At 38.2% G+C, this 144,179-nt stretch overlaps 4 protein-coding genes across 7 annotated transcripts in view; 1 reads left to right on the top strand and 3 right to left on the bottom strand.

Annotated features, from left to right (window-relative positions):
- Positions 1 to 29,667: 29,667 nt before the first annotated feature.
- On the bottom strand, positions 29,668 to 30,950 carry LOC135701569 (uncharacterized). The gene is made up of 2 exons (XM_065222413.1): positions 30,612 to 30,950; positions 29,668 to 30,537 (listed from the first exon to the last, which is right to left on the bottom strand). Exons 1-2 carry the CDS (start codon positions 30,948 to 30,950, stop codon positions 29,668 to 29,670), a joined length of 1,209 nt encoding a protein of 402 aa, XP_065078485.1.
- Positions 30,951 to 55,025: 24,075 nt separating this feature from the next.
- nonC (serine/threonine-protein kinase Smg1) lies at positions 55,026 to 125,933 on the top strand. The gene is made up of 10 exons (XM_065222421.1): positions 55,026 to 55,175; positions 55,246 to 56,113; positions 56,176 to 57,618; positions 57,679 to 58,746; positions 65,633 to 68,334; positions 68,401 to 68,803; positions 120,275 to 121,183; positions 121,993 to 122,928; positions 122,989 to 124,516; positions 125,398 to 125,933. Exons 2-10 carry the CDS (start codon positions 55,277 to 55,279, stop codon positions 125,595 to 125,597), a joined length of 10,026 nt encoding a protein of 3,341 aa, XP_065078493.1. The 5' UTR covers positions 55,026 to 55,175; positions 55,246 to 55,276; the 3' UTR covers positions 125,598 to 125,933.
- Positions 78,336 to 94,006, bottom strand: mAChR-C (muscarinic Acetylcholine Receptor, C-type). Of its 4 annotated transcripts, XM_065222433.1 has the most exons (5): positions 93,389 to 94,006; positions 93,134 to 93,328; positions 92,267 to 92,849; positions 79,333 to 79,624; positions 78,336 to 79,270 (listed from the first exon to the last, which is right to left on the bottom strand). In XM_065222433.1, exons 3-5 carry the CDS (start codon positions 92,695 to 92,697, stop codon positions 78,515 to 78,517), a joined length of 1,479 nt encoding a protein of 492 aa, XP_065078505.1. In that variant the 5' UTR covers positions 92,698 to 92,849; positions 93,134 to 93,328; positions 93,389 to 94,006; the 3' UTR covers positions 78,336 to 78,514. The 4 variants fall into 4 exon arrangements, with proteins under 4 accessions (XP_065078505.1, XP_065078507.1, XP_065078504.1 ...); XM_065222435.1 differs by lacking the exon at positions 93,134 to 93,328; XM_065222432.1 differs by lacking the exon at positions 93,134 to 93,328 and having other exon boundaries at positions 92,267 to 92,831.
- Positions 125,934 to 136,807: 10,874 nt separating the features above from the next.
- LOC135701595 (scoloptoxin SSD14-like) overlaps positions 136,808 to 144,179 on the bottom strand; it is a 110,201-nt gene continuing 102,829 nt past the window's right edge. The window contains exons 4-6 of the mRNA XM_065222439.1: positions 137,916 to 138,713; positions 137,418 to 137,843; positions 136,808 to 137,339 (exon numbers count right to left, since the gene is read on the bottom strand). Of these exons, the coding sequence (XP_065078511.1) occupies positions 136,826 to 137,339; positions 137,418 to 137,843; positions 137,916 to 138,713 (1,738 nt within the window). The 3' untranslated portion in view covers positions 136,808 to 136,825. The remainder of the gene's footprint in view (positions 137,340 to 137,417; positions 137,844 to 137,915; positions 138,714 to 144,179) is intronic.

The following is a 144,179-nucleotide window of genomic DNA, read 5'->3' as shown; positions in this document are numbered from 1 at the left end:
ACTCGGGGAGGAATATACACAGAAGCAATACAAAGGCTCTTGCCTTTAACAAAAGCCTGACATGCGACAACTTCAATACCTGGAAATTGTGGAAGATTCACTCTATAGAAGGAATGGCACTTTTTGATCCCCAAAAGTACTCCTCCTCCACGCGAATCCTCACGATCCAGTCGAATAATGTTAAAATCATGAAAAGGAAGATCGATATCTGAAGAGAGCCAAGTTTCACACAGAGCAAATGCATCACAATCGTTATTGTGAACCAAAAACTTAAACGATTCTATCTTAGGAATAAGACTTCGACAATTCCACTGTAGAACAGTGATCAAATCCCCGACCTCGTTTGGAAAATTATCCATCGAAGGAGATGATTGCTGCAAGGAGGGGCCACTTTAATGTCAACTGCTTCAAGAGGGTTTTCACAGTAGGAAGCATTGCCAGAACAATGCTTTTCAGAGGATCAGAAATATCGAGGTAATTGAGGATACTGTCCACAATGTTATCAAATGAGAACAACCCAGATGAAGAAGGGGCTTGTGTTCTGAAAATTGAGGCATCGGGGGTTTTGGATGTCCCCGGGAGAGGTGGAAAATCCTGGGTATAATCAGTTCTGCGGAATCCAGGAGGAGTAGAAGTCTCCTTTTTTCCACCACTCCTTGATTTGGGCAAGCTGATTTGGGGTTCTTGATCTGCAACTTTCCGCGAACGGATGCGTTTTCGTTTCCGGGCAGAACCTTCCGGAAAACTGAAAGAAACTCCCTCCTCAGCCAAGTCAGAGCCAGACTCGTCATCTGACAAAAGAGCGAAGGGATTTGTTTCGTTGGTCGATGGCTTGGCTGTCTTAAGCATTTCTGCAAAAGACCGCCTGGAACGTTCTTTAAGAGAGCGCTCTAGTTTTTCCCCGCGTTGTTTGTACACCGGACACGACGAGAGACCATGAGGAGGAGATCCTTTGCAGTACACGCATTTTGGTGCCGTGACTGTGCAGGCGCCATCCTCGTGCTTCTCCCCGCATTTGGAACAGCGTGCCTTGCTGCCACAGTGGGACGCCGTATGTCCCAACTGCTTACAGTTTTGGCAGTTCATGACCCGGGGAACGAACAAGCGCACAGGTAGTCGAAGTTTTCCCAGCTCGATATACTGAGGAAGGGCTGAACCAGAAAAGGTCACGCGAAACGAGTCTGTGGGGGTAAAACTCTTTTTACCCTCGCTGACAGATACTGAGCCCAGTTTTTGGACATCCAGTATCTTCACCGGGGGGAGCAAGGGGTTCTTGAAACGGCCAACCGCCTGCTTCTCCAAGATCTCGGGGGTCAGACTCGCTTCGGTGACCACACCTTCGATCTCCACATCACGAGCTGGTATGTAAACCCTGTACTCAATCGTAAAGAGCTGGGAGGCAGCAATCTCGTTAGCCTGCTTCAGGTTAGAAACGACAACACGAAGTTTATTATGCCTAACCTTCGTGATTTCGGTCACGGCCGAGTATCGCTTCGTCAGATCAGTGGAAATTTGCATCAAGTTCAAAGGTTTGTTTTTGGGCTGAAAGTAGACAACCCATGGCCCAGTCGAGTCATCTGGATAGGCTCGCGATCGGGGGCTTTTCTGAGACGAACCATGAATGACAGGACGTTTTCGTCTTTTCTTGCCATCGAGTGGCAAACTGGTGTCATCTTCCGACAAAATGTCCATATCGTCTTCTGACGAGACGTCCATTTTGCCGTACTAGTGGGAGCGGCAAACGCTCTACCACTGAAACGATGCTTAAAACCACACAGACACAATAAACAGAAAAAAACTACAAACACAGAAACACAAAATTAAATTTAACTGATGGGCGAGAGAAAGAAACAGAAAAAAAAAAACTTATCTGCTATACTACTACCACCGAGTGATTACACAGCAGCAGCGGAGCGACGCGCAGCGTGGGTGACCTTCGATGCGCGTGTGCGGGCGATCTTTGTAGTGGTGTGCTTGTATTAGGCTCGGCACTCAGCTGGACACACGATGATGGATGACCGGTATAAATGCGGAGGCAGATGCTGACACTCGATGACGATGATCTGTGTGCCGGTATGCGTGATCACGCACCGATGGTGCGCAAAATGGTTGGCGAATTGGCAATCGCAAAAACAATTTTCCTTCCGATGATGCCGAAAACACACTTTCTTCTCAGAAAAAAACTCACTTTCAGATAATTGTTTAGCCGGGTACTATGCCAGTAATCACTAAGCGAGAAAAAACTGATAATTTAAACCAACCGAATATCGAGAAAACTTTCGAAATACCGGAGCGCGAAACAAGTCGACTGTACTTCTTGCTAGGTCGCAGTGGGGTGTGATTGCTATGTTATTGAGTTGATTGATTGAAGAACATACCAATAACTTAATAAGATATGATAACAAAATTTGATATTGTTATGCTATGATTTTGAAATTTAACTCTACGCGGGAGTTATAGGTTTTAATTGATTTTAAACAAAACTACTTTCAAACAAAAAAGTTATGATAAAACAAACGGTTTTCAATGGAGTACTACCCCTTTGTACTACATGTTCACCCTATAACTTCATCCACTTGAGAGATAGAAATTTGTCGTCTTGGGCAAAGTTTCTTAATATATCTTCATCTACAATGTTTCCTTAGCCATGCCGTTATTTCGTCCCACAGTCGCAGGCACCGGAGCACTAGCGGCAGTAATTCCACAGAGGTAACTCTAAGACTAGAAGGTCCCGAAATAACGTGCTCAACTTTTTGGCTCAGCTCTGGTACTCTCTTCGGTCTCAAGCTAATCGATTCACCCCTCGAAACATAGGAAAATCCAATAACCCCTCATTTTATCTGTCAAACTTTCATAGCGAATCAAAACAAACATTGTGTAGTAGTAGAATTTCTACTAGAATGGGATACGTTAATCGTTTGCTTGGGACCAATAGGCTAGTCAAGTAGTGAGCCAATTTAAAATCGTTAGTTTCGTATTGATTGTTGGTAATTCTTCGTGTGAATCCTGATGGCACACGTGTTTAGTTGTCTCTGGTTGAAGTGCACTTATCGAACGTAGCTGCGAAAATTCACATAATTCACTCGCGCACTGATGTGAACCGTTCTAACGGCCGGTTCTGCTCCGGTTTCCTTGAAACACACTTTTTTCCCTTGATTTGTTTTCCATCGATCTTTTTTTCCTTGCTGAGCACCAATGCTACCGACGCCAGGAAGGCAGAGCTCCCATAACTGGACCCTACCTATCGACCCACCAACTCATGAACCGGGGACCAACGGCTTTAATTCCTTTCTGAAAGAAGGCGTGATCAGAGATGTTATGCCTCAGAACATGCCGGCGGCGCCGACTGGGGTTGAAGAACCCAGGCCTGCTGGGGTGAGAGGTAATCACGCTTACCACTACACCACCGGCACAGCTTGAAATACACTAGCGCTGCGTTCCATTTGGTAAATTTTCACTTACATTCGACACTTTGATAATAAATTGTAATGTTCGAAAATCCCTCTGTTGTTGATCATCCGGTTTTCGAGACAGTGTTTGTCAAAATTGATTCCTGGTCTGTCAAAAATAAGTCTGGTACAATAGCAGGTTTATTTGAAAAATTTCCATCTGTCAAATGTAAGTAAAAATTCACCAAATGGAACACAGCCTAGGAACACGAAGGAGGCAATTCTCTACTCCTTCAGCCGATGGACCCTCTCGAACCACCAATCCCATGCAGTCAAAAACGCATATATCTAACGGCGAGGATTGGGGACTACTGGAATCCCAAAATCACGCACTACCGCGACTGGGTTTCTGTTCTTCTGGCCAGTCTTGACTGTAGTCGCTATATTCATAGTCTGGCGGAAAGAATTTCGATCTATCAAAAAGCGGAAGCAATTCAATATATTGTAGACCAACAATTGAAAAGGTACTATCAACTTTTATAAACAAAACGTTGATTATTCTTTTCTCAACAATCGAAGGTAAATTACCAGCCATAGGATAGGGGAAACTTCCCACAATCGTCATCGAGTGTCAGCATCTGCCTCCGCATTTACACCGCTCATCTATCATCGTGTGTTCAGCTGAGTGCCGACCCTCACATAAGCACACACCAACGAAGACCGCCCGCACACGCTGATCGAAGATCATCCACGCTGCGCGTCGCTCCGCTGCTGCCGTTTAAACGCTCGGTGGTAGTAGTATAGGATTATCAGATAAGTTTTTGTTCTTGTTTCTCTCTTTCGCCCACAGTTAAATTTTAAGTTTGTGTTCTGTGTTTGTAGTTTTTTTTGTGTATTGTGTCCGAGTGATTATCGTTTCAGTGGTAGAGCGTTTTTCGCTCCCACTAGTACGGCAAAATGGACATTTTGTCGCAAGACGAAATGGACGTTTTGTCGGAAGATGACACCACTTTGCCACGCGATGGCAAGAAGGGTCGAAAACGTACGTCATCTCTCCCTGGTTCATCGTCTCAGTCTGGCAAAGGACAGGCTCAGATAAACCCCCGATCGCGAGCCTATCCAGATGACTCGACTGGCCCATGGGTTGTCTACTTTCAGCCCAGAAACAAACCTTTGAATGTAATGCAAATTACTAATGATCTGACGAAGCGATACTCGGCCGTGACTGAAATCACGAAGGTTAGGCACAATAAACTTCGTGTCTCCGTCTCAAACCTGAAGCAGGCTAACGAGATTGCTGCCTCCCAGCTCTTCACGCTCGAGTACAGAGTTTACATCCCAGCTCGTGACGTGGAGATCGAAGGTGTGGTCACCGAAGCGAGTCTGACCCCCGAGATCTTGGAGAAGCAGGCGGTTGGCCGTTTCAAGAACCGTTTGCTTCCTCCGGTGAAGATACTGGATGTCCAAAAACTGGGCTCAGTATCTGTCAGCGAGGGTAAAAAGAGTTTTACCCCCACAGACTCGTTCCGTGTGACCTTTTCTGGATCAGCCCTTCCTCACTACATCGAGCTGGGAAAACTTCGACTACCTGTGCGTTTGTTCGTTCCCCGGGTCATGAACTGCCAAAACTGTAAGCAGTTGGGACATACGGCCTCCCACTGTGGCAGCAAGGCACGCTGTTCCAAATGCGGAGAGAAGCATGGGGATGACACCTGTGCAGCTACCGCACCAAAATGCGTGTACTGTAAGGGAACTCCTCATGGTATCTCGTCATGCCCGGTGTACAAACAACGCGGGGAGAAATTACAACGCTCACTTAAGGAACGTTCCCGGCAGTCTTTTGCAGAAATGCTTAAGACGGCCACGCCATCGACCAACGACAAAAATCCCTTTTCTCTTTTGTCAGATGACGAGACTGACTCTGACTTGGCTGAGGAGGGAACTTCTTTCTGTTTTTCAGCACGGAAACGAAAACGCATCCGTTCGCGGAAAGTTGAGAATGAAGAACCCCAAATCAGCTTGCCCAAATCAAGGAGTGGTGGAAAAAAGGAAGTTTCTACTCCTCCTGGATTCAGAAGAACTGACTATACCCAGGATTTTCCACCTCTCCCGGGGACATCCAAAACCCCTGATGTCCCATTTTTAAGAACAGAAGCCCCTTCTTCATCTGGGTTGTTCTCATTTGATAAAATTGTGGACGATATTCTCAAGTACCTGTCTATTTCTGATCCTCTCAAAAGCATTGTTCTGGCAATGCTTCCTACTGTGAAGACCCTCTTGAAGCAATTGACATTGAAGTGGCCCCTCATTGCAGCAATCATTTCTTTCGATGGATAATTTTCCAAACGAGGTCGGGGATTTGATCACTATTCTACAGTGGAATTGTCGAAGTCTTATTCCTAAATTAGACTCTTTTAAGTTTTTAGTTCACAATAATGATTGTGATGCATTTGCTCTTTGTGAAACTTGGCTCTCTTCAGATATAGATCTTCCCTTTTATGATTTTAACATTATTCGACTGGATCGTGAGGATTCGCGTGGAGGAGGGGTACTTTTGGGGATCAAAAAGTGCCATTCTTTCTATAGAGTGAATCTTCCACAATTTACAGGTATTGAAGTTGTCGCATGTTAGGCTATTATTAAAGGTAAGAGCCTTTGTATTGCTTCTGTTTATATTCCTCCTAGAGCCGTTGTTAATCGAAAACAACTTTCAGATATATGTTCAGTACTTCCTGCTCCACGGTTGATTATGGGAGATTTTAATTCCCACGGTACAGGCTGGGGGGAACTGTATGATGACAACCGTTCTACTTTTATATATGACCTCTGTGATAACTTCAATATGACAATTCTTAACAATGGAGAAGTAACACGTTTGGCTGGACCATCCTCGAATGGAAGTAAATTAGACCTCACACTTTGCTCTAACTCATTATCGTTGGATTGCACGTGGAATGTGATCCAGGATCCCCACGGTAGTGATCACTTGCCGATCAAAATTTCGATTGCCAGTGGGTTCAATCCGTCGGAATCCGTTAACGTCGCGTACGACCTCACCCGTAATATCGATTGGACAACGTTCAAGACCGCGATAGAGGAAGCCGTGTCGTCGGTAGAAGGGCTTCCACCGTTGGAGGAATATAACTTCCTCTCCAATCTGATCTTGGACAGCGCGCTTCGAGCTCAAACTCGGCCGGTTCCAGGAACGTCTTTGCGTAGGAAACCTCCTTCCCCTTGGTGGGACCACCAATGCACTGAGGTTTATCGTAAAAAGTCCGACGCGTTTAAGCTTTTCCGGAAACGTGGAACACCCGTGTAATTCGAAGCGTACTCGGCTCTTGAACGCGAACTCAAGAGCCTCATCAAAGCCAAGAAACGCGGATACTGGCGGCAATTCGTGGACGGATTATCGCGCGAAACGTCGATGAATACGCTTTGGAACGCGGCGCGAAGGATGCGTAACCGGTCTTCGAACAACGAGAGCGAGGAGTACTCAGATCGTTGGATTCTCAAGTTCGCGCGAAAAGTATGTCCTGATTCCGTGCCGGCACAGATGATTCCTCGCGAAACGACGAATTCTGTAGACGAGATCAGCCAGCCTTTTTCAATGCTGGAACTCTCACTCGCGCTCCTTTCGTGTGGCAATTCAGCTCCGGGGGCTGATAGAATCAAGTTCAACTTGTTGAAGAACCTCCCAGACGTCGCTAAGAGGCGCATGTTGAACTTGTTTTGTCAGTTCCTGGAGCTCAATATTGTTCCGGATGATTGGAGGCAAGTGAGAGTTATAGCCATTAAAAAGCCTGGAAAACTCGCTTCAGATCATAACTCGTATCGTCCCATCGCGATGTTATCGTGCATTCGAAAATTGTTGGAGAAAATGATCCTTTTTCGCTTGGACAAATGGGTTGAGACGAACCACCTACTCTCAGATACTCAATTTGGATTCCGTAGGGGCAAGGGAACGAACGACTGTCTCGCGTTGCTTTCCACAGAAATTCAGTTGGCTTTTGCTAAAAAAGAGCAAATGGCTTCTGTATTCTTGGATATCAAGGGGGCTTTTGATTCAGTATCCGTTGAAGTCCTTTCAGACAAACTCCACGCTTGTGGCCTTTCTCCATTAATAAATAACTTTTTGTACAATTTGCTGTCAGAGAAACATATGAGCTTTTCTCATGGAAACTCTACAGCTTCTCGATTTAGTTACATGGGTCTCCCCCAGGGCTCATGTTTAAGCCCCCTTTTGTATAATTTCTACGTCAGAGAAATTGACAATTGTCTAAGTGACAACTGCACGCTGAGACAACTTGCAGATGACGGCGTAGTGTCTATGACAGGGCCCAAAGGGGTCGACCTGCAAGGACCCTTACAGGATACCTTAGACAATTTGTCTACTTGGGCTATTCAGCTAGGTATCGAATTCTCCACGGAGAAAACTGAGTTGGTCGTTTTTTCTAGGAAGCATAGCCCAGCACAACCAAAGCTTCAACTTTTGGGTAAACCGATCACTCATTCTATGTCCTTCAAATATCTTGGGGTCTGGTTCGATTCAAAATGCACCTGGAGATCCCACATTGAGTATCTGAAGCGGAAATGCCAACAAAGGATCAATTTTCTCCGAACAATTACCGGAACGTGGTGGGGAGCCCATCCGCAAGATCTTCTAACGTTGTACCGGACAACGATTTTATCGGTTTTAGAGTACGGTAGTTTTTGTTTCCAGTCGGCGGCTAAAACTCACATCATCAAACTGGAACGTATCCAGTATCGTTGTCTTCGTATCGCGTTAGGATGCATGCACTCGACTCATACGATGAGTCTAGAAGTGTTGGCGGGCATGTTGCCACTATCGGATCGGTTCTCGGAATTGTCCCTCAGGCTCCTCACCCGTTGCGAAGTTATGAACCCACTGGTAATCGAAAACTTTGAAAAGCTTCTTGAGCTGAACCCTCAAACTCGTTTTATGTCATTGTACTATGTGTACATAACACAGGATGTCAGCCCTTCACAGCATAATCCTCATCGTGTATGCTTCTCCGACTTCGGCAATTCAGTTAGTTTTGATTTATCTATGACGCGGGAGATTCGTGGGATCCCAGAACATCATCGTTCCATGATTGTTCCGTCAATTTACGCTGCAAAGTTTGGCCAAGTTGATTCCGCAAGATCGTTCTTCACAGATGGATCACTAATAGAGTCGTACGCTGGTTTTGGTATTTTTAACGAATTTCATAGCGCCTCTCGAATGCTTCAAGCTCCTTGTTCCGTATATGTTGCTGAGCTGGCGGCAATACATTATACGCTAGAAACGATCGCCTCACTTGCACCAGATCATTATTTTATTTTTACGGATAGTCTCAGTTCTGTCGAGGCTATTCGCTCTATGAGGCCGGTAAAGCACTCCTCGTATTTTCTCATGAAAATATGAGAGCTTTTAAGTGCTTTATCTTTAAGATCTTTTGTCATCACCTTTGCATGGGTCCCATCTCATTGCTCGATTCCGGGCAATGAGATGGCTGACTCACTTGCTAAGGTGGGCGCTATGGAAGGCGATATTTACGATCGACAAATCGCCTACGATGAATTTTTCTTCATTTATCGTCAACAGTCACTCGTCAGCTGGCAGAATAAGTGGAGTGAAGGGAGTTTGGGACGATGGCTATATTCGATCATCCCTAAGGTGTCGAAGAGTTCTTGGTTCAAGGGGTTGGATGTGGGTCGAGACTTCATTCGTATGATGTCTCGCCTCATGTCCAATCACTATTCGTTAAACGCTCACTTGTTCCGTGTTGGGCTGAAGGACAGCAATCTCTGTGAATGTGGACAAGGTTACCAGGACGCAGATCACATTATTTGGTCTTGTGCTGAGCATCGCGGAGTCAGATCTGAACTGTACGATTCCCTTCGGGCTCGAGGTAGACAACCTAATGTTCCAGTTCGAGATATTTTGGCTAGACGCGATCTGGAGTTTATGAAACTCATATATGTTTACTTTAAGAATATTAACATTAGATTGTAAGTTTTATTAACCATGTGTTTAGTTTGTATTTTGTACGTGTGGGTTTTTTTTTATGTTTGTTTTCAAGATGAATAGAAATTCGTTCATGTTTTAGGATTAATTAAATATTTGTATCGTAAACCACATTTCAAACCTCCCTCTCCCTTTCCCATCCAAAAAAAATTGTAAATCCCCACTAACCTCGAGACAACCGCGAGTATCCGGTCCAGCTCCTTTAACTTTAAATATAAGAAATCAATAATGTATAACAAAAATGATAACTCGGCTCTGTAAAGTTTATTCGATTGAGCCTGTACAAATAAAGTAATTAATAAAAAAAAAAAAAAAAAAAACACTCAACTCTCGGATTTCGCGCGTCCGTACCATTCGAAGGTTTTCCACAAAAGAGTGCGGTCTCTAGTAGGGGAAACGCTTCAATAGTTGCAGTACGTTAGAAGCGTTAGGTTCCTATAGTTGTGCATGGAGACTCAATACACAACTATAGGAACCTAACACTTCTAACGTACCGCTATTATAGGAGCGTTTACCCTAGTAGTAAAGTTCTTCTTTATGTTTGATTTGTTGGTTTACAATTGCTAATACAGGGCAAGAGGTTAGCCAGAAGGGCTCTTCATCTTTGGTGAACTTTTTGATTTTGTGTTGTACATGTTGTGTTTTACTGTGTAATGTTTTTCAAATTTCTTCTTGTGAAGTATGTTGTTTGAATGTTTTAATTTGTTATTCTACCTACTTAACATAACTTATCCTAACGTGCCAGATCCCTGACGATCTGTTGGTCGGATCGCCTACAGCAATCTCTGAACCTTGCGATGGAAGCAGCTCTCCGTAACTCCAGTGTCTGAAGACCAGCCAGGCGGTGGACCTCAGAGTTTCTAGTCTGCGGTGGACTGTTGAGGATCATTCTCAGGATCTTGTTCTGGATCCTTTGAAGTTTAAGATGGTGGTTTTTTGCGCAACTTTCCCAGATTGGCATCCCGTATTCTATTACGGGAAGGATGATTTGTTTGTAGACAGCAAGCTTATTTTTCAGGGACAGGGTAGACCTCCTGTTGATGAGTGGATACAACGATCTTATCAAGATGTTGCACTTGGTTTTAGTTTTGTCAACGTGCTCCCTGAAAAGAAGCTTGCTGTCTAATGTTAGCCCGAGGTACACGACCTCTTTGGACCATCCCACCACTGAGCCGTTTAAGCAGATCTTATTATTTTCAGACGGAACAAGTCTGGGAGATTTTGAGTGTGGAAAGATGATGACCTGGGTCTTTGCCGCGTTGATACGGATCTTTCAGCTGTTGAAATATTCAGACAGGACGTCCAGGCCTCTCTGAAGTTTGGCAGTCAGAGCTCCGATGATCCTACCCTTGTAGACGATGGATGTGTCATCTGCGAACAGAGACAACGATCCACCATCAGAGAGAGCCAGCATATCGGAGGTGAACAGGTTGAATAGGATGGGGCCAAGGATGCTTCCTTGTGGAACCCCGGCACCGATGTTGAAAGCATCCGATGTGATGCCATTCAGAGAGACTCGGAACGTCCTGTTCGATAGATAGTTGTTTATTATCTTCACTAGGAAGGTTGGAAGACCGTACTGCTGCAATTTGAACACCAGGCCATCATGCCAGACATTATCGAACGCTTTTTCAACGTCCAACAACGCCATGGTAGATGTTTTCGAAACAGACTGGTTCCGTCTGAGAATGTTTGTCACTCGAGTCAGCTGGTGGACGGTCGAACGACCTTTCCGAAAACCAAACTGTTCATCGAGTAAGATGTTGTTTTGTTCGGCAGATGTTAGGAGCGGGTGGTAGACTGCTCTTTCGAACAGTTTTGATAACCCTGAGAGAAGGCTGATTGGTCGATAACTTGAAGGAGAGGACGGATCCTTCCCAGGTTTCCGGATGGGTATTAATTTAGCTGACTTCCAACACGAGGGGAGGTAGCCAAGTCTAATGGTTGTAGAATCTGGAACTCAAGTGTTTGAGTTCCAGATTCAGGATGTTGTCGAAACCTGGCGCATCCATGTTTTTAGATGATTTGATATAGGTCAACAGTTCGTCAGCCTAATCTCGGATTCCTCTGGAAAAATGTTAGGAATCTGATGAAGATTGGTTGCATTTTCAGCAACCTCAGATTCATGAGGGCTGACGATGTTTTGTCCGAGATTATGAGAGCTGACGAATTGTTGACCTATCGCCGCAGCCTTCTCTCAGGAGTTATCAGATGAAACACTGGGTCGCCGGGACGATCCAGTGGGGTCAGTGGTGGAATGGGTCTGGGCTTGTTTTTAAGAATTTTCGTTAGTTTCCAGAAGGGCTTTGCACAATCTGGGAGAGAGCGGATCATGTTAGCAAAATCTTGACCATCCTGGCTTGGATGGTTCTGTAAGACGATTGCAGAGACCGCACCAAGCGGTAGAAAGCTTATTTATCTTCTCCCTCGCTATCAATGGGTGGATAGAGCTTCCTTCCCCCATGCGATATAAACAAGGGAGTTGATAATTTACTGTCACACACAATATTGCAGCTTAAATTTAATTACTATGAACTGTTTGAAAAATAATGGTCTGCGACATTTTTCCTATTATCTATCTCCGCCATAAGCTTGAAATGTACATTTACATGACCGCCCGTGTGCTGACTGTTGAATCAAGAGATCAAAGCGTATTTAACTTGGAATACATATTTTGGAATATGGTGGCCATATCCTGGTTCACCGCATTGTCAGGATTGACCGATAAAGTGGCCACATTATAAAAATTGTGCTGAACCTTGCGATTTTTTCCATATTGTTCAGAATCAAGAGATCTAAGCGTATTTAACTTGGAATATATATTTTGGGGTGTAGTGGTCATATCCTGGTTCACCGGATAATCTGGATTGACCGATAAAGTGGCCACATTATAAAAATTGTGCTAGAACCTTGCGATTTTTTTCTATTGTTGTTCAGAATCAAGAGATCAAAGCGTATTTAATTTGGAATACATATTTTGGAATATAGTGGCCATATCCTGGTTCACCGGATAATCTGGATTGACCGATAAAGTGGCCACATTATAAAAATTGTGCAAGAACCTTGCGATTTTTTCTATGTTGTTCAGAATCAAGAGATCATAGCGTATTCAATGTGGAAACTATATGTTGGGGTATAGTGGCCATATTCTGGCTCTCCGGATAATCTGGATTGACCGATAAAGTGTTCATGTTATAAAACATGTCCTACATGTTTGCGGTTTATTCTATATTGTTCAGAATCAAGATATCAAAGCGTATTTAACTTGCAATACATATTTTGGAATATAGTGGCCATATCCTGATTCTCCGGATAATCTTGATTGACCAATGAAGTAGTCACATTATAAAAATTGTTCTAGAACCTTTCGATTTTTTCTTTGTTTGTTCAGAATCATGAGATCGTGGACATGGAAAATGTTTGATTATTGCTGACAAAAGCTTCAAAATTCTGAGCTAGGATAAGGAAAACCAAAAGTTAACTTTTCCCATAGTAATTCCCATATAAACTTCTGTGCACTATGAGATCGCAACAAACCCTTATATATAGTCATATAAAGGTACACTGCCCATAAATGCATGACAGTCCCATGTGAGTTTTTGGCAAACATTAGTTATCTTCTGGAATCGATTATTAACTATCTGAATTGTAATATGTGCACATAAAGTAAACTGTTTTGTTATGAAAAATCATAAAAAATTTCAAAACTTGGTTATTCCAGCCATAATAGGAAAAAGGCTCTAATGTTGGTCTATGGATCTAAGATTGGGCCTATTGCTAAAAATCTGCTATTTATCAATTTTATCTAGATGAACGCGTCATTGGGACTGTACTAATGGATATTTTTGGTCGCTAGTCGAATGCTGAATTTATGTATGGGCCCAAATTAGGGGCATTTAGGCCGACATAACATCCATTTCCCCTATACCATGAAAGTAAGAAAGAAAAATAAACTGCACGGCAAATGAGAGCGACCCAAATTTGAGTTTATTTCATTCATAATCGCCAAAAGTGCAGGAACTCAGCGATGAGTAAAATTTGGAAGGGAAGTAAAGCCGTTGGTCTCCGGTTCATGAGTTGAAGGGGGCGATAGGTAGGATCCAAGTGTGGGAGCTGTCTTCCTGGCGTGGGTAGCATTGGTACTCAGCACGGGAAACACGATCGACGGAAATCAAATCAAGGAAAAAAAAAATGTGTTTTTCCACGTGGGACTGCTATACGTTTATAATCGTTATCAGAATGCATCGGAATTTTATGTTTGATAACGATTATTGAAAGAAAAAAGTTGAATTTGACAGCTTACTCAATGAAATTTACTTTATGTGGCTGTTCCTAGTTTTCCTACTCCTTGGAGGCGAACCAGCCCAAGGCTGAAAGCCTCATTAATAAAGTTAAATAATAATAATAGTTTTCCTACTTTTCAAATAATCGTTTATCGGCTTTATTGCCTTGTACTCGCGTTTAAACGTCGATAAATTTTCTCCCTTCTTAAAAGTATCTTCACGATGTCGTCTATTTCCAAAATCATTCTTGTTTGCGGCAGTTTATTGTTATTTTTTCGGGTGAAAATATTGGAGAAGAATAGAAGCATACGAAAGCGTGTAGAATACCTCAAGTGGCTATTATTATGATTCCACAAAAGGTGTCTCTCAGATACAGAACTCTTTCTACCTGGTCCAGAACTCACACTCTTTCATATACCTATGCATTCCGTAGCATGGCCGAGCAGTCACAAAAACGGAGAGGCGGTTCGGATAAATCTTGAGAGGTGACTATAAACCCTCTGTTGAGGGTTTTTTGGGAATGGGATTTATTACCTAAATAAAACAATAAAAACTAGAAAGAAGTGAAACAAAAGCTCAGGTGTGAAGGGAGTTTTGACGGTGATTTAAATTCTTTGGCTTTGAAGTGCAAACGCCATGGGTGCGAAATAATACATGCCCGTTGATAATTTCAAGAAGCGAAAGCAAAATGCAATGTGTTTAAAAGATAGTATATAATCGTTTCTCATTGATATCTTTGATTTATTCTTTCTTTTAACAAATGCAGCGTTGGTTTTAAATATTGAATATACCTACGTGATCAATTTTTTATTAAGTCACAGTTTTTCCCATGTCCAATACCTGGTCCAATATAGGTGCACCTATTGAAAGGTACTACTGATACCATGCCATGTCATCAATCTGTGTTTGGACCTGCTGAGCAGTCAAGTGGGAATTTTTGTCCGATTGTGAAAGGCGCTTTTGTTGCTTTGTTCTTGACTTTTACGATTTTACTCGGTATAGTATTTTCACCATTCTTCTATCACATACCTACTTCTTTGGTTTCAGATTCTCTGAAACGATCCAAAAAAAGGTAAAGATCACAATCGGAGGTCATCAAAATGTTAAAATAAAATAAGAAATCTCGTTAGGTAGATAACATAGCTTGAAAAATTACATTACATCTAGAGAGGGTCTTATCGTGTCCTGCCTTCTTCCTCTTTGTTTAGATTCGGCAGATTATAGCTGTGGTGCAGTGGTGATATCGAAGTCCATCAGGATCCGGAAACCCATGAAGGTCCAAAAGTTGCAGTATCGACTTGCTCGACTACCATCAAGGCGGATTCCGAGGTGAATTTCTTCAACCGATCCGTATCAATACGATTGATCGCTAGCTGGGAAAACCGCACGTGACCGATTTATTTGTGCGTCAATCGATCGGATAGGACTATTCGACATGTCAACATATCGTTCCAGGATCAGTCTATTTTCGCCCCCGATACGAAGAAATCGATCATGTGTGGTCATTCCAGCTGGCAGCTAGCGATCAATCGTTGATTAATACGGATCGGTTGAAGTTACGTTAATACGAAGAAAGTATCAGGCCTGAGCCGAGCCAAAAAGTTGAGCACGTTCCTTCAGGACCTTCTGGTCTTAGAGTTACCTCTATGCTTTTACTCTATATATATATATGGAGAAATTTTCAAAAGCGCACATCCAGCGAAATATACTAGCGATATTCATAAGTTTACCTTATGCCACAAGAAATTGGTATGAATTTCATTTAATTGCCTTATGAAAAATAATGTTGACAATACAATAATACAACGGAGTTGGAACCGAACCTTGCACGTTGAGATTGCGGGGCCTGTGTATTGACCATTCGTCTTTCAACGCTTGGGAAAATGAAATGATTAGAGACGTATAAGAGCTACCTCATGTTAGAAGAATATTATTCATAAGTTTCGCCTATGAAATTCATATGTATCGTTCATAAGTCGAGCTTAATGAAATTCATAAGTTTATTTGCTTCAGTGTAGGTCACTCAGTACATGAGTAACCTACACTCAAAATAATTTTCACTTCAATGCTACGTGAAAACATAAATAGATTTTTTCCATCGCACTTTTCACGTAAGTGTTAAGTGATTCTCATATGAAAGCACTTATTTCATTTCAGTATGAGCAAATCACGTGCGTTTCATTAAAAAAACCTAGTGACTTTAAAGGGACTTCCCGTTGATACATACGGGGTACCACGTAGACTCTACTTGTGTCACGTAAATTCAACATAAAAGTGAAAAGAGAGACTCCACGTGATTTTTCACGTAAAAACTCAACTAAAATTTTCAGCTTTAAGAGCCAACTTTTCCAGCGTTGTGCTGTAAAGTAGCTGAAAAAACTAAAGATACAGCTACAAGCAGAAGCTACCAAAATAGTTTTGGAGAGCGTTTACTCAACTTTTTCACAACCATTATTCAAGTTGTCAGTCGCACTGAATAACAACAGCCAATAAATGCTTATGCCACTTATGTACACATACTTATCAACTTTCAACTTGTAACTGCAAAACAAAGCTAATAAATTAATTAATTAATTTATCTTTATTAGGGAGCTAATAAAGTGAATATATTACTCATTTGATGGCATCTACGCAACCTACCACTCTTGCCGACAACAACACCTTAAATATGCCTTAAATTGATCCGACATCGGGTCGAATTGTCTGTTCGGGACCATTTTACTGAGTTTCTTCCATACTCCACTGTTGTATATCAAATGAGAGTGAGTGACTCAATTGACAATGACGATGAGCTTCGAATAAGAAAGGGGCTCTTCAAATTATGGTCACTGGCAAGTACAATCCATTAGTAGCATAGAGGTAACTCTAAGACTAGAAGGTCCCGAAGAAACGTGCTCAACTTTTTGGCTCAGCTCTGGTACTATCTTCGGTCCCAAGCTAATCGATGCACCCCTCGAAATATACACACTTAGATTTTTTGCCGAGTGAATATCAGTGAAAAACTTGCGGAGATTCAGCAAAATTTTTGTTTGTGAGCTTAATCTCGGAAAGTTTTTAACTGAGATCCAGCAAAACAAAATACTGAGCTGCTCGGTGGTACCCATCTCGGCAAAAAAATCTAAGTGTGTAGGAAAATCCATAAACCCCTCATTTTATCTGTCAAATGTTTTTTCATAGCGAATCAAAACAAACATAGTGTAGTACTAGAATGGCGACTAGAATGGGGTACGTTTATCGATTTGCTTGGGACCAATAGGCTAGTCAAGTAGTGAGCCAATTTAAAGTATTGTCAACCGGTGAAAACTAACGATTATAAATTGGCTCACTACTTGCCTATTGGTCCCAAGCAAATCGATTAACGCATTCCATTCTAGTTGAAATTCCGGTACTACACTATGTTTGTTTTGATTCGCTATGAAAGTTTTGATATGCACGTTATGAACTCTCAAAAAAAATAAATAGCTCGCCAAAATATTTAATGATTTAAAATCCATTACTGAATTTCAAAGTCGTGATGATATTGTTCGCAAATTTTACTCCAGTTTGAATAGCAACAAACATGGAGTTAGATTTAAACATATCAGTTATCATGTCAATTAATGATTTCTGTAAAAAAAAATCCATTTTAGGTTTATGGTGACAGTAAAACTTTTATCCAAATCGACTTCCAAGCAGATTACTGTAAGAATCTGAAGGATCGGAGAGGAATTTTCTAAATCGATATCCAAGCAGGATTACCTCGGGTAGGGTCCAAACAAGGATCGAAGAGGAATAAGAGTCGAACAAGGTAGCAAATGTACAGGTATATTGAGCACTGAAAAGTGCTATTCAAATTTGTTCTAGCTTTAGGTAGCAGTAACACTATAGAGGTAACTCTAAAACGCTGGCCAGACTGGAGAGTTATAACATGTTATAACGGTTGTCAAAAAATTGCAACACAGAAACCACCATCAAGATAGCGCTATAACATGTTATAACTCTGTAGTCTGAAAGTACTATAAAACGCTGGCCAGACTGGAGAGTTATAACATGTTATAACGGTTGTCAAATAATTGCAACACAGAAAGCACCATCAAGATAGCGCTATAACATGTTATACCTCTGTAGTCTGAACGTACTATAAGACCAGAAGGTCCCGAAGAAACGTGTTCAACTTTTTGGCTCAGCTCTGGTACTATCTTCGGTCCCATGCTAATCGATGCACCCCTATTTTATCATTAAATAGCTAATATGTATGATTTAATTATTTAAATATTATTTTCAATTTAATTATTTAAATATTATTTTCAATTTGGGAAATGGATGTAATTTCGGCCTAAATGCGCCTAATTGTAAACATAAATTCAGCAATCGACTAAATTTTCAATAGCAACCAAAAATATTCATTAGTACCGTCCTAATGACGCGTTCATCTAATGTTTATAAATAGCAAAGTTTCAGCGATGGGCCCAATCTTACATCCATATGCCAACATTTGAGCCATTCCCCTACATCTTGACAATCTTGGGTTTGAAATGAAACTGGTTTTAGTAAAATCGATTGACATTTAACTTTTACCCAGCAGAGACTATGGCTTCTATCATGTTATATAGGCTGTCTTGCCATGAGCGCTCATACATCTAGTTTTCACTGGAAATCCTATGTATGAGTACTCATTGCAAGACAGCCTATAGTACATGATATATAAGCCATAGTCTGTACGGGGTATTTGTAATGGACTATAACACAATTTTAAGCATTAAAAATAGGGTAAAATTCCTTATTTTTGACTCAACTACCCAAACATAATTCGTGCCTTGCACCTAGGCATTCAATTTCTAGTCAAAAAAGCTAACTTTTGATGTAAAAGTATCCCATCATATCCAGCGGTGCCTTTTTAAGAAAAAAAAAATCCCATTGTGCACCGGGGCAAGATGGCTTGTTGCTAATTTTGAATGTATTTTAATAATATTTTGGAGCAGCACTACCAGCAGCAGTTGACCGATTCAACGAACTCGACTATCTTCGATCTGGATGACATGTGGCACATATTTTCAGTATGATAGACCAAATGTGGAGTAAATTTTGATTGGGTCGTATGTAACATTTTTGTCTACTAGAGAAACGAGGTGTTTTGTTTTGGTGTACAAAAAATTGTTTCTATTTTCAATGAGATAGATAATTTTTTCAAAATTCCCACTAACTAACACCTCAGGAGTGCTGCGATTGACTGAGTACGGTCATAGAGGTAACTCTAAGACTAGAAGGTCCCGAAATAACGAGCTCAACTTCTTGGCTCAGCTCTGGTACTCTCTTCGGTCCCCAGCTAATCGATTCACCCCTCGAAACATAGGAAAAACCACTAACCCCTGATTTTATCTGTCAAACTTTCATAGCGAATCAAAACAAACATTGCTAGAGTACTAGAATTTCGACTAGAATGGGGTACGTTAATCGTTTGCTTGGGTCCAATAGTCTAGTCAAGTGGTGAGCCAATTTGAAATCGTTAGTTTCGCATTGATTGTTGGTAGTATCAAAGATGAATACTAAGATGAAACTGTCGGAAGAAAAACTTTCTATTTTGGTGTCCTCTTTCACGGTCCCTTTCATCCAATGAATACCCCCGTCTTCTTCTTCTTCTTCTTCTTCTTCTTCTTCTTCTTCTTCTTCTTCTTCTTCTTCTTCTTCTTCTTCGCACTTCAAGCTTATTGCACATCGCATATTAGCTTATTGCGTGCTCTCAACTTAGTGTTCTAGATGCACTTCCACAGTTATTAATTGAGAGCTTTCGATGCCTGTACCATTTTTGCATTGATATAATTGTGTGGTAAGCAGCGTTGCCAGATTGTTTTAAAGCTTATCGGTATCAAGGGTATTAAAAAATCAGTATTTATCGGTATTTACTATTTATTTAATTTTATATTATTGCCGTTTTTGAAAGCGAAAATTTTAACGATGGTGACGACTGGGATTTGAAGGGAATTGCTTTGTATGACTTAAAGCACTTTTTATTTTATTTTTATTTATTTTTTTAAATTATTGTTCTTCTCAAGTGGTGATCAAAATGGTGACCAAGTAGTGTTTTTTCTTCAATTAAATATCTTTAAATGAAATCAAAATATGGAAAACGAATAAACCATTGACAATAACGACAAACAATATTTTCCCTTGAAAAAAAGCCACAACCTATGGCCGAAATGTCGGGCTGATTAAAGAGCCTAATTTATATAAATTCAAGCTCTTTAGGGCAGATTACATCGTGGTCGTGCAGTGTTTTAAGACTGAGAAAGCTGTTAACAAAGCAAAATTTTAACTTTTGAACTATGATCGGAAATATTTGAATTAGCTTCTGGGGAATATTTGAATTAGCTTCTGAAAGGAGCTGAAAAAAACATCCAGAGAAAAACGAATGAAGCTCTCCTGGATGAAGTTCGAGAAAAGCTGGGAAAACCTCCGGGAAACTTCCAAGACACGTATTTAGAAACTTGTGGCGAAAATTAAAATAAACTATCGGAAAAAATCGGATATCACTTCCAAAGGAAGCCAGAAAAGTTTTGGAAACCGGAAGTAAATTTCCAGAAGTAGCCATTTCCAGGGAAAGCCAGAAGAAGCTCGGAAAAACCTTCCAATAGAAGTCGAACAAAAAACCTTTGGCTTATGGTCAAACTTCCAGAAGAAGACCAAATAAATTTCTGGGATAATTAATTGAACTTCCTGGAGAAGACGAAAGAAACTTCCTGGAGACGCTGGCAGAAACTTCCTAAGGTAAATTGGAAGAAACATCTGAAGAAAGTCGGAAACCAGAACGCTTACGGAACAGTCGTAAGAAACAAGGACATAATTCCGAATGAAAGAGATTCCTGGGGGATGTTCTAATGATCCAGAAAATTTTCCTGATATTCAAAAAAACATCCCTGAAGACTTTGAAATTTCCCTGAAGTTTTCGGAACATTCCTGAAATGCAGGAATGAAATATTCCATAATTCCTCGAAATTCCTTAAAAGTTCTTGTATTTTTGCTGAAATTAAGAGCTGGTTTGGACTTCTCTGGGCATCTTCGAAGCGCTCAAAACTTCCCTGATTATAATAAGACTACCGGAATATCTCTAATCGTCTTAGAAGGGCTCTGGACTTTCTTGGAGATGAGGAAATCTCTTAAGAGGTTACGCCTACCTGCAAACTTTCAAAAAATCGATTTTTTTTATTGTCGTAATCGAAAGTATATAAAGTCAAGAATATTTCCTCAAAAGATCAAGTTGATCCGATGAAAATTGTGAAAGTTATGCGACGTACAAAAATATTCACTTATAGTGGACTAAACCCAACTTGAAACTTTAAACGCGATTATCTCGGAATCATATTTTCAAAACCGGTGCCAAAAATTTCTCTGTATACATTCGATTCGTCCGATTCATTTTGATTTCTGTTCAGTACTATTTTGTGCAGTCCACGATCGTTCGGATTTCGTCTATCATTTAATTTCGATTTTTTACAGCCGATCAAAGACAAATTTTAAGGATCAAAAATCGGCACTTCAACTTTGCAAGGCCGCCATTTTGTCAAAAAATTAAAAAAAAAAACCGAACGATCAAGGACTAGTTTAACACATGCTTAACGATTTGGCATGGTTTTTTTTTTATTTCAGATGATTACATCACAAACCGCAGTTGGCACCGCAAAAAGCGTTTTTTAGAACATCGTCTACGGGGACCTCGTTTTTACAGCATCGACTGATAAATGTACCATTTAATGTGTGTTCAATAAACGGCAGAAAACCGACTTTCAATATGTTGCGTCGTTTTCGAGAAAAAAAAATCCGAACTTTCGCTTTTTTTCGGTCTTGCAGGTAGGCGTAACCCCTTAAGTGCTCTCACAATTTTCATGAATTTATTGTAACATCAGCATTGAAGTTCTCTGATCTTCCTGATTTTTTAATTTTTTAAAGTTATCGACACTGTCATTAAAAAGCATAGAACTTCCCATAAAATGTTCTCACAATGATCTAATGTTCATGTAACTTCCCTTACGTTTTCTAAATTTGCATAAACATTACTGAAGTTTTCGGAAATTGCCTGAGTTTCTCGGAGCTCCTTTATAATTTCAGCAATTTCATTGAAATTAATTGATCTGCCCTCATGTTCTCTGACTTCACTAAAGTTCCTGAAAACCATTAAATTTCCCTGAAGTTCTTTGGACTTGTGAAGTTTCCAAAATATTTATGATGTTTCCTTAAGTTCACTGGAGTTCGCTGGACTATTCTGAAATTCCCGGGTTTTTGAATTTTAAGAGAAGTTAATGAAACTTTAATTTATCGAAACTTACACAAAAGTCTGAACTTTTCTTAAGTTTCAGAACTTCTTAAATGTGCCTGCAGCTAGTGTGGATCCGCAATAAAAATATGATAGCATCCTTGAAGCTCCGGGAAAGTAAAAAAAAAAACTGGCGGGAGAAGATGAAAGAATCATTCGAGCGAAGGCTGAAGAAGCTTCCAAGGTAAGGTGGAAGAAAATTCCAGGGAAACACAAAACTGGACAAAACTTCAGAAAGTTTAAAAATGAATAAAAACTTCCGGAAGTAAAATTAAGTTTAAAAAATATTTCTCGATTGACTAGGAATTACCGGAAAGAGCCATTGACTATTTATCGATTGATGGGTAGCCAAAACCGGTGAGGAAATGCAAACATTAGTCGAAAGAGTATCAAGCATAAGGCATGTTAGAGATGATTGCTTAGAATTTTGAAGGCTCAAAAAATATGAGGTATTCAAAAGATACAAGCCTCTCACAAAAATTTTCTCCGAAATTCGAGCGCGGGCAGGCAATAATAATGTTGATTATTTAAAAAAAACGGTATAAATCGGTTTAAAATTTTAAAAATCGGTATTCTGAGGAACCTTATCTGTATATCGGTATCTAGTTTGGAAATCGGTATAAATACCGATAAATCGGTATATCTGGCAACGCTGGTGGTAAGTCCAATCATACTTCTATGCCCAGAGAAGTCGAGACATTTATTGCGTGCCCCTAGCAGTTTTTACACTTCTGTCAAATTTTGTTACATACAACGATAGGCCTTTCAATGCACCACTAATGTAGAAAGCGCCAGGTGAGTTCCAATGACGTTTATATAAGGTCTGGGCCAAAGGGCTTATTGGTGTTAGTGAAATGTGCAAATGGTTAGTGGTGTTCGTATTATATTGCAATGTTTATCTTTTTACACACACGAAACAGCTGTTGGCAGTGACGTATTTCTATCTGTTCTCAGTATGTTGGCAGTGACGTATTTCTATCTGTTCGCAGATGTTCAGCTATGTTTACAACATTTTTGTTTCTAAAACGCTGTCCAGACTGTAGAGTTATAACATGTTATAACGGTTGTCAAAAAATTGCAACACAGAAACCACCATCAAGATAGCGCTATAACATGTTATAACTCTGTAGTCTGAACGTACTATAACACCAGCAAGCTGCCTGTTTTCCCAGACCTTATATAAATGTCATTGGGTGAGTTCGAGAGGAAACGTCAACTAAGCCGTTTGGTTACATCAGAATTAGGATTTTTCCCATCGCAAATTAAAGCATTTTTCATTGAAGATCTTGCCAATTTCCATCGCTATAGCGCTGGCCAGACTGAGCAGTTAGAAAATGTTATAACGGTTGTCAAATAATTGCAACACATAAACCACAATCAAGATAGCGCTATAACATGTTATAACTCTGTAGTCTGAACGTACTATAATTGTCGTATTTTACGATTTTCCACTGATCTGAACTGATTTATTCCTCAACTATTCACACACAAGAAATCCGGAAGATCATAACCGCTAAAGCACTATTTTAATTTTCCATTTTTCTCAACAAAAAAAATATATATATACCTGAACACAAGTATAGGATCCTTGCAAAACGATACAGAATTAAATTTTACAACTGTAGATCAAGTTTTGGAGTATATCAGATGAATACATTTATCAGGAAAAGTGAAAAAATGTTCCACTTTCTAGGTCTCACTCGAGGGGCGCGCAATTCCAGATATGAGTGTATGATATTTAAAATACATCGTAGTAATTTAAATACCTTGAAGACAGTAATAATTCTAATTGAAATACTTTTAGCGGTATTGAAAGCAATTAACAAATAATGAACGATAATTTATGTAGTGACAAATAATTTAACTATATTGAAAAACATTTAAATATAAAGTAATGTGAGTAATTAAAAAATTTATTGAAATTAATAGTGTATTTACAGTATTTAATGCTTACTGCAAGATTTTAAATATTTGGCCAGCATGCTGCATAGTATGGAAAGACTAGTGCGTGCCCCTCAGTCTCACTGCTAAAATGTCTGCTTACAACACTCTTTTTTGGTTCTAACTAGTTTTCAATCCGACAAGTAGGCATACTCAGATCGGGCTTTTCCGCTGCCGCTGCCGTTCCGCTTCCGCTGTCATTGCGCTTGGGCCTTTAATCTAGCTCGGTAAAATCTCCAACATCCGATTACCTCGACATTTACTTTTGCTGATATCTCAGCAAAGTATTATTTGTAAGCAGAGTCTCGGCAATTGTTTTACTGAATCTCAGCACAATAAATTGCAGAATTACTGGGTTGTTGGAATCTAGGCAAAAAAAATTAAGTGTGTACACACTAAGATTTTGTTTTCGTGTTCGGTAAATTTTACCGAAATCAGAACAGCTGAACGTTCGGTAAAACCATAGAGGTAACTCTACACGCTTAATCTATCTCGGTAAAATCTCCAACAGCCGATTACATGCGATTACTTCGGCATTTACTTTTGCTGATATCTCTGCAAAATATCTGTTTGTTAGCTGATATCTCAGCAAAATCTTATTTGTTAGCTGAGCCTCGGAAATTGTTTGACTAAATCTCAGCAAAATAAATTGCAGAACTACTCGGCTGTTGGAATCTCGGCGAAAATTTTTGAGTGTGTAAGACTAGAAGCATAGAGGTAACTCTAAGACTAGAAGGTCCCGAAATAACGTGCTCAACTTTTTGGCTCAGCTCTGGTACTCTCTTCGGTCCCAAGCTAATCGATTCACCCCTCGAAACATAGGAAAAACCAATAACCCCTCTGACAGTTCTCAAACTGATTGTTGCCCGATATAGGCAGGTAGTGCTGGCAGTTCTAGTACTGCACTCCCAATATTGTATGCAAGTTGATTAGATAAAATGGTCCAACACAACGTAGGTTTAAATAGACAATGTAAGGGAATAAAAAAGGAGTTAGTAGAGTTCCAACAGTCAAGAAATAAAGATCGTTTTTTCTAATTAAATAAAGTTTTGGTCTTCGGATGGGAAGTAAAGCCGTTGGTCCTCGGTTCATGAGTTGATGGGTCGATAGGTAGGGTCCAGGTGTGGGAGCTGCCTTCCTGGCACGTCAGTAGCATTGGTGCTCAGCACGGAAAACAAGATCGACGGAAAAAACAAACAAAAGGAAAAAGTTTTGGTGATCTTGAGTGCCTACTCCGCCGATTTTGCCGTTCCGTTTTTTGGTGAATAGTGTTCGTGTGTGATCCCGAAATACCCCGCCGGAAAACCACGATCCTGCCCTAACACCCTCATTTTATCTGTCAAACTTTCATAGCGAATCAAAACAAACGTTGCGTAGTACTAGAATTTCAACTACACAGAAACAAAATCCATTGGCAAAATTACTATATTGATGGTTTAAATTAAATACTCCCACCAATAGATTTGTGCAGAAACGAAATTCATTTAATTTTACTATTTTTTCTATCAAAACTACTATGCCGTTTGAGTAAGCATAGTAGTTTTGACAGAATGGTATTAACTTTGTTTATACTATAAGTCAACTATACTGAAATCATGGTAGATTTAACAGCATTAAGCGTAGTTATACCATTATACTGAAAATAAGTGTTTTCTGCAAAATAGTATTTCTAACTATGTGTTTCAGTGTAGAATGGGGCACGTTAATCGTTTGCTTGGGACCAATAGGCTAGTCAAGTAGTGAGCCAATTTAAAATCGTTAGTTTCGTATTGATTGTTGCTAGAAGGTTCCGAAGAAACGTGTTCAACTTTTTGGCTCAGCTCTGGTACTCTCTTCGGTCCCAAGCTAATCGATTCACCCCTCGAAACATAGGAAAATCCACTAACCCCTCATTTTATCTGTCAAATTTTCATAGAGCTTTTTGACGTTTAATCGGCGCACACTACACAGAAATTCAAAACAACCCAAAATTAAGTTCTTTTCACTCATCTCCCATGTTCCGTACAATAAGCCAAATTTGGGTAAACCGGCTCAAAGTAGTTTGCATTTAAGCACGGCAAAAAAAATTACCCATCGCTAAGTAATTTTCAATTTTTTCTACCCAAAATTAAGTTCAATTAACTCAAATTTGGGTATATCGCATATTACTCAATTTTGGCTTCTTGTACGGAACTAGACGGTTGAGTCGAATCTTTCGTTCTATTTTTGACAACAATAGCGAGAGGAAATGAAACGGACAGAGGTCAAATAACTCAAATTTGAGTTTAAAAAACCCAAGCGGTGGGTAGTTTTGTTTTTCTGTGTAGTGCACCATTTCAAGCGAACGAGTGCGAGCAAGAGGGAAACAGATTAGTGGGAAAACAAACCGTTCATTCATCCATGTGTGCTAGATAGAGAAAGACGATTAAACGTCAAAAAGGTCTATAGCGAATCAAAACAAACATTGTGTAGTACTAGAATTTCGACTAAAATGGGGTACGTTAATCGTTTGCTTGGGACCAATAGGCTAGTAAAGTAGTGAGCCAATTTAAAATCGTTAGTTTCCACCGGTTGGTAGCAAGGTTGCAAAAACTCATTTCAGCTAAAATAATGTTTTTCGGAATAATAAAACCAAAAGATGGTATGATGACATGTTTTACTTGTAAGGGAGCATCCATAAATGACGTAGCATATTTTTGATCAATTTTAACCCCTCCTCCCCCCCTCGTAGCGTATTTGGCTATATCCAATACATGGCCGGTCACAAATTCTGAAACCCCCACCTCCCCCCTCAAATGCTACGTCATTTATGCATCTTCCCTAACTTACAAGAAGAGGTTACACAGTATGCGTTTGAAACATAAAATCTGTAAATTTTGCTTTCTATGAGTCACAATCAGCGATTTGCTGATCGCTGAGTAAGTGAGTGAGTGATTGTGTGAAAAATCGCTGATTGTGACTCTCATGAAGTGAAATAAACAGGTTTCATATGTCAAACACACTCTTTGTAACCTCTTCTTTTATCTTACCTATTCAAAATATGATCATACACGGATAGAAATCTCCTTATACCTTTTGGCAAATTTCCATTGCTGATTATTCATAAAATGTATAAGTCAACTAATAAGCAGACGCCTTGCAAAAAGTTAATAAAGATAATGTGTCAAATGAAATGTATAAGCGGTCACACATACCTTTTATGCATTCTAATAGGACCTATGTGGTTTGTCTTATGGAATGTATAAGGCTGATGCTTTGGCAAAAATGTATAAGTGAAACACATGAATTAAATAATTGATTTTCGTTTCGTGATAGCATGCAATTATTTCATAATTAAAAAAACATTGTTTCAGCTGAAATGATATTTGCAACCTTGGTTGGTAGTACTGACGGTAATTAAAATTATCTATCCATAATTAATGTAACAAAAAGTATTGAAAATGTAGTTAATGTACTTTAATTACGAAATTTCAACTGTAATTAATGCAGTTAAAAAGTAGTTAATGTTCTATATTGTGTAATTAATGTAATTAAAGCAGTAGTTAATGGAATTCATTTAATTACAGCTGTAGAGTTGTGTCACCAAATCTCAACAGCAAACAACTTTTTGGTAGTGTTAGCTTTAAGCTAGAAATTCAAATCGATTTTATTATTACAAATAAACACTTTAGATTAAGTTTACTTACAATTTTAGTATAGGAATTGTCAAACTGGAGAAATCTTATCGTGAATCCACGTTTCTAGGTTAGCTGTAAATATTAGTTCGTAATTTATTTTTTAAGTTCAAAGAGTTTTAGTTTGGCTACTTACGTTAGCCCTAGGTTCGATTTTACTAGTTTAGACAAAATTCAATAGTTTTAAGCACTAGTAGTAGTTAAGTTATTTATTCGAGATAAGCACGCCCGGCACTTCCCTAATCGTATACAATGGCTTTCGAACTGTGTGTAACGATGACTATCAATTCACCACTATTTTTGACGTTCCTCCTCATCGTTTGTCACTTGTCATCCATGACAAATCGATCGGATGCGGCCTGCTGGAAACCGTGTCGATCTACATAGGCAGCGTCGCTGCATCGAGGGGTGTTGTCGTCACATACCCCCGCCCATAAACCTAGGTGTTGTCCCAGATTTGCTGGAGGCTCCATATGTTTACACAATTCTCCGACGTCCAACACTGCTAGCCTAACTACAGGTCGCCGTAGAACTCCACTAACTGTTCGCACTAACGCTTGGCGAACTCTTCCATCACGTCCTTTGATGACTTTCTCTACCCGTGCACGGATCCATTGGTTTCGCCCAGTCCCATTCACCACAAGGACTAGATCTCCCACTTCTAGCTCCTTGACTTCCTCGAACCACTTGCATCGGCGGGTTATCACCGGCAGGTACTCCCTTATCCACCTCTTCCAAAACTCCCAACTGACGTTGGTTACTGGTTGGATTTTGTTACCCGTTGAACTGCCCAACAGAAAGTGGTTGGGGGTCAACGATTCTTGATCCGCAGACTCCAGTGGGTTGACCAATCCTTCTGCTTCGTAGATGATGGTTTTCAGAGTCTCATCATCGGGTTTTCGAAGCGTGTCCAGAGCTGAACCAACTGCTGTCTTGACTGACCTGACGAGGCGCTCCCACACTCCACCCATATGCGGAGCTGCGGGGGGAATGAACTTCCAAGCAGTTTCCGCATTTGTGAAGGTGGTTGCTATGGTCTCATAGCTGGCCGCAATCTCCTCCTGAAGCTGCCTGTTGGCTCCTTGGAAGCAAGTGCCATTATCGGAGTAGAACCATAGAGGTAACTCTAAGACTAGAAGGTCCCGAAGTAACGTGCTCAACTTTTTGGCTCAGCTCTGGTACTCTCTTCGGTCCCAAGCTAATCGATTCACCCCTCGAAACATAGAAAAATCCACTAACCCCTCATTTTATCTGTCAAACTTTCATAGCGAATCAAAACAAACATAGTGTAGTAATCGAATTTCAACTAGAATAGGGTACGTTAATCGTTTGCTTGGGACCAATAGGCTACTAAAGTGGTGAGCCATTTTAAAATCGTTAGTTTCGTATTGATTGTTGGTAGAACTCTGCCGGTGACCCACGACGACTTATGAACCTCCGTATGGCCATAACACATGACTCCGCAGACAAGCTATGTACTACCTCCAACCGGTGGAAACTAACGATTTAAAATTGGCTCACTACTTGACTAGCCTATTGGTCCCAAGCAAATCGATTAACGTGCCCCATTCTTGTCAAAATTCTAGTACTACACTATGTTTGTTTTGATTCGCTATGAAAGTTTGACAGATAAAATGAGGGGTTCGTCGATTTTCCTATGTTTCGAGGGGTGAATCGATTAGCTTGGTACCAAAGAGTGTACCAGAGCTGAGCCAAAAAGTTGAGCACGTTTCTTCGGGACCTACTAGTCTTAGAGTTACCTCTATGCTACCTCCATGTGTACAGCGCGCATTGTGAGACACGTAAATAGCGCGATCCAGCGTTTCACCTGACTGCGGCCCACCTTGACTAGCACCGGTCCAAAATAATCTACCCCGACGTACGTGAATGGGCGTACAAAGGGTTGCAACCTTTGTTCGGGAAGAGGTGCCATTACTGGTGATTTTGGGATGGTTTTGGATATCTTGCAAAACACGCAGTTCTTTGCAACCTTTTGAACAAGGGATCTAAGTTTGGCCACCTCGAAGCGCTGTCGCATTTCGTTCACCACTGTCTCGCGGATGGCATGATGAAATCGACGGTGTTGTCAATCCGTAATGAGATATGTCACAGGATGACACTTTGGGAGAATAGCAGGATACTTTGCTTTGAAAGGCACATATGTTGCGGCTCCAATACGACCACGCATTCGAAGAATTCCTTGCTCATCCATGAAAGGCCAGGTTTTGTAGATGGAGCTCGACTTGGACACGGTAGTGTGGTGTATCTCTGGAGTACCTCGAGTTTCCTCTAATATGGTTATCTCTTCTGGAAAAGCATTCGCTTGCGCCATCTTCCATAGTAGCATTTCCGCTCTAGCTAGTTCTCCCTGACTGAGTACCTTTAAATGTAGATGCTGTCCGATGTTCTTTCGCCGCGAGCTGTCGATGAAGCGGATCACGTATGCCATCGTTCGCTGCAGCTTCGTCCACCGGTTGAACCACGAATAATCCATCGGTGGTGTAGGATTCCAGTGCACCTGAACTCTTCGTACTTCTTCGTGGGTCGTCACTGCTGGAGGCTGTTCCGGCCAAGATTCTTCCCCGTAGCGTAGAAACTCGGGTCCTTGCAACCAGGCGCTGTTGGATCCTAGATTCGGCCCGTTCTTCCATTTTGTGGTGACATCCGATACGTTTTTCTTCGATGGGACCCACCTCCAGTCCTGTGGATCACTCAGAGTTAGAATTTCTCCGATTCGAACCGACACAAACTTGTGAAAACGCCGGTGGTCAGATCGAATCCACGCCAACACCGTAGTAGAGTCACTCCAGAAAAAGCGTTGAGAGACCGGAAACGTGTGGTACCCTAGAACCGAAGCCAGGAAACGAACTCCCAACACTGCTGCATTCAGTTCGAGCCGTGGGATTGAGAGCGTCTTCAGAGGAGCTACTTTGCTTTTTGCTCCCACAAGTACCAGCTGAACCCTGCCATTATGCACCAATCGAAAGTATATGGCACATGAGTATCGCTAGCGTCCACGAAGGCATGTACTTGCAGACCTTCAAGGGTATCCGGGAATGTTGAGAAGTAGCACCGTGGGATTTTTATATTATCCAGCATCGGAAAAAGATCCACCCACTGGCGCCATCTTTGGTAGAGGTCCTCGTTTATTGGTTCATCCCAGCCCGTTCCTGATGCCCAGGTTCCTTGGATGAGGATTTTTCCGTGAACGAGAAAGTGGGAAATAAGCCCCAGTGGATCGAAGAGGCTCATAACAACCTTCAACACTTCTCGCTTGGTGGGAACGTGTGTTACATCCACGATAGTACGAAGATCTTCTCGTAGATTTACCGTGTAAGTGAAACAATCTTCCTTAAGGGCCACCCACATTCGATCCGTTTGCGTTGCGTTGACGTAAATTTGACAGTTAGACAATAGATTTAGCTGTCACTTTGCCGCAACGCGTCCGATCCGGATCTAATGTGCGTGGGCCTTTAGGGAGCCACTTCATCCCAAGTACAGATTCAGAAGTGCCTTCTCTTTCAAGCATCAGATTCTTCGGTTCATCGGCAGAAAATTGTCCTATCTCACAAAGAAGTTGAATTGAGTTCGAGCGGAATTTGCGGATGTCAAAGCCTCCCTTTGCGTGAACCAGTATTACCAACAATCAATACGAAACTAACGATTTTAAATTGGCTCACCACTTTAGTAGCCTATTGGTCCCAAGCAAACGATTAACGTACCCTATTCTAGTTGAAATTCTATTACTACACTATGTTTGTTTTGATTCGCTATGAAAGTTTGACAGATAACATCAGGGGTGTGTGGATTCATGCAGAACATGCAGGGGTGAGTGAAATAGCTTGGGACTGCTTGGGACCGTTGTTCTGGTACTGAGTGAGCCAAAAATAATAATGATTTTCTTCGGGACCCAGTGGTCTTAGAGTTACCTCTATGGTATTACCTCTTTGACGACCTCCGCAGCTTCTTCGACGGTTATGAAGCTGTCCAAATAATCATCCACGTAATGGTTTTTGACTATGGCAGCGGTCGCACGTGGATAGAGTTCAGCAAATTCCTGTGCCTTTAGGTTTTTGACGTATTGCGCAGAAGCCGGTGAACAAGTAGCACCAAAGGTTGCTACGTCCATGATAAAAACCTGGATTGGATCGGAAGGACTATTTCGCCAAAGGAAGCACTGCGCCAAACGGTCTTGGATACGAATCAACAGTTGGTGAAACATTTCCCTGATGTCACCACAAACGGCCACGGGAAACTGGCGGAAGCGGCTGAGAACAGCTGGTAAAGGTGTCAGTAGATCTGGTCCCTTCAGAAGTTTAGAGTTGAAAGAGACTCCATTCGCCACCGCAGCTGCGTCCCAAACCAACCGTACCTTGTTCGGTTTCTTCGGGTTTACGACAACTCATAACGGAAGAAACCACATACGTTTCCTATCTGCGTTCGCCAATTCAGATTCAGTGGCTTTATGTCCATAACCCTTCTGTACGTACTCGGCGATTTGCTCGCGAACCCTCTCTCTCAAGGATGGATTTTTCTCGAGTTTCCTCTCCAATGACTAGAGACGACGAACTGCCATAGGATAGCTATCCGGGAAATCCGGATTCTCGTCCCGCCATAGAAGACCGGTCTCGAAACCACGATCCGTTCGTCTTGTTGTTTCCTCCAGAATCTTTCTCGCTCGCATTTCTTCTTCTGACTCCAGGGGTTCGTAGTTCCTAGTAACACCAACATCTTCCAGAACGAAGTAGTCCCGTAGTTGTTTGTTGAGCTGATGATCTGGGTCGATGAGTGCAGCAACATGGAAGTTGACCACTGCTCTCTGCATAGATGAACCAGCCACACACCCATAAACGCTCCAGCCTAGGCGACATTTGGCAGCGATCGGATCCGTTGGCCCACCTTCACGTAGCTTCAGTGGAACGCCCAGACGAAGATTGTCCAATCCAATCAGATCATGGACTAGATCATAATCTTCCAACGGAAGCCCTCGCAAATGAGGATACTGTTGGCAGAGTTCCTTGTACCTCAATGTTTGCGAAGGGAGCACCAGACAGCTAACCGTGCGAACTTGACACAGCTTGTGACGGTTATCATTACTTTTCCCCGATATGTCCAGCTGCACTCGTTGTGACGATGGTTCCTCACGGGTTACCTTACCTGTTCACTGCAATGTTAATGGTTCCAATGGCCCGGAAACGCCCAAACGATCAGCGATTGTCTCCTCTAAAAGAGTGATTGAGGATCCCTCGTCAATGAACGCAAAGACAACTTCGGTACACTTCCCCGCATATAAGATCAAAGGAAGAACACGGAACATAGGAAAGAGGCCGTGCCCCTGCGTGAGGTGGTTGGCAGACATATTCGGTGATGGTTGAGACGGGGAGGGGGAGTGGAGAAGTGTATTATGTTTCTGGTGGCAGCCCTCAATCCCACAACCTTGCCAGGCCACTTTCCATGACTGTTGAGACAAGTTCGACACAGTCCCTTTTGATGGACAAGCTTCCACCGTTCATCAACGTTGAACGATTTGAATCGATGGCAATCTGCCACTCGATGTCCCTCTCGTTCGCATGACGCGCATGGCTTACCTGGTTTCTTGTACGCTGACTGGATTGCAGCGACAGAGGAAGAAGCCAGAAGTGACGAATGCGTTTGTACCATACCTTTCTCCTTGGACCTCTTTTGTTCGCCCTTGAAATTCCGGCTGGAGCCCGGAAGATCAAAAGACAGTTGACTTGCTGCCGTTACTAATTCTCCCATGAAGTCACCGAATGTCGCCAATGTTTCATACTGTTGCTTGCTTTTATAGACCGCCCATTCCATTTTCAACGATCCTGGTAGTTTCTCTACGAGCTCCTGCATCAGCATCGGGTTAGCCAAATGCAGGAATTGCTTCGCCGCCTTCAAGTGATCCACGAGATTTTGTACGGTCAATCCGAATTCCACTACCGTTTCAAGTCGATCGTGTCTAGGTGCTGGAGCTCGATGAGCGATCGTATGAGAAGCTCGGGTCTGCCATACAAAGTTCGCAGGGTGTTGATGACTTGTGGGACACTAGAAGGAAGCAGCAGTCTACTTCGTACCGATTCTAATGCGTGCCCCTTCAAACATCGTTGTAAGCGGATGAGATTTTCCGCATCAGTGTACCCACATGCAGCTGTGGTTTGTTCGAAGCTGCATATAAATATCGGTTAATCTTCTGGATTGCCAGAGAAATGTGGCAATTCTTTTCCCATCACTTATCTAGCTGCCATTTTACTTGCCTCTAGAATTAGGGGAGGTGCTGCACGCTCCTGGCGTGGTATCGTTTGTGGAAACTCCGGAACTTTTCTGGGAACTGAGGGATCGATTCCCGGTCGATGCGGTGGACGATTTGGAATTTGGTGGAGATATCTATCGGTCATCTGCTGACCTCTAGACCAGTGACGAGGTACATTAGGCACTTGCGGTTTCGGAAAGTTAGGCAAAACAGACGGTTGACCAGACGGCATGGGACAATCATGCAAGTCCGAAGGCAGTTCTTATGGCATCAGAGGGTCAGGCAAAACAAACGGTTGATATAATGGCACCGGAGGTTGATTAGGCGTATGATGTGATGGAGTAACAGATTGCCGAGGTTCTTGCCTTTCTGGTTGTTCAGTGATAGATAGTGATGGGTTCGGTCTGTGCAAAGGAACTGCTTTTACAGAAACCGAGTCCACATCACGTGCTTCGGAAGAGCATTTATCCAGCCAATCGGATATCCTCTCCTGAGAATCGTGAATCGCTGCCACATTCACTCTGCTGCCACATTCACTCAATTGTCGGACAACACCTTGTTTCTTCTCCAACGACTACTTCCTGATCATCTGCTGCTTCTCTCGACAGGCCTTTTCATCATCCAGCTGTCGTTGCCGGATTCTAGCTTCCTCCTCCATAAGAGCCTTCATCTCCTCAAGACGACGTAGAGCTTCTTCCGACGTTTTCTTCTCGATTTATTTCTGAGCCTGCAGTTCCTGCTCCTTCATTAACTGTTCCTCTTCAATCAGCTTCATTTCGGTCCGTAGACGAGTTGAACGGGCACTGGAAGTTGTGCTGAGTACAACCGATGGGGCTGATTGCGAATCGAGTGACGCATCGGGATTCTTTTGGGCCTGCTTGGAAACAGATTTGGCTGTTGACGATCGGTAAGATCTGGTATCTGAAGGTGGGAGTTTGAGATGGCGAGACGACGACGACTCCTTCTTCTTACATTCCTTGCACACGTACGCCTGTTCCTTCACCGAATCATCCACACCCGCGCACCTAAATTGTTTCCACAGCCTGCACTTGTCACAAGCGACCCATTTCTCATCAGCAGAGTCAGGCTGGGTGCAAGACTTGCAACTATATCCCGCGGATTTGTGATGTTCCTCCATTCCAGACCCCGTGATAAAATTTTTAAAGATTTTGTAGGGTTGTGTCACCAAATCTCAACAGCAAACAACTTTTTGGTAGTGTTAGCTGGTGATACTCCAAGGAAGCCTTAGCGTGAAACTTCAATGGCACAAATGTCAGCTTCCACAAAACATACAATTATGAAAGTGGTACTCTCTGTTTGTAGTAGCACAGCAAACAAGGAGTAGCAATTTCAAATTTGTATGTTTTGTGGAAGCTGACATTTGTACCATTGAAGTTTCACGCTAAGGCTTCCTTAGAGTATCACCGTATCACCTTAAGCTAGAAATTCAAATCGATTTTATTATTACAAATAAACACTTCAGATTAAGTTTACTTACAATTTTAGTGTAGGAATTGTCAAACTGGAGAAATCTTATCGTGAATCCACGTTTCAAGGTTAGCTGTAAATATTAGCTCGTAATTTATTTTTTAAGTTCAAAGAGTTTCCCTAATAAAAAATAACCATAGACGAACGATAACCCAAATCATTGAACTATTCCACAAATGGTTTGGAAGATACCCAGAACACGTCGTTAAGCAAATTAACCATACAATTTTTATTAGGGTTTAGTTTGACTACTTATGTTAGCCCTAGGTTCGATTTTACTAGTTTAGACTAAATTCAATAGTTTTAAGCAGTAGTAGTAGCTAAGTTATTTATTCGAGATAAGCACGCCCGGCACTTTCCTAATCGTATACAATGGCTTTCGAACTGTGTGTAACGATGACTATCGATTCACCACTATTTTTGACGTTCCTCCTCATCGTTTGTCACTTGTCATTCATGACAAATCGATCGGATGCGGCCTGCTGGAAACCGTGTCGATCTACATAGGCAGCGTCGCTGCATCGAGGGGTGTTGTCGTCACAACAGCCGTTGCCTGCGTTGAAGTTAAAGGTTATTGCGTGCCCCTATTGCGAACCATTACTTGACATTACCAGAAATGATTAAAAATTGTTTATAATTCCTGCTAAACTTTAACTGAAATGGTTTGTTTGAACGTTTGTTTTCTTCATACATTTTTAAATTAATGATTACCAATTCGCGATATATTCCACGTAAAGTTGACCGATAATACAAAAACATCCATGGACCTTACTGACTACCATAACCTTTACCATTAATGTAATCGAACCATAAGTAAAAAGGTTCTAATCATGGTGGGTATATAAATGGTGATACAGCTTTCTCACTACATAGGCGAGGAGGTCGCGGGGGGGAAAAGTGCGGTTTTAGAGCAAATTGTAAACAAACTCGGTCGCTGTCCCATACAAAAATCCAACATGGCTGAATCATGAATTTGACACATTAGAACACCTATATGTAGTCACCTAGGGTCTACTATAGTTCTCTTTCCGAAAATGTATGGAGAAAACTGCTATTTTGAATGGTAATGGTTCCTAACAACTCCGAGGGGGACGACTCTATCTACGATGCAAAAAAGATTGTGTTTTGCTGCCCACACGAATTGCCGGCGAAAAAGTGACGTCATTTGACATAGGGCGACTTGAAGACTGATCGTTTTTAAATTGGTGTGTTTTTTTTTGTCGTGCGCTCAGCCATCTTGTCTGGTTTGTTTATAAACAAACCAGACAAGATGGCTGAGCGCACGGAGCGGTGAATCCTTTGCGGTGTATACTTTTCCCGGCTTTTCCCGAGCCGCGAAGGGAAGTAGCAGCTTTAACAGTAAGTATTAAATTATTTGTTATATTTAGTGTTATTATTTTTAATTTAAAAAATTAATGCGTTGCATCAGTAAGGATGTTTATCTCATCCGGATTTCTCCAGCGGATCAATTTTGATGTAATTTTTTTTTCAAAATTGATCCGCTGGAGGAATCCGGATGAGTTAAACATCCTTGTTGATGCGTTGCATAAGTATAAGGATGCTTAAATTCTAACAAACAGATCCAAAATTTTGAGGATTTTGTATTTTTTTTCAGCCGGCTGCTTTCAATAATTCCGGAGGTGTTCGTGATGGGAAATTGAATAGAGGTAAGTATTGAACAGTTTGTTATTAAGTGTAATTATTTTTTAAAAATTGATCCGCTGGAGGAATTTGACTGAGTTAAGCATCCTTACTGATGCAACGCATTAATAAGGATGTTTAACTCATCCGGATTCCTCCAGCGGATCAATTTTGATGTTACTATTTTCCAAAAATTGATCCGCTGGAGGAATCCGGCGGATTTAAGCATCCTTACTGGCATCAACAAGGATGTTTAACTCATCCGGATACCTCCAGCGGATCAATTTTGAAAAATAATTACAAATTCTTACAAACAGATCCAAAATTTTGATTATTTTGTAATTTTTTTTTCAGCCGGCTGCTTCCAATAATTCCGGATTAAGGGACGTGTATGGAAACTGAATAGAGGTAGGTGTTGAACAGTTAGTTATTAAGTGTAATTATTTTTAAAAATTGATCCGCTGGAGGAATCTGACTGAGTTAAGCATCCTTACTGATGCAACGCATCAATAAGGATGTTTAACTCATCCGGATTCCTCCAGCGGATCAATTTTGATGTATTTTTTTTTCCAAAAATTGATCCGCTGGAGGAATCCGACGGATTTCATTGACTGATGCAAAGCATCAACAAGGATGATTAACTCATCCGTTTTCCTCCAACGGATCAATTTTGATGTTACTATTTTCCAAAATTGATCCGCTGGAGGAATCCGGCTGAGTTAAGCATCCTTGCTGATGCAACGCATCAACAAGGATGTTTAAGTCATCCGGATTCCTCCAGCGGATCAATTTTGAAAAATAATTACAAATTCTAACAAGCATCCAAAATTTTGATGATCTTGTAATTTTTTTTTCAGCCGGCTGTTTTCAATCATTCCGAAGGTGTTCGGAAATTGAATAGAGGTAAGTATTCAATAGTTTGTTATTAAGTGTAATTATTTTTAAAAATTGATCCGCTGAACGCATCAATAAGGATGTTTAACTCATCCGGATTCCTCCAGCAGATCAATTTTGATGTATTTTTTTTCCAAGAATTGATCCGCTGGAGGAATCCGGCGGATTTAATTGACTGATGCAAAGCAAGGATGATTGACTCATCGGGATTCCTCCAACGGATCAATTTTGATGTAACTATTTTCCAAAATTGATCCGCTGGAGGAATCCGGCTGAGTTAAGCATCCTTACCTTACTGATGCAACGCATTCCGATGCCGGATCCCGATGTTTATGTTTAAGTTAAAGTTAAGTTAAAGTTTTATTAAAGTTAAGTAAAAGTTAAGTTAAATTAAGTATGTAACAACTAAATTTAAGTTAAAATTATGTTAAAGTAAAAGTTATGTTAATGGTAAGATAAACTTATGTTAAAGTAAAAGTTAAAATTTAGTTAAAGTTACGTTAAAGGTAAGTTAGAGTTAAGTTAAGGTTATGTTTAAGTTAAGTTAAAGTTATGTTTAAGTTAAGATAAAGTAAAGTTAAAGTTATGTTGAAGTTTAGTTAACGTTAAGTTAAAGTTAAGTAAAATTTACGTTAATGTTAACGGTAAGTTAAAATTATGTTAAGTAGAAGTTTATTCAAATTTAGGTATAAGTTATGTTAACGTTAAATTTAAATTAAATTTATGTTAAAGTTAAGTTAAAGTTTTGATAATGTTAAGTTATCATTAATTTAACATTAAAGTTGTGTTAAAGTTAAAGTTATGTTCAAGTTAAGTTAAAGTTAAGTTATGTTAACGTTATGTTAAAGTTATCTTAAAGATAAGTTAAAGTTAATTTAATGTTATGTTATGTTAAAGTTAAAGTTAAGTTTAAGTTAAGTTAAAGTTATGTGAAAGCGAAGTTAAAATTAAGTTATGTTAAAATTAAGTTAGAGTTATGTTTATGCTTAAGTTAAGTTAAGGTTCAGTTAATGTTAGGTTAAAGGTATGTTAAATTTAAGTTAAAATTACGTTGAGGTTATGTTAAAGTTAAGTTAGAGCTAAAGTTAAGTTAGAGCTAAAGTTAAGTTAGAGATATTTTAAGTATATGTTAGGTTAAAGTTAAGTTAAATTTATGTCAAATTTAAGTTAAAATTTAAAGTTAAGTAAAAATTAAGTTAAGGTTATGTTGAAGTTTAGTTAAAGTTAAGTTAAAGTGAGGTTGAAGTTATGTTAAAGTTAAAGTTATGATAATGTTATGTTATAATTAATTTAAAATTAAAGTAACGTTCAAGTTAAGTTAAAATTGAGTTAAAGTTGAGTACAATTTAAGCTCATGTTTAGTTCAATTATGTTAAGTTAAGGTTTATTCAAACTAAAGTATAAGTTATGTTAAAATTAAAGTTATTATAAAGTTAAAGTTAAGTTGATTTTATGATAATGTTAAGTTTTTTTTGAATAATTCATTCAATATAAAAGTTATGTTAAAGTTAAAGTTATTTTAAAGTTAAAGTTATGTTAAAGTTAAAGTTATGTTAAAGTAAAAGTTATGTTAAAGTTAAGCTAAAATTAAATGAGAGCTAAAATTAAGATAAGAGTTTGTTAAAATAAAGTTCAAGTTATATTAAAATTAAAGCTAAGTTATAATCAAGTTTAACTTATGTTAAGGTAGAGTTAAAGTAAAGTTAATTTTATGTTAAAGTAAGTTTAAAGTTAAGTTAAAGTTATGTAAGAGAAAAAGTTATGCTATAGTTATTTTAAAGGAAAGATAAAGTTATGTTAAAGTTAAGTTAAAATTATGTTATAGTTATAGTTAAAGTTAATTTAAAGGTAAGTGAAAGTTTTGTTAGAGGTAAGTTAAAGTTAAGTGAATGTTATGTTAAAGGTAAGATAAAGCTTAGTTAAAGTAATTTTAAAGTTAAAGATATGTTAAACTTAAGTTAAAGTTGTGTTATACGTAAGTTAAAACTATCTTAAAGTTAAAGTTATGCTAAAAATAAATTAAATTTATGTTAAATTTGGTAAAATTGAGGTTAAAGTTTTACTAAAATTATGTTCAAGTAAAGTTAACGTTAAGTTTAAGTTAATTTAAAGTTAAAGAATAGTTTAAGTTATTTTAAGTTAAAGTTAAGTTTAGATTATTTTAAAGTTAAAGTTAAGTTTAAGTTATTTTAAAGTTTAAATTAAGTTAAAGTTATGTTGAAGGTAAGTTAAAGTTAAGTTGAAGTTATGTTAAAGGTAAGTTAAAATAATTTTAATGTTAAAGTTATGTTAAACTTAAGTTAAAGTTGTGTTAAAGGTAAGTTAAGGCTATCTTAAAATTAAAGTTATGCTAAAAATAAATTAAATTTATGTTAAATTTGGTAAAATTTAGGTTAAAGTTTTGCTACAGTTAGGTTCAAGTAAAGTTTAGGTTAAGTTAAAGTTAAGTTCAAGTTATTTTAAAGTTAAGTTAAGGTAAATTAATGTTAAAGTTAAGTTAGAGTTATGATAAAGTTGTGTCAAAATTAAGTTAAAGTAATTTTAAAGTTAAAGTTATGTTAAACTTTAGTTAAAGTTATGTTAAACTTTAGTTTAAGTTATGTTATAGGTAAGTTAAAGTTAAGCAAAAAATAAATTAAATTTATGTTATATTTGGTTAAATTTAAGTTAAAGTTTTGCTAATATTATGTTAAAGTAAAGTTTAAGTTAAAGTTAAAGTTAAGTTTAAGTTATTTTAAAGTTAAAGTTATGTTAAACTTAAGTTAAAGTTCTGTGATAGGTAAGTTAAAGTTAAGTTGAAGATAAATTAACGTTAAGTTAAAGTTATGTTAAAGTTAAGTTAACGTTATGTTAAAGTATAGGTTAACCACAGACAAACAGACATAACACATTGAATATTTCTCATTGTAAAACATCGTCGCTAAAACATTACCGCCATCTGTTTCGTACACTATGGTGGGTAGTACGCAGAACAGATGGCGGTAGTGTGTAAACGTCAAACGTAAGGGATTTGACTATGTGCGCCACAGGTGGCGGTACTACCAACTACGATACTTTTAAATTTATCGTTAAATGCTTGTTCGATGAACAATTTGCGAGTGTTATGTCTGTTTGTCTGTGGGTTAACTTAAAGTTAAGTTTAAGTTAAAGTTAAATAATTTTAAAGTTAAAGTAATGTTCAAGGTAAAGTTAGGTGAAAGCTAAGTTAAATTAAGTTAAAGTTATGTCAAAATTAATTTAGAGTTATGTTTATGCTTAAGTTAAGTTAAAGTTCAGTTAATGTTAGGATAAAGATATGTTGAATTTAAGTTAAAATTACGTAAAGGTTATGTTAAAGTTTAATTAAAGTTAAGTTAGAGATATGTTAAGTTTATGTTAGGTTATAGTTAAGTTTAAGTTATGTTAATGTTAAACTTATTTTAAATTTAAGATAAAATTTAAAGTTAATTAAAGTTAAGTTAATGTTAGGTTAAAGTTCTGTTAAATCTATGTTAAAATTAATTGAAGGTTATGTTAAAGTTTAGTTCAAGTTAAGTTAAAGTTATGTTAAAGTTAAGTTAAAATTAGTATAAAGTTAAAGATATGTTAAGTTAATATTACATTAAAGTTAAGTTAAAGTTATGTTAAATTTAAGTTAAAATTTAGTTAAGGTTGTGTTAAAGTTAAGTTAAAATTTGGTTAAAGTTAAAAATAAGTTAAAGTTTTGTTAAAGTTAAGTTAAAATAACGTTAGAGTGAAGTTAAAATTAAAATGATTTTATAATTAAAGTAATGTTCAAGGTAAAGCTATGTGAAAGCGAAGTTAAAATTAAGTTAAAGTTATGTCAAAATTATGTGAGAGTTAAATTAAAGTTAAGTTAATGTTAGGTTAAAGTTATGTTAAAGTTAAGTTAAAATTAAATTAATGTTATGTTAAAGTTGAGTTAAAAATAAGGTTTAGTTAAGTTAAAGTGAAGTTAAAGTGAAGTTAAAGTTAAGGTTAAGTTAAGATAAAGTTAAGTTAAAGTTAAGTTAAGATTAAGTTAAAGATAAGTTAAACTTAAGGTTAAGTTAAATTAAAGTTAAGTTATAGTTAAGTTAAAGTTAAGTTAACCCTAAGTTTAAGTTAAGTTAAAGTTAATGCTAAGTTAACGTTAAAGATAAGTTAAAGCTATGTTATGTTATGCTCAAGTTAAGTTAAAGTTAAAGTAATGTTCAAGGTAAAGTTATGTGAAAGCTAAGTTAAAGTTATGTTAAAATTAATTTAGAGTTATGTTAAGGCTTAAGTTAAGTTAAAGTTCAGTAAATGTTAGGTTAAAGTTTTGTTAAATTTAAGTTAAAATTACGTTAAGGTTATGCTAAAGTTTAGTTAAAGTTATGTTAAAGCTAAAGTTAAGTTAAAGATATGGTAAGTTGATGTTAGGTTAAAGTTATGTTAAAATTTAAATTATATTAAATTTCAGTTAAAATTAAGTTAAGGTTATGTTAAAGTTTAGTTAAAGTTAAATAAAAGTTATGTTAAATTTTCCTAAAAATCTGCAAATTACTTTGACGATCTTCGAACTTCCCTGAAGTTCTGTGTACTCCCAGAAGCTCTGTGAATTTCTCTGAAGATCTTCGAACTACCCTGAAGCATTAAAAATTTCTCTGAAAGTCTACAAAACTTTCCTGAATTTCTGCATTTTTTTCTGAAGTAATAAAAATTTATCTGAAGACCTGCTTTAAGTTCTGCAAATTTCTCTGAGGATCAACAAACTTCCCTGAAATTCAGTATTTTTCCCTGAAGTTCTGCCAATTTGCCTAAAGCTCTATGAACTGCCCTGAACTACTGAAAATAACTCTTAGATGTATGAGGATCTTTAAATTTATGTGATCTTCCCTGAAGTTCTGTGAGTTTATCTAAAGTTCTGCGAACTTCTCTGAAATTCTGTTCTATTAATTTCCCTAAGGAACTAAAAAATTATCTTTAAATTTATGAACATCACTGTAGTTCTGTTAATTTCTCTGAAGATCTTCAAACTTCCCTGAAGATCTGTGAACATCCATAAAGTACTGATTATTTCTCGAAACTACGACAAACATTACTGTAGTTCTGTAAATTACTCAGAAGATCTACGAACTTCCCTGATTTTCTTTTGATTTCTCTAAAGATTTCAGTTTTTTAAAACTTCTCTGAAGTTTTTTTTTAATTTCCCTAAAGTTCTGCTAGTTTCTCTGAAGATCTACGACCTTCGGTGTAGTAAGATCTTCAAAACAATTTCCAATTATTCTGCGTTCTGAAGAAATTTTCAAACGACTTCAATTCGATTTTTTATCAAATGTTGGTCCTCAGAATAATTCCTGATCAACTTGACCCCTTCGAAGAATTTCTCAAGATTTTAATTTCTAATCCTTATCAACCTGACTACTTCGAATATTTTCTAAATTACTTTATTTGAATTTCTGATCAGTTGTAGGTCTTCAAAACAATTCCTGCTTATTTTGATCTCTTGTAGTAATATCCGAAAAGTTTCAATTGATTTATTGATCAGTTGTAGGTTCTCAGAATAATACCTGATCAATTTAAACTATTCAAAGAATATCAAAAGGACATCGTTTGAATTTCTGTTCAGTTGTAGGTCTTCAGAATAATTAACTTAAATTAAATTAAATCCGGCATTTTTCTGATGTTTATGGAACTACCCTGAAGTTCTAGTAGTTCTTCTAACTTATAACTTATATTAGTTCTTCTAACTTACCTTAAAATGTACATTTACCGCTGTACCGCTATGCCGCTGTCCTGGTATCATTGGGTTCGGCCCTTTACCTGGCTCTTAGACATTTCAAAGACAACAATGTCTGCATGATGTTTATACATCGGTTCAAACTATGCGTATTGATAAGTTTTCTGAAAAGATTTGGATCTAGGTGCATAGTTTGCTTTGATAGTCGTTCACAGTTTCTCTAGCATTCTCTAGTCTTAGCTCATCTAAATATTTACTGCAAAATCCCTGGATAAATCTTCAATTTGGCTTTGTTTTCTTGTTTATTTTCTATCGTTCTATGTTCTGCAACCGAGTGGCAACCACTTACGCTAGGGAGGCAATTGAACACCTAGACCTGGAATCATCAACTCAAGGGCCAGGATCCACGGCTGTACTTCTTTTCGAAGGAAGGCATGACACTACCAAAGCAACCAAGGAAGTCATCAATCACCACCAACTGACGAGTTTCGTGTGTGGTTCGACACATGGACGGAGAATTTGTGTTTTGCTAAATTTTGCAAATTATTGGGGAATTTCCCTAAAATTTCACGCGGCCACCAATTTTCACTCTTCCACAGGCCTTAAGGGTAACCACATTAGATCTGCTTGCGTTGCGTTGTCGTAAATTTTATAGTTAGACAATATATTCAGCTGTCACTTTGCTGCATCGCGTCAGATCCGGATCTAATGTGGGTGGCCCTGTAGATTTGGAAACTTGATTATGTAAACACTAGGCATCTTTGTCTGGTAGTTCGTTCAAAAATGATACAACAATCGTCAAGCTCGCTGTAACGTCACCTAGTGCCTCGTCATCCACGAATTGGCGCCTATATCAGTGGTCTAATAACTCTTAGCGCGCTAATGGCATAGTTCCCCTGCCGCATAGAGAGTTGCCGCAATGATATTACACAGCAAAAAAAAATGTAATATCGATCAACGTAATTCAAGCTGATGTATGAAATAATGATGTAATAGAAAAAAGCAGATACAATATTACATCAATGGATGTAATTTTGTTCGCAAAATCGATGTACATCGTACAATGTGATATTACACAACCGATGGATTGACCTGGTTGCAGCAGTTTCGATGTAATATTCAACAACTTTTTTTGCTGTGTAGGTTAGCTAAGGTCAGTTAACTGACTGGTGGGGAACGGGAGCTTTAGCATTGACTATTATGTATGCATTTCTATGACGCTATCCAACAACAATGGTGTTTACTGTTTACAAAATCTTAAAGTTAGATTCTAATGTTTTGTACCGTTGAAAACTTTAGAAAGCATCCATATTTAAAAACATCTGAACAACACTTAGTTCTAACGTTTAGTACATTTGAAAACATCAGGGAACAAAAAGCTCTAGATTCAATTGAAAACAGCCGAAAAAAGTTTCGTTTGTACATCTAAAAATGTCCCAAAAACGTTCTAATGTCAAACGATTGAAATTCTTGAATTCAAAACAACATTAGAATAGATGGATGTGAAAATACCCATATTGATGGGTATTTGATACTTTTTATTAAACCGGAAGCCACAAACTTCAATTTCTGGCCTCTAGACGTCACTCCGATTCCAACAATACTTATATTGCCGGGTATTTTATAGTATTTACCACCTTTTCTGATACCGGATGCCGCCATATTTCATTTCAAAATGCTGTCAGATATCAATTTCTGACCTCGACATCACCCTGATTTCAGAAATATCATATCATTTGACCTATTGATGGATATTTTACGTATATCCCTATTTTTCGTAAACCGGAAGCCGCCATTTTTGATTTCAAAATGGCATTGGATATAGATTTCCGATCTCTAGGCGTTACCCCGATTCCAACAATACCCAGATTGATGGGTATTTGACTATTTGGCTGCTTCGCCCTGGGCACCCGGAATATATCCGGATGAAGCCAAAGTGGTTCTTGGAACTAAATTTGAGTTCCATTGAACCAGTCGTTGAATTCTCATGTAATTTGATGTGTCGCATGATGGGTTCGACCCTAATCAGATGTTGACTTCTTCTCCCGGGACACCCGGAATATGTCCGGATGTGGCCACTTTGGTTCTAGGAACTAAATTTGAGTTCCATTGAACTAGTCTTTGAATTCTCATTTAATTTGATGTGTCGCATGATGGATTTGATCCTAACCAGATGTTGGCCTATTCCCCCGGGACACCCGGAATGTGTCCGGATGAGGCCAAAGTGGTTCTTGGAACTAGATTTGAGTACCTTTGAACCAGAAATTGAAGTCTCATGTATTTTGATGTGTCGCATGAATTGTTTGACCCTAATCAGATGTTGGCCTCTTCCCCCGGGACACCCGGAATATGTCCGGATGTGGCCAAAGTGGTTCTAGGAACTAAATTTGAGTTCCATTGAACCAGTCGTTGAATTCTCATGTAATTTGATGTGTCGCATGATGGGTTCGACCCTAATCAGATGTTGACTTCTTCTCCCGGGACACCCGGAATATGTCCGGATGTGGCCACTTTGGTTCTAGGAACTAAATTTGAGTTCCATTGAACTAGTCTTTGAATTCTCATGTAATTTGATGTGTCGCATGGTGGGTTTGACCCTAATCATCAGATGCTGGCTGCATCCCCCGGGACACCCGGAATGTGTCCCGATGTGGCCAAAGTGGTTCTTGGAACTAGATTTGAGTTCCATTGAACTAGTAATTAAATTCTCATGTATTTTGATTTGTCGCATGATGCGGTTAACTTAGCTTGTAAGATATTATTGTTAGGTTAAGATCTGTTTGATAAAAAAAAAACATATATGTTAGTTATAAGAATAAGATAAATAAAGTTTATTGAGGAAGTCATGTTCATGCTTCAGCTGTTTTTATTTTTATTAATTTTAAACCCATTGAAAAAGAAAATGGTGGTGAACAACCGGGAGCGCGCCCGGGGCGCCTGAGGGCGAACAAAATGGCCGAAACGATCAGTTTTTTGACAGGTATCGTTTTCGCCTCAGGCGCCCAAATGTTGCAAATATGGTCGCCCCCGGCGCGCCGGCGACCAAAATTGGACCAAGCGGCGCCGCGAGGTTCGAGTCGCCCAAGTCCGCCCCGTCCGCCGAGCGGTCCGGGGGCGAGCCGTGGGCGACTAGCCCGCTGTATGTGGGTGTGGCTAGCTGCGCGCACGCTGAATAGATAGAAAGAAGATTGATGACGATTCTGAAGATTTCCTGCAAAAAGATGATGAGCGATGCAAGTAGATGCGGCAAATGAAAGAAGATTTTTCGAAGATAGATTCAATAGTGTGAGATTTGTTGAGCAACTAAACTTGAGATTTAGATGTTTCGCCCCCTCGAACAACTCATTAGGGTTGATGCATATATTATGTCACGCTCTAATGGGGGGGGGGTTATGATTGTGTGATAAGTAATGCATTAGATATAGGATAAACGTCACGATAGGGGGGGGGGAGGTGGTAATTTTTTTTAACTCGATTTAGCGTAACAAAATTAATGCATGGGCCCTTATTTGTAAGGTTCACTTCCAATAAACCATAATAACTTCATCACACAAACTTTGATGTAAAGTTCCATAACCATTTCAGTTAAAGTTAAGCAGAGATTATAAACAATTTTTTACCATTTTCGATAAGGTCAAGTTATGGTTCGCGTTTATGTGGGTTTTAAGTGTGTTAGAGGTTAAACTAATGAAAGATTTGATTATATTTCTTTCATAGTGTCCATCGCACGTGGTTTAACACGCACACAACTTTGTAATATATTACAAAGTTGTGTGCGTGTTAAACCACGTATACGTATCACGCTAAGAGGAAGAGGAGACAATAAAGATTGCTGACGTTTATCGTACGTACACTACGTCACGTATACGTATACGCAAAATGTTTTCATTGGGAAAAAAAACTTCATTTTCCCGATGAAAACAAATCACTGACACAATCATGCTTTAGCAATCTCCATAGACGAGTGCACGGGTGAACATTTTGACAGTGAGCATGCATAAGGGCGAATACGCGATGATCAATTCTCTTCATCGATTTTCTCTTTGCATTGCTACAGCTAAGCGAAACCATTTTCTAGAATTTGTTCAATGCAGAGTAGTAACAGGTTGTATTGGCTATTAAAAGCAACATAAAACGCACCGAGAAACGTTAAATCTAGACTAACATTTGAAAAGGGCGTGATTCCAAAATGACCATATCGAGAAAATCGCTTCTGAATTTTGATGACCTAAAAAATAATCCTATTTCACGACTTTTCATTTTCTGGGTGATTTTATAAGCTTGACATATAGTTAATAGTGTAATCTATCATCATGCATCACTAAAAACTCAAAAAAAGTTTTCTTTGTCGTGAAATCGAGAAGAAAACATCATACGCCCTGATCATTTCATACATGTTGTTACCCCCCGGATCTTCCACCCTTTGAACTGCCAACACTGGTGATACGCCGTGGAAGTACACCCTCGGGATTTTTTGTTTGTTGTTCCGCCTTGGTTCTTCGTTCGCAAATTTTGTGAGAGTGGAATTACGCCCGGGGATTTTTTGGTCTTCTTTTTGTTCGTTGTTTACACGTGAACTATCAATCGGATGCATTTCAAATGAATCGGGCGTGACCACATAATACAGACGCAATACGTTTGGCATATTAAAACGATATAATTCGTACTTCTGGTGCAACGCGTAACAACCAGATGCATCATAGAGTTGAAAGTTGGAAATACGCCATGTAAGAAGAAACGTTTTTGATGATTTGAAGTGATATTTTCTTCTACTTTTTCGTGTTTATCGAGTAGTTTGTGAACTATTCTCTCTATATGTGGCAAAATATGGTTTGTTTACATTTTGGCTCTTCCGCCCCTTTCAAATGTTAGTCTAGAAATCTAGCCAGTTATTAACAAAAGAAAAAATCGACGAAGAGAATCGATCATCGCGTATAGGCCCTTATGCATGCTCACTGTCGATTTGTTCATCTACCACTCAGAAGCACACATGAAATTTATGAGTCAAATGATTAGTAAACATATTAAGTATGTGTAAACATATTAAGTATGTGTCCGACACATAGGTATCATTTGTTGATCACATTCCAAAAAATCATGTGTGGGACACATAAAAACAATCTTTAAAATTTTATCAGTGTATCTTACGCACTTCAAATCGGCCAATCACGACCTGGTTCACGTTTGACAGAAAAGGGGTTCGTTTTCGCCCCCGTAATGTCTCATCTTCCTCTCAGCGAAAACGAACCACTTTTCTGTCAAACGCGAACCAGCTCGTGATTGGCCGATTTGAAATGCGTAAGATAGAGATACACAGCAAAAAAAAAAAAAAGTAATATCGATCAATGTAATTCAAGCTGATGTATGAAATAATGATGTAATAGCAAAAAGGAGATACAATATTACATCAATGGATGTAATTTTGTTCGCAAAATCGATGTACATCGTACAATGTGATATTACACAACCGATGGATTGACCTGGTTGCAGCAGTTTCGATGTAATATTCAACAACTTTTTTTTGCTGTGCAGGTCTATAGAGATAGAGATAAAAGAGTAAGAAGCCAGTTGTTTCCTCCTCCTCTTAGGTAAATATTACGCACACATTCATAGCAAACTCGCGCTCACTGCTCGCTCGTGTCATCTGTCATCGTGAATTTCGCAACTGGAGTTTGAATGCGAGGAACCACTTCTCCTCAAACCGTCGTTAAGAGCGGACCACACGAACCAAGCCATATAGTGCGTCAAGTGTAGTGAAGCGAATTTTACAAACCGCGTGCGTTGGGATTGATAAAAAATTTCTTTATTTTCCTTTTAATTCGATAAATTAACAGTTTTTTTCTTAGTGTAAATACTTGAAATATCAAATAGAGTGATATTCTTTAAGTGATCGTTAGTTTTTAAGGTGTAAATAGTAAAAAAAGAGAAAAAGTAGGTAATCTTTGAAGTTAGGTTAGGTTAAGTTTTCATGCTTGGGTAAAACCAAGTATGGAAGACACACGGGAAGAAGGTCCCAACTTACCACCAGACAAAGGTAAGGAATGGCTGGAGATATCGTTACCCCTATCTGACAATGACCTCTTTGAGGGATTTCCGGAAGACGAAATGGAAACAAACACAGACGAACAAAGAACAAGGAAAAGACGAGACAAATATACAGAAAACAAAGACAAAAACAAACAACTCAAAAAAACAAAACAATCACAACAACAATCAGAATCAAATTCACAAAAACAAACACTAACTTTTACCACTACAGTCAACTCACAAACACCAAGCACAAGCAAAAATAATACGACCACAAAACCAACAGAAAAAAACAACAAAAATCAACCAGAACAACATAACTGGGTTAAAAACGACCAACACAATGTAGTATTCATTGAACCAATCTCGATTAGAGAAGGTGAAAACTTGCTAGAACCCATGGAAGTGGGTAAATTTTTACATGAAATGAAACTTGACCAATTCACAGAACTCAAACGAGCAGGACAATACAGATATAAACTTACATACAAAAAACCAAAAGACACAGAAAAAATCCTTAATTCAACACAAACATTAAAAAACAATAATTACAAAGCTTTCATTCCAAAAATGTTACTTGAAACTACGGGAATCATTAAAAACATACCTACGACAATCACAGAGCGAGAAATCTATCAAAATGCAGTAAGTGAAAAAAAGATAATCAGAGTAGAAAGAATAAAACGAAGGAAAGATCCGAAAGACACACGATCGGGACTAATCGATACAAGATCTGTGAAAATAACCGTTGACGGTTCACAACTACCAAGAACAATCCAAATATACGGAGTTTATGCGAAACCAGAAATTTACATTTATCCTGTCAGAATTTGCACAAAATGTTGGAGGTTAGGTCATAAAAATGTAGCATGTAAGAGTAAGACGACATGTATTAAATGTGGAAAATATGAGACAGAAGATCACACAGAATGTCAGAAAACGAACAGACGAAAATGTAGGAACTGTGGAGGAGATCATTTACCGACTAGTAAGGATTGCCCAGAACGCATAAGAATGGAACATGTAAATGTTGCAATGACAGTGAACAAAATGACATATCAAGAAGCAGAACAACTATATCCAAAGCCTGAAATTAGCACTAGGAACAGCTATGCTCTTCTGGAGTCTACCGTTGATTTCCCTGAAATGGAACAACCAAGTACGACAAACAGAGAGTTCAGACAAGTAAATAACTCGAACAAGACAAAAATTGACTACAAACAAATTGTGCAAAATCTAACACAAAATAACACACCAAATCAGACAAACAATTATAAACCGGAAATTAAAAAAAATACTTACCCAACAGTAGAAATAATCCCAGAACAGGTCAGAACTATTAATTACAACTCACATAAAGTCACAGAAGCTGAAAAACTACAAACCACACAAAAACAAAACCTTACAATACTACTACAAAACATCTTTTCCAAAATCACGGATAAAAAAATCGTCAACAAGACAGAATCAGATTTACTTTTGATCGAGATTGGTTCAATGATACAAAACTTATTAAGTCTAACAAAAGAACAACATAAAACATAATAAATCTTATTTTGAAGTCATGGATCAATCCTACTTAGGAGACTTAAATATATCCCAATTAAACATTCACAGTTTAAGACCTCTTCATAAAAGAGAAACAATTAAAACATACCTAAAAAACAAAAATATTCACATATTTCTACTTCAAGAAACTTGGCTTAAGCCAGACGAAAAATATAAATTTCTTAACTACAACTTCGTAAAAAGCTGTAGAATAGATGGTTACGGGGGTACAGGAATATTAATTCACCCCACACTCATATTTGAAGAAATTACATTCCCAAATATTGACTTAGAACTAACAGCAGTAAAAATAAAAAATCTGAAACAACCTATAATATTCATATCCATTTACATTCCACCAGACTCTACATTATCAGAAATTAAAAATCATCTAGAAAACCTTTTTAACTATATGGATAAAAGTTCAACCCCAATCCTCTTAGGGGGGGACTTCAATGCCCACAACCCAATTTGGGATAATCAAACTGACAAAACAGATAGAAGAGGAGAGTTCATCAGTGAGCTACTAGAACTCAGTAATATAATATTCCTAAATACAGGAGTTTCAACCCGATGGGAAGACTTGAATCAAAGACCATCAGCAGTAGATCTTACATTTACATCAGCAGAATTAGGAACGAAAATCAGTTGGGAAACCAGTACAGAAGACTTTGGATCAGATCACAAATTAATCGAATGTGTAATAAACGCATTCAATAAATTTGATAATAATATTCCAAAAACATTAATTAACAAAGGAAAAGCAATTCATAATATAAATCAAATTAATCCTAAATCTCTTAAAAATATAAATGATTTAAATAATGAAATTAACGAAGCATTAAAACAAGCTACCTACACAATATACCCAAATAGCAAGAAAAAAATTAAACCTTACTGGAATGAAAACATCAAAAAACTTTACGAAACAAAAAATAAAAAACATATTAAATTCAGACAAAATCTAACCCTAGAAAACAAACATGAATTTAAAAAGGCAGAAAGAAATTTTAAAGTGGCACTAAAGAAAGAAGTAATGCAATACAGAAGCAATATGTTACAGGAAATCAATGAAAATACGACTATTGATAAAATGTGGAAAATAGTAAGATGTGTCAGTGGTACCTACAAAAATAAAGATAATATAGAACTATTAAATAATAAAACTCTAGCAAATAAATTTCTAGAATTAAACTTCAAACAAGAAAGTAACACAAATTTACAATTCTACAATTACAACGTAGAACAAGAAAAATATGTACAACCATTAAACATTGAAAATATGATGAAAACAATAAAAGAGAAAAAAGATACGTCTGCTGCTGGACAAAATAAATTGTCATATTATTTCTTAAAACAAATAAAATCTGATCTATTAATACGCATACTTGAGCTCACAAATGAAGTTTGGATGACCCAAAAAATACCAGATGAATGGCTAATCATAAAAATAATACCAATCCTAAAACCGGGCAAAGACAAAACATTAGAAACATCTTATAGACCAATAGCACTTATCAATATAAATTTAAAAATAATAAACTGTGAAGTTAAAAAAAGAATTAACTCTTTCATAGATGAAAACGAACTAATACCCAAACTTTCATTTGGTTTTAGAGAAGGCTATTCGGCAATAAATTGTATTAATTATATTAACTCCGTAATAACAGAAGCAAAACGCTCTAAACAAGTCATAGCTACAATTTTTTTAGATCTCACAAAAGCTTTCGATTCGGTAGACATAAACATATTATTAAAACAACTAGATAATCTTAAAATACCAAGAAAAATAGTTGCTTGGTTGGAAACATATTTAAAAAACAGAACAATCACAATCGAAACCACACAGGGAGAAATAATTAAAAATACTAATAAAGGACTGCCTCAAGGATGTCCCCTATCACCAATTTTATTTAATTTATATACCAGGAACCTTCATGAAATAACGAACGATAAAATAATTTTTGTACAATTTGCAGACGACTTCTCAATAACAATACTAGGAGAATCACGTGAAGAAGTAGAAATAACAGCAAATATAATACTAAACCAACTTAAAGACCAATTGAAGTCACTAAAAATAGACGTCAATCCTGATAAATCAGGGGTTATATTATTTAACTCAAAGAAAAATGATAATATTATAATAAAAATCAACGAAAAACAAATAGAACAAAAAGAACAACAAAAATACCTAGGTTACATAATCGATAGTAAAATGTCACATAAAATGCACATAAACTATCTAAACAATAAAATTAAAAAACGATTAAATATTATGAAAATGATCTGCAAAAAGCAGGATGGAGCACATCCTAAAACAGCACTAAAAATAAACAAAGCAATAATAAGAGCGCAAATAGACTATGGAATAACAATATATGGGGGAGCAGCAAAGACAAACTTAACGAAAATAAACTCAACATTCAATGCCTCACTTAGAACATGTTTACGTCTTCTAAAATCAACACCGATAAATGTATTGTACGCGGAATCAGGGGAAATCCCGATTCAATGTAGGGCAAAATGGCTTGCAAAGAAAGAAGCAATAAAAACATTTACATATAACAAACCGTTAGTTAACATAACTCAGAAATTCCTAGAAATAGATAAACTTCCTAAGCACTACACTTTTTTGGAACACACGATATTTGAAAATAATTACCTAATCATTTTAACACACAACTCAACACAAACAACAAACAATATAAAAAAATATATAAATGAAAACATTAAAACAAACATACCAGGTCTTAAAATTAACGATATGAATAATGATACAATAAAAACCATTTTCATAAACTTTTTAAATGAAACATATGATAATTTTTATAAAATATATACCGATGGATCGAAAACAAAAGAATCATGTGGAATAGGAATATGGATCGAGAATAATAACGAAAAAATTAAGTGCAAAGTCAGTAAGGAACTATCGATTATGAATGTAGAATTAATGGCTATAGACATGGCTTTGGACATCACAAACACAAAAATCGAAAACCAATTTGTCATATGCACAGATTCAAAATCAGCATTAACCAGCATAAATAATAAAAACTTAAAAGATAATTTTTTAATTCACAATATCATCACAAAACTAAACACAACAAATAAAACGATAAAACTACAGTGGGTTCCAGGACATAAAGGAATATTAGGAAACGAGAAAGCAGACATACTAGCAAAAGAAGGATGTCAAAGTACTCAAAGTATAAATTCAAAAATACCATTGGGAGACTCTCTCAATTTAGCTAAACACGAAACTATAGAAGATTGGATACAAGAATACACTACACTTTCATCACAGAAAGGCAAATTACACTACAATTTATTAAAAGACCCGACACTAAAACCATGGTTTGATAAATATAATTTAGCTACACACGAAATAGTCACAATAGGTAGACTAAGAACTTTTCACACACTAACTAAAGAAAAATTATATTCATGGAACCTGGTTAGAGACGACAAATGTGACACATGTGGGGTAAAAGAGGATATCAACCATATTCTATTTGTTTGCTTAAAATATTCTAGAACAAATTACAAAATTTTAAATGAATTCAACAATATTGAAGAATTATTACTTAATTCTGACTACAGAGATTACAAAAAAATAGCAAAATTTATTTCCTTAAACAAAATAACACTATAAAAACTAGATTTCACGTAGGTGTATCACTCTATAATCATATCATATATTCAACTGTTCATTTAATCGAAGAAAAAAAATAAATAAAGAGATCGCGACCGACGATCCAATAAATAAACATGATTAAAAATAAAAACGAAATCGCTTCATGACTTGACCACACTTGGCAGTATGGACCAACTATGGTCCCGCCACCAAAAGGAGAAGAAGAAGAAGAAGAAGAATGCGAGGAACGCGACTGTTGATTTCAATTTGAAGAGGAAATTTAGAAATATTACTTGTATTTTACGGTTTTTATTAAAACAATTTTATCTGATAGACAAGTAAGTGCAGCGCTTTGCTTGTGGGATAGCTAGACGAAAGAACAAACCGTTGACTCATGTAAATATCTTCTCGCGTGTAATGATGAACAATCTAGCTTCTGTTTCTCATTGTTTTGTTTGTGTTCCAGGAAATGATAACGGAGTGAAATCAATCCGACGATGGATGATAATCATGTTTCTGGTCGAAAAGCTGGCGAGCACAATCAGGATGGCTTATTGGATAAGAAATCCAGACGGGAACATGCAGGTGAAAAAGTTGACAGTGGAGGGTCAGCAGCGGCCGGAGGTGGCCGAAGCGGAAAGCGATATCAAAATTCTCGCACCATAACGAAACGGAAAGATAACCAGAAACAATACGGAGATACTCTCAGTATGGGATTCAATTCGCAGGAGCTGAACAAACAATTGCAAGCTAATCTTCCGGAAGACATGAGGATTTCAAAGCTTCTTCGAAGACTCTGTCAGGAAACGGACGTTAAAACCTGTCTGGATCTTTGCTCTAAACTTGGAATTGTCGTATTAGAACCCTGCAACATCTCGTACGTTCGGAAGTCGTTCGACATTCTGGCAGATGGAATCATGTCCGTATTGGAAAATGGACCTCGAGATTGCGTCGAAGCTGTTGCGGATGTGTTCGGTATGATGGGGTACGTGGCACGGCACGATTTCAACGTGTATCGTTCCTGGATAGTCAAATATTACAAATATTCGAAGAAGCTAAAGCGAGCCATGTTGAGAGCTCTGAAAAAGACCGTAGCACTTGATGCTGGCGGAGAGTTGAAAGATTCGGCCGGAAAATTGATGGATTTGTTGAAGGATTATTTGGAAGCAGCGGATACGGTTGAATCTTTCGTTGCCATTACCGATATTGTCGGAGAATTGAGCAACAGGTATCCTAATCATTTCAAACCGCATTTCAATGACGTTGTAGACATTGTGGTCGGCTGGCACCTGGAAACAGATCAATCAGCAGAAGTGAAAAAGCATTGTACGAAGGTGAGATTTATCAGTCCTGATTTTGGAATAGATTATTTTACAATTTACGATATCTGTTGTAGGTTCTACTGACTTTCAAACATTTCTGGTACGAGGATTTAAAATTCACGCTTAATTTGTTAAGTCAGTTCATCGAGGACATTGGAGTGTGCTGTGAAGATTTGGAAGCATCGGAGGGTGAAGATAAGCAGGCACATTTATTATCATTGGCCGTTGCATTCAGCTCGTTGCTGGATGCGTTTAACACCGTAATCAAATGTTTGTTTGCAACGCCCGAGTCGCTAATGCAATCGGTTGGGAAGGACGTGATGGACAGTAGCTTTCAGCTTATTGTCAAAGGAAGCTTAGTCATCACGAAGGACCGCTGCCTCGAAGAAGTGCTGTTGCCAATCAACGAATGTTTGATAATCCTGCTGATGTTGGAACCATGTGCTCTGGCAATTGGAGTTGACAATGTTCTCTCGGTGATTCAATCAGAAACCCAAAACATTGAGCAGATGAATCAATATCAGACTTCTAGTCTTCTGTTGCTTCTGTTCCAGTATGTAGAGTTCAATGCTGGAAATTTGTCTTCGGAATTCCTGAACCTACTTTGGGATCCCAAGTCATCTTTCATCAAGCTACGTTACCATCAATCGCGAGTGATCCAGGAAGGATTGCTCAAACTGTATCATCGAATTCTGGCAATTAAGAATGTCGAAATACTACAAGCGGCATACAAGTTCATTTTGGACGACTTGGATAAAGCAATGTCCTCTGTGAAGGATAGGAAGGCAATGATAAGTTCTATGGATTATGTGCGGGCTCAATTTGACATCAATTTTAACCTGTTGACATTATCTACCTTGGCAACGTCTAATAGTTCGATCCTTGTAATGTGGACGCTCCAACCGAGTATTCTCGTGGTGTTACTGGACAAGTTGCGGCTGCTGGATACCGATCTCTGGAGTGACTATCAAAACTTACACTACGCAATCCTGCGGGTTGCCTATCAGCACTGCGTCAAGAATAACAACTTTGTTTCGTCTAGCACTCTGTTGAGATCCAAAAACTATTCCTTGGTGGATTCATTTAATCGTCTCGTTCTAGAAACAGACTCGGCGTCCTCCTCTAGCCCTTCGGCCGAGCATTTCCGATTAATCATTGAATTCCTTGAAAAGGCTCTACCGAACGATAATGCCATACATCACCTGGAACTACTTTTGGACTGGAGCCACGCAGTCGTTGCCCAATCATCACAATATTTTGATGTTCTGTTGGAAAATCGCAGCTTCACGGCTATTCTGCAAAGCATATGTGACATTAGCATGCGTACGAAGAAAAGCCTTACGCTAAAATGCGCTCAATGTCTCGATCTAGCAAGTTCTTACAAAAAGCTGGCAGCGCCAGTTTTTCAAAGCATTGCGGAAGTATGTTGCGTTCACATGTGTTCGGTCGATAACGAGGTCCGGAAAATATTTTCGTACATTCTTGGGAAGCTTCCCTTGCGTTTTTCGTTGAAACAGGTAAGTGTTGGTTGAAGGTTAGCGTTGCACTGCATTCTAAGCACTTTTTCTTTGTTTCAGGTGAGCCAGTTCAGTGGAAATAACCTGAGACGTAGCCAGCGGATTTACGACCTTCAAAGTTGGTATGTGAGTACGGAAAATACCGGTGGTATGCGTTCGCAGTATTTTCGATCATTCGTTGAGAAAATTGGTTTCCATCGGGATGCTGAACCTATTGACGAATTCCTCAAGGAAATGTTCACCAAGTCGTGGTTCGTCAGTAAGGATAAAAATCGTGCCTACGGTGAAATGGCTCTGAAGGATTTGCGCTGCTTGGTTCCCTGGGTTCAGTGGGAAGCTGCTCATCTATGTGTCAACAGCAAACTTCGAACTCCTATCGGGAAACCACAGGAAACGTTTCTGAAGATTGAATCAATAATCAAAGAGGATGCACGAGTTCTAGCACTAAAGGAACGTACATCCGTGCGGGATATCAACGTTTCTATGACAAATCAACGACATGCGAGGATTTTACTTGGATTCTTGGAGGCATTGGAAAAGGCCATCTATAATGCTGCTGAAGGAACTGCATTTGCACTGCCAAATCCGGAGAAGCCGGCTAGAACTTTTTTTCGCGTTAATTCGTCAACCTGCGCCGAGTGGTTCACCCGCATTCGTACGGCCGTTGATTTGGTCGCATTGCACTGTATGGAACCGGAAATGGTGATTCGGTATTCGGAAGCTGTACTGAAAGAATTGGTCCAGGTCAACAAAGTGAACGATCTTGTTTTTGAGCACACTTTAATGTCGCTCGTGTGGGCTTTGTTGAGGAACTGGGAAAGCGATGCCTTATATGGTGTGTACGTATGGGCAAAAAAGGTCACTGGAAGGAAATATCCGTGGATCAAAATGGCAGCGGAGGAAGCAGTCGGCCATCGTGAAACAGCTACTGAAGGATTTTTGAATATCTTGGCAGATCCCGAGTCTGCAAATATGGATCGCCATATCCGGGATTTTATTGCTGACCAAATAACTTTGACGTTGATCTTCACCGAGCGACTTCCCGAGCTTTACGAGTTTTTGGTCTCAGAGGAGACCAGCGGAACTCCAAGGGCGACTATTCCACTGCTGACGTTCACATCGAAGCAGGTGAGTAATAACTATTTTTTTTTTTGTAAATGAGACTGGGTTGCACTTTTATTAAACAATATTTATTAAAAATAATGATAAACTTTCACAGACTGATTCCTAATTCTTAGCCTATATTTCTTAGTCTATTTTTAAACATAGACTTGAGCAAATTGTAATTAAAGACAGCACTCACATTATTAATCGATCTAAAACAATTATCCAAAGGGAAATTGAAACCATATTGAACGAACACTTCCGTTATCATTTATGTTTCTTGAAATAGACAAAAAAAAATATAGATTTCATAAATGTGTCGTATGAAAATGATACGTTATTATTATGAAATTTACGTTTCGTTCGTATGAATTAGAAACAAGAGGAATTCGAAATGCAATCGAATCAACTATGCAATTCATCGTGGCTATTCCTGTGCATTCTGGTGTTCGTTTTTTTCTTGCAAATTAATTATATACATGGAAACAAACAATCTAATAACTTCTCTAGTAAACACATTGGAATCTCAAATTCATATTTATTTTATAATCAAAGAAAAATTAAACGTTGCAGCGTTGTTTTGATTTTTTGTGTTATAATCAACATCACTTAAAAAGTAACTTTAACTTTAGAAATTCACGTCCAAATTAAATTGCTCCAGAAGATCTACCTGTGCCCGATAATGCTTGTTATTAAAGCCATACATTCTATAATTTTAAAAAATGTATGTAGGATCCTGAATATCATTTAGAATTCAGCGTTTTTACCTCTCAATACAGCCCAAGTTTCCGCCAGAACTTTGACATACGCTAGTAATTTCGGCTCGTACGCCATATTATTTTGTATTGAACAAATCATACGAGCACACAAAATCAACTCATAAAGTTCATTGCAGCCTCGTATGAATTTTAGGGGAGTTCTGTAAAGAGAGATGATAAAACCGATTTGTACCTTCCTAAAGATGTCCTTGGTCGCTTTCTACTCGCTATATGCAATTTTTACACTGCCGTACTCTAAACGAAACTATCAATTCTATACTTTCATCTTCTCATCTATCGTATAAAAATTACCACTCTAGTCTGTTATTTGAAATTAGCATCTTCAACTTTAAATTAAAAATGATGTTCACGAATATATTTATAATATTAGATTTTTCAACGGCGCCGGTGGTGTAGTGGTAAGCGTGATTACCTCTCACCCCAGCAGGCCTGGGTTCAATCCCAGTCGGCGCCGCCGGGATGTTCTGAGGCATAACATCTCTGATCACGCCTTCCTTCGGATGGGAAGTAAAGCCGTTGGTCCCCGGTTCATGAGTTGATGGGTCGATAGGTAGGGTCCAGGTGTGGGAGCTGCCTTCCTGGCACGTCGCTAGCATTGGTGCTCAGCACGGAAAACAAGATCGACGGAAAAAACAAACCAAAGAAAAAAAAATATAATTTTTTTCGTATTTATTTCTACACTGAAAAAAGTTTTCATATAGTTTCCATTGGGAACGCACATGATATTTTTCCAATAACAAAATTAATGATTTTTACCTGAAATTCACATAACATTCATATGATCACATGAATCCTATGTGATAAATCACATAAACTTCATTGGACACAGGTTCATGTGATTTCGTGGTGCGATTCCTAATTATAAGATCACATGAAAGTTATGTGAAATTCTAATGGATATTTTCCATCGGAAATGTGATTTATTTTTTGAGTGTAAACTCTTTACCATACTTACACTCAAAATAATTTTCACGTCAATGTTACGTGAAAAAATACATAATTTTTTTCCATCGCACTTTTCACGTAAGAGTTACGTGATTCATACATGAAAGCACTCATTTCAGTGCGTTTCGTTTAATTTCGTTTTAAATAAGATGTATCATTGATTTCGCATTTCAAGTATTCCTTGATTCCAATATATCTTTACTGCGGTCAATATACACACATGGGGGAAATAAATTCGAGCGGGATAAGTATCGGAAACGAGGTTACAACCATATGATGTAAGGGAGTTTAACTCGCATTCATACTCATGGTACTTCTTGTCGATATACTGAAAAAAAAACAAACTTTAAAGTTATTCTAACATAATCTTTATCTTTATCTTTCATACTTACAACACCAAATTATACCATGGAAATAAATAGGTAACCAAATTATCTAGATTTTCACTATGTAAACATGCACATTGCAATGCCACCATATTCTTATGATGAGTGATTCACTCATTTATTTTTCATAAGTGAGAATCACTTAGGGTTTATGTGAAATGTACATAGAATTTGTGTATGTGCAAATAACGTAAGTTTCATTACAAAATCTACTGACTTCGAAGGGAATTTCCGTTGATGCATACGTGGTATCACGTAGACTCTACTTGTGTCACGTAAAATTGACAGAAACGGGAAAAAGAGTGACTCTATGTGATTTTTCACGTAACAATAACGTGTGAATTAATTTGAGTGTACCATTACGAGTATCGAGTTGAGTATAGTTTCTAGTTTTAATTATTTCATGCTTTTTCCTAGGCTTTTTTTATAGACTAAATTTTCCCGTTAATTGTACACCTGAACGACGAGGTGACTCAGATGCTGAATCAGAGAGAAAGTGATAATTAGCTTTATTTATCCGGATGTTTGAGTATTCAATGGCGATGAGGCTTCGTTCAAGATGAAATTCAATATGGGAGGTATTCTCAAATCGAAAATGTTCGGCCTTTTTGGTTTTCGGCCTTTTGTGGTACCTTAGAATATTTTCGGCCTTTTGTGATTCGGCCTTGTCGGGTCCTGTGTTATGCCTGATGTGTTCTTTTTTTCCATACTCACGAGTCGCTGTGGTGACATTGGCATCTGTTACTTCCCTGCAGGGTTACCACCAACACTAATCGGGATTCCAGGGGTGATATCGGGTCGACAAGCTGCTCGTGATGATCGTAAAGGGCGCGTGCTGTTCGTAACAGCTAACAGGTCATGTTTTATCCCAATACGTTTTCTTGGGGTTTTCTCAGGTGTACCCTTAAATATTGTCCAATATTTTTTGGTATTTCATGTGATTTCGTTGTAGAACACTAAACAAAGTTTATGCAGTAATAAATTGAAAATCCAAACGCAAATTGTTTTTAAATTCGTTGTACATATTTAACTTGCAATTCTCAAAGAATATTCCCTAGATTTTCATGCTTAATGCTTTAAATCTACCTTGCATATATTCGTAGAATTTTCTTGAAATTAATCTTAAAAAATGTCCAGTTACGTCTGCAGTTAGTGTGCGCCTGAATTTGCTCAAATACTGCCTGCGGCATTACTACCTAAAGCCCCACGTTGCCGAAAGCATTTCAAGTCGATGGTGTGTTATAATCCAATTCCAGAGAACTTTGAGATTTTGGCGTAATTGCATTTGTAAGCAAACACGCCAATCGCCGATTGCTAACGAATAAAAGCTCAATATCGCAAACAAACTATACCAAATGATAAAGGAATCGTTCCTCTACCTGTTTGTGTTCTTAGTTTTTGAAAATGAGCTTTGATTCGTGAGAAATCGGTGATTGACGTGTTTGTTTACAAAAGCAATTACGCTCTAATCTCGAAGTTCTCTGGAATTCTTCTTTACCCAACTATTGTGTTGCTCCTCTCGTCATGACCACCGTAGTCATCTCAGAGAGAAAGCAGTAGGGTGGTTGTTGCGTGTTGTACACTCATCAACATTGTTGACGGCTACTCCCGCCTTGAGTTGTTACATTCAAAGCGTTTTTATGTTACTTCATACGCGAAGTTTGTGATTTTCAGAGTTGGTTGGAAATGCTATCTAACATAAAGCTCTTTAGTACGATAATTTATTAGCTAGAGAATGCTCTTAGAAGAGGGTAGGTAGATAGTTCCGTTAGAGTACGGCATTATACGGCAATGGATTATTATGTTGCATGCAATGATATGGGAAAATAGGGGACTCACGATTCAGCATGGAGAGTGTATGGGAGCCGTTCTAGGGGTTGGTTGTGGCATGTGGTTCATTTTATACATTATAGTTTGACGTGATAAGCATATTCCACTCACGTTCTGGAATGTGGCCTTGAGACTTGAGATCTTGGTTTCATAAGACCCCCTTCTGTCTGGTAAAATCGAAATAAAAAAATTGTTATAATCACTAAACTCTTTCGCTTCAACGCTGAACATCAAAAACCGGGAAATTTTGAAGATTATTATAGGAAAAATCGAGGAAAAGAACGGGAATTTTAAATTGAAAAATCACTGCCACCCTGATAGAAAATGCTTCCTTTCACTGAAGGTGCTCCGATGGTTTGGATTTTTAAGAGTTGGTGTGAAATAAGTATCTCCTCCAAATTTGATCCAAATCGAAAAAGGTATATTTTTTTATTTTTTCTAAGTCCTATATAGACCCTAAAATTTACAAATAATGTATATATGTTGGGTATGTATATGTATATGTATGTGTGTATGTTTATGTGCATTTATAAGTATGGGTATGTATGTATGAATGTATTAATTAATTTATTTATTTATTTATTTATTTATTTATTTATTTATTTATGACTATATATACATGTATGTATATGTATGTATGTATAGTAAGATTTAGGAAAGCTTCAAGAAGCCTTGGACACCTTGACCGTAATCTTCCGGGACCACTTATCGTATTACTTCGGACGTTGCATGACACAGCGCGTCTCACTTTGCCTCAGCTAACTGGCGCTTATGGTTCGCTGATTGTCTCTCCATTTTGTAAGCCATTTGTTTTTATGTGTTTTTTTTTTGTCGGTAGTATTAGTCTTATGTGATAAAAGTGGGCTCGGTGGCCTAATGGTAGCCGTTTTTGCTTACGGGGCAGAAAATCATGGGTTTAATCCCAAGCCCCTTACACAATTGTGCTCGTAGGATTGCATAATTTTATTGTCAGGCTTTAAAAGATCGCGTCACTTTCCAAAGTGATTCCAGATCTCATTTATCCTCCCTACTAACAAAACGTCCCTCCTGTGACAACCGTGGAGATGCAGAGGTATATTCGGTCTCTAGTAACAACGGTTGTCGAACTAACAATCCTTCCCTTCCCCCGATGACCGTAAGGACGTGGCCGGCGCCGTTATTGACCATATAAAGAACCTTCGAAACGTGTACTGTACATAGAGAATGGATAGCTCATCCCAGGCCCCATTCGTTTGGATCTATGTGCAATTTCGCTGGTTCTTGTCAACCACGGAGTAGCAACTACTGAAATGTACGGTCATCCAAGCTCAAGCTCAAGCTCAAGCCCTATATAGACCCTAAAATTTAGTGCTGTGATTTAGTTGTCCAAATGATAACCTATCAGTTAATGAAACAAAAATAACTTGTCGAGTCCCAGTCCCCTGCGCTTTGGTCAGGGAGCGTATAGGGCGTCGTTGTGCCAATTTGATCGTGACACATTTCGAGTATGAGAGAGTGATTGCAGTTTGCTCAAAAGTGCCTGAGTAAAATGCAAATACTGTCGATGATTACCCATATTCTCGTTTATGTCTGGACGTATTTACTATACAGAAACATTTTTATTTGATTTTGTGGTGTGGGTGGGTTTCGGGCGTGGACGGGCATTTGGTTGATAATATTAAGTTTACGTTAGGATAACGTTGAAAAATTGAGAAATGTATCGCTTCACTTTGCATGAACCATTCTGACGGCCCACATTGCCGTGCAGGCGCCGTGTGTTGGCAGGGTCCAATATTGGACAGTTTAATGTTTATAAAGTCCATCAGTTAAAATTATAATTTTGAGCTTTATCTCTATACATTCTTAGATGTTTCTTAGTAGATTATCATGTTGGTGTACGCTGATTCAAAGAGTAAATGGTATTAACAATGAGCTGTGCATAGTTGGGCGTTGTTGAACTTGTGGTACTTGCACAACATTTCATGTGAGTACCAAAGTAACCATATAATCACAAAATAACTTTAAATGTAGGTTCAGAGTGAGAAAATGTCACTGAGATATGGCTGGTTGGGTATTCAGATGAAGCTGTTACTTTAAAAAACTAATCCTTGCTGTACCTCTTTTTCGTTTGCATGTGACACTATTTGATATTACTAACCACACTGAACGTTCATTCCGAGTGGTGAGCGAACCTGAAGAAGAAGATGACTATACAGGATGAGTGGTACCATGACCCTCTTGTCGGAACGAGTGTATTGTTAATGGACCTGGTCTACACCGAAAAAAGTTTTCATATAGCTTCCATTGGGAACGCACATGATATTTTTCCAATAACAAAATTAATGATTTTTATCTGAAATTCACATAACATTCATATGATCACATGAATTCTATGTGTAGTGCGATTTCCAATTATGAAATCACATGAAAGTTATGTGAAATTCTAATGGATATTTTCCATTGGAAATGTGATTTATTTTTTGAGTGTACGATTCAAAGTTGGATTCTGTGATTATAAGTATCACATATAAGGTAAATAAGGTAGCATCATCTTTATCGAAATGTAAGTATTATTGACAATAACCATAACTAGATGATATGCAAATTTATACGATAGGTACCTGGATCAACGTTTTTTAAACATGCGCATTCAATCATGACGGCATCTAATTCTGCATTTTAAACCTACCCAACCCTCTTCCTTTCTACAATCCCTGAGCAGCTGGTTCACCATAAGTGTACCTCGCAGAACTTTTTCAATCCCCATGGGTAAAGATGCTGTGTTGCTCATTCCTCTCCCCTTCCCTGGTGTATTATGGATGCTGTGAATATTCACATCGGTGACATCGCCCCTGACCCTCTTGTACATCATAAAATGAAAATGAAAATGAAAATGAAAAAATAACTTGTCGAGTCCCAGTCTCTACCTAGAACTGCGCACATTTTGGTTTTTTTTTTAAATCTTACAATTTATCTTTTCCAAAATTGTAGGTCAAAAACTGGATATTGTTTGATCGCACCAAAGACAAAAATGTGATCGACATGTCACACTGGGAGCTGGCCGATTTGGGGACGGACGTGCCGAATAACTTTTCGTGTCATAAAATTTTGGGCGACATCGAAAATACCATCGCGTTGACTTTCTTAAAGCAATTCTCTGCCACCAAGGACGAAACGTTGCGTGTCTGCAGCGAGGTGATCCACACTGCCATCCAGGAATGTTTCCTCACGAAATCGAGGGAGTATCTATTCCAGCTGACCGTCTCCAATCATATAGCGCACATTGCGAGAATGAACGAATACACGCCGGACGACTCAAAGTCCATTCGAGTGGAAAAACATTATGGCTCGCTGACCATGATGCGGGTATTGGCGTGGTCAGAGTTTTTCGATTGCAATAAGAATTGCGAAGATTTCAACATGGAGATGAGACTAGATCTGGTGTCTATTGCCAGGAAGGAGAATAATTTCAGACTGTGCCAACACGAGCTGGATATTTTCTACAAAAACTCAAAGTTGGCCTCAGAGTTGAATTTGGAGCAACAGCTGAATGTGGATGTGGCACAGCAGCACCTGATGGCTGTCGAGCATGGTTGCGAAATCTGGGATGAGAGTTTATCACGAGCTGTTTATGAACAATGTAAGTGGCTCTACTGTCAACCGAGTAGAAAACACGAAGCTATTCAGTTCGCATCCGTAGCGGCTAGTAAAATCAATAAGCGATTGAGCTATTCGGAGTCCAGTGCATCGAGTAATTTACGTGAAAGAGGATCACGGTTCTTTCTAACCTTGGCAGATTGGGTGCAAAATGAAGACATCAAGCTTATTCAACAGGATTCCAGTTCTCCGTTGAATGGATTGATTGCTTCGCTACCGGAAGTTAAACCTTTACCGGATAGTCGGATGGTATCGATATTTTCATCGATGGACATTGTCGTGGGAAAGATTCTTCAAGCAAGTACACATACCTGCCCGGAACTGGCCAAAGCATGGTGCCAGTTTGGATCGTGGTGTTATCGATGGGGGAAAAAAATGGTAGAGTTCAACACGGATGCGAATACAGCGCACAACATCAATTTAGAAGAAATCAATAAAATTTTACCATCCACCTTATCAGAGGATCTCCAAAAGCTGATTCTGGTCATTCTAAACCAACACGAGGTCATTTCCGAGGAAGAAGAATTTGGTTTGAATGAGACTAGTTCTACAGATCTTTTGGAATCGCTGAAGGCCACCGTGCCTGAACTACACAACTGTCCTCCTGAGAAGCTTCAGTCTATTGTTGAAATTTGGCGTCAGACTCACAAAACCGTTTACGGATATTACGAGGCGGCAGCGTCGGCTTACTTCAGATTCCTGGAACTTTCCTCGTCGGTTGAGATGGAAAATGAAAATGGAAATTCCTCCACTGTTACAGCAACGCTCCGTTTGCTACGGTTGATTGTCAAACATGCTCTCGGCTTGAAAGAGGTTCTGGAGCGCGGCCTTGCAACCACACCTACTAAGCCATGGCGCGTAATTACGCCGCAGTTGTTCTCTAGATTGAACCACCATGAACCATACGTGAGAAAACGTGTATCAGAGCTACTGTGTCGAGTGGCTAAAGACGCCCCGCAATTGATCATATTTCCTGCCGTGGTAGGTTCCGTTCAGGAGAAAAAGGTAGACATTAGTGAAATGAGCGAAGATGAATCAGTAGAGGCATTGCCGAAAGATTCCAACGACGAAACTTTGGGCCTCGTGTATTGCTTCAATGCCCTGCTGGATATTTTATCGAAAGAAGCGCCTGAAACCGTTCAACAGGTAAAGGTGCTAGTTCACGAACTGAGGAGGATTTCACTCCTGTGGGACGAATTCTGGGTTATATCACTGCAACAAATCTACTCGGAATATAACAAGAGTTTTATCAATTTCGAAAACGAGTTGCATAAACTAAGAGAAAGTAGTCAACTGGAACAAAAACGGGATCTTGTCATAGAAAAGCACAAACTCCTGCATCGACCTTTGGTATTCGTGCTTGAACAGATGTACGAAATGACGTCTAGAGCTCCGGAAACTGCACATGAGCGACACTTCCAGGACCGCTATCTAAAATACATAAGCTTGATGATTGAAAAACTGAAAGAACCACTAGAGTTCAACAAACCTAACGAAGGCTGGACACGGTTTAAGGTTCTGTTTGGTCAATTGCAGCAACGTGGCCAAAAACGGACTTCATTCTCGTTGCGCCTTTCCGAGATCAGCCCAGTCTTAGCCAAGCTGTCGAATACAGCAATTTCAATGCCGGGCATTGAAAGCACTCAAATGCAGCAGATTTTGATCCGATCCGTTGATAACTTGGTGCAGATCTTACCTACCAAGACCAAACCCAAGAAGCTAATGTTCTATGGAAACGATGGTCGCCGGTACAGTTACTTGTTCAAAGGTCTCGAAGACCTCCACCTGGATGAACGCATTATGCAATTCCTCTCGATAGCGAACCTGATGATGACAAAATCCATCGACTGCTACGGTAATGTTACATACTATCGCGCAGAGCATTACTCTGTTATTCCTCTTGGGCCACGATCCGGCTTAATCAACTGGGTAGACAACACGGTACCAATATTTTCGCTGTACAAAAAGTGGCAACAGCGGGAAGCTCAGCAGAAGAAAGACAAACCAGTTAATCGACCTTCGGAATTGTACTATCAGTAAGTTCTTAGCTTTTCGCGATAATTTCAAAATTCTAACCAACTGAACATTGTTTCTCCACACAGAAAATTAACTCCTCTACTCCAGCAACATGGGTTGAAAACCAGCGACAATCGAAAGGATTGGCCAGTGCAAGCGCTAAAGCAAGTGCTCCGGGAATTGCAAGAAGAAACTCCTCGCGATTTGTTGGCAAAAGAGTTATGGTGTCAAAGTACAACAGCTGCCACCTGGCGGCAAGTGATTAGAAACTATTCTTTATCCGTGGCAGTGATGAGTGTTATTGGTTATATAATTGGGCTTGGGGATCGCCATCTGGACAATGTGTTGGTGAAGTTGGCCTCCGGAGAAATAGTGCATATCGATTATAATGTGTGCTTTGAGAAAGGAAAAACTCTACGGGTACCGGAAAAGGTACCCTTCCGGATGACGCCGAATCTGGAGGAAGCACTGGGCATCACTGGAATCGAGGTGAGTGCTACCTATTTTCATCAATTATGTAAAACAACCCATAGCTGGTGGTTCGAAAGACCAAATTCGTGAACTTTTTCATTTGCACCGTTGATAGTGATTTTTTGAATGGGGTGTCTTGAATAAATGTTTTTGAAAATGATAAGACCCATTGATTTGTGTTTATGTCTAGTTCAAAACTTTCCACGGTACTGCAAAAAATGATCTTTTACGTCGTTTTCGTTTTTGCGGTGTAGCTACACCGGTGTTTTACTGCCTATATTTGCATATAACTCCCATATAGATTTCCGTCAATTTTTAGATAACAGCACTACCCGAGTAGCGGCACCGGTGGTGTAGTGGTAAGCGTGATTGCCTCTCACCCTAGCAGGCCTGGGTTCAATCCCAGTCGGCGCCGCCGGGATGTTCTGAGGCATACCATCTCTGATCACGCCTTCCTTCGGAAGGGAAGTAAACCTGTTGGTCCCCGGTCCATGAGTTGATAGGTAATAGGTGGGGTCCAGGTGTGGCGGCTGCCTCCCTGGCATCGGTAGCATTGGTGCTCAGCACGGAAAACAAATCAAGGAAAAAAAAGCACTACCCGAGCAAAGTCGATTAACAAAATGAAAGCAAATCGATATTAAAGTTTGCAGTTCCTATCATAATGAAAGCTCATTTTGATTTCAATTGTCACGACATTAGTCTGATATCATATTGTGCTTTAATTATGCAGTCAAAACTTTTTAAATGAAAGCAACTTACTTGCAGTTCTGCTGTTAACGTCTTTTGTTTAAAATTTAATTTTAGCTCATCTGTCGTTGAACTAACGATTATTGTTTATTTGTTTTGTTTAACACATTTTAGATCATTGAAGCTCGCGGGGTGAGATTTGAGCTCAAGTCTTTCAGCGTGAGAAGCATGGATGCTAACGATTTACGCCAGGCCCGTATTAAGTTACACATTATGAATGCAAAATCAGAAATCAAATAAACTGATTTTGCATTCATCATGTTTGGCTGAATACGGGCCTGGCGTAAATCGTTAGTATCCATTGCATTGATTTCTTTGAAAGCAAGATTAGTTTTCCGTTCGATTCAACAGTGTAAAAGTTTGCTCTCATTTTTGCTGTGTTAACCATTAAGCCAACCAAAATGAGATCAACTGAAGTATTCAAAATAAGTTACATCATAACAGCAACATTTGAAGTTCAATTTGATCTCCAGCTTTGCTCTAGTATCTACTATCTATTGACACATATATTCATATTATGTGTTAAAACTTCGGACTTTGATAATGAAAAATGTGAAAACAAACCACAGAGATGAACCAGCCGACGGCTGAAAGTCTCTTTAATAAAGAAAGATAAGTTGTGAAAACAATATCAAGTCATGTGGCAGCCCAAGGCTAAATGTCTCCTTAATAAAGTTATATATCAATCTTTATCTTCATCTGTGAATTCAATCAAGTGAATTCATTGGCGTTTCAATGGCGTTTCAATGCGTTAGGCCGAGTTTAGAATCCATAGGCCGAGTTTGGCATCAAGAAGCAGTGTCTATAACAATATCTCAACAATATGTTTCCATTTATCAAATCTTACGTACGGAAAGGTAAATAAATTTGGAAGCCATCAGTAATAATAACATTCCGTTTGGTGCTAAACTACGCTAGATTAAGAAATACTAAGTGCGGGTTGTGCCTAATAGGCCGAAAATGGGGTGGCTAACCCTATTTTTCATGTGTATTAATTGAGTGGTATTGAATTATTTCGTCCGGACTTTTAAAATAAAATTTAAATTATTTGTTGGTTTTTTTTTTATTGGGTATCAAGCTGGAGCTGCGTGACAGCTTAGTTTTCAAGACTTGACCCGTTTGAATAAATTTTGCTTCTATCTTTGACAATACAGCAGAAGGACTAGCCTATGTTGGCCGCTTGAACACTGGATTCCGTGTGTGTTGTTTCAAGATAGTTATAGAAAAAAAAAGCGTTTGACAAGCTCTACCGAATTGCGTATCACTTCTGTGTAAGCTCCGTAGACGTAGGCGCGTTGATTCCGACAGCCACGAAAAGTTAAACATGCATCAATACCACATAAGGAAAGATCGATTTTACGTAGGGTTTAGTTCATAGATTAACATTGACTGCTGTTTACAAATGTAAGTACTTGAACACTAAGAAATAAGTTAACTCAAAGGCTTTAACCGCATATATAAGAGATTTCGCGTATTGAGAGAATAATATAGTAATCGAGTTCAACAAACTCAGGGGAATACAATACCTCCAAAAGTTTAAAAGTTGTTTTCTCCGCCCATCTCTCCCTCTGAATAATTCTAATTCCGAGTATCATCCAAATCCTAGGCGCCTTATGCAAAAGTGACACACAAGAAATAAGTGTTAATTTGTTTACTAAAATGAACTATGGCGATTGTGTATGGCAAGTTTTGATATAATGCTCCTCGTGTTTATTTGCGAAATTCAGATCAAAGAAAGATTACTTGCATAGAGAATCAAGTTGGCAAGGCATTTGTGATCATCTTCCGGTCGTATTAAACAGGTCCAACTCTGATCAAATCCACCCGTATATTTTTTATAACGGCAAATAACTCACCAACACTAGCGCATTGTCAGTACTTGATCCAAACCATTACAAGCCGAACATTGCATTCTCTTCGTCAACTTTCTCTTTCGTTAATTACTGGAGCACATAACCTTTTCTTGTTGTGTTTGTTGTATTAGATGCTAGATAAAAGATTCATTTATTAATCTGTGTGCTGAAAATACATGAAAATATAATGGCCGTGGTGATACAAAGAAAAAGTTGACGAAGAGAATCTGTCAATGTTACTTTGGACCTAATGCAATGTTCAGCGTGATTTGTGGAATAGTTGTTCTATCATTTGCGTTATCGTTCGTTTATGTTTTTATTATTATTATGGAACATTCAAACCGCAGCAATCAAAATAAATATTGCTTGCGAAAGAAAACAGCTGATGAACTCACATTCATCAGTTTGACATCCAGTGGTGGTTTGTTTACTTTTGCCTATTAGTAGATTCAAGTGGATTTGAGTTTTTGAATAAAAAGGACCAACAAATATGTTATCCAGCTATGTTCTTTATGAAAATCGTCCTCTCTAAAAAAAAACATTTAATAAAAAGTCCACGTAAACAAACCACCACCAGATGTAAAAATAAAGTGAGGTTAGCCCGATGGTGCAGCTCCCTATAAAGCATTTTATGAGACGTTTCTAATCAGCTGATTTATCAAGTTATTAATGAACTTTGACAGCAGGCAGTAACCCACAAGGAGAAAAAAAAAATACTACCCACAATTTGAGTTCTTATTACTTGATTTTGTGTTGAGTCTCTCACTTGAACTCGTTGTTGTTGTCAAAAAATGAACGAGAGATTCGACCCAACTATATAGTTCAGCCCAATAAGTTACTTTTGAGTAAATTGCATATTCAAAAATTTAGTAGAATATACTTAAGAGTAAGTATTTTTTGCTGATGTTAAATCGAAACTACTATATGCAATTTACTCAAATTTGGGTTATTGGGCTGAACCCGGAAATTGAGGGAAAAGTACTTAATGTTGAGTAGTTTTTCATCTCTGTGTAACGACTGTGAGAAGCAACATCAATATCATCAAATTCTGTCAGGCAAACTGGCTCCTGTCATTGCGTAAAGTGGACGCTAAACCGAAGACAACAAATCAAGAAGACTGGCAACTCTTCCATTTTCTCATACGAACACTATGAGACAGGTACAATCGCGTCATCTGTCGCTCAAAGGTAAATGCTCTCTTACGAATTTGATAGCAAAGATTACAGCCTCAGAAGAAAGGTTTGTGTATTTGCTCATTTTTAAATGCGTTGCTTCCACCTTTACTCAAGCGCAGCGCTATTATATCTGTCGCTTGGATTCTAGCAAAGTTGCCAGTCTTCTTGATGTGATGTCTTCGGTTAAACTCAGGCGAACAAAAGAGCCGACAAATTTATATCGACTCACCTGCTTCAATCACATCACAATGCTCATTGGCAGCGCTCCTCGGACTCCAGGAACATACTATCGAATATTTTCGGTGTATAATGGGAGAGTGTTATCACCGATTTTGAGACAGCGATATTTTCATGGTTTGGATGGGGGAGGAAAATTAATAATCGTTAAAGAATGCGAGATGAAAGTACTGTCGATTTACCGCTCTGCGGAAAGCAGGGTCACTTATCTTTATTATACAAATAAAGGGCTGTTCATAAACTACGTAGACACCTAGGGGGGGGGGGGTAACAATTTATTGTCTACGCAGGACAGGGGGGGTCAAGAATAAAAAAAAACTGTCTACGTAGTTAATGAACAGCCCCTAAGGCTCCCTCTCATAATTTGTCATGAGTGTATTCGCGGCATGTAATCATGGCTCAATGTTCCTGTGCTTAAAAATGTTCCGTTGGATTTGTTAAACATATCACGATTCGTTTTATGGCTTGTCCGTAAACTACGTAGATGATTCGAATTCTTCTTATTTTTCTTTTCTTCCTTCTGTTCTTCTTTTTCTTTGGCTTTATGACGTCCGTACTAGGATTTTATGCCAGTTCTCATTAGTGTTCTTTAAGCACTTCCACAGTTTTGAATGCTAAATATGAGCATATTCAGGCAAAAATTTGCTTCTTCTACTAAAAAATGCGTATTCGGCTTTCAATAAGCTCAAATTAAATGCTATGAATTGGGTTGTTAGTGGAATACTCATAAGTGCAAACAAAAAAACATGGACCAAATTCCTAAGTGGGATTAAATGGGAAATAATCACTTTTTTTTTGCTCTTCCAGCTCAAATTGCTTGTTGGGAATTAAGAGCTTTCCAAGTCTGTACCAACCCCGTAACGTTGGTAGATCACCTTTTTGTGGTACGTTATGGGATGTAAGATCTACCACCGATTCTTATTCCTGACTACTTCTAACTAGGGGAACAGGATCTTTCAGTGATCAAGGGAACACATCTTAGTCCTTGTTACTTTTTATGCCTTGTTGATAGTGACAAGACTCGGCTTCGTCCACAGAGGATGATCTTGAAACAAGGAAAAATGAGTTAGTAAGTCTTCATTTATGTGATTCTTGATTTACTATTTGTTGTTCTCTAGTTTGAAATGGTTAAGACTATGCATGGTCATTATCGGTGTCATTGCTTAATTTTGTTGCTAAGGAATCCAATTTTGACTGACAAAAGAGCGCGCCTTTGAAGGGTGCTCTCACTCTTCGAAGGGTATAAATAGCGGGACCTTTCAATTCAGAGGCGTCACAAACCAATCCCACCAAGGTGGTCGACCGTGTACTAAGTCTAGGACTAATTCTGTAAAACAAATTTTGAATTTTGCCCATACCTAAAGATGAAGAAAGCAATTAAATCACTTAGTAAAAATTTATATGGTAATCGTCCAAGTTAAACTAAAATAAAGATCATTTAAACTAACTAATTCAGAGGCGTCGCGTGCCTCATTTGTTTACCTGTGCACCAAACTTTATTCGTTATAGTTTACCACCACATATTAGTTTTTGTTGTATTTTTCAATGCTCCATGAATTTGAGGTATATATTCTCAATTACTTTATTAATCACTACCTTCACACTAAGATTATTTTACCGAAATCTCAACAGCTGAACGTTCGGTAAACAGTTCGGTGATTTTTCACAGATACCTATTCGTTGAAAAATTGCAAGAAATTTGTGTAAAATCACCGAACTGTTTACCGAACGTTCAGCTGTTCAGATTTCGGTCGAATTTCACAGATTTCGGTAACATTTACAGTAACATTTCGTAACATTTGAAGGGTCTATCATCTTGTGTAAACAAAACTTGTGTGGCTCTTTTCGCGCTCGAAGTAGAAGGAATTTCAAAACATAACTAATTCTCGTTTTTATCACAAGACTAACTCTTTCGACTGAAGTGTAATGAAGAATATCCGTCAAACACTTCCGAAAACATTTTTTGATACAACACAGTGTCAAAATCTAGAGAAAATTCATAAAGTCCCCTGGGTAGCAAACTTGAATTAATCAACTCTTTATTCATCAAAACAACACTATCAGAATGAACCAGGGGAAGCTCATAAGTTTTGACAGGCGGACCGGCGCAACCATCGCTAATTAGGTTTTGCACCGTCGGGGTTAACCTCAATCTGATGACAGTTCAGTGGTACGGTTTACGTGGACTTAGTCGTTTTTTTCTTGGGTAGATTTTCTCGATAATTTTTCAGACTGCAGTGAGATGTAAACCACACTTCTGCATTGTCCACAAGCAACATCCTTTCACCGCGCTGTTCCTCGACAATTTTCAAGTTAAAATTCGGAAATTTTAGAATTTGTTTTTTTTTCGAAAAAACGACTAAGTGCTTGTAAACAGTACAGGTTGTTCTTGAACACATATGTGTTCATTTTTAGTAAACAGGGCCCCGCTGTTGTGTCACTTTTTGTCGAGTGAGTGACTTCAAATCCATCCGTGCACTTCGACAGTGAGCATGCATAAGGGCCTATACGCGATGATCGATTCTCTTCGTCGATTTTCTCTTTTGTTAATAACTCGCTAGATTTAACGTTTCTCGATGCGTTTGCTGTTGCTTTTGATAGCCAATACAACCTGTTACTACTCTGCATTGAACAAATTCTAGAAAATTGTTTCGCCTAGCTGTAGCAATGCAAAGAGAAAATCGATGAAGAGAATCGATCATCGCGTATTCGCCCTTATGAATGCTCACTGTCGACTTGTCTATTACGTACTGCAGCGTGACGTCATAAATGAACTCAGTGTTAATCGGCTGAACCTTTTTGACAGTTCAGTGGTACTGTTTACAAGCACTTAATCGTTTTTTCGAAAAAAAATTCTAAAATTTCTGAATTTTAACTTGAAAATTGTCAAAAATGTTGTAAACATTACTGAACATCTGCGAACAGATAGATATACGTCACTGCCAACATACTGAGAACAGATAGAAATACGTCACTGCCAACAGCTGTTTCGTGTAAAAAGATAAACATTGCAATATAATACGAACACCACTAACCATTTGCACATTTCACTAACACCAATAAGCCCTTTGGCCCAGACCTTATATAAACGTCATTGAGGCACCCATACATCACAAAGTTCTTCTAATTTAAACTCACACACTCAAACCGGTCTCCAAGTATGATACACGTCCAAAGCGTACCAGACTGCTGTTTCCGTGTTGCTCCCGTTTGACGCGTGACTGCTGAAAGTTTCAATTACAATTAGTGGTGCAAACCGCTATGTATTGTGGAAAATTTAGTGGTATGTTTCAAGAGGTGATAGAAGGTCTGCTTGGCTTACACCAGGCATTTGACCATTAACAAACTTGCCACCCGCCAACCAAAAAAGCTCGCTTTTAGGTGCACTATTTAACGAGTTTTGTCATGGTAGTGATATCGACATGCTTAGAAATCAATGCATTAGGGATTAGGCAGACCATCCCAACTGAATTTAATCCTTTTTGAAGCAAACCAAGGTCGAAGATTTAATTGAACCACACTATAAAATAGTGTATTCATGGTCACATGTGGTCTGGAGTAAAGAAGTACAGCTATAATGCGATCATAAAATCTATAAAAATCTAAACGCATTTTTTTAAGTTATTTACACCTCCGTCGTGCACAGGTTGTACATGTGGACACGACGTTTCAATTATAATCAATACCTTGCCATGAAGGCAAGAATGACAACTGTATCAAAATCGAATATTTCATCATTTCTCATACGACATACACTGGGATAATACGACATGCACTAAACTAAGGACACCGGATACATTACAATAAATCAAATTACTGGTCGCAGTTGTTTTATGTCCCGAACAGTGAAATAAAAGCCTGTATCATTTTTGCATCAGTATTATTGTGTGAAGTTCAATAATATTCCGTGCCCAGGGAAGCCGAGAAATTTTCCAACCCGAAAAATTCCAAGATCGGACGATTAATCGAACCTAGCCGCACCAGCATGATCATGCTTTATAGCTGCGCCTTCACCGACTGAGCTAAGGGAGGCCTTTGGATTCAAAGATCCCACATTTACCTACTTTAAAAAATGTAATACGAAGGCATTTAAGGTGTTGATCAATTTCACCACACATCGATATTTTCAAATTCCTAAAGCTAAACAAAACTATCAATATGATAAGTATCGCTAAAACACCCTCCAAACGAAACCTAAGGAGCTCCTCTTTCATTAGAGGCTAGTTTGAAAATGTTCTATCGGGAGCCATTTTTCCATACAATTTTGAGACTTAAATGGACGTGATTTTCACTGAAAAATACGAAACAAATAAATATTGTTCTAGGCCCCCTTTTAGAACATTTCGAAACAAGCCTCATATGTATGACAGAGCGAGTCCAAGCTTTCGTTTGGTGGGTGTTTCAGCGATTATTATTTTTTTTAAATAAGGTTGTCTCTCATAGACACCGTGAGAACGATATAGTCCTCGTACCGTGCCGATTCAAATTTCGGACACTTAAACTCGAATTTCGGACACTTTTAAAAGTTGATTATCTTGGTCGAATATGATCCATCCACATGTCTTGTAAATTTTAAATTTTTTTGACTAGTGCCCTCCACGATCATCTAACATTATTACTTTGTTTCTAACTGGATGTAATATTTAATTAAAAATGAAAGTGTCCGAAATTTGAATCGTCCGAAATTTGAATCGGAACGGTATATAGCTACTGACTTTAAGGGTATTAGCATAGAAGTAATTTTAAGACTAGTAGGTCCCGAAGAAACGTGCTCAACTTTTTGGCTCAGCTCTGGTACTATCTTCGGTCCCAAGCTAATCGATTCACCTCTCGAAACATAGGAAAATCAACTAACCCCTCATTTTATCTGTCAAACTTTCATAGCGAATCAAAACAAACATTGTGTAGTACTAGAATTTGACTAGAATGGGGTACGTTAATCGATTTGCTTGGGCTCAATAGGGTAGTCAAGTAGTGAGCCAATTTAAAATCGTTAGTTTCCACTGGTTGGAATTAGTTGGTTTTTTATAGCAATTTATTTTAATATGTAGGGTGGATAACGGCTTCAATCTCCCCAGAAAATTCATCAGAAATCCATCCAAAAGATGTTCTTGATGTGAAGCATCATACTGCAGAAAATGAGCGTTGTAAGTTATTGTTTACCCCATGATGAGGATTCTCGGCCGTTCTCCACCCTTCGTTAAAATGTCAGACATAACATTTGATAACGGCACAAAAGCATTTGTAAACAAACTTTCTAAGGCCCTTTACACGCGAACCAATGTACGCCCACGCAAACCAATACCACTTTCAGAAAGATGATAGTTGCCCCTATCCGATGATGTTGTTGGTTGTTGATGTTGTACTTTGGTTCGCGTGTAAAGGGCCTTAGGAATTTTGTTTACAAATGCTTTTGTGCCGTTATCAAATGTTATGCCTGATGTGTTCAATTTGGATTATGATTCATGATAGATCTTCAATAAATCCAGCCAGTTCATTTGCTTCACTGCTGGTCGTATATATTGCTGGTGGATCAGAACACCAAACTGGAATATAAAATGGCATTGTTTCGTTGAAAAAGTACCGAAAATAGACCAGCCGTAATGTAAGACATTTTTGTTTTGTATTTTCCATCGTCTCCGATATCTGGATAGTTTGTACATTCATGGATTGCTAATACTTTGCCGTTTTTGCTACAATGTCAAATTGATTCTTGTCTATAAACGTGTAACATCTTCTTGGAAACAAGGGTTATTTGAACCCATTACATCGTCAATATCACAGTTGTGATTGTCTTTATAAGTGTTACTTTCCCTTGCCTGTTTTTTGCTATCATCAGTCTCATTCGTGGAACTTTTAGTTGAAAATGATCCATTTCTTCTGTTCTCGTTTTTCACGTCCAAAAAGCTTTCATAAAGGTTGTAGTTATTGATTATCACATTTCCTTTGATGATGTGCGTTGTAATACTGGCCGGTCCAGTCGTGCTGCAATCCCTGCTGCTCGGCGTTCCAATTGACAGTTGGATGGTGTGATTTTGAACCGCCTCGTCATGTAGCGATGAAATGACCGTAATCTCATTGTCATTGATTTGTGCTATCGATTCCGCTGCGCTAGGCTGACTATTTCTCGAAGTAGCTGTATTCTGTGCCCGATTTGTGCCACTTTCGGCGTCATGGTGTGATCGTGAACCATCCCGCTTGGACGTTTTGTTCCGTGGACTGTCACCCGTTTGTGGGCAATCCAGTTGGTCTGGTTTCCGGCAGGTCAATAGCTTAGTGAACGCATGGCGAAAGTTGGTATTTTTCCATGCATAAATCACAGGATTCATCATGGAATTTGCCATTGCTAGTGAGAATACTGCTTTGTACAGGGTCGGTGAGTTCTGCTCGAATAAGTCAAATATTTGCGTTAGAATCACAACAAAGTACGGTAGCCAGCAAAGCGTAAAGCAACCCATTATTAGCAAAACAACCTGCAATTAAATTTGAATATTATATTTCATAAATGCTGGTGCGTTGGTGGATTGCTGCTCACCTGTACCGATTTCCAATCGGATGAGCTTTCCTGGGAGTTGTGTACTCGAAGTTGTTTGGCATGTTTAGCCGCCTCTCGCCATATTCGCCAATAAACGAGAAGTAAACAAAACCACACCAGTGAGAAGATTGGCGTTATCACTCCTGCTACGTACCACGGGTGTAGGAGTTCATCAAATTCGCACTCCATTGCTGTGTCCCACTTGTTCCAAATCAGCGGAATGGTGGCAATGAAAATGGCTAGGCACCAACCGAAGCCCAGAATCACCAGGGCTACCTTTTTTGTCATCAAGCTGAAAGAATAAGAGACAGGAAAAGATGTGTAAACAGCATGTTGTAATGCGGTTTGCATTAGAATATAGTACCGTTGTGACGGGTTTCTTTGGACAATTATCTGATGTAAGCGAACTTGAATGTGTTCTTATGAAATCGAAAAAGTAGTTAATAATATACAGATTTTTTGGTAAACTTTCATGTGGCACATTGATCCCATTGGCCTAAGTTAAAACATACAGCAATAATACATACATTTTACATGAAATTATTTAATAATATATTAATTTGCCTTGAATTTTACATGCTTGTGTTGAAATTGATTTAATTTTCAACGAACAACGATACAAATTTACATGAACGTGTATATTTCAGCTTTCATTCAATGAATTTCAGAACGTCAAACATGCTACTACATGTAAAACCTGCTCTAGTTGGTAGTTAAAAATTACAAAATGTTTTTATCTGTGTAGGCTGGGATGTAGATTTTTTGGAGATACCTTTATGGTGTGTCATGAGAAGTATATAAACTATCAAGATTGATTGTAGAAAATGTTTGCAATATAACCATAAAACCGCAGTTGGAAATGTATAAATACGGGCTACTTTGGACAAGGGGTAAACTTTCATCTGTTTTGATAATACAATGGACAAAATAAATCAACATCATAAGCTGCATCCTATAATATACATCCAGTACAAAACTCATAGTCAGATCAGTCTAATTACTGGTTGAACAGAACTTTTAAAAAATCATGCATTTCTGATATGGTGGATATTTAATATGAAGAAACATCACCGGGTAAACCGGAAAGTAACCTCTCATACCTTGGAATTCTTTATGGAATTTCCTTGGAACTCATATAAGAATATCCTTGGAATAGTCCTGAGAATTCAATTCCTTGAAAAAGGAATACGTCTTTGATTTCTATATGGGGTTACACTTTGTGAAAACCGAAAATGGTACATGTAACCAGGCATGGAAAATCATTTTCATTCATTTCATGCATTAATTTACATTCATTTGGCTCTAACTTTTTTCATCAACAGCATTCCGCAAAATAATGTATAGAGCTTTAGTAGGTTTTGCCCATAATTAAAATCTGTATCTCTTATGCATCACGAATTAGAGCGGGCAGAACTTGTTACTGTTCTTCAGTGAATGTAAAATACATTCACTGAAAAACAGTAGTGGATTCTGTTCACTCTGATTTATCATGCATAGGAGATACGGATTTGAGTTGTTAACAAAAGTTGTAGTTAGTAACAAAGCCTACAAAAGCTCAATACATTATTTTGCGGAATTCTGTTGATGAAAAAAGATAGGGGCAAATGAATGTAAATGAATGCACGAAATGAATGCAAATGATTTTCCATGCCTGCATGTAACAAATTAAGAAAGATTTTGAACGTTAATAACTCAGCTGCCCCTGGTCCAATTTCAATAATTTTATCACCAATCGATCAGAAATATGGCTACGCATCGATAACAATGCTTCCGAATGTTGATTTTCAACAAGAAACTATTGAAAAACTGGTAAATGTCCAGCATTGTCCAAAAGCGTCGAATTGACTAACAAATCCACCAATTACCTACATGCATATGCTGCTTCCCCAGCACAGTCGTCAGAGAGTAGTAAGTAGACGAAACAAGTCGAAGTGGCATTCGCCTCCGATCCTCGGGCGCGTGCGAATAGGAAGAATGGTATTGCGTAATATTTTGCACACTCATCGCTATATGGTGTTCCTGAAAAATGAGATCCGTGATGCTGTCACCTACACTAAACACGCCAAGCGTAACAGGGCCATCAAGCTTATATCAGTAAAGAGTTGGAATAGAATTTATCTGTGCCTGTTTGTCCATATTCAGAACCACAAGCCCCCAACGACCACACAAAATGCTCTCCAGAGTTGTAATCTTGTAACCAAACTTGGAAGCAGGGGTGCAAGTGATTTTGATTGATTCTCTTAATCAATTTTCTCTTTGAAACAAATTACTACAAATTTGGTACGCCTACAATTCAAAAACGGAAAGAGTTGAGATAATAGATAATTGATCAATTAAAAGAACTAAATGCTCTTCACATTTATTCCGTCCACTAGTGGTCCTACGTCAAACTTCCGTTCGTGCCCCTAGGTACAGACCCTTCTACTTTTTTTAATCGAAACTCTCCTCTATTCCTTTTAAAATTATACCTAGAAAACCATTCAAATTCTGTTTATAATTCTCTTTGAATTCTCGTCAAAATGCTCATACAATTTACTTGCGGGATACGATCCCCATAAAATTCACTAAGGAAGTTCTTTTCACCTTATTCTAAGAATTACGTAAGAATTTAATTCAGCACATCCTTTCGTTTACCCTGACATTCCTTGGAATTCATCTCAGGATTCTCCAGGACTCTTATATCAGAATTATCTTGGAATCCTGGTCAGTACTTCTTAAGAATCTTTACCAGAATGTTGTAGTTATTCTCCTTAACATTGCTCTTGAATTAACACTTTAATTCCTTTTAAATTTTCCTACGAATCCCATAAGTATTCTACTCAGAATTCTATCGATTTTTTTTTAATGGAGGGGGCCCTGGAAAATCTTCCATGTTGCTGAAAATTTTCCAGAACCAAAATAATAATATTTTTTTAATCGGGATCTTATGAATTTCCCAAAATTATACATGTTGCGTATTTTTTTCAATATCATATTAAAAAAACAATTCGTTTTTTTTTTCTTAATCGAGGATCTTGAAGATTTTTATAAATCACAAATCTGAAAAAAAAAACATTGTCTAATGATCTTTGCACAAGTCGATGACTTAAAATCACGGATATTTTCTTAATCCAATTTTTTAAGATTTATCTTTTTTTTCCTTGATATGTTTTCCGTCGATCTTGTTTTCCGTGCTAAGCACCAATGCTACCGACGCCAGGAAGGCAGCTCCCACACCTGGACCCTACCTATCGACCCATCAACTCATGAACCGGGGACCAACGGCTTTACTTCCCATCCGAAGGAAAGCGTGATCAGAGATGTTATGCCTCAGAACATCCCGGCGGCGCCGACTGAGATTGAATCCAGGCCTGCTGGGGTAAGAGGCATTCACGCTTACCACTACACCACCGGCGTCGCTGTTTTAAGATTTATCGTTTGTTTTATGTTCTAGATTCTAGAACATAGACCGAATTAAATGACCCATTCAGCTGAAATAGCGTTCTATCTAGATACCATTAAAATGTGCCATTACTCAGTTGCTCAGCTTTAGTGCTGGGGCTTTACAATCATAAGAGGTCTACAGCTGAAAGTGATGCAAATAGATTTATCTAATATCACGATAATATCATTTAGGTACTTTTCGTATATTTAATTCAATCGCCCAACATTTGAGGATCACTTCTAGTTGACTAATATGCTGGACTGACGAATTCATAATATTATCAGCTGACTCATAATTGTGTAATGACTGTGAAACGTGTATAATAGATCGTTAGGATCAATGGTATATTTTATTTAATATATCAGAGTTATTGCAATTATTATACGTTTTTTTGTTATTGCAGATAATTGTCTCACAAATCAACCACAAAAATTTGCACTCGTTCACGATAAAAAAAAAAACAAAATCTTTGAATACTTCCTGTTTTATTTGTTTATTATAAACCGGGAAATTTTTGAGATTTTAACGGGTAAACCGGGAAAAAATCAGGAATTTCTAAATGCAAATTTACTGGCAACCCTGATCAGCTCTCTTTTCTATACCTGGCCATAACATTGTTGTAATTAGTTTCACATGAAATATCCGTTATTATGAATGCTTATCGACTGCCGAGACGTGCTTTTGAAAACATTTAAGTTTCAACAACTATTTTAGGTCAAATTCTTGGAAAGGTACACTTTTTTAACATTGTGTTACTGTCGTCAAGGTACAATGATCTATTATATCGAAACACGTTGAAGCAAGATATTCATAACATTTTGAAAACAAAATATATATTTCAAGCTGGAAATATTTGCTGTTTTAAAGAAATTTAAGCGCTAATTGTCGTTATCCCAACCTAAAACAGTGGGTAGAGCACTACTTCAGCCTAATCGCCCATTTTGGGCCTATCGAGCAGAAAACTTCAAATAAATCCGTGATTTCAGAGTTAACAAGTCAATTATGCGTTTGGTACGATACTTTAGTTAATAAGCTACCGAACGAAGTCAATGAGAACGCGTGGTATGAAAGTTTGCACCCATTATTCCCAAAAACAAAAGAAGCGCTCCGACCGAATCAATTTTTATCTTCATACGATAGGCCGAAGTGAATTCATTGGCGTTTCAATTTCGTTTCAATGCGTTAGGCCGAGTTTAAAATCCGTAGGCTGAGTTTGGCGTCAAGAAGCAGTGTTGGACTTTTGACAATATCTCAACGATTGGTTTCTCATTTTCAAATCTTATGGTACGTACGGAAAGGCAAATAAATTTGGAAGCCATCAGTAATAATAACATTCCGTTTGGTACAAAACTGATCTAGATTAAGAAAGACTAAGTGCGTGTTATGCTTAATAGGCCGGAAATGGGGTATTTAACCCTATTTCCAAAGCAATTCAAGCAAACTGAACATTTAACACTACACAAAAGACAACCTCCCTTAGCTCAGTCGGTAAAAGCGCAGCTACAAAGCAAGACCATGCTGGAGGTGGCTGGGTTCGATTCCCGGTCCGGTCTAGGAATTTTTCGGGTTGGAAAATTTCTCGACTTCCCTGGGCATAGAAGTATGATTGGACTTGCCACACAATTATACCAATGCAAAAATGGTACAGGCATCGAAACCTCTCAATTAATAACTGTAGAAGTGCATCTAGAACACTACACAGCAAAAAAAATAATTTTGATATCACGTCAATGTGGATGTGATGAACTAGCCTACGGCTAAAAATCTCAAAAATAAAGAAAAAAAAAAAAAAAACGTCAATGTGGATGCACTACAATCATGTCGAAAATAGGGTGTAATATTACTTGCTAAAAAGGACAAAATTATCATTAAGGTTCTACAAAGGGTCATTATTTTGTTTACTTCTTCTTTTTGAAATATTCTTCGATCATCATTTTCTAAATATATTGGTAAAATTCATTGGAAGTGCATGTCCCCACGCCAAAACTGCACATTTTTCATAAATATCAACTGGTATGGTGAGGAAAACTTAACCATCTCTTTTCTTCCTTCATTTCAATACAACAGCAAATGTGATGTCACACTATCTAGTGGATAAGAATGTAGCAGACAAAACATAAGCACTGCCAGACTGCGCTGTATGCAAGTTTGTTTACACCCCTGAGCGGGAAAGTGTATAACAGGCTACGTGCACTGCTGCCATCAACCCTGTTATTGTTGAATTCAATCTTCTGTGACTTTTTTAATTGGACCGGTAAAATGTTTAAAATGGTCATTTATGTTTTATTTAATCAGTTTTTGATATTTATCCACCATTACATACATCCACTCATCTATGTTAATAAGGCAGACTTCGCAATTAATTGTTTTAATAAACTTAAATTCATTGCTAGAGGCAATACATCTGGCACCGCTGTTTCAATAATACTTTCACGATTGCTAGCAAAGCAGTAAAGTAGAAATGGTTTTCTTTGTGATGAATTTTGTTCACCAAGAGTTTTGTGAAGCAGTTGTTTTGAGTTTCGTGTATTCGATTGCGTTTAATTGTGCTATACTTCGAAGAACACAAGTAAGTAAATACAGTGAATGTGTTTTCCCCAGGAAATTTTCGTGTTTTACCCACGAAATACATGTTTTAAATTTTCGTATTCATAATATATGAATGTATGTGTAAGCTAATGATGATGATTTTATGATATTTAAAAAAGAAGAAGAACACAAAATTACTTACCCTTTGTAGAACCTTAATACAATGCATGAACTGACATTACGCTGCTTTTACTGCATTTGTTTATTTATGTGGTCATAAAAATTACATGAAATTTTCGACATGATTGTAGTGCATCCACTTCGATGTGATATCAAAATTATTTTTTTGCTGTGTAAGTTGAGAGCACGCAATAAGCTAATATGCGATATGCAATAAGCTTGAAATGCGAAGAAGAAGAAGAAGAAGAAAAGACAACACACAACACCTAGTGGTAGACTACCCGAGCAAAGCTGGAGATCAAATTGAAATCAAAATGTGCTGTTATGATGTAACTTATTTTGAATACTCCAGTTGATCTCATTTTGGTTGACTTAATGGTTAACACAGCAAAAATGAGAGCAAAATTTTACATTGTTGAATCAAACGGAAAACTGATCCTGCTTTCAATGAAATCAATTAGATTACTGATTTTGCATTCATAATATTTAACTAAATACGGGTCTGGTTTAAATTGTAAGCATCCATGCTTCTCACGCTAAAAGACTAAAAGACTCACCCGGACAAGTCACGAATGACCTAAAATGTGTTAAACAAAACGAATTGACAATAATTGTTAGTTCAACGACAGATGAACTTATATTAAACTTTCAACAAGACGTTAACAGCAGAATTTGAAGTTAAGTTGCTTTCATTTAAAAAGTCTTGACTGCAATGAAAGCACAATATGATATCAGACTTCTGTCGCGACAGTTGAAATCAAAATTAGTTTTCATTATGATAGGAACTGCAAACTTTAATATCGAAGATAGGAACTGCAAACTTTAATATCGATTTGCTTGCATCTTGTTAACCAACTTTGCTCGGGTAGTGAGATTATTTCCTCTACGAAAAGATTCTCCGATTGGAGTGCGAATCGAACCCTCACTTCGTAGATTTTTGCTTAGTTATGTGAACCAATTCTCGATTATTTTTTCAAAACAGTGCTGCATCTAAAAAGTGTATTGGCTAACAAAAACAAGGTTATAAATGCTGAAGTATGTACATTATTATTATTATCTCTATTTAGGAGATTTTCAGCCGCAGGCTGGTTCATCTCCGGCTAAGTATGTACATTAACCAGCAAATGACAAATGACAAAGCAAATTACATTGTTTCAATTAAATGTTTTATTTGCTTACACGGCCCCCTTAACATGATCGTTTCGTTAAGATATATACAATTAAATGCTTGATAATTTACGGAGTTACTGAGAACAAAAACTCAAGATTAGAAATAATAAAAGTTTTCATTATAATGTAATTATAAATCAAAATACTCGTTTATGTATATTTATAAATTACGTGTTATAAAAAATATAAAAACCAATCAAAATCTTAAGCTTTGGTCAATAATTATTAATTAAATTTAAGATCCCAGATTTAAAAAAATATAATTGTAATGTAAAATGTTGCATGGACAATTTTTAAACTTTTGGGAGACCTCAAGCTCCCAGACTTAGAATAATTAAAAGGATCTTTGGTAGAGGTATGGGATTTGCAGATCTTGAGCAAATTTTTCAAGATCCTATACTAAATTTCAAGGTTTTGAAGTTCAAAAAATATATTTAATGGGACATATTTTCAAGATTCATGACTTGGTGGAAATTGAGATTTCGTGTAAAAGCACCCTACTATACAATTCTTATGATAAATCTCAAATTTCGCTTCTCAATATCGAAATTGTTATTGAGTTATGCGAGGATATCGACTTGCCGAAGCTAATTCAAGAAATTTGTATTGGAATTGGATTGAATTGGATGTTGATAACCGTCAAACGAAGCTATTTTTTTTCCTTGATTTGTTTTCCGTACTGAGTACCAATGCTACCGACATCAGGAAGGCAGCTCCCACACCTGGATCCAAGCTATCGACCCATCAACTCGTGGACCGGGTACCAACGGTTTTACTTCTCTTCCGGAGATCAGATTCGTGATCAGAAATCTCGGCGGGGCCGACTGATATTGAACCCTTTAGGGTGAGAGGCAATCACACTTACCAGTACAGCATCGGCGCCGCACTTGCAACACTTGATAATATGCTGTTTTTGTTCGTTTATAGTGAAAATAAATATAAACATCAACACCTGTCATCACGTATGTATTGTTTGCACTCTATTTGTTTTTTCCTTGATTTATTATCCGTCGATGTTGTTTTCCAATGCTACAGACGCCAGGTAGGCAGCTCCCACACCTGAACCCTTACCTATGGACCCATCAACTCATGAACCGGGGACCAACGGCTTTACTACCGCCTAGGAAGGCGTGATCAGTGATGTTATGCATCAGAACATCCCGGCGGCGCCGACTGGGATTGAACCCAGGATCACGCTAACCACTACACCACCGGTGCCGCTACACTCTTTTCGTTTCATCGATCATAAAAGATCGATAATATCAATGATTTCATCGTGCACAAATCAATAATAGGTTTGTTCCGATGCGTTAGTTCATTAGCTACAACATAAATTCTATTAGAGCACATTGTATGAATATTTATGCTCATTGTTCTCAAAACAAAAGAATCGCTCCTAGCGAATCCCCTTTTTCTATGTTTAACCGTAGGACTAATGGGGTTTCACCCCGTAACGTAGGTAGATCACCTTTTCGTGGTACGTTACGGGATGTAAGATCTACCACCGGTTCCTAGTCCTGACTACTTCAAACTAGGGGAATAGAATTTTTCAGTAATCCAAGGAACACATCTTAGTCCTTGTTACTTTTTATGCCTTGCTGATAGTGACAAGACTCAGCTTTGTCTACCGAGGATGATCTTGAAACAAGGAAAAAAAATGAGTTAGTTGTCTTAATCTATGTGATTCCTAATCTTCTATTCGTTGTTCCCTAGTTTGAAGTGGTTAAGACTAGGGTTCTGATGCATAGTCATTATCGGTGTCATACCTTAATTTTGTTGCTAAGGAATCCAATTTTGACTGACAAAGAGGCGCGCCTTTGGAGGGTGTTTCAACACTCCGAAGGGTATAAATAGCGGGACCTTTCAATTAGAGTCGGATCCTTGCGATAAATGCAAGAGTGGCAATTGTAAAAAAAATCGGTGATGGAGTAATACGACATGCACTAAACTAAGGACACGGGATATACTACAATAGATCAATTTACTGGTCGCAGTAGTGTTAAATCTCGAACAGAGGAAAAAAAAAAGAAGGGGTTTCAATGCGCTAGAATGGAATTGAAACTCGTTGGACAAATTTAGAATCAAGAAGCAGTATTAGATTTTAAACAATACCTTAACAATTTGTGACTCTTTATCAAATCCAACGGTACGTATGGAAAGGTGAATAAATTTAGAAGTCATCTTTGACAGAAATATTCCATTTTTTATCAAACCCGTTCAAAAAATAGAGGTAAAGCGCGGGTTGTGCTTAGTAGGACGGAAATTAGATCAAAAATCCTATTCAATGCACTTGATTATTCAGCTCAAATTTAGACTTGGGAAACCGCAAGTTAATGTAAGGAAATGAGAATAAATCCATACCAACATCGGTTACGTCCCAGGTTTTAGTTTGCACCATGGATAACATTCTGTAAAAAGAATATAAATACCTAATACATTTTATTGCTCTGCTAAAATCAACTTGTCTGATATATGTCTCTTTACGGATTTGCAACAGTTGATATGCTATTATTTATATATTTATCCTGGATCCTGATCCTGGACGGTCAAATGTCATTATTCAATTATTCAAAGCATGCTGAGCGAATCCTCGATTCCATAAAAACAAGTACTTTTGTGATGTTTGCTGGAACGGCATCGGGTATATTATTGCCTCCATTTGTTGTCTACAAAAGTCGATTTTTGTATGACACCAGGATCACAGGAGGACCTCAAAGCACTGTTTACGGATGCTCAAAAAGTGGTTGGTTCGAAACCGATCTGTTTGAGAACTGGTTTTTATGGTGGCACATTCACATTTTGAAAAGCACGATGACAAAGAATTTCAAACAGCGAAAGTTCTAATCGGGAATAATTTTGTAAGTCATGCGAGTGTTGCAAAAATGCAAGGAATACAACATAAGATTCGTATTTCTTCCACCAAATAGCACACATCTTTGCCAACGGCTTGATGTGGCATCCTTCCGCCCGTTGAAAATCAAAAGGAGAATTGTTCTTTTGGAGTATAAGGTGAAGTTTTCTGGTACAGTACCAAAACACTTGTTCCCGGGTCTTCTGAAGAAGATTGTTGAGAGACTCGATAAGGCTACTGAAAATGTACGTTCTGGATTCCGTACAATCGGAATATTTCCACTCCATCCACAACAAGCGATTAGAAAACTGTCAGATGCCAGGAACGACACGAAATTCGTGGTCAAACGGTTTTGTAAGCGTTTTCGGAGGTGCGACTTCCCTTAGCTCAGTCGGTAAAGGTACTACGCACGTGCACTACCGCTGGGGTAACTCAGCTTCACTGCTACTCCGCCGACGTACCACTTCTTTGCCTCTGCTCCCACTTTCCGGCCATTCTTCCATGTTTTTTGTTTGTTTTTCGGCGTCGGTATTCGCCGAAGCTCCCTGCCGGGGTTTATGTCCTTGCTAACAATAGCCGGTTGCTTCTTCTTCTCCAGACTGAGTTCACACTTTGGACAAAGCTGTGTTCCCAAGGTCTGACTTAATATCACTTTTCACGGTAAACGTCGCACCCAGTAACTCGATCAGTCCTCCGTACTGACAACGGTCGTCTACGGTTCGGAACGCATCAGCGTAACCAGCGACACTCGAGAATTTATCACTCGACGTTATAATGTCCACGAACCATTTTCTACCGGTGTAATCATACCCTCGGTTTCCTTTGGGTTCTCGCCTGCCGGTATTCGCGACACTACGATACTTCACTGGTCCTTCAAGGACACCTAGGAGATCCGTTAGGATTACTCAACAGAGTACACAGTGCTACTGCACAGTATGCAGTCATCCGCAGGAAACGTCTATACTAGCCACCGCACGATCACGATCACGATTTTTGCGTGGAAACAGAATTCAAGGCTGCTTCTCAAATACACGCGAAAACCACCTGCTTCGATGAAACTCGTGAAAACTACCTTTCTTCCTTATTCTATTGTTGAATTTTCCCGGACGGTTACATTTGTCGAACCAATTTCAATTCCGACTTGCTCCGTCAATTGGCTTCACGGGGCCCTCTCCTTCGTGGGTTTGGCGAGTTCGATGAGGCCTGTGGGAGAAGAACGATCTTTTCTCTCTTCTCCTGGAGCACCAAGACCGATGAACAGGAACCTTAACCTATAGGTTTGTGTACAATGGTATAAAAGCTTTTGTTGCTACCACAAGTGTGGTTCTGTTCAAGTATCCGTCACTTTTTCGGGGACCACTTGTACATATTTCCCGCATCGTTAGGGTCTTTGCCTCTTTTCGATTTTGTTATTGTTTTGTTGTTTTAAACTTGTATACCATTGTACACATCCCGTCGATGCCCTGATCGCGTCAAACACACAGAGTGTGGACCGTGCGACCTACCAACCCTATGATAGCGGTATACAATGGCTCATCTAATCGAAATGACGCCTGAGATAAAGTTGTAGGTAACTGGATTGTCTTTTCAGAAAAAAAAACACAAATGTTTGTCAAAGAATGTAAAAAAAATGTAAAGATAAACTGTTCAAGATTTTTGAACTTGTTTACTTGAAAGCTTACCAAAAATGCTAACTTTGATGTTGAACACATTGGACACTTTAAATAAATTTAATAAATTCGTAGAACATGGAAGTGATGACTTATGCAATGTCAAAAAATACAACAAAAAACTGTTAAAACTTCAAGTTAAAAAAAAAGTGCAGTTTTTAAGGTTTATGAACTTATGACACATTGGGCACTTTAAAATTGACCTCGAAGAACATGGAAGTTAACAGAATTCTTTCAAGTGCTGTATTCGGCAAAATTACTTATTTTACTTTATTTTGGGTCGCTGCATCCGAATCTGAAATCAGATTGATCAGATAAAAAAGATTTATGTAAAAAACTTATATACATTGCCTAGATTTAGGCGTATTTTTGATTGTTTTGCGACAAATGCAACTTTTTTTTCGCAATGCACAACTTTTGAATAAATGTTTACACCAGATGCTTCTTCAGCAACCAAAAATCAAGTACAAATGCTAACTTCTGGATATTGCATTGCATAAAAACCTACATAATCAACTTCTCCCCAGAATAGATCATTTGCATTTTTAATCTAATTTTTCTAAAAAATAAACTAAACATGTAATTAAAAAACTAAATTCATATTTTAAAAAAGCATTTGTTTGTACAAGTTTAAATGGTATTTCAGGTTTATCGGTAGAAAGTAAATGTGCGTTTTCCTAACGTTAATGGAGCATTTAATCGTTTTTATGTTACAAAATCCATTTTCCCGATAAATAAACAACGGTGTAAATATTTCGTTCCTGCTAAATTGTCGCTTAGGCCTTGGTTCGAAAATGGATAGTTCAAGTGATATAATCGAGCTTCTTGGTAGGCGTACGCGAACTGGCACCAACATAGTTTGAAACCAGAGTGATAACTGTAGTTTAACCCTTCTGTGAGGATTTTTTCGTTTTTTTTTTTTTTTTCTACACCGTGACATTCAATTGGGGCCTGGATACCCCGTCGCACATATAACGGTTAAATAATCAATAAGAAATTATGTTTTGTGCATAAGTGCATTTGTAGTATATTAAATTTATTGACAATTTAGAATCACGGAGACACACCTTGTGGATTGAAGTCAACAACAACTCTATCAATCTTACTCACCGAGCATAGTGCAGCGGGTAGCAGATGGCGATATATCTGTCCACGGCTATTGCAATCAGGTTCCAAATGGACACACTGCACGCGATAATCAGGACGAAAAATCGCAACAAACAGAAGTGTTTATACCGGCCAAGTTCGTTTCCCATGTAGAAAGCAAGATGATACGGCAGCGTCAAGCCAACGAATATGTCCGACAGAGCTAACGATAGCACGAACAGGTTTGAAATTAACAATCGCAACCGCCGGTGATAACGCACAGCTAGGATGGTGAGGATGTTGCCACTCAGAATGCAAATCATTAGCACCCCGTCGATGATGGCCCATATAAAGAGGTCCTCGTTTATGACCGTTACGCGATCGGCGAAGACACGCATTGTTGTCGTTTCAGTTGGCTCCATACCGTCTAATGTCTTCACGGTACTTGCCAACATACTTAGAATTTATATCCTTTTCTGGTTTTATGTGCTTTCTTCTTGAAGTGCACTAACATTCTCGCCCTGGTGGCCAATGTTTTTGATGGTGAGAAATGATGGCTTCTTCCTGTATTCCTTGGCGTATGCTGTAGCTAAATAGAGCGTAGAACCTTAATCTTAATCCTCAGGTTGATTGTGTGGTGTATTTTTAAACGTATTGTAAATATTGAATCTTGATCCATTCTAGGAACAAGATTCAACATTACTGATTGAAGGTCACTGTCACTGACTGAAATTATACTCTCTGTACGAATTGTAAAAGTTAGATCTTTCACTATTTCTTCCCACAGACATAGTAAGGTCCCAAACTTTAAATCTCTGCAAATAGTTTTTTCTGATACTAATCATTTTCGCATCACACGTCATCAAATTCAATCTTAACCACACACTTCACTTCCTGACTACGGTGATATAGATGACGTGTTTTTCGTTTTTGTAGATTCTGTTTGCACATCAATAATCCATCGAAGTGATCACCCTCGGATGCAAGCCAGTTGTCTAGCCTATCAGTACGATCCAACCCAATAATGGTCTGTTTGCGGTTGACTTGTCGATATTTTATTTTACAATAATCCTTATCAACCGCACGCTGGATCGGCTCAATAGACTCTCTATTTTAGTAAGCTCGAAGCACGCATTCTATTCCCACCTACTACAACTCGCGTGAACTTGTACACCACTGAATCGAGAGCTACAACACAGTTAGTGACCGCCGGCAAACTATCAATAGTTCAATATTTTGGTTTTGCAACTTTTGCCTTTGCCACTGGTCGGTAAACACATGTACTGTTATAGTGTACGCTCCGATTTCCGTCTGCATGCTCGAGGGCGCGAATGACTAGTAACAGAAACGCTGCATTCACGCCGCCTGAAGGTTGAATACTGACTGGTATATTGAGGTGATGTGGTGATGAACCGCGCTGGAACACGTAAAGAAGCTACCACAACTGTTCTTCGCTAAGTACATTGGCGGTGTGGCCATTGCTATTCAATGTGCACGTTGCCATCGCCATAGGTATGAAAGACAATGTTGTTTTTTTGTTTGGTTAATAGGATTTTGGGGAAGGCACATGGAGTTGACTCAATAGTGTGCAAACTTTCATCCACCTCAGTATATGGGCGTTTGCGTTGGTGTGGTATTTATTTTTGGCTGGAGAAGTTATTGTGCTAGGATGTAATGTATTTCGATGGACTGAAGATTAGTTTCAAGTGCTTTTCGTGATGAAGTTACGCCAGCGTTGAAGGGACTAAGTGGTAGCAAATTGTCCATTCTTACATGCTTATACAAGGTTGCTGCCATTCATTTGCTATAGCAATTTATTTCCAGATTTCTGATATCATTAGTTGTTATGATGCTTTTTTTCACATGTAAGTTACAAGAAGCGGTTGTAAAGTATGTATATGACACATGAAACATGTCAATTTCACTTTCAGATAGTCATAATTTTAATATCAGTGAATGTTCAAACACTTCTGATATATTTTTTTTTAAATATAGTCGTTTCAACACTTTTGGGAATGTGAAATTGACAGATTTTATACGTCAACCACATACTTTACCGCCTCTTTCTGTATCTTGCAAGTTCAAAATATCATTCATCTAATGGTCAGCAACCCTGCTTATGTCCATCTATAGTTTGTGATGTTAAGTGAAATCTGTATAATGCCTAATTATAAAAAGGATGAGATATAAAAACCGGTAAACCGGTTGTGGAGCTTACAAGCGTCGTAGCGAGGGGTTATTCTTCTTCTTCTTCTTCTTCTTCGTGTTGATTCCGAGCTCATCTGAATGTATTCAAATCAGCGACACATGAGCATTATTCTTGGAAAATATCCTCGAAGTCGGTAATTTTTTACCGAGATTTCAACTGCTGAGCGCTTGGTAATATTTTCGGTAAACCGAATGATCTGTAAACTGCTGAGAATTATCAAATGTCAAATTTTACCGGAAGGGCCGGAAATTTTACCGAAAACAGTTGTGCAGCTCCGTAGTTCAATTTAACTTGGTGGTAGTGAAATAACTCAATGAACGCTAGAGCAAAACACGTAATCATCGATATTTGTGTTTATTCTTTAATCTACTTCGTAAAGTTGGAGACATGATTATATTAAAATATAAACTGTGAGAATGCTAGCGCTGTAAAACAAACGTAACAATGATACTTGCTTCAAATCCATGACGACATGGGGCTGAAATTTGCTAGCTCGTTGCCGATCCGGAGGATTTCTAGTATCAAAATAGAATAAATGAGCAGTTCCACACAGATTCGCAAATCGTTTCGGATCGATGTTTTTAGAACTACTTGTTATTTTACACAGTTGTTTGTTATTGTCCAACATGTCATTTTACATATATGGTTCCCTAGTTTTGTACACGACTAACACTTGAAAAGGGCTTATGCAAAAATTATATGCATCAATAGAAAAACATATATCTCGCGAACGATTTGTTTGATCGAGGTGGTGTCTTCGAAGAAGTTGCGGACATGTATAGAGTTCTCCAGATGCACAAAAGTGTGCGTGAGACCGCGCGCTACCTTTTTAAGTAGTTGTGATATCGCGATACCTTTTTGGTTCTTCTTCTTCTTCATTTTTATATATGAACGTTGGACTTAAGTGTTCGTGAGATTGCGCTTGGAGATCTCTATTGTGCCTTTCAATAAAAAAATATACACTGTAAAAAATATTTTATTTTTTACAAAATTAAAATTACTCCAAATGCATATTTTTTAAAATTATTTTTGTGTATCTATATTGTAGTTTAGATAAAGTGCTACCTACTGACAATGTGTATTTGCTGGGCAATTCATAAACTAAAATATTTTTAACGAAAAGCTCAATTAATGTCCTTAAACTTTGCAGTTCACAGTTTTTTAATCATACGCATGAGTTAAGATATAATTAATTATGAGTAACAGACCGCATATGACAATTTTTCTAGCTAGTTTTAAAGACCACGGTGGATTAGAAAATAACCATAAGAAGTGTTTGACAGCCTTTTCGGATCATCGTTAGTGCCGAAAGGGCGTATGTTATTCTTAATGATATGATGGTCTGTTATTTTTTAAACTCGAATGAAATCAATTTGAATTTATTCATATTTTTCGCTATAATTGTGTGTATCTTTTTTATTAGAAGAGATACAGACAACAACTTCAGCTATAAAACATGCGTCTTAAAGAGTTTTAAAAGTCTCTAGAAGATCACTTTCATGAGAAATTTGAAATAAAAAAAGTTAGTGATAAAAAACTAGTTTTTTCCAGGAACACCCAAAGTCAACTCCGAAAAATGACTTTAAAACAAGAACGTTAAGAGATAGAAAAAATATCATCGACAAAGTTGCTTGAAATTAACTCAGGTACAACTTTTTTCAACCACACATGTCTTTATTTTGTAAAACAAAAAAGATAGTTTTTAAAAATCCTCTTATTTGAGGACCACCCTGACGTTTGAAAACACCAAAAGAAGGGAATTTTTGAGCACAAAAACTTCTCCGAAGACACTAAATGTCCAAATATTGAAACAAATGTACTAGCACATTTTACTTAAATTTGTCATTAGAGTGGTCCTATGAAAACCATCTTTTGCCGATAACTTTTTTATTTCAAATTTCTCATGAAACTTTTAAAGCTCTTTAAGATGCACAGCAAGAGTTGTTGCCTGTATCTCTTCTAGTAAAAAAGATATACACAATTATAGTAAAAAAAACCTTTATTTTTTAATTTTATTGAAAATTACATACGCCCTTTCAAATACCGTAAAAAAATGTTTTTTTTTAACATTTGAAAAAGGCATATTTTTAGTAGAAAAACCTCAATAGCTCTTGATCGGTGAAAGATATCGACAAGCTCTATGCAGCAAAAATTTGCGCCTTCTAAAGTGCTAAAAGTTATTTCATGACACCTTTGCTGAGAAATTTTAAATAAGAAAACTAGAGCAAATTACTGATTTTTTATAGACACCCTAACTCAATTCAAGGAAATAGCTCTTAATCGGTCAATTTAAGAGATTCTGAAAAGTGTTTTTTTCTATAAAATTCCTTGAATATAGTTCAGCTATAACTTTGCCGAAGAATGTATACCTTAATTTCTACAAACAAATGATAATAAGAACAACCCTAGAGTTCATAGTCATAAAAATAAGGGCCTAACTATAAGGAGCAACTTTGTACAAGAGACTTTTAGTCTAAATTTTTGATTTCGAACGCAAAACATATCCTTCCACCTAAATCTGTATTCTGGACCACTGTGCAGCACGTAACGGTGCCCTTTATGTTGTGAAGATCAGTTTTTGTTTTTTTTTTTTTTTATTATAGTCACCAAGAGTGTTAGGGTCATTCGTGACTTGTCCGGGGGTGAGATTTGAACTCGTGACTTTGGCGTGAGAGGTAAGAATGTTAACCACTACGTCGGGGTCGCGTCCTCAACAAGTTTAAGGAAGAGGTGACCATTGGCTTCTTCCTCTTTCATTTCTATCTCTATCTCTATCTTTATCTATCTCTATCTCTATCTTACGCACATGAAATCGACCAATCAGGAGCTGGTTCACGTTTGACAGAAAAGTGGTTCATTTTCGCCCCCGTATTGTCACCTCTTCTCTTAGGGAAAAGGATGTATTGATGTCTACAACAGCTACAGCAAAACATCACATAGACGCCGCCGCAGCCAACTGAAGCTTGAACCGGATACCTGTACAATCCACAATACCCGTAGCAACAGCCAGTAAACGATGCCCTGTCGTATTTTGTTATCACGTTGTTGCAGTTATAAATGCATTTCATGATATGTACCGGTATATTAAAGGTTTTGACGAATTAGAGTACACGAAAATTGTACAAAAACACAAATTGGAAAAATAGCGTTATTACAAGTAACTTCACTTTTAATAAGTGTATTAAGCATTATTTAAACTCAATATTCAGATATGGATGACACATTCATAATAATGAGATCATTGTTCAGTGGTCCAGGATGGGAATTAAGCAGGAAAGTAGTACTAGTAGAGTAAGGTGGGGCATAAGTTCGACCTTAGTTGAAAACATTAAAATATATCAAAACTCCAAGCATTTGGAATCAATCTAATTCTGTACACAGGACCTCTAGCTCAAGGTCTACAACTTTCTCTCACAGTTTTGATAAATTTTCAGCTCATTTGTAGCTAGAACAATTTTTTCGTAACAGTGTTCAAAACGAACTTTTGCTCCATCGGTGGGGCAAAAGTGTGCAAACATAATGACAGTTTTTGGCAAGCTTTGCCACTGCAGATCTTGAAATGTCCCATGGTGGTGTGATGGACATAAAAAAATCACATGTTTGTGCCTAGATATTGTCAGAACTTAGTCTTCCCTTACCATACCATACTTAGTCATATTCATCAAATCTAGATTTATCATTCTAGACCCATTCTCATGGCCATACAATATTTTAAGTCTTTTAAATCGTTCAAGATTCCGGATCATATGATCTACATGATAAACCCTGGTTCTGTTCTGCATAGTTTTCTCAATCTAATTATCTGGTTTGGTGAAAATTAGCATTTTTTGAATTTTTGACAAGCAACTGAATTCTTTTCCATACATTTTCCCATACAATCTTTATAATTCTCCCGCAAAACCGAGCAGTACTGAATTTTCCAGTAAAAGTATTGTGATCGTGCCATAATTTATACAGTCAATTGTGGATTAAGTTCGTTTTCTAATTGAAAGCTTTGAACTTGGGTCGATGACAATCACTGTTATTTGAAAATTACGTTCGGAAAAAAATTTGAGTCATCATGCGTTTAGGTTATAAAAGCATGAACTCATTTTTTGTTCGAAAATTATCTCGAAGGTTTATGTGACACGAAGTACTGTAAAAAAAATCATATCATATGAGAGGCGCCGTGTACACCTGTCACACTTGTTACAATGAATGCTACAACTACGGGACTGACAATATCAATTAAATCAAACTAGCGGAGTGGGATCAGCCTTCGTTTACATTGGCATAGATAGTGTTCGGGATAATCAGAAAAGCAAAGTTTATCAATTAGATTTAGCACTGAATATGATAGACTTTCCACACAACCGATGATAGTGTCGGCGTGTGCAACCATTCCATTTATCTACAACGTAAGCTATCAGTGTGAGAGCTCGACCAGTTGTTCAGATCTTCTGTTGCACACCGATTTACCACAGACTAGGCAAATCATTAAAAATTAAAGTTCTTGTATTTTTTTATAATTCCTTGTTTTACATTTTTACTTTTTAAATAGCAAGATGCTTTGCATTTAAAAAAAATTGAAAATACAATCAATTATGATATATTGGAATATATGAACCACGGTGAAATAGGTCTAATAGAACTCTGTGGCATGTGGTTATACTGCAAAACTTTGTATTCGTACTACTAGAGGGTGGTTATAATTATGGTAAATCATAAAACCAGGGACTGCCGTGAAGGCCCATTATTTTTTCGCAGCATCTAACTTTGCTAATGTTGCCAATATTTTGTAGTGTATTGTGATATTATCTAAATTTATATTTTGCCCATACACTAGTCAATAATAGATCTCTACTACTCAGCTCAATATCAATTAATATCAACATTTCACAGTATTAAGGCGTTTTTCAAAACTGCGTGAAATTAGGAGCGTACGGTAGTTAATGATTGATTTCAAAGCCGATAGCGATAGTTAAGTCAGGATGCTACTAAATGAGCTTAAATGAGGAAAATTAATAATTAGTACCGCCCTGCCGCGGAGCATAGGAAATCCGGTACGTAAGATATGGGGGGTATTTTTATCTGTACTTATCTAGCGCCAAATTCAGACATCATGTTGAGTCACAATTAAGCGCAGTCCAGGAATATTTCCTATAGATAGATTTTCTGTGTGTTCCTTTGATTTGCCGCTTATCGTTGATATACTGATTTGCAAAAGATACCAAACGTTGTTTATGTGGGGGGTCGCTTAGAGGTTTCCGATGCAACCCATCATAGGTTATATGAATCTATTATCGAGAATTACGATGATGAATTACGGTGAAAGTATTGTATCATGAAAGAGCTGAGAATTAGTACTTTCTGTTTAATTCCACTATCTCTATCGCTTCGCATGACAGATACGCGCAGTTGGTCTACAATGTGTAGATTTCTCCAAATAATACTCAACTCTCGATGAACATTTCAAATGGTCCTATATGCGTTGATCGATTCTCTTCATCGACTTTCTCTTTTGATAATCACTGCTATGCAAACAGATTTTAATTTTACCGCATAGTTTGAAAACGGAGATTTTTATCTAGCGTCCAAAACATCAAATACAACAGGAAAAGGATTTGCAGCTGCGTTATTAACGAAAGAGAATGTCGATGAAGAGAATCGATCAATGCAGATAGGACCTTTTGAAATGTTTATCTAGAACTATCAGAATTAATTTATCAGTAATGTAATTTTGCCAGAGAGTTAAGGCTCACGCACATGCATCCGTTATCATGCAGTGTATCATTTAATGATAGGGCTTTATATATTGCCTTAAAAAAAATGTCCATTGTGTTCATTTCAGAAAAGTTTGCATTTTTGATAAGCTTTCAAATAACCATAATCATAAAAGTGTATTGTTATCGTCATGAATAATGAATAATGAACATTTAGTGTTCATGATAAGTAAACATTGCCCGCAGCTTGTGTCACTTTTTCTCGATTGAGTGAACTCAAATTCATCGGTGCACTCGTCCATTGAGCAGGGTGGCCAGACATACCGATTTATCGGTAGTCCTACCGATTTTCGGGATGCCTACCGATTCACAGACGAAAGGTTTAAAAATTACCGATTTTTCACTTTTCCTACCGAGAATCACAGATTTTTAGTAATCTTGAAAAATGTTCAATACCTATGTTTTGTTTTCCGTGTAGTCAGAATTGGGTTCTTTAAAGGTATTGAGGTAAATGCATATTCGTAATCTGATTTAAAAATGGAACCCAAACCTAAAATTTCATCAATTTTGGTACACTAGAACTATTATAAATAAGTACAATTACATTTGCAAAAATCACTTTATTAACGCCCCTCGGTGTCACTTTGTATAGGAGCGAGTCAGTTTGTTAGTTTAGTGTCAAACAGTGAAGTGATTATTTTGATTTAAATCTTTATATAAAAATCTAGATGAAAGTGTGTGGGTTCGAAAAAATACTACTGTGCTCAGAAAACGAAGCTCTTTCATATGATATATGAAAACCGATATATTTTTAAAAATTAAAGAACCCATTAGCATTAGAATCAGAAATATTGATTTCGACACGTTTAAAGTAGAAATACTCAGAGGGACAGATGGGCGGAGATACTGTTTTGAGTCTGAGAAAATCGAACAATCCTATTAGATTTTTTCCGAGGATTCCTTATTCTTACTAGATTAAATTGGAGTGAATTGCAATCGAACAGAAATTCAATCATCTTTATGTTTCGTGTGCTTCTCAAATTCAACTAGTTTTATCGTACACTGAAAAAAGTTTTCATATAGTTTCCATTGGGATCGCACATGATATTTTTCCAATAACAAAATTAATTATTTTTACCTGAAATTCACATAACATTCATTATCACATGAATTCTATGTGATAAATCACATAAACTTGATTGGGCACATAAGGTTTATGTGATTTCGGAATGCGATTCCCAATTATGAGATAACATAAAAGTTATGTGAAATTCTAATGGATATTTTCCATCGGATATGTGATTTATTTTTTGAGTGTATAGGACTACGTCTGTGATTTTATATGGGGGTACACTTCGTGAAAACCGAAAATGGAACATGTAACAAAATTATGAAAGTTTTTGAACGTTAATAACTCAGCTGCCCCTGGACCAAATTCAATCATTTTATCACCAATCAATCAGAAATACTTTATAATTTTTCAAAACTGCGCAACTGTTGCTTCGAAAAGCGATTTCCCTAACACAGATCTAAAAGTTGAATTCCATCCAGTCTCACCAAACGGTGTTTATTCAATCACCGCGTGGTGATTGGTGGTGTTCTCCACTCGGTTCTCCATTAAAAATCCAAAAATAAAAGTCAGGTTAAATGCTGGTTGCAAGATAATTTAGGTACAAATCCCTGCTGCCGAATTGTATTTTGTTTTCTCCGCCCATCTCTCCCTCTGAGCATTTCTAGTTTAAGGTGATTCGCTGTTAAATCCTTATTCTCGGAACCACTTCGAAACTTTAAGTGCACAAATATCAGCTTCTACGACACGTGCAACTTTCAAATTGTTACTCCACGTTTCCACTGATTTCCGAGATTATGTAATTGAAAATTCGAAGTGGAAGTTTATTTATTTATTTATTTATTTATTTATTATCTGGCCACCCTGCCATTGAGCAAAACACACAACTGAGCGTACCATGACTGATTTTAAGTGTAGTAGTTTGGATGATTCCTCGCGTATTTTTTGCGTGCTGATCCGTTTACGATTGCATTCTGCTGAGTGAGCTGAGTGAGAATTCTGCAGAAAAAAATCTGATTTTAATTTATAGCTTTAAACATGAATTGACTTATTTAAATCGGTATCAACTTGAAGAAAAAATATATTGTAACACCTAAACGTAAAGCGTAATGCAATTACTGTAAAACTGCTGTGGTCAATTCAACTGATTTACTAAGATACCACTGAGCCAAAAAATATTACACTCGGCTATGTAAATCGTTAGCGTTCGGTTTTTACGCTTTCAATCGAGTTCTACCTCGGTAGAGAAAATTGTTCGGATGCCTTTCATTTTACAAGGGGGGGAGGTGGCTGTCAAATACGAACAATCGTCGCCTACCTCGCATAACTGGTTCCAAACGTAAACAAGCCATAAGAAACCTACAGCGTTTGTGTACGTTTGGAACCAGTTTCATACAAGATGATCAGTAGGCTGATTTGACAGCACGTCCCCCCCCCCAGTCATTTTATCCTTCATTCCTTCTACTGCTGTCAATTCCGAGCCTACATGCAGATGGAGGTGAAGATAACTATTTTGTAGGTGAAGATAGCTATTTTGCTTCTGTGGTGCTCGCGCGAATGAATGAATTTTCTCATACTTGGCAGTACAGTAAATCTGACTTGCTAGGCAGTAAAGGAGTATTTTCTCAAGGTTTATGGGGCATTTCATCATGCTAAACTATAGTTAAAATTTCTAAAGAATTTGAGGTGAATATAAAGAGAACTCTATGGATAGAAATTCTGCATCAAATTTGTACAAATCCCCATGGTTTTCGCGAATTATTCACAGGAGTTTTCAAATGCTGAGACATCGAAATATTTAATGATTGTTTCATTTCAATTTTATCAATATATTGGATTCCAACAAAAACTCGATACATTGTATAGGACATTGAAATTTTTGGAGATATTTCATCCAAAAAAAATCACATCCTCGATATAACGTAGCTGTCACTTTTTACTTCCATCGTATATATTTCACAAATAATAATTCAGTCATATAAATTGGCATGACCAATAGATGGAGGATTGTCTCATTTATCCGATGGTGTTATTATTTTGTTTGATTTATTGATTGTTAACTAGAAATTAGCTATGGAAGTCAAAAGTGACAGACGTTATATCGTAGATAAAAATTCTGAATTTTAATAGTGATGTAACATTCATTCACGTAAACTTGTATTTAATTTCACGCAACCGAGTAAGTTGTAAACCATGTTGTTTACAACAATGGACTTTTGTATACAATATTTGCTACTTTGCATGAAATGTCTCAGAACTTTACATTATATATGATGTAAACTTATATGATATGTGACGCTCCATTTATGTGCATCATACTGAACAGAAATTTACACTACTTTTTCGAACTGTGTATACATCTACTCGGCTTCACCGAAATCGAAATTTATTTTCCATATGCCATCATTGCACAAATTATGTAAAATGTGGGCCATTAAATGGCACGATGACCTCTCGCAATAAAAAAAAATCAATACAACTGCATTACAAAATAGGGCTGATTCCGGGTTGCCGTTAACACACAGTTCAAATGGAAAAGTTGCGAAGAAAAAACGGCTGCCGACAACAATCACACTCACTTGAGAAGTTTAGAGCATTGTAAACACGTTTTCAACCCGTTTTGGACAATCATGTCGATTGTGATGGATAGAATAGCAAGCACCATATAAATGTAAACAAATAAACACGTCATATGGGTTCGGGACGCTAAGAAATTGCTAATATAAGTGCGGACGAAAATACATAAGTTCCTGTATTTAACATAATAATATATATATATATATGTATTTGAACTAGTCTACGTCGGTTGACGCGATAAATAAATCAATAATCAAATGGATCACTTCCATTGGGATTGTCGCGCCAACTTTTGCAACATGAGCACTCACGCCTTGTAAAAAGTTCCACGGCATGTATATTATCTCCACCTTGTGGTTGGTTCATGAAATCGCAATCCTCCAAAATTTACAGAAAACGTTAATCTAAAACTCAGGACACTCAGCCCAACACGGAACAAGTGAGCGTTTAACGATTGGTAGTGATTGGACATGAGGCGAGACATCATACGAATGAAGTCTTGACCCACATCCAATCCCTTCAACCAACGACTCTTCAACACCTAAGGGATGATCGCCATCGTGCCATACTCCCTTCACTCCACTTATTCTGCCAGCTGACGAGTGACTGTTGACGATAAATGAAGAAAAATTCATCGTAGGCGATTTGTCAATCGTAAATATCGCCTTGCAGAGCGGCCACCTTAGCAAGTGAGTCCGCCTTCTCATTGCCCGGAATCGAGCAATGAGATGGGACCCATGCAAAGGTGATGACAAAAGATCTTAAAGATAAAGCACTTAGAAGCGCTCGTAATTTCTTGAGAAAATAGGAGGAGTGCTTTACGGGTCTCATTCAGCGAATAGCCTCGACAGAACTGAGACTATCCGTAAAAATAAAATAGTGATCTGGTGGAAGTGAGTCGATCGTTTCTAGCGTATAGTATATTGCCGCCTGCTCAGCAATACATACGCAACAGGGAGCTTGAAGCATTCGAGAGGCGCTATGAAAATCGTCAAAAATATTAAAACCAGCGGACGCCTAAAACCGACAAAATCGTTGTCCGGTACAACGTAAGAAGATCTTGTGGGTGAGCTCCCCATCACGTTCCGGTAATTGTTCAGAGAAAATTGATCCTTTGTTGGCATTTCCGTCTCAGATACTCAATGTGGGATTTCCTAGAAAAAACAACCAACTCAGTTTTCTCCGAAGAGAATTCGATACCTAGATCGATAGCCCAAGTAGACAAATTGTCTAAAGTATCCTGTAAGGGTCCTTGCTGGTCGACCCCTTTGGGCCCTGTCATAGACACTACAGCGTTTGAAAAATTCATGTAAATTTCTGCGAGTTTATCGCACATAAAATTGACGCTAGATTTGGCATATTGTATTCAACCTTGTAAACGATTTCATTGTTTATGTCAACCGTAGCTCAAAACGAGGGGAGATTTTACGCGATAGTTAAATTCAGAATTTTTTTTCTGTGTACGCCGTCATCTGCAAGTTGTCTCAACGTACAGTTGTCACTTAGACAATTGTCAATTTCTCTGAGGTAGAAATTATACAAAAGAGAACTTAAACATGAGCCCTGGAGGAGACCCGCCATGTAACTAAATCGAGAAGCTGTAGAGTTTCCATGAGAAAAGCTCATATGTTTCTCAGACAGCAAATTGTACAAAAAGATATTAATTAATGGAGAAAGGCCACAGTCGTGGAGCTTGTCTGAAAGGACTTCAACCGATACTGAATCAAAAGCCTCTTTGATATCCAAGAACACAGAAGCCATTTGCTCTTTTTTTAGCAAAAGCCAACTGAATTTCTGTGGAAAGCAACGCACGACAATCGTTCGTTCCCTTGCCCCTACGGAAACCACATTGAGTATCTGAGAGTAGGTGGTTCATCTCAATCCATTTGTCCAGGCGAAAAAGGATTATTTTCTCCAACAATTTTCGAATGCACGAATCCACGAATTGCCGCCATTATCCGCATTTCTTGGCTTTGATGAAGCTCTTGAGTTCGTGTTCAAGAGCCGAGTACGCTACGAAATGCACGGGTGTTCCTCGTTTCCGGAAAAGCTTAAACGCGTCGGACTTTTTCCGATAAAACTCAGTGCATTGCTGGTCCCACCAAGGGGAAGAAGGTTTCTTATGGAAAGACGTTCCTGGAGCCGGCCGAGTTTGAGCTCGAAGCGCGCATTCCAAGATCAGATTGGAGAGGAATCCTCCAACGGTGGAAGGCCTTCTACCGACGACACGGCTTCATCTACCGCGGCCTTGAACGTTGTCCAATCGATATTACGGGTGAGGTCGTACGCGACGTTAACGGATTCCGACGGATTGAACCCACTGGCAATCGAAATTTTGATCGGCAAGTGATCACTACCGTGGGAATCCTGGATCACATTCCACGTGCAATCCAACGATAATGAGTTAGATCAAAGTGTGAGGTCTAATACAAAGGCTCTTACCTTTAATAATAGCCTGACATGCGACAAGTTCAATACCTGGAAATTGTGGAAGATTCACTCTATAGAAGGAATGGCACTTTTTGATCACGAAGTACCCCGCCTTCACCCGAATCCTTACGATCCAGTCGAATAATGTTAAAATCATAAAAAGGAAGATTGCTATCTAAAGAGAGCAAAGTTTCACAAAGAGCAAATGCATCACAATCATTATTGTGAACTAAAAACTTAAAAAGATCTAATTTAGGAATGAGACTTCGACAATTCCACTGTAGAACAGTGATCAAATCCCCGACCTCGTTTGGACAATTATCCATCGAAGGAAATGATTGCTGCAAGGAGGGGCCACTTCAATATGAAGTTTGAATGGAAATAAGCATTAGCTTAGTAGATAACTGCACTTACAAGACTACAAAAGTTATTAATTATTGAAGAGTAGACTGTACTATTTTCTGATGTTGTTGGATATCAGCTTGCATACAAGTTTCTAATTTTACTCATATTACGCCTGACAAAATTTTGCTAACTTGGCTGAATGACATATACACAAGCAACTCAAATTGCCTTAAACAGCACTCTGAAGCAGTGTTCGGAAAATCATTCTCAAATCTCATTCATTTAGCCTCCCTGCGAGAATAAACTCGCATGCGAATGCGGCAACCAAAATTCACGCTTGAGATTCTCATACATATTCACGCACTCACACTCACAACGCCAAAAAATCATTTCAGCTTTAAACTCATAAAAACCACTCGTCAATTGATATCATGCCTATGCATGTTGTGTTAGTTTTCCAACCCCTGATGCACAAACAATAGTAATAACAATGAATAACACCAAAATATAAAGCAATGATTTTTTGAACCTGAAAACTCATCGGTGATTTTTGCGACGTTAAATTTTGCAAGACAAAACTCATTGGCGCATAAACTCATGCATGAGATTTGAGTTTTTGAGATTTTCCGAACACTGCTCTGAAGGCTCCATATTAATGGATACGACATTATTTCAAGTTTCCATTCTGTGTGTTCTGCAGTGTTTCTTAGAAGAAATTTTAACATCATTACTATCATTAAAATCAGTGGTGCAACTAGCATGCTAGTTGATCTCCGAACAATTTCGCAGCAAGTGTGCAAGTTATTTTTTTTTTTTATTAATTACTTTATTTGTACAGGCTCAATCGAATAAACTTTACAGAGCCGAGTTATCATTTTTGTTATACATTATTGATTTCTTATATTTAAAGTTAAAGGAGCTGGACCGGATACTCGCGGTTGTCTCGAGGTTAGTGGGGATTTACAATTTTTTTTGGATGGGAAAAGGGAGAGGGAGGTTTGAAATGTGGTTTACGATACAAATATTAATTAATCCTAAAACATGAACTAATTTCTATTCATCTTGAAAACAAACATAAAAAAAAACCCACACGTACAAAATACAAACTAAAAACAAGGTTAATAAAACATACAATCTAATGTTAATATTCTTAAAGTAAACATATATGAGTTTCATAAACTCCAGATCGCGTCTAGCCAAAATATCCCGAACTGGAACATTAGGTTGTCTACCTCGAGCCCGAAAGGAATCGTACAGTTCAGATCTGACTCCGCGATGCTCAGCACAAGACCAAATAATGTGATCTGCGTCCTGGTAACCTTGTCCACATTCACAGAGATTGCTGTCCTTCAGCCCAACACGGAACAAGTGAGCGTTTAACGAATAGTGATTGGACATGAGGCGAGACATCATACGAATGAAGTCTCGACCCACATCCAACCCCTTGAACCAAGAACTCTTCGACACCTAAGGGATGATCGAATATAGCCATCGTCCCAAACTCCCTTCACTCCACTTATTCTGCTAGCTGACGAGTGACTGTTGACGATAAACGAAGAAAAATTCATCGTAGGCGATTTGTCGATCGTAAATATCGCCTTCCATAGCGCCCACCTTAGCAAGTGAGTCAGCCATCTCATTGCCCGGAATCGAGCAATGAGATGGGACCCATGCAAAGGTGATGACAAAAGATCTTAAAGATAAAGCACTTAAAAGCTCTCGTATTTTCATGAGAAAATACGAGGAGTGCTTTACCGGCCTCATAGAGCGAATAGCCTCGACAGAACTGAGACTATCCGTAAAAATAAAATAATGATCTGGTGCAAGTGAGGCGAGCGTTTCTAGCGTATAATGTATTGCTGCCAGCTCAGCAACATATACGGAACAAGGAGCTTGAAGCATTCGAGAGGCGCTATGAAATTCGTTTAAAATACCAAAACCAGCGGACGACTCTATTAGTGATCCATCTGTGAAGAACGATCTTGCGGAATCAACTTGGCCAAACTTTGCAGCGTAAATTGACGGAACAATCATGGAACGATGATGTTCTGGGATCCCACGAATCTCCCGCGTCATAGATAAATCAAAACTAACTGAATTGCCGAAGTCGGAGAAGCATACACGATGAGGAGTATGCTGTGAAGGGCTGACATCCTGTGTTATGTACACGCAGTACAATGACATAAAACGAGTTTGAGGGTTCAGCTCAAGAAGCTTTTCAAAGTTTTCGATTACCAGTGGGTTCATAACTTCGCAACGGGTGAGGAGCCTGAGGGACAATTCCGAGAACCGATCCGATAGTGGCAACATGCCCGCCAACACTTCTAGACTCATCGTATGAGTCGAGTGCATGCATCCTAACGCGATACGAAGACAACGATACTGTATACGTTCCAGTTTGATGATGTGAGTTTTAGCCGCCGACTGGAAACAAAAACTACCGTATTCTAAAACCGATAAAATCGTTGTCCGGTACAACGTTAGAAGATCTTGCGGATGGGCTCCCCACCACGTTCCGGTAATTGTTCGGAGAAAATTGATCCTTTGTTGGCATTTTCGTCTCAGATACTCTATGTGGGATCTCCAGGTGCATTTTGAATCGAACCAGACCCCAAGATATTTGAAGGACATAGAATGAGTGATCGGTTTACCCAAAAGTTGAAGCTTTGGTTGTGCTGGGCTATGCTTCCTAGAAAAAACGACCAACTCAGTTTTCTCCGTGGAGAATTCGATACCTAGCTGAATAGCCCAAGTAGACAAATTGTCTAAGGTATCCTGTAAGGGTCCTTGCAGGTCGACCCCTTTGGGCCCTGTCATAGACACTACGCCGTCATCTGCAAGTTGTCTCAACGTGCAGTTGTCACTTAGACAATTGTCAATTTCTCTGACGTAGAAATTATACAAAAGGAGGCTTAAACATGAGCCCTGGGGGAGACCCATGTAACTAAATCGAGAAGCTGTAGAGTTTCCATGAGAAAAGCTCATATGTTTCTCTGACAGCAAATTGTACAAAAAGTTATTTATTAATGGAGAAACGCCACAAGCGTGGAGTTTGTCTGAAAGGACTTCAACAGATACTGAATCAAAAGCCCCCTTGATATCCAAGAATACAGAAGCCATTTGCTCTTTTTTAGCAAAAGCCAACTGAATTTCTGTGGAAAGCAACGCGAGACAGTCGTTCGTTCCCTTGCCCCTACGGAATCCAAATTGAGTATCTGAGAGTAGGTGGTTCGTCTCAACCCATTTGTCCAAGCGAAAAAGGATCATTTTCTCCAACAATTTTCGAATGCACGATAACATCGCGATGGGACGATACGAGTTATGATCTGAAGCGGGTTTTCCAGGCTTTTTAATGGCTATAACTCTCACTTGCCTCCAATCATCCGGAACAATATTGAGCTCCAGGAACTGACAAAACAAGTTCAACATGCGCCTCTTAGCGACGTCTGGGAGGTTCTTCAACAAGTTGAACTTTATTCTATCAGCCCCCGGAGCCGAATTGCCACACGAAAGGAGCGCGAGTGAAAGTTCCAGCATTGAAAAAGGCTGGCTGATCTCGTCTACAGAATTCGTCGTTTCGCGAGGAATCATCTGTGCCGGCACGGAATCAGGACATACTTTTCGCGCGAACTTGAGAATCCGACGATCTGAGTACTCCTCGCTCTCGTTGTTCGAAGACCGGTTACGCATCCTTCGCGCCGCGTTCCAAAGCGTATTCATCGACGTTTCGCGCGATAATCCGTCCACGAATTGCCGCCAGTATCCGCGTTTCTTGGCTTTGATGAGGCTCTTGAGTTTGCGTTCAAGAGCCGAGTACGCTTCGAAATACTCGGGTGTTCCACGTTTCCGGAAAAGCTTAAACGCGTCGGACTTTTTACGATAAACCTCAGTGCATTGCTGGTCCCACCAAGGGGAAGGAGGTTTCCTACGCAAAGACGTTCCTGGAACCGGCCGAGTTTGAGCTCGAAGCGCGCTGTCCAAGATCAGATTGGAGAGGAAGTTATATTCCTCCAACGGTGGAAGCCCTTCTACCGACGACACGGCTTCCTCTATCGCGGTCTTGAACGTTGTCCAATCGATATTACGGGTGAGGTCGTACGCGACGTTAACGGATTCCGACGGATTGAACCCACTGGCAATCGAAATTTTGATCGGCAAGTGATCACTACCGTGGGGATCCTGGATCACATTCCACGTGCAATCCAACGATAATGAGTTAGAGCAAAGTGTGAGGTCTAATTTACTTCCATTCGAAGATGGTCCAGCCATACGTGTTACTTCTCCATTGTTAAGAATTGTCATATTGAAGTTATCACAGAGGTCATATATAAAAGTAGAACGGTTGTCATCATACAGTTCCCCCCAGCCTGTACCGTGGGAATCAAAATCTCCCATAATCAACCGTGGAGCAGGAAGTACTGAACATATATCTGAAAGTTGTTTTCGATTGACAACGGCTCTAGGAGGAATATAAACAGAAGCAATACAGAGGCTCTTACCTTTAATAATAGCCTTACATGCGACAACTTCAATACCTGTAAATTGTGGAAGATTCACTCTATAGAAAGAATGGCACTTTTTGATCCCCAAAAGTACCCCTCCTCCACGCGAATCCTCACGATCCAGTCGAATAATGTTAAAATCATAAAAAGGAAGACTATATCTGAAGAGAGCCAAGTTTCACAAAGAGCAAATGCATCACAATCATTATTGTGAACTAAAAACTTAAAAGAGTCTAATTTAGGAATAAGACTTCGACAATTCCACTGTAGAATAGTGATCAACTCCCCGACCTCGTTTGGAAAATTATCCAACGAAGGAAATGATTGCTGCAATGAGGGGCCACTTCAATGTCAATTGCTTCAAGAGGGTCGTCACAGTAGGAAGCATTGCCAGAACAATGCTTTTGAGAGGATCAGAAATATTCAGGTACTTGAGAATATCGTCCACAATTTTATCAAATGAGAACAACCCAGATGAAGAAGGGGCTTCTGTTCTTAAAAATGGGACATCAGGGGTTTTGGATGTCCCCGGGAGAGGTGGAAAATCCTGGGTATAGTCAGTTCTTCTGAATCCAGGAGGAGTAGAAACTTCATTTTTTCCACCACTCCTTGATTTGGGGTTCTTCATTCTCAACTTTCCGCGAACGGATGCGTTTTCGTTTCCGTGCTGAAAAACAGAAAGAAGTTCCCTCCTCAGCCAAGTCAGAGTCAGTCTCGTCATCTGACAAAAGAGAAAAGGGATTTTTGTCGTTGGTCGATGGCGTGGCCGTCTTAAGCATTTCTGCAAAAGACTGCCGGGAACGTTCCTTAAGTGAGTGTTGTAATTTCTCCCCGCGTTGTTTGTACACCGGGCATGACGAGATACCATGAGGAGTTCCATTACAGTACACGCATTTTGGTGCGGTAGCTGCACAGGTGTCATCCCCATGCTTCTCTCCGCATTTGGAACAGCGTGCCTTGCTGCCACAGTGGGAGGCCGTATGTCCCAACTGCTTACAGTTTTGGCAGTTCATGACCCGGGGAACGAACAAACGCACAGGTAGTCGAAGTTTTCCCAGCTCGATGTAGTGAGGAAGGGCTGAACCAGAAAAGGTCACACGGAACGAGTCTGTGGGGGTAAAACTCTTTTTACCCTCGCTGACAGATACTGAGCCCAGTTTTTGGACATCCAGTATCTTCACCGGAGGAAGCAAACGGTTCTTGAAACGGCCAACCGCCTGCTTCTCCAAGATCTCGGGGGTCAGACTCGCTTCGGTGACCACACCTTCGATCTCCACATCACGAGCTGGGATGTAAACTCTGTACTCGAGCGTGAAGAGCTGGGAGGCAGCAATCTCGTTAGCCTGCTTCAGGTTAGAGACGGAGACACGAAGTTTATTGTGCCTAACCTTCGTGATTTCAGTCACGGCCGAGTATCGCTTCGTCAGATCATTAGTAATTTGCATTACATTCAAAGGTTTGTTTCTGGGCTGAAAGTAGGCAACCCATGGGCCAGTCGAGTCATCTGGATAGGCTCGCGATCGGGGGTTTATCTGAGCCTGTCCTTTGCCAGACTGAGACGATGAACCAGGGAGAGATGACGTACGTTTTCGACCCTTCTTGCCATCACGTGGCAAAGTGGTGTCATCTTCCGACAATACGTCCATTTCGTCTTGCGACAAAATGTCCATTTTGCCGTACTAGTGGGAGTGAAAAACGCTCTACCACTGAAACGATAATCACTCGGACACAATACAAAAAAAAAAACTACAAACACAGAACACAAACTTAAAATTTAACTGTGGGCGAAAGAGAAAAACAAGAACAAAAACTTATCTGATAATCCTATACTACTACCACCGAGCGTTTAAACGGCAGCAGCGGAGCGACGCGCAACGTGGATGATCTTCGATCAGCGTGTGCGGGCGGTCTTCGTTGGTGTGTGCTTATGTGAGGGTCGGCACTCAGCTGAACACACGATGATAGATGAGCGGTGTAAATGCGGAGGCAGATGCTGACACTCGATGACGATGATCCGTGTGCAGGTATGCGTTACCACGCACCGATGGTGCGCAAAATGGTTGGCGAATTGGCAATCGTAACAACAATTTTCCTTCCGATGATGCCGAAAACACACTTTCTTCTCAGAAAAAAAAACTCACTTTTAGTTAATTATTTAGCTGGGAACTCTAAGCGAGAAAAAACTGACAATTTAAATCAAGCGAATAGCGAGAAAACATCCAAAATAGCGGAGCGCAAACTAAGTCGACCGTACTTCTTGCTAGGACGCAGTGGAATGCAAATTATTTTTCTAACCAAATTAAATCAGATTCCGCGAGGCTTATCAGGACAAGATTTGAAACCGTTTGAACGCTTTTTACTACCTATTAGCCGTTGTGTAAGCGCCGATCGAAACAAAAGTTATGACGTCAATACAAGGGTGATTGAGTAAACGAAAGAAACGAATCGTGCGAAGCGGAATGAAACCCGAGTGAAAAACGAATTGCACCAATACATTCAGGCCGACAATTCCACACCTTCTATAGACCAGGTTGAGCCTTGATAGTTAGCTGCTTGCGGGAACTTACATCCGATTGATGCCTTTACAATTGTCCAAAACATACTCTTTACCAAATTTATGGTGGTCCTGAAAAGGACCGTTTTGTCGTGATGGTTGAGTAATGCTGAGCTAATAGGGTGTACAACACGGATGAGGCTGGCGAGCTGTATGTTGTTTGGAGCAATGGTGACGCGCTTAGCATAGATGACCCACAGCGACTCACGAAGAAACTAATTTCGATCCATAGTGGTTTTTGCGGCTTCTTCCTCCTTCTATGGATGCTCATGTGGGCTCTGCAGTTCGCTGCTTGCAGGCTGCCTTTCGTTGTGTACTGGAGAACAATATTCAACGCCACACGCCGAAAGCACTGCTGCTGCTGACACCGACGACCGGACACCATCACACACGGTAATTGAATGAGCACCGTTCAGTGAGACAAGACCGAACTCGATTTTTAATTCTGTGTTAGGGAAATAATTGCAACCAATCGGTGATAATTTTGATCACCATTGCAACAGTTGGACATTTGTGTATTTTTCAATAGTGACCTATTAAAAATTAATAAAATGTATTCAGATTGGTAGATAAATTTCCAATCGTTTGGCTTGTTTAGAATTAAAATCCATCTGCTTTTGACAGAGTTATATGTGGTCAAAACCTGACCTCTTTTCGTAATGCGATCGATTTTGGTTTTTTTTTTTAATTGCACCCCGAATATGTTGCCGAAAGACGTAATCCTACGTCAAAATCAATCAATACATCGTATAATACTTTGTTGAGCTTGTAGAACTTCAAGATGATTTGAAGAACTTTTCTCCTGCTCAGGTGTATTATATTGATATCAATGCCAACGCTTCAACAATGAACTATCGGCTCCATACAGCTAACGCGAACGAACTAGTTAAAAAAATGCCAACGCTTAAAAAACTGCTTGTGATACTGCTTTTGTAAACAATATCCGCCGACTTCAAGCAAATAAAAGCTTACTTTTACAAATTAATCATATCAGCTGGTATGCGGTAGTGGTAGGCGTGTTTTATTTTATTTATTTATTTATTTATTTGTCGTCAATCAGTGTAGACCGTTTTACAATTGTTGTCTTAAGAGCTATGTTTACAATTTTGTCTTTGTTTATATTTTTTATAATATGTCTTGAGAACAAATTAAAACATTACTTCTAGCTGACGTTATGCGAGGAATTAAAATATAGCTTTAATTTGGTTTTTGTCATTGTAAAGTCAATGTTATCGCAGTGCTTATTATATGTATCCATCATTTGGTTCAAGGGTCCAAATTTGGCATAATTCGTACTATGACGATTTGTAGCAAATATGTTTCTATTTCGTAAATGCCTAGATGGTGTATATAAATTTAAGGATGACAATAGTTCTATAGAATCAATGCGATGTGATACGATATCGTTTACGAAAGAAATCATAGCAAATTCACGACGCTCTTTTAATGTTTGGATATTTATGAGCATACACCGAGCTGTGTAAGATGGCAGAGGAAATACAGTCCAACCTAACTTGCGGAGTGCATACAAAAGAAACTGCTTTTGAACGGACTCTATTCTTTCTTCGTGTGTGATTGAAAAAGGTGACCAAACTTTGCTGCAATATTCTAATATCGATCTTACATAAGCAATGTACAATGTTTTTATCGTATACGGATCGTGAAAGTTATAGCAGAAACGTTTTATGAAACCAAGCATGTTGTTAGCTCTGTTAATAATTGTGTTATAATGATCGGTGAAAGTAAGTTTTGAGTCCAAAATAACACCTAGATCCCTGACTTTATCACACTTTTCTACGGTATGGTTTCCTAAAGTGATTGTTATATCGGGTAGGGTTCGTTTTCTACTAATGGTAATTGAGTTACATTTTTTATATTTAATTGTAGCAGGCTTTTTTGGCACCAAGTATGGAATATCTGTATTTCCTCTTTGAATGTGATGATGTCTTTGGCATCTTTTATTTCCAAAAAAAGTTTAATGTCGTCAGCATAGATTAAAACTTTCAATTTCTTAATAATGAAAGATATGTCATTGACGAAGAGAATAAATAAAAGCGGTCCTAAATGGGAGCCTTGAGGAACTCCAGAAGTGACATCAACGGGATTTGATGTCTTTCCTTTGTATTTTACTATTTGATGGCGGTCAGTTAAATATGATTCAAGCCACTTGAGGAGTGCGTAATTAATTCCCATTTTTTGAAGTTTAAAAAGAAGCATGGGTATGTCAATTCGATCAAACGCTTTGCTGAAATCTGTATACAACACTTCTACATGGTTTCCGTTATCCATTGCATTCAACGAATAATTAATTAATTCGAGCAAATTCGTAGTTGTTGAACGGCCTTTAAAAAAGCCATGTTGCATAGTAGTTATTCTGTTTTTAATTTGAAGAAAGAGTTTTTCATTTACAATCGCCTCGAAAAGTTTCGGAATGCAAGAGATAATAGCTATACCACGATAATTACGTATGTCAGATTTTTTGCCCGATTTAAAGATGGGCACTAAAAACGAGTTTTTCCATATTTTAGGGAAGTTTCCGGATTCCAGTGACATATTGAAAATCCAAAATAATGGAGCAGTAAGTTCAGTTGCTAAAGCTTTCATAAAAACTGGCGGAACACCGTCAGGGCCAGGACCTTTAGATGCATCTAAATTGTTTAAACCCTTTAAGATATCATGAACCTTGATTTGACTTACGCTGATGTCACTTGAAAATTCTGGATAAGATTCAAAATATTCACGGTCACGGTCCTCTTCTGAAAACGTAGTATAGATTTCTTGGAAGAAATTTGCAAACAAATTGCATATATCATCCGAGTTTTCACCTACCCTATCGTCCAAATGCATCTTTGATGGAAAATTATCAGATTTTAATTTGGTTTTCACATAATTGAAGAATTTCCTAGGACAAGATTTTATTTCAAGTTCAGTTTTTAAATTGTACTCCTCAAATGCCACATTCACGGCTAAATTTAACTGATCGCAAATGTCTAAATAGTATGCCAAAGTTTCTTCACTATTATATTTTTTATAAAATTTGTGCGCTTTTTGCTTTTGATTTTTTAAATTTTTCAGTTCCCTGTTGTACCAAACCGGATGTTTTGCATGACTCTGACGTCTTCTTCTTTTAGTTGGCACTTCTTCAAGTATTATTTCAAGCAACACATTGTAGAATACGTCAACTGCACTTTCAACATTTCCTGCAGTTCTTAATATTGCTTGCCAATCGACAATGTTCAATCTATTTCTAATGTTATCATAATTTGCTGAATTGTAATCAAAGATTTCATCAAATTCGCAGTCGTTGGTTCTTTCATTTATGTGAACGAATAAAGAATATTCTATTGCTGTGTGAAACATTTCATTTCTCCATATGGGACTTAACGATTCAGTCACACAGAAATCTTCATAAGTATTTGTTAATAAAAGGTCTAAATAACAATTTTGTTGATTTTTCACATGGTTAATTTGATTAAGTCCTAAATTTGCAATTTTGTCAAAAATGAAATGGAGTGTTTCATTTTCCCCAACGACTGGAAGTAAGATGCTTTCATTGTCCATATCAGAAATAAAGTCAACATTGCGTTGGTTAAGGTCCCCATATATATGTACTTTTACTTCAGGGGGTAATCTAGACAAAATTTCTTCCGCTTTTCCAAAAAACTTATCATACGTGTCCTTATCAGCCTTATATGCCTCTCACCCCAAAAAGCCTGGGCTCAATCCAAGTTGGCACCGCCGGGATTTTCTGAGGCCTCAAATCTCTGATCCTGCCTTCCTTCCCGGTCCATGAGTTGATGGGTCGATACCCGAGCAAAGCTAAAGATCAAATTGAAATCAAAATTTGCTGTTATGATGTAACTTATTTTGAATACTACAGTTGATCTCATTTTGGTTGGCTTTACGTGATGAGAGCAAAATTTTACACTGTTGAAGCAAACGGAAAACTAATCCTGCTTTCAATGAAATCAATTTGATTACTGATTTTGCATTCATAATGTTCTACTGAATACGGGCCTGGAGTAAATGGTTACCATTCATGTTTCTCAAGCTGAAAGACTTGGGCTCCAATCTCACCCCGGGCAAGTCACGAATGACCTAAAATGTGTTAAACGAATCAAGAATCATTAGTTCAACGACAGATGAATTTCAATTAAATTTTAAACAAGACGTAAACAGCAAAACTTCAAGTTAAGTTGCTTTCATTTAAAAAGTCTTGATTGCATAATGAAAGCACAATATGATATCAGACTTATGTCGCAACATTTGAAATCAAAATGAGTTTTCATTATGATAGGAACTGCACACTTTAATATCGATTTGCTTTCATTTTGTTAACCGACTTTGCTCGGGTAGGTAGGGTCCAGGTGTGGGAGCTGCCTTACTGGCGTCGGTAGCATTCGTACTCAGTAAAATTTCTTCTCACACAAAAATATAAAAATAAAAATGTAGTCGAATATCTTCTCTCTAAGATTCATCGAAGGTTTGTAAGAGTTTTCATAGGCAAGAATAAGAGGAATCCTAACATTTGATTTCTGAATCAACTTGCTGCGTCCCAAGCTTCGTGATCTGTATGAAAACAGAATGTTTTTCGATCACAAATGAGCGTTTTTAATGTACAATGTTCTGAGTTGAGGGACGGGGTGCGCCGCGTGGTTCGATAACTCCTAAACAGCCGTTGATGTTTAAATTGTGGTTATGCGTAAAACAGGAGTGACAGATAGTGGGAACCTTATAAAAGTGTTCTAAATGCAACATATAGTTCTCGCAATAATGATTAATGCATATTTTTGGTTTTCGGTAACATCTAGTTAAAGTATGGATGACTGTCATCACAAAACTGAAAAAAAGTGCTTTGTTGTAGGAAAATTATTAGTACTGCTATTATTTTGAACAATTTTACCTGGTGTCTCACTTTCCGGCAGGTGCTTTCAAATATTTAATATTTTTTAGTAAAATTGAACATATTTGTAGTTCTTTGGCGAACGTTTCAGCTCAATTGATAATAAGTTAACAAAGTTACATCATGTCAAAGTTGACCATTTTGTATGAAAATCGGCATGCGCTGCTATTTTATCGAACACAGCTGTACCTTGTCGGGTATATTCTTATCACTGCGACCATTACTTTGATAATAACATTATTATATCTGAACGGTGATTTTTGACAGCTGACTTCGTGTAGGATTGAATCAGTTCAAAGACAGATGTTACCCTTTTTGATGTTGATTGTTTTTCATAACCGGGAAAAACCGGGGATTGAAAAATTGAGTTTGAGTACCCGAGCAGAGTATGAAAACAATCTGAAAACATAATTTGATATTCTTATATAATGTTTCATGATAACATAACCTGACATAGTTGGAGATGCTTAACGTCAAATATCAGACTTAAAGTGGACAGTTTTTCACGATAGAAATTCAAGCATGAAGTAATAAAACATGATTAGTAAAAGTTTATTACTTGTCAACCCTGAGGTCGAGTTATCAGAACTACAATGAGATCTAAATAATGCATGAATATTATCGAAATAATAATCCATCTTGGCATCACTGAAAACTAATTATGTTGTCGGTATTTTCGGTAATAATGATCAAAAAGAATAATCAATATATGTTTGGGGAAATTCCACTACGTGTGTGCACGAAATTGGAGCACCATGGAATCCTTTATTCTCTTACAAAATTGCTTACGTACGTCTGTACTTCAAAAGAACGAGAAACAATCATTCAGGGATATAAATAACAAGCAAATATATCATGTACCGTATATGTTATAGGGGTTGTTATTCGTAAACGTCAGCGTTACCAACCCGAATTTTTTTTTTCTAAAAATAATGGGAAAAAATATCAAAAATCCAAGAAAAATATTTTTCTATCTAATGATGAAAAAAAATGGACCCTCAGCAAAACCGAAAGGTTGTTTTTTTGTGGTTTTTTGAATTCAACTTTATGTCATGATAACTTACAAAAAATGTTTTTGCATGTAAATTTTCTTTAAAAAATTAAAAAAAATTTGATTTTTTATATCTTTTTCCGATATTTTTAGATAAATCAAAACGTGATTTTTATTATCGGACCGGTAAACTTCCCCTTAACTTCTTAAATGGGACTTTGCATCGAAGGCTTCGTTTGTTAACGCCATTAACAACCCTGGTTATTACAGACAAATCCCAGAGAAGGCATGTCAAAAAGAACCAACTAAAACTCAAAAAATAAAATAATAATATGTGACATATTATCTAGATTCCAAAAACTAAAGCTTGACAGTTTCTAAACCATCCCAACTATCGAATGGAATTCGGTAGAAGGGATAAGGTTGCGTTCCAACTAGCGAATGATTACTTTTATTTTCAAGAATATTCAATTAAAAACTGTGTTGAAACTCCATAATTATCAAAAAGGTCGATATGAACTCGACTTTTATTTTGAGGAAAAATTATCAAAATGTATGTGTTATCAATATTCTACCAAAAAATAGTTGATACCATTTTGAAAATATGTAACTATGTTGTAACCCATACTTAATCAATTCAGTTTGATAACACGTTTTGTTTTATTTTTCAATGATTGTTGAGTAGTTTACTCAATATATTTGTATTGGGCACGTTAATTGACATAGTTTATTTTTCTTCTCTGTTTGTAGGGCACCTTCCGGCTAGCATGCGAACACGTCCTAAAGTCACTGAAGAAGGGACGCGAAACCTTACTCACACTTCTGGAAGCATTCGTCTACGATCCCCTGGTAGACTGGGCAGTTAGTGAAGATGGTGCCACGGGTGGCTTCGCTGTGTCTACCTATGGCAACCGTGAAGGATTCAACAGTGAACTTCGTCAGGCAAAAAAGCAGCTGGAACGTGAAGTGAACCGCGATACGTTAGCTATACGGTTTTCGGAAATCAAACCAGGATGGATCCGCAACCGAGATAATATCTATCAGAAACTGCTACTGATGGAGAGTTTCCTGCAAGAACTGCAGATAAACCGCACAGCCCTGGCTGAAGCTGAAAAGCATCGTGATTCTTTGTCGCGCCAGATACAGCTGATCAGAGAAGCTGAATCGTTGAATTCGGCAATCGGAAGCCATCCCTTAAACACCTTGTCTCAGAGATATAGTGTTTATAAGAATATCGTTGAAGATCATAAATCGGCAAAAAAGGCATTGCTGGGTAGGATTTCCGAGAGTGAAAAAACTCTGGACGGTTATCAAAGTTTCGTCAATGATGTAGATAATGGTAAACTTCAAGAGTATCTAAGAAGCGTCAACGCAAACGCAGAGGAATATGGCAGTTCAGAATTCGAGCAAGTGAAGGAATTTCTGGATCAGTCGAATCTTCGCGATACATTCCTCCAAGCAAGTGCGTGCCGGCATGAGTTGAACGAATATACCTTCCAAGCCACGGTGCTAGTAAAGCGTGCGCTCGAAATTTTGAATCAATTCAGCGCGATTATCTGCTATTATCCGAAAGATTTTGAACATAGCCATCGAGACTGCAAATACGTCTACTGGTGCAGAAAAATTATCGACGAAGACTCTCCACAAGCTTGTCAAGAGGTAATGTACGATGCTATTCATCATAAATCTTTACTATAGTTAGGCTTAATCATTATAGGTGTTTTAAAGGCGATTTTGTTTATTTTTAAACCATTTTGCTTAGCGCGTTTTCGATCATTTTTAAATTTTCATCGTATGCATTTTACATTTTTAGTTCTTTTTGACGTCCATTCTTAATACAGTTTTTTTAATGAGTACACTTGAGTCGTTTTCACGCGGATTTCGGTTTATAAGGCCACCTTGGCGTTTTTTGTGCCATTGCAGAACGATTGTATAGCGTTGTAAGGCCATTTTAAACGTTGAAAAGATTGTCTACGTTATTTCAGCATGTTTGGATATATTATAATTTTTCATAACGGTAATTGCATTCAAAATTATGTAGTTTTAAAGAGCGTTTTGGCATTGTAAGGTAATGTTGATACCTTATGTTTTCAAGATATGCTTGGCAAAAAATTAGCGTTATAGAGTGGATTTAGCAGTTATGACTATACGTTCCTATTGTGGTGTGTTCCAATTATGGCATATGGGAATCCCATAGGCCATAATTAGAACATACCATAATAGGAACGTATAGACATAACTAGTACACCCACCCTTATCCTCTGTTTGTTAGGCGACTTAAGAGTATATAAGTCACATTAGGCCATGTTAGCGCTTTTAAGCCATGCACACATTTGTTGTGTAGACTTTCTTGGACAACAGCTGAGAGTGAACTAATTTTAATGCTTTCTACCCTTTTATTAAATAAGAGTTCAGTTTCTTCAGCGGAGGTTGATTAATCTAGTTGTTTTTTTTTTGTTTTATTGCAGGTGACACGCAACTATGAGCAGTTCCTGACAAAGTTTAGGCAACACTCCTGCGGACAGCAGATTCTGTCTTTCTCGTACCAACTTACTAACATAATCTCGGATACTACATTCAAGATGTCCGACCTGGTTAGTTGTCACGCTCAGGAACTGAATGAAAGTATCATACCGATTGACCAACTGTACGAGAATGCTTTGTCTACAATTAATACTATAGCGCTGGGGAACACGAATGGTCGCCAAACGTTGCTGTTTGCCGGATTACAGTTGTGCATGGATTTGAATCGAAACTATTTATTGATGGAACAAACGGCATCCACTGCTGGGGATTCGCTTATCGATTTACATCTGAATGATGACTGGTTCTTGCCTGAATTCTATTTGGCAATAACGCAGCTGAACGCCTTGTATCAAATTCTGTTCGAAAAACATTCACCGAAAGCCTCGAGTGACAGTTACACCATAGGATTGAGCTGCCTCTCCGCCTGTGTTGGAATCTATGACCACCTACACAGTATGAATGAATGTATCGCGCGGGAATTTCTCTCCGATACCATGCGAGGTATAATTTCGGAAAATGAAAGTGTCATAGACATGATTTCTGCTGTGTCCAATCTCCAGACGGATATAATCCCACTTTCGGAACTACTGAATGAGATAAATATGCACCTACAGTGCGTGGTGATGAATGTTCCCTCGGCACATACACATGCGCTAGATATAGTTGAAGAATTGAAACGGAAACTGGCCTCGCTTGGAGATCGCTACCGCAACCAGGAGGTTCCATCTGAGGGAGCAAAACTGTACCTTACACTTCATCAATTCTTTAACGACCTACTCACCAAACAGAAAGATCTTATGCAAATCATAAACGAGAGATTTTTAGTGATTCGAGAGGCTGATTACATCGATCAAATAAAGGATTCCAAAGATTTAGCGGTAAGCGCATAACAATTTCGCAAAAAAAAAATATGTTCAACATTGTTTCTTTCCTACTAGGTGCTCATCTTCAATCAATCCACCTACAACGTATTGGAGGCCATCTTCGTGGTGAAACGTGTGCAGACTATGGTCGAATTTTTCACTTCCTGTCTGCAGATGGCTTGTGCGTTCAAAGGAACCGGATTGACGCCAGCTTTCAACGATGATGCTCTAGTTCGGCCTGTTCGTAAATTCATTGCCGATTTCATCTATCACTGTATGCTAGGCATCGGTCCATCTGCAGCTGGGATGGCCATCTATGGTATTCTCTTGCGGATCAATCCTCAAATAAAACAAGATAGTGAGATGCAACTGCAAGTAACGGGTTCGGATAGGTTAATCCTATCGCATATGTACAGTGAAAATATCGACTGTATGATGAATGCAGCACAGATCAGTGGATTAGAACTGAACCAGGCCACCAACGCGTGCTTGCATTTGAGTTTTACATGGAGGAAAATGATGAGAGTAAAATTACTTTCAGAACGTATCCTGACGGAACAAATTTCTATGACCAGAACGCAAGTGCTATTCGTCGCTCACAGTTGGCTACACGAAATATCGACTGCAAATAGCTCAACGACTATATCACAAAGCGATTTGACTATCTATGCCGATCGTTCATTGATTCTTGTTCAGCTAGAAAACTTTGTTGAATCATTGGCATCATCCAAAGGGGCAATTCAAAAGTTTCGAGACGAAATCCTTGCCAACACCAATGCAATCCTCCATCGCTTAAAATGGGCATCTGGAGCCAATCCTGAACTTGTGCATTTGTTGAAATCATTCGAGCACACTTCACTGCAAAAGAGAGACTTCCTGAATGAGCAGCTGCTCTACTTGGATATTACATTGAAACATTGTACCTCAATCTTCCACTACCAAATTGTACGTATGCAAATGAACAGACAATCGGAACAAGATAAAGAATTTGTCAGCATGGTTGAGCAATATCGGAAGGCCTGCTTGAAACTGCACTCTTGTTCGCAAATGGTAAACCAAACCGAGATAGCACTTGTAGAACTGTTGGATCCGGAGGGGCAAATCGATCACATCTGGCTGAGTAACGTAAAAGCTTTGATAGATGATATGACGGATCAAGTGCAAACTAAGATTGCACAAACGGAAAAAGTAGTTCGAAATGCCCAGGACAAATTACACATGAGTGCAAATGAATTGAAGGAGCTCATTGGTGCTCATCATTCACTGGCGACGGATATAAGAAATTTGCTGAAAATGAAGCTGAAAATGGAAACTACTCCAGCCTTACGGGAGTATCTGCTGCGCTATAAGTCATTTCTGGAAACGGTTTCCGAGCTTTATTCTAACGTTCTGAGCAAAGATTTCACTGATGGAATGGTGCTGCAAGCCAAGGAACAGGTCCATGACGCAATGTCAAATGTTCATAAAATATTCGATCAGCTTTTTGTGTTTGAGCAAAGCGGAAACTCTGAAGATGAACTAGGCATGATGGTTGAAGATGAAGGAACCGAAAAACTGAGTGCTGAAACGATGGAATCACCCATGAAAAGGGACCACCATAAAGGTAATTGAATAGGGTACATGTTCTGCTGGAGGGGGGCGGGGAGATATGTGGACTGTAACGTAAGGACTGTAATGATTGTCAAGGGTTTTCTGGCAAATCTTGCACTTCCTTGCAGTATCCTTTGATACTTTGGTTTCTAATTGAGCACAATGCCCGCAAGCTGAAAGCCCTTATTCAATCACTGGGCAAGCTTGTTCTTCAGACTCAGTTTTGATTTTCTATTGATAAATTGGGTACCTACCGTTAACTTTTAGACAGCATGTACATAGGAGAAACATATGGAAATGTGATTTTCTCCTTCGGAAATAAAGATAAGAACGCCATACAAAAAATGTTGTAATAATCGTTAAACTTGATTTCTGTTTAACAAATAATCGTTTAACTTGATTTTTGCAAAGTTTTTCGGAGATCGATTCAGTAGAAGTTCTCAAAACAGACGAAAATCATTGGTTGATCATCGATGATCACCTAAGAGATACATACATTTAGGCGTTTCCCGGGCTAGTTTCTGTGTCGATTAAATTCGAATGTTTTATAAATTCTTCTGATTGTGATATTATTAATTAATTTACACTTAGAAATTAATACCGACATCGGTTATTTTACCGAACTTTCAACAACTGAGCTGTTCGGTAAAAATAAGGCATTTAATTCATTAGGAAAGCTTCGCTATAATGGCAAGACTCGATTTTTTAAACAAGACTGACAGTATTTTGAAATTAAAATTTAGTAAAACTAAAGCTCTTGAAATGAGGGTCAAAGTTTTAACGAACGTTCAGCTGTTGAAAGTTCGTTAAAGAATTACCGAAGCCGGTAATAATTTCGGTACCCTTACTTCTCTGTACTGTACTAATTTATTTACTACATTTTTTTTTCCTCAGCACACCGTACTCAAAAAGAGCAGAAACGTAATGCATACGCCGTATCGGTATGGCGTCGCATCAGAATGAAGCTGGAGGGAAGAGACCCGGACCCGAATCGTCGTTGTACCGCTCAGGAACAGGTCGACTGGATGATACGGGAAGCGATGGATCCGGACAACTTGGCTGTACTTTACGAGGGGTGGACTCCTTGGGTGTGAATTCATGCAATGGAAACAGATATACTTGGCCGGCTAAACTCTTCATACATCAAAAACCACAAATGACACGTGGCGAATGATATTTCGCGTTAACATGCCAGTTTTGGTTTAAAAAATCTTCAGTCAGTAGACTGCTTACCATCGACGCGGGAGTCATCTATCTGGTAACGGCAGTAGTGGCACTGCCTTAGCAGTTTAGAGCTGCCTAAACAGTGGCACTAATTTCCACAACACGTTGACCAGTCTGCACTGCAGCCTTACCTGAGAATTTGTTCGCTGTAACAAGAAAATCCCGTAGAAAATAAATGTCGGGTAGAATAAACCCATTGCATTACAGCGAATGGTCTTAGGTCATCTAAAATCCCCCACAAACAGAAAAATTATAGCATCCATAAAGTAACTCGCAATTTTCCTACCACTATCAAAATGCAATTGAATGTTGTCTCCTCTCAGTACCAATTTTCACAAGCCGCGAGTAGGCTGAAAATACCCGCCGACTTTCTTATAACATCATAGAAGAACCGGAAAATAGTTGGCGGGTAGATGTAACAGAGCGATTCAAGGGAATTGACTCTAGAAACATGGTTGGAGGAGATCGATAAACATTACATACATTATCAACATCAATGGTCCTACTGAAATTGCATATTCACAACACAACAATGGAAAACTTCTAAACGTTTAGCTGTCATCTTTTATTTTTTCACAAATTTTAACAGGTGCTTCAGTTTTTTTTTTTTATCTTAGGTTTTTTTTTAAGAATTACATTTTTGGTCCATTATACAATTTCTATCGTTCCGCAAAGTTTGCAAAATTTTTCCTGGTGCTTATAGAAACATAAAATTAGATTTCCTTTGACTTCTCTTCTGTTTTTAGGTTTCATTCTTGTTATAAATCGTATGGCAGTTTGTAAAACATCAATACGATTATAATAGAATTGATTTTGTCTTTGCGCTTTCTGAAGACTTTTGAAAAATGAGTGCGATTTCGTAAAAACTGGAACAATATAAAGGATGAGTTTAACAAGCTTGTTTTTGAGAAGCGGTTATTAATATTCGAATGATATTTTACTTAGTTTTTATTATTTTTCCAGTTATTATAAAAAGATGCATCATTTGAACCCATATAACTTCCCATATCCTTCCCTTGTGTTGGAATATTATTGTTTTATGATTTTGCTCCCTATTGAAAAATTATTGTTTCGTTCCGTTACTAATATCATAATTCTAAGCTAACGTCTTTATTTCGTAAATAATAATTCAAGATAGTCATCAGATAATTGCAGTAAAAATTACAAACAGAACACAACAGAAAGACAGAAACTAAACATACCTATATGAGTTTCTGACAGCAAACAGCGCACTCTATTCTTTCGTTCGTGTCTCAAAATCTCAAAATAAATACATTGCTTACTACTACACGTATTTTGTATTATATTCTGCGATGACAAATCCTCAACCTTGAAAGCACAACTGCTTGAGCGTACCGGTGATCATCTCTTTTTTCCAGTGGTGGCGGGGGGAATACACCTCACCATCCCTCGCCAACGAGGGAGTTTGGTAGAGAGAGATGATTAAACCGATTTGTACCTTTCTAAAGTTGTCCTTGCTCGTTTTCTACTCTCTATAGCCGGAGAACTTCGAGATTTGGGCGTAATTGCTTTTGTAAACAAACACGTCAATCGCCGATTTCTCGCGAAGAATAGCTCAATCTCGGGATCAAATTATGCCACATGCTAGATGAATTATTCCTCAACCTGTATGTGACGCCCCGAACCGTCCAGCCATCCTTTGCCATTTTTCTTGGTTGTTACGTCCCAACCGGAACTTTATGAACTTTTTTTTTCCACTTTTTCAATTTTTAAAGGTATCCGGATTTCGAATATTGGTGGTATTCATTATGGGTCTTTCTATCTCAAGCAAAGATACCAGATTCCAAGATCCTGGGTACCCAATTGACGGCCTACAACTTTTTAAAGTTTGTTTTTACATAGGTGAAATATAAAAAAAATGTGTGTTTTCTTTAATCGTGACAATTTTCTATTTTTATTCCATCTGTAACAATTGTTTTTCGTTGTTTTCAGAATTGTTGAAAAAAAAAACAGCCAAGAACAAACCATAAAAAATAAATAATAAATAAAAAATAAGCATATCAGTTGCAGTGGAGGTTTACCGGACATGATGAAGCACGAGGTTAGAGAGAGTCATGTAAAGAGGTCAAAGCATTTGGTACCAATAACACCTAAACTGGCCAAGTTTGTCGGATCATCAAATGCGAGCAAGTTAGCGGAGGTGCAGATATGTGCATGGGCAGTGGAGAAAAACAAATCGGCGCCAGATGTTTAGGAGTTGGCAAAACTGCCGAAAATAGTATTTGCGGATTCGGAGGTGTCGAAAAACATTTTCCTGGGCCGAACTAAAACTTCCGCCATTGTCGAGAATGTGCTCGGTGAATCCCACCATCAAGAGCTCGTCGAAATGATGCGAAATACTTGCTTCAGCTTGCTGATCGACGAGTCCACCGATATAGCATGTAAAAAAGCTTTGGTGATGGTAATTAGAGTGAATTCGTGGGAAAGAGAACAACTTGTCGTAAGAGACCAATTTTACCAAGTTCTTGAGATGATTCAAACTGTTGCTTCAACCATCTTTAGCAAGATTGTGGAGGTAATTGATACGGTTGAGGTACCATACAAGAATAATTTAATGGGTTTCGCGGCAGACGGCGCTAACGTCATGTTTGGTGGTAAACATTCCGTAGCAGTATTGCTACAACAAGTCTGCCCAAGGCTCGTCATGATCAAGTGTGTTTTCCATTCGTTTGCGCAATGTTCCGCATACGCCTGCAAACATATTCCTGGATATGTGGAGCGTGTCTGTCGAGACATCCACAACTTCCTAAACAATTCTCCACTGCGGACGGCAAAGTTCAATGAGCTGCAAAACATAATAATGAAGCCTTTGAAAATGCTCCACCCATCGACCACACGGTGGTTATCTTTAGAAGCAGTCGTCAACAGAATGCTGGAAAGGTACGAAGTGCTGAAAGTTTATTTCAGCTTCCAAGATGCTGCTGTTGACACAAAGCAGATCGAAAAAATGAAAGGCATTCACGATAAACTATGCGATCCATTCACCTTGCTTTATCTACACCTGCTTGAGTATGTGCTGCCAAAGATTAACAGATTGAACAAGATGTTCCAATCCGAGAATCTGAAGATCTACCAACTTCATTCAGAAATTGAACGGCTTGTGCGTACTATCTTGAACAACTTTATGCGACCTGACTACATCGTCAAAATAACAAATGTCGTTGATGTTGTTCTACAACCTAACCATTATTGTGAGTTAGACTAGATGTCAAGGTGCAGAACTTGCTTGAGAAATATGATGGCAAAGCTCCCGCTGAAAACCTTCATAGCTTTAAAATGGCAGTAATGAGTTTTTACATTTCCATCGTAAATCAAATAAAAAACGCCTGAATCTCGATGATGAAGTATTGACTAATTTGGCAGTACTGGATCCCAAAAATGTTGAGCGTAAAACTCACTAAAGTGCCTAAAATCTCTTCAAACACTTCACGCACATACCAACTATAGGTATTCTTCAAGCACTAGACGATGAATAATAAATATAAAATGGGAAGATGATACAGATTTTGAAAATGGCGTTCAATTCTGGGGTACTGTGTTATCCATGAAAAGGATGGATGATATCATGACCTACCCAAATTTTCGAATTCCTCATTCATCTGCATGCGTTGAACGTATATTTTTATCGTATAATCTTATCAAAACTAAAACGAGAAATAAGCTGATTACGTCAAGTATGCAAGGAATACTTTCTGCTAAAGAATACGTGCAGACGCACAAAGCAACTTCTGGAGTTGCAGACGTAACCGAAGCTGCTAAGGGTCGCTTCACAAAGGAAATGTATTCTAAAACTGATTAATCGTTATCTATCGAAGAGAGGCAACTCCATAATAAAATGATATCTAAACTGAGGAGAAAAATACACAAAGAAAAAATATTAATGATCTGCTCGAATGCTTCGATGCGATTCTAACAAATGCTGCCAAAGATCGGTATAAAATTGTGCGATCGGTATAAAATTTATTGGCGAGCCGAACAAACAAAACAAAAGAGGTTCCACTCATTTGAGTTCAGCTATCGTCGAGAAAAGTAAGTAAGTTTTACTGAATTATTTCAAAATTTAAAGTAATGGGTATTTATTGGATGAGTCAAACCATTTTGATAATTATCAGAGTATAAAACTTATACATTTGACGTATATAGGTGAAAAAAGGAAAAAACGCAATTTTATAGGTTAGTTTTCCTAATTGCCCGAAATCTCGCTTAATATGAGTCATAGAGTTTCGATGTCTTGGACAACATTTCTCAACAGTTCAAATTACACAACTTTGCCGTAAAAACCATTCGGCTAAAATGCTCCGTTCAAAAGATAGACCTATGTGGCGTAAAAATAAACTAATATGAAACTTTCAAAAGATGGCACTTTTAGTGTTGAGTAACTTTGTAGAATATTGTATCGCTGTAGAAAGCAAACCAACGGCGCTAGAGGTTTTGGCCACGCGAATAGCTTCGCTGCCCCACTGTGCGGCGTATACGTTAAAAGCAATTAATAAAAAAGATAAATTACGATTACACGACAAATGAAATGAGGTCGACTCAAAGTTGAGATTAGTTCACTCATATTCTTGAAAACGTAGTTAACTGAGTAAAACTTTCCGAGCTTTTACAGAAATGTGTTTTCTGATACGAGCAACATCTCGATGTACATATGAAATTAGTATAGGGGCTGTCGATAAACTACGTAGACAGTTTAGGGGGGGGGGAGGGGGTTGACAATTATCCACGGCCCATACAAATTTTAAAAAATTTGTATGGACAATTGTCTACGCAGGGAGGGTCAAGAATCCCAAAAAAACTGTCTACGTAGTTTATGAACAGGCCCATACGAAAAAAAGTTTTCATGTAGTTTCCATTGGGAATGCACCTAATATTTTTTCCATTCACAAAACCATAGATATCTATCTGAAATTTCACATAACATTAATGTGACCGCATGAGTTCTATATGATAAATCACTTAAATTTCATTCAACACATAAGGAATCGTCCATTAATTATGTCACACTTTAAGGGGGAGGGGCTTTTGGAAACTGTGACGAGCCTTACAAAAAAAAAATGAGGTCCATATAAAAAAATGTGACAAAGTGGGGAGGGGGGGGGGTTGAAAATGGGCCAAATTAGCGTGACATAATTAATGGACCTTCCCTAAGGTTCATGTGATTTTGTGGTGCAATTCCCAATTATGATATCACATGAATGTTATGTGAAATTCAAATGAATATTTTACATTGGATATGGGATTTATTCTTTGAGTGTATACTTCTAGAATAAGTAATTTTTTCGTCGATTTTTCTCATATTCGAAAGGATTTATGAGGCTCGGAAAATTTTACTCAGACTTCAAGTTAACTACGTTTTCTAGAGCTTGAGTAATTTAAACATAAATTTGAGTGGATCTTATATCCCAAATAACATTGCAAGTTTTATCAAGGTTTTAAAGTGTTCTATGTCTAATTCATGCGAGAATTCATGGTCTACAGAGGCCTCATAAAACCAAAATTGTTACTTGGGATGCCATGTAGTGTGGAAATCCGCTAGTTACTTAGTACTGGTCCTTTTGCACACCAGCAGCGAGTATATCTTAGTGAGAGGTTCAACTTTCCACCACCTAAATATGGAGAAATCGACAATCAAATGAGTAATTTATAAGCTTATTAATACGATTCTAAACACTTCGTGCTCAAAAAGTGTTTTTGAATCAGGATCAAGGTTGCTGAAACGATTCAGATAGGAAGGAATATCGAAATAAAGATCACCGAGAAATGGAGAGTACTGTACAACGAAGCCAAGTACGATGAATTGGTGCTAAACACTAACCCTGTTGTAACGATTTTACAAAAACAATTTTAAAATTATATATATCAAGCAACATATTCATTACATGGCTAAATATAACACAATTTGCTGATAACAACCTTTTTGCCTTTCTCGTACACCAAGGTGTATCGAAAGGCTATAATATCACTTGAAAAACACAATTTCATTCCAAGACCCGGCGAGTCGAATGGCATATACCAATAGACTCATCTCAATGGGATCGGAAATTGTTTCTGTATGTGTGTATATATGTATGTATGTATGTATGTATGTAAGTTCGCATGAGTGTAGCTCACTCAATTTTCGCAGAGATGGCTGGAGCAAGTTACAGAAGATGTGTTTCAGATCCCCATAGATTCGTATTGATTGTTTTCCCGATCGGAATTATGATGAAGTAATGAAAAGTAATTCCACTGGAGAATCCGCAAAAGATTGATATATCAAAAACCCATCATGCGACACCTCAAATCACATTAGACTTTTACTATAAGATCAATTGTGGACATATTCAGCCCCTATCATCACAATGGCCTCTTTCAGATGTACTGGGTACCTCCGGGAAGTGGACAGATTCTGACATGCACCGAAATGCATCGTGCAATACCTCAAATCACATGGAACTCAGGTTAATGATTAGTGCAAGTATTTATATAAAACCTCATTGTAATTTATTTATGGAAAAGAAAAGTGCGTATTCTTGATCGAAAAAGTGAAATTTTGAAATGTAAACAAAATTTTTCATTCACTTTTCTCGACGATAGCTGAACCGATTTGAGTGGAACCACTTTTATTTTATTTGTTTGGTTCTCCCATAAGACGCTAATGAATTTTATCCCGATCGCACATTGGGTTGCGGAGATATGACCAAAAAGTGAAATTTTGAAATAATTCAGTAAAACTCACTCACTTTTCTCGACGTTGGCTGAACCAATTTGAATGAAACCACTTCCATTTTATTTAAACCGTTCTCCCATAAAACGCTAATGAATTTCCTCCTGATCGTACATTGGGTTCCGGAGATATGGCCAAAAAGTGAAATTTTGAAATAATTCAGTAAAACTTACTTACTTTTCTCAACGATAGCTGAACTCAAATTAGTGGAACCACTTTTGTTTTGTTTGTTCGGCTCGCCAATGAATTTTATACCGATCGCACAATTTTATACGATCTTTGGCAGCATTTGTTAGAATCGCATCGAAGCATTCAAGCAGATCATTAATATTTTTTCTTTGTGTATTTTTCTCCTCAGTTTAGATATCATTTTATTATGGAGTTGCCTCTCTTTGATGCTTTATTATACAGTTATTAACATAAATGTCTCAAAAAAGTGATGCATAAAAATGTCAATTACTCAAAATATAGCAAAAAGAAGCAGCCAATTTTTTAAAGTGATTAGTGTAGACCTTTTTGGGTAAAATAACGACAACAATTCAACAGGCAACTGCAGGCATTTTCATATAACATCATTTGAATATTGCATATGGTAAATTCTTTCAAATTTGTTGAAATTTTGCTTTGTGTGTAAAACATGATAAGATCAATACTGTCAATGGTCGAAAGGTACAGTAGCAGCACCTACCCCACGCGTGTTCCCTCGATATCGACAAGTCGACGATGACAGGAGCACATATCGTGGTAGGGGTAAACAATAGTTGCAATTCCCAAACCTACGACTGGATGCCTTCCTTCAAATAACAACCGTAGTGCGGTAAAAAATCGGTAGAACTGTTTCAAACACGCAGTTGGTACTTGAGCGGTCGGTTTTCATCTCTTTTTGCCAGTGGTGGCGGGGGGGGGGGGGACACCCCTCACCATCCCTCTCCAAAGGGGGAGTTTGGTAAAGAGAGATGAAGAAACCGATTTGTACCTTCCTTAAAAGTTGTCCTAGCTCGCTATTCTAATATCTATATGCAATCTTCACACTGCCGTACTCTAACGGAACTATCAACTCTATGCTTTCATCTACTCCATCTATCGTATAAAAATTACCACTACAGTCTGTTATTTGAAATTAGCATCTTCAACTACATGATAAGATGTTATTGATCTGAATAGATTACTAGGAGACTTAAAAACTGCTGGTTTAAAATGTCCATCCTCCAACGTCCTCCATAGTGTCCTTTCGACTTGTTTTGCGACTGTATCGTTCCCGAAATTTTCTGAAGTCTTTATTTCTGGCTTCTTGAGCCTCCTCGCTTAACATACCAATTGGAAGCAATGCAATTTGGATTGCTTGCGATCCGTGGATTAAAACCTTATGGACAGAGGCTGGCATTGGATTAAATGGTACATAAAGGCTAACATAAAGACAAGCAGTTTCTTCAGCAAAATTTCGAAATGCTGTTATGTTGATTGAAAATCCGGAAGACAACGTACGAAGAATTGTAGCGCATCGGTCAATTAATTTTTCATTAATACCAGTTATTGAAATTGTTTGGGTTGCGTTAGTGAAGAATCTGCGTGCATCTGTGCTTGTATTTCTGATTGTTTGTAATCTATTCAGATCAATAACATCTTGTCATGTTTTACACACAAAGCAAAATTTCAACAAATTTGAAAGAATTTACCATACATACTTAGAAATAACTAATTTTACACGTGACGGAATCAATCTTTGACATAAAGTACGAAAAGTAAACACAAATTTCATGTTAAATTAAGGTATCCGAGACGAAAACTACGTTTGATTGGCTTGAATTTCGCGTCTGTTATGACTCAATTTTTTGTCAAATTTGACGCTCGTATATGTCATTCTCAGAGCATCTAAAATTACATAAATTTTTCTAAGTGTGTATGTAATATTCAAATAATGTTATATGAAAATGCCTGCAGTTGCCTGTTGAACTGTGGTCGTAACTTTACCCAACAAGGTCTACAATAATCACTGTAAAAAAAAATGGCTGCTACTTTTTGCTATATTTTGAGTAATGGACATTTTTATGCATCACTTTTTTGAGACATTTATCACAGACAAACAGACATAACACTGGCAATTTGTTCATCGAACACGCATTTAACGGTCAATTTAAATGTTTTAGTTGGTAATACCGCCACCTGTAGCGCGCATAGTCAATAACCCTTGCGTTTGACGTTTACACACTACCGCCATCTGTTCAGCGTACTACCCATCACAGTATACTCAACAGATGGCGGTAGTGTTTTAGCAACGATGTTTTAAATTGAAAAGTATTCAATGTGTTATGTCTGTTTGTCTGTGCATTTATGTTAATAACTATATAATAAAGCATGGTATATAAAATAATGGGTATTTATTGGATGAGTCAAACCATTTTGTTAGTTATCAGAGTATAAAACTTATACACTTGACGTATATAGGTGAAAAAAAGGAAAAAACGCAATTTTAGAGGTTAGAATTCCTAATTGCCCAATATCTCGCTTATTGTGAGTTTCGATGTTTTCGACAACATTTCTCAACACTTCAAATAACACAACTTTGCCGTAAAAACCATTCGGCTAGGATGCTCCGTTCAAAAGATAGACTCGAGCGCCACCTATGTGGCGTAAAGATGAACTAATATGAAACTTTCAAAAGATGGCGCTTTTAATATTGAGCAACTTTGTAGAACATTGTATCGCTGTAGAAAGCAAACCAACGGCACTAGAGGTTTTGGCCACGCGAATGGCTTCGCTGCCCCACTGTGCGCCGTAAATGGATGCCTTCCAATTACGTTCAATTCGTTAAAAGCAGGTCTGTTTTGCTCGAACATTACTTTTACTGACATTTAAAATTTCCCATCTATTTCATCTAACCACAAAATTACAATAAAGTGTCAATAAAATACAATAGATTCTATTGTTGACAATTGATCTTATTGTAATACAATAGGTTTTATTGCATTGTAACAAGAGGTTGAATGGTTTTTGTATGGTAATTTTTTATTCGAAAATGCACGCTGACCAATATGCATGTTGCTCTTATGAAGATTGATTGATTGATTTATCTTTATTAGGGAGGCTTTCATTCTGGGGCTGGTTCGCCTCCAAGGGCTCTTATGAAGACAGCGAACAATGACAATCGTCGCTTAATGGTTTGCAGGCAGAAGTAACTGATGTTTACTGCCGTAAGGAATCTGAGCGTTTATAATCCGTCCTCCCACTCGAAGTATGTCATCCTTCTCATTGATGAAAGGGTTCAAGCATTTCAACGGATACTTGAAGTCCTTTTCCTCCGTCTGCACGACGCCGCGAGGAGAACTACAGGCAGCTCTTCTGCTGTCTCGCCTCACTGCGAAGTTGATAGAAGCCATGGAAATAAACTCTTCATCCGTGGTTTTGTGGAGCGACTTCCAGAAACGCTGAAGATTTTCGTTGGAAAACGGGTGAAGGAAATCCAAATGCTGCCGAACGGTTATGATTGGCGATACATTCTGTCAAAATCGAACCCGGCAGACCTCATTTCAAGAGGTGTTCAACCGAACCAATTGTGGAATCAGGAAATTTGGCGGACAGGGCCAGAATTCTTGAAGCATGTGATGTTCCGAATCAACACTCCTCCTCCGGTTCCTGAAGATATTATTCCGGAGGTGCGCGGAATCGTTCTTCTCAACTTGATTATCTGCACCAGACTGAAAATATTTGACAATATCAGTCGATTTTCGATTATGCAACGAGCCATGGCATACGTGATTCGTTTTACGGATTTCATCAGAAGTGGAAGAAAGCAACTTACCAATGGCTTGTTGACAGCTGATGAGATGAAACGTGCAGTGCTGCTAATTGTGCGTTTAGTTCAACGGGAAGGTTTCGAAAAGGAAATCAGCGCGTTGACGCAGGAAAAGGACTTCAAGTATTAGTTGAAATGCTTGAACCCTTGACCAGGTGAAAGGCGATCTGTGGAACCTTCGCAGACTGCGAGGCTGGCAACGTGCAACCATGGATCGAGTGGAACGGAGACGAGTTATGTGTACAGAAAAAGACACCCAGCCCAAGTAACACTGTTGGTTGGATCATAGTCTTGTAGACCATGATTTGATCTTGAAGAACACTTTAAAACCTTGATAAAACTTTCATTGTTACTTGGGAGATCTTAATCTGACTGGTAAGGTAAGGTAAGTAGTCACACCAATGTTGGTTCAAATCGGAGAGGGCCGTTGCAACTGAGATGGCATGGCCCATATACGATTGTAATTTTGTTAATCCACTTTAATGCATTTTTTGTTTGTAGGCTGGTGATATCTAATAAAGCAATTTCTTTATGTATAACTTTCACAGTCATCTATTTTATGCAAAGTGTATCGTGGACTAGGTAACTATTTCTACACTTCCACCCCTTCTCGAATCGAACGCTGCAGATATTTTGTTGTGTGCATTCTTGGCAATGGCTGTCGCCGCTGCAAATCCTGCATCCGGCTTCTTCTCCTTCACAACATGACCGCGCTTTCGCAATCCTTCTAGGATCGCTTCATCAAAGCCCATTTCGTAGTCCACCCACATTGGCGCCAGTTGATGATGGAGACGCTTGGCATTCATTACAGTGTCAAGATCTTCTCCAAAGAATAAGTACCGAAGGAGAAGCGTAACGGTGGCAGTAGTGATTCGTGATCCTCCTGCTCCACCAACCACCATCTGAACTCCAGAATCCTTGTTCGTTACTATTGTTGGGCTCATGGAGGAGAGAGGACGCTTCCCAGGAACGATAAAATTTGCCGGAGATGGTGGTAGACCGTAGGTATTGATTGTATCGGGTGAGGAAAAGTCGTCCATTTCGTCATTGAGAATGATTCCTGTTGAGCGAGAACGGATTTTTGCTCCCAATCTGAAATGAAAACACGAAGTGATTAAACAGAGAATCAATTAAAGATGGCCATTGATTAATTTCAAAGTGTGCACTCACAAATAGTTTATGGTACTAGTTGCAGACACCGCATCTCCATTGGCGGCAAGAACGCAAACGTGTGCTGTTCCTTGATCTTCTGAATTGGCGAATTCTGCTCCATAGTGAGCGAATTTATCATATGTTTGATCATCATGAATTAGACTACGGATGTAGGCTGCATAACTGGGACTGGACAAATTTCCCAACAAACCATGAGCTTCCGTGAGGAAAGGTGGATCTCCAACTCTGGTGCGAAGGCCATATCCAAATTTGAAACTCTCTACGACTCTGTGCCAGGTAAGGGAATCTGTCAGATTCAGATCATTGTATCCGTCTAAAACATTCAGCATAAAGTTCAGCAGTGTTCCACTTCCTGGCAGTGGAAACGAGTGCACTTGGTATTCACCGCGAACCTTTACCATTGAAGGTGATTCCCATTTTGGTCTGTGAATGAAACAAAAATAAACATTCGTTAACAGCAACCTATAATTAAGCTGAGATTTTGCGCAATCTTACTCATAGTTATAAAAATCTTCTTCTGTTAAAATGCTGTCAACTCCTTTTAAATCTTTCATAAGCTTTGGCAAAAGAGTTCCATTTTTGCTGTACAAGGAATGTACACCTTCATTTGCAATGATTTCTAAACTATCTGCCAGAGCTAATCGTTTGATGTAGTCACCTTCTTTCCACGTATCGTTTGTTACCGGATTGATGAATATCTCACTTAGTGATCGTTCGGCATGAATTTTGCTGCGTGTCCTCCCTAATATTCTTTCCAAATAACCAGTTACCATGTGGCCCTTTCGACACAAATCGATAGTTGGTTGTACCAACGTTTTCCAATCCAATTTTCCATACTTTTGATGCAGAACCCAGTATCCTTTCAGTTCACCCGGTATTGCTATCAAAAGACCTCGTTCGTCTTTGGTAGATTTGTCTTTATTTATCATCATATCCTCAGTTGCAGCTGCTGGAGCAGTTTCTCTGGCATTCAATGTTTCAACTCGATCATTTGCCCGATCGTATATCGTCAGCAGAAAACCTCCTCCTATGCCCATACTCTGAGGACAGGTCACCCCTTCACAGAAGAGAGTTGCTATGGTGGCATCGGCTGCCGTTCCATTCATTCGAAGAATTTGCGCTCCAATTGCTGCACATTCGTGCCCATTGGCTACTACGGCTCCCTCGTGCCGGTCAGTGTGAACCTGCTGTGAGTCACGTCTGTTCAGTCCGTAGTATAAACTCCCACCCAGTGAGATGAGTAACAGCGCTAGAGCAAAGGCGATGATAATAGTCTTCTTGCGATACGGATTTCTGCGGAAAAATATTCGAAAAAAACTACGTGAGTTATATTGAAAATCGGGTCATGGCAAAAATGGTTGTATTTTCAAAAATCTTGGATTTATCTTTCCAAATATGGAATCTTCTAGATGGAAGCGTGTTTTGAATTTTATTTTTCATTCTTTGACCCTTCTTACTAATTGAATTTCTATCAAAACTCTTCAATCCGCATTCCTTTATACCCCACTTGAGGATAGCCTTTCGTTGCCTTTTTGATTACAGATAACACTTCCAGCTCTGATGATTTACTACACATTTTATATTAAAAAATTTAAAAATGTATTCAACACTTTTTCCAGTTCCTTTAGCCAAATGGAAGAAAGCCTATAGATGGACTATGCTTATGGATGCGTTTTGTCAAGCTTCTCAGTTTTTGGTATGAAGACGACTCTTACTAACTTCCTCCCTAACCTTCATATTGATCTAATGTGCAAGGTGTCGATTCCCTGGAAAATTAAGGAATCTCAGGGAATGCAAATTTTTTTTGGATGAAAAGGAAGGCACTAAAATAGAAAGTTTTTTTTTCAGACTGATTCATCGTAGAATTCTTCTTTGAATAACCTTCTAAATTCTAAAGGAAATCCTTTAAAAAAAGATTGTACGAGAAGTTTCTAAAAGATGCTTCCAGAAAAAGCTTCTATGAAGTCCCTAAAAAAAGCTTCCTTTTAAAGCTTCAAGACGCTTGCCGTCGCTCCGCTCCTCTGACTAAAAAAACACGGTCAGTAAACCCGAGTAGCTACGCGGAAAAAGAACATTTTTTCAAAGTTTAAGGATCATTTCATTGTTTTAATATTGCGTTTCTATATCTGCTAAGTGATTGTACACAAGTTTTGCTTGACGAAATATACAAATTAAATATTTCAAAAACCCGAAACCCACCTATGGTAAAATCTAACCCTTCTTTAAGTAATACTTATTCAAATTGCACTAAAATTGCTCTAGTTCGCATTCAGAGAAAAGAAGTAAGATAATTTCTGAATGATATGTGTGCCTGTGTAGAACAATACGTTTTAGGACAGCGGTTCTCAAATTTTTTCGTTGGCGACCCACTTTTAAGAATTGCATAAGCTTGCGACCCACCAATATTAAATGCAGATGTTTGGAGGCCAAACTGATCCTAAAAACTGCAAAATTGCTTTGAAACGCCACAAAAATCCACGGCATTTTCAACGGCCTGAACGCCAAAACAGCCCAAACAAAGCATAGATAAAATAGCTAGAAACGAGAAAATTGTGGTAAATCGACAAGTGATGGCATAATCATTAGTAAAATTATATCTTTTCGCTCTCATACGCTCTCAATATCACGCGTAATATTGGACCACATTTTAAAAGCTCCTGTGATATTGCGAGGCCATGTAAAATTATAGCTGAGACACAAAAATGATTCCGTTGCACATCGTTTTCTTAGAACTTTGCTATCTCTCTTACCTCTTCAACGATGGCAGACACGAGTTTGCTGCTTCCAGCAGTGATAAAAGTTTCGGGTCAAGTTCGGGTGCAAAGCAAAAATCTTGAATCTCAAGCTTGTAGCTGGTGAGTTTTGTTAGCTTGATATTTGGAGCAACGATATCACAGCTTGTAATATCATCTGCAGTTGTTTGCTTGTTGATATTTGTCTACGAAAATCAACCGTGATCATGATCATTGTTAAGATTTGACTTTTTGATATTTTCTCAACATTGAAATCAACAAATCAATCAAAAAGGGGTCAAAATGGTTTTCGAAAATGTCCTGAACACCCTCAAAATAATCTCGAAAGCACTGAAATAACCTTAAAAACGTCATACCTTCAAAAAGGCCTTACAATCGCTAAGCAAGATTAAATTGGCCTAAAAATCAACAGCCTGAACATAACAATAATTATCATGAATCGTTAAGGTGAATCGCTGTGGAAACCTTATATCTGTTTGCTCTTAATGTCACCGCGAATTTTCAAGAACACAAATATCAGCTCCCACAAAACATACAACAATGAAACTGGAACTTCACGTTTGCTGTAATGCAGCAAACAGGGAGTTTCAATTTCATGTGCGATGTCGCAACAGTGATCGAAATTCGTGCTCCAGAATAATTTTAGTGATAGGGCATATCAGCTGTTATGACGGTCATTTTTGACTATTCAAGGAATTAGCTTAAAATGCAAAAAACGATACAAATAAGTAAAAAAAAAAATGTAATAAATAATAAAAAATTTAAAATCAGTTAAATCCTGCATGCAATTTAAAAAACTATGAACAATTTGTCTGAATTTCGTGATGTACCAATGTGTTCCCAAACAATTTTTCATAAACCACGTGAACACTTTAGAATGGTAGGAGTTGATTTGGCGAATGCCTAGGATTCATACAAATTTGGACATATTTATGTGGACGATTGTCTGATGGTGGGTCGTACCACGCCAATTGATTACAAGAATATGCAGAATTGAAATCGACCTTCTTGTATTTGATCCGAAATGAATATAATATACTCATTCTGGGTCAAACTATTGAAAATTCATTTGATTGTGCTGACTACACTCTAATCAGGCGCCCATCCATTCATTTGTAATTTTTCAAAAACATGCTATATTCAAATGGCGTTGTCTCCGTGCCAAATTATACTACAGAAAATGTTAGCAACTGTTTTCAGGTTGGAATTTTGCAAGAAATTAAAAAAAAAATATTGTGTGTTTGGCAGTGCTGCCACCTTTTTTTTTTTGCAAGACAAATAAAATAAAAAACATTTTTCATTAAATACATGTTTTTTTTTCCAATTTCTAAGTAGAATCGTGTGTTTTCCTAGATTTTTTTCAGTCTTGAACACTCATGGACCCAAAATAAAATGTGCCCTTGCTGAGTTACGGCAGTTTAAAATAATATAGTCTGTAGGTTTTTGTATAAAATGTAGGTTTTGTATTACAACTATAAACTATGGAAATAACGGCACTTTTATCTTTCTATTGGTGGATACTCTCCGTAACAATGTAATTTTTATCATAATCTTATATACTAATGTCAGAAGTTTGAACCGACCAATGTATCTCATAATTTCACGTCAGAACATGTTCTTTTGTAAATTCCATAAAAATAGGCATCACCACGGTTGTGATGCATTATGTTCAGCCATAATCAATAAAAAACTATGAGAATGCACTTATCCCCAGTGTTCGTTCAACGCATGTCGCAACTTCTTCTGGTATTGATACCATGATTATGAAAACTGTTTCTGGCGCCACAACTTGCTCATCGTTTAGAGCTGTGGCATAGAAAAGGTTGGAGCTTTCAGAATGGAAACCTATATACTCTCCACATCTCGATGTCCACTAACTCGATATCGAGTTATAGGAACATAGTAAACATGAATTTCATGGTTACTGTGATAGCAATTTTGTATGGGATTGTTATTCTATTACTCGATGGTCCCATCAATATCGAGTTGTAGAGAGTGCACACACTCATTCTGAGAAAAAAATCAGTTTTAGGTTTTTAAACTCAAATATAAAATATTCGAAAACATTGTACTAAAAAAATTAATTCATATTCAAATTTCTTGTCTAAATTTCTCTTATAAAAAAACTACAATGTTAATTGTAGCTTTGTTTGTTCCGAATATATTGATATAAGAAAGTAGTGATTTATTCTAAATCACGAAAAATAGAAAATGCTCTCTGGACCGAGGGGTGGTTTGATCAGCAAAAAAAATGGATAAATAAAATTTAGACCAACATGAAAATCTCCTCCCAATTTGGTCCAAATCTTTTTCACGTGCCTCGGACACTTGGCGCGGAATAACCCATGAACACTTAGTTTTGTTATTACTTTTGGAAAAAATAGCATAATTGTCAACACTGGCAATATATTTGTTCAGATTCGTCTCAAAATTCCATGCTGAAAACAGCTGATCAAATCAAAGTTTGAAAAAAACATGTTTTTGAACATGTATAAAAGAGGGATGGGTGCCTGATCAAACGGGTGGTCCAACCAGCACAATCAAATGAATTTTCAATATGTTAACCCAAAATGAGTACATTTCAATTATTGTGGTAAAATTGGAGGTCAATTGCACGTTGCGTGATCACTTCGCGCGGTATCTTATTCTTGAAATTTCATACAATACGTTTTAACTCATGGCAGATTTATGTCACTTGTTGCACTCTTAATATACCCGTGTGTTGTCAATGCAACTTTCGTTGAACCCCGAAATCATTGGTAGCCAATGATCTTAGGGGTCGTCCATAAATTATGTTACACATTTAGGGGGGGGGGGATTTGAAAACTGTGATGAGCCATACAAAAAAAAATAAGGTTCATACAAAAAATGTGACAAAGGGGGGAAGGGGGGGGGGGTTGAAAATGGGCCAAATTTGCGTGACATAATTATGGACCATCCCTTATACCTGCATTTTCATTTGAAGCAAAAGCACCGGAGCTTGTGTGGCCAATATTATTGCTATTGAACTTTCATGTGATATGATGGATTTTGGCTCATGTGCAAATTCTGGTCACTTATGGCTGGGTGTAGTCACTATGGTCCTGGGCACTCGATATGACTTCCATTGAGCTTGTTTCCGAATTCTCATGTGATAAGAAGGGTCGCAATTTGGTTTTATTCCAAGTCAGAAATTTAGCGCTTTCCTGAGAGCACCCGGAACACGTCCGAATGGATCCAATATGGTCCTGGGAACGTTATACGACAACCATTGATATTGTTTTAGAATTCTCATATTAACCAGAGGTACCCGAAACATGTCCGGATGTGGCCAATTTGGTTTTTGGCACTCGGTATGACGGACAGTTTTCCGGAGGCACCGAGATCACGTTGAGATGTAGGCAATGTGGTTCTGAAATATTCATATGACTACACAGCAAAAAATAAATTTTTATATTACATCCAAGATAATGCACTTCAATCGTGTCGAAAATCCCATGTAATTTTTTGGCCACATGTTTATATGCACTATTATTTTCAAGAATAATATCGATATTCTTTGAATATTAATTAATGTTAGGACCACGCTTATTTATGTACCGGTCAAAAGAAGGGTTTTTTTTAAACAAAACAAAATCACCCAAGACACCAAACGTCTAAAACTTAAGAAAACAGCACTTGAACTTTTGTTTTGCTGAATTCCCATCCTGGACCATTTTGGAGTGTACCTTATAGTTCACTTCGAAATATTAAATAAATCGATAACAGCTAAATTTATTTTTCACTCGATAAAAACACATACCTACAACATGTAAAAATGCAAACATAAGGGGAATGTAAGCGATACAACAGTATAGAAAAAAAAAAACAGTTTTTATTCAAATAAGAAAACTTAATAAAATATATTTGTGCTACCCGCCCGTCGTGGGTCGAATGTTGCCGAAAGCCTATCTTCTCTATCCCGGATGATCGCTGTCAGTGCAGCGAATCCTGCATCAGAAGCAGCCTCCTTCACGACGTGTCCTCG

The sequence above is a fragment of the Ochlerotatus camptorhynchus genome, unplaced genomic scaffold (genome assembly GCF_037179485.1).
Source record: "Ochlerotatus camptorhynchus isolate MF236.1 unplaced genomic scaffold, CSIRO-AGI_Acam_v1.1 ptg000169l, whole genome shotgun sequence".
NCBI classification, from domain to species: domain Eukaryota; kingdom Metazoa; phylum Arthropoda; class Insecta; order Diptera; family Culicidae; genus Ochlerotatus; species Ochlerotatus camptorhynchus.
This window is presented reverse-complemented; position numbering and strand designations above follow the sequence as displayed.

Coding starts and splice junctions, on each gene's coding strand:
- LOC135701569 (XM_065222413.1), bottom strand. CDS start 30,950: ATGTGGGTGGCCCTTAAGGAAGATTGTTTCACTTACACGGTAAATCTA. Junction 30,538..30,611: donor ATACCCTTGAAGGTCTGCAA/GTACATGCCTTC, acceptor GGCAGGGTTCAG/CTGGTACTTGTGGGAGCAAA.
- nonC (XM_065222421.1), top strand. CDS start 55,277: ATGGATGATAATCATGTTTCTGGTCGAAAAGCTGGCGAGCACAATCAG. Junction 57,619..57,678: donor TGCGTTTTTCGTTGAAACAG/GTAAGTGTTGGT, acceptor TCTTTGTTTCAG/GTGAGCCAGTTCAGTGGAAA. Junction 121,184..121,992: donor CTCCACAAGCTTGTCAAGAG/GTAATGTACGAT, acceptor GTTTTATTGCAG/GTGACACGCAACTATGAGCA.
- mAChR-C (XM_065222433.1), bottom strand. CDS start 92,697: ATGTTGGCAAGTACCGTGAAGACATTAGACGGTATGGAGCCAACTGAA. Junction 79,625..92,266: donor TACCCGCTGCACTATGCTCG/GTGAGTAAGATT, acceptor TTATTCTTTCAG/CTTGATGACAAAAAAGGTAG. Junction 79,271..79,332: donor CCGATTGGAAATCGGTACAG/GTGAGCAGCAAT, acceptor ATTTAATTGCAG/GTTGTTTTGCTAATAATGGG.